This window comes from Bos taurus, chromosome 27, assembly GCF_002263795.3.
Source record: "Bos taurus isolate L1 Dominette 01449 registration number 42190680 breed Hereford chromosome 27, ARS-UCD2.0, whole genome shotgun sequence".
Taxonomy (NCBI): Eukaryota; Metazoa; Chordata; class Mammalia; order Artiodactyla; family Bovidae; genus Bos; species Bos taurus.
The window spans coordinates 29,076,598-29,220,776 of NC_037354.1; the positions used below are offsets into that span (position 1 = coordinate 29,076,598).

The 144,179-nt window shown below is 43.2% G+C and overlaps 3 protein-coding genes and 1 pseudogene across 6 annotated transcripts in view; 2 read left to right on the top strand and 2 right to left on the bottom strand.

Moving 5' to 3' along the window:
• Window positions 1-43,493: 43,493 nt before the first annotated feature.
• On the bottom strand, window positions 43,494-112,141 carry FUT10 (fucosyltransferase 10). The gene is given in 5 exon segments (NM_182987.1): window positions 43,494-43,718; window positions 52,146-52,917; window positions 52,919-52,982; window positions 104,565-104,859; window positions 112,109-112,141. Coding segments are annotated over 5 exon segments (1,389 nt in total).
• LOC101903637 (PC4 and SFRS1-interacting protein-like) lies at window positions 64,161-66,391 on the top strand (annotated as a pseudogene).
• Window positions 112,142-128,104: 15,963 nt separating the features above from the next.
• MAK16 (MAK16 homolog) lies at window positions 128,105-138,200 on the top strand. The gene is given in 10 exon segments (NM_001075170.1): window positions 128,105-128,195; window positions 130,468-130,517; window positions 130,610-130,719; window positions 130,825-130,889; window positions 131,086-131,237; window positions 131,961-132,015; window positions 134,780-134,854; window positions 135,588-135,701; window positions 136,696-136,761; window positions 136,930-138,200. Coding segments are annotated over 10 exon segments (897 nt in total). The 5' UTR covers window positions 128,105-128,180; the 3' UTR covers window positions 137,125-138,200.
• TTI2 (TELO2 interacting protein 2) overlaps window positions 134,230-144,179 on the bottom strand; it is a 14,549-nt gene continuing 4,599 nt past the window's right edge. The window contains exons 4-9 of one of the 4 annotated variants that reach the window (XR_240387.5): window positions 141,066-141,253; window positions 140,849-140,992; window positions 139,948-140,016; window positions 138,605-138,767; window positions 137,569-137,752; window positions 134,230-135,669 (exon numbers count right to left, since the gene is read on the bottom strand). Coding sequence is in view for 2 of the 4 variants with exons in the window: in XM_005226048.5 (XP_005226105.1) it covers window positions 137,648-137,752; window positions 138,605-138,767; window positions 139,948-140,016; window positions 140,849-140,992; window positions 141,066-141,253 (669 nt within the window). In the remaining 2 variants the exon portion in view is untranslated. 4 annotated transcript variants of the gene reach the window in all.

Consider the following 144,179-nt stretch of genomic DNA (forward strand, 5'->3'; position numbering starts at 1 on the left):
TCAATCTTTCCCAGCATCTGGGAAGTCTGCATTTCTACTATTAAGGGAGGTCTTCAGGACTCAACTCTCCTGCTTAATCACCAGTCCACACTCTACATATGATTTATCCTTTTATTTTCAATGCCTTCTCTATGCCTGAGAAGATTAAAAACAGGAAAAGATAGGAGAGTTTTACTCCACAACTATAACTCTGTGACCATGTGAGCATCACTACTCTGATGTGAATCTGTTGACCCGGTTCATGACTTGACCTTAATTTTATCTCTGACAAATAGAACCGTAGAATGTTTGAGTTGGATGGCCCCTAAGAGATCCCTGATGTATTGCTCACATGTAGAGAAAAAAGTTGGGCACTGTTTGGGTCCCCATAGAAAACTGGTCATGTGACTAATCACAAGCTACCTGTTACAGGTTAAATTGTATCTCCCTAAAATAGGTTGATATCTAACTCTCAGGATCTGTGAATGAGAAAATTTGGACAGACACGCACCCAGGGAGAGCTCCACAGGAAGATGAAGGCATACAATAGGCTGTACAAGCCAAAGAACACCAAAGACTTCCAGCAAAGCTTGGGGAAGCAGGGAGAGAAGCATGGGACAGATTCTCTTGTTCTAAGAAAAAATAAGTCCTGCAACATCTTGATCTTCAGCTTCTAGCCTCCAGATGGCGGGACAATAAATTCCTATTATTGAAGCTGCTCAATTGTGGTACTTTGTTACAGCAGTCCTAGCAAACTAATGCAAAAGCCAAATGTTTTAAGAAAGCATTTTGGTAAAAAGACACAGGATAAAATCTGGAAGAACAACAACAAAATGTGAAGCAAGAAATAAAAAGCAAGAAAAATACTAGAGAAAACACAAAGAACAAAGACATGGAAAAGAATAAACAAATACATCAATAAAAGCAGCCTTTCTGGCCCCCTCAACCCTGTCATTTCTTTCTTTGTTACAATAATCCTTCTACAACAACAAATTCTCCTAATAGGAGTTCTAGTGTGTGGGAATTTGCTTCTGCGTATTTTTCAGAAACAGCAAAAATGTCAGTGCCAGTTTGTCTGTTACTGAAATGTATGCTATTCTTATTAGGGATAAATAGAGACACAGGGAAGGAGGAGATAGGACTGAACAAGAGAGGAGAGGAAAAGGGAAGGGCAGAAGAGTGATCACATTTACAATTAAAACATGACAGAATAAATAAGGCAAGATCCCAGATCTGGATGCCCACGCTGGAGACAATTCTGGGGATGGGGAGCTCTGAGCAGACTTTATTTTTCTGGTCTCCAAAATCACTGCAGATGGTGATGGCAGCCATGAAATTCAAAGACACTTGCTCCTTGGAAGAAAAGCTATGAAAAACTTAAACAGCATATTAAATAGCAGAAACATGACTTTGCCGACAAATGTCCATCTAGTCAAAGCGATGGTTTTTCCAGTAGTCATGTATGGTTGTGAGAGTTGGACATAAGTAAAGCTGAACGTGAAAGAACTGATGCTTTTGAACTGTGGGGTTGGAGAAGACTCTTGAGGGTCCCTTGGACTGCAAGGAGATCCAACCAGTCCATCCTAAAGGAGATTAGTCCTGAATATTCATTGGAAGGACTGCTGCTGAAGCTGAAGCTCCAATACTTTGGGCACCTGATGAGAAGAACTGATTCTTTGGAATAAGACCTAATGCTGGGCAAGATTGAGGGTGGGAGGAGAAGGGGACGACAGAGGATGAGATGGTTGGATGGCATCACCGACTTGATGGACATGAGTTTGCGCGAGCTCCAGGGGTTGATGATGGACAGGGAAGCCTGGCATGCTGCGGTCCATGGGGTCGCAAAGAGTCAGATACGACTGAGTGACTGAACTGAACTGAGATGGTCTTAAAGGAGATAGATGGAGGGCAATAAAGGAGATAGGAGTCAACCTCTCCAGACATAAATTCCTAAAGTATCTGAATATCTGTTTATAGAGCTGAACACTCACATTGACACAAATGCAGACCTGCTTCTTGCACACACCACAAAGCAGGACATACCTGTGTGCAATCTACTGGAAAGGGTCCTTCTAACGATGCCAGAGATCAAAGGATGAGAAATGCAAACTAACAGGGACAGTCGTAATATGATAAAGTAAGGGGTGTGAAATATAGTTCATTTTCTTCTTTAAATTCTTGGTAAATATAATGCCAATATCTCTCTAACCCTCAAAGGTGAATACGCTCTGTTCTATTTCATGAAAGGCAAGTTTGTTTCATTTCCTGTAAGTCAGTTTCATGCTGCAGCTGCTTCCTCACAATGTTCTGCTCCCTCCTGAGTCTCCATGACTGAATGACCATCGACTTTTGTTGGCCATGAGCCTCTGGTCACTGGCGTGAATGCCTGGACTCCTAACCTCAGGTGCATCAGCTGGTGATATGTCTTACAGCCCTCTCCTTCTTCTCCCAGGATTCCACCCCACTAGCTCAAGGCTGTTGAGATTTTACTGAATTCAAGGTCACTGAAAAGGATTACTGTAAGACAGGGAGAGGTTTTAAACTGTGTGCTTTACAGAAAAAGTTCCCCAAAGACAAGCATTTGAGACATGGTTCCTTTGAAGACACAGCTTAGTTCCTAGCCTTGCTTCCCTGCCCACGTATGTGCTCTACTTTTAGCAAACATATCCTGTTTCCAAATACAATCAAAGTCTCCCAAAACAACCCACAGTCAAGACAGAACATTGTTAAACAGAGCAGGTCCACAACGCTTTATTCTCCCGTGGCTCTCAGGCCGTGCAGAACTTCAGAAAAGCAAGAGATGATGCCTGTGTCAGATGCTTTCGCAGGCAACAGGTGGAAACTCAACCCAAACCCAGTGCAATGTTTATTTTCATAACTCATTTTCTCATAATACAGAATGCCATGACAGAAGGTCTGGTTGGTTCATATCATCAGAGATTATTTCCCTTCCTCTATGACAGAAAGTGAAGAGGAACTAAAGAGCCTCTTCATGAAACTGAAAGAGGAGAGTGAAAAAGTTGGCCTAAAGCTCAACATTCAGAAAACTAAGATCATGGCATCTGGTCCCATCACTTCATGGGAAATACATGGGGAAACAGTGGAAACAGTGGCAAACTTTATTTTTTGGGGCTCCAAAATCACTGCAGATGGTGACTGCAGCCATGAAATTAAAAGATGCTTACTCCTTGGAAGGAAAGTTATGACCAACCTAGATAGCATATTCAAAAGCAGAGACATTGCTTTGCCAACAAAGGTCCATCTAGTCAAGGCTATGGTTTTTCCTGTGGTCATGTATGGATGTGAGAGTTGGACTGTGAAGAAAGTTGAAGGCCGAAGAATTGATGCTTTTGAATTGTGGTGTTGGAGAAGACTCCTGAGAGTCCCTCAGACTGCAAGGAGATCCAACCAGTCCATTCTGAAGGAGATCAGCCCTGGGATTTCTTTGGAAGGAATGATGCTAAAGCTGAAACTCCAGTATTTTGGCCACTTCATGCGAAGAGTTGACTCCTTGGAAAAGACTCTGATGCTGGGAGGGATTGGGGGCAGGAGGAGAAGGGGACGACAGAGGATGAGATGGCTGGATGGCATCACCAACTCAATGCACATGAGTTTGAATAAACTCTGGGAGTTGGTGATGGACAGGGAGGCCTGGCGTGCTGCGATTCATGGGGTCGCAAAGAGTCGGACATGACCGAGTGAACTGACTGATTCTGAAGAATAAAGCATCAGCTTTATGGTAGGGCTGGTTCCCTCAAACTCAGCATCTGTGACAGTGACAGATCCCTGTTCATATCCAATGGGAGAGGGACCCTGGCTTTTCTTTGCAGAAACTTCAAACAAGTCTATTCTCTGCCTTGCCCTATTTGCTACCATATCCTCAGCACCTTCAGCAGAGTTATGAAGACCTATGTGTCAACTGAAAGCTATCTGCATATTGTCATTTTCTGGACAAACTTTCATTTTTCTCCATGATCTTTTAGACATCTTTTTAACACTGATCTTTAAAAGTTAAAAAAAAAAAAGTCAATAATTTGCAGAGGCCACAACCTTACACATAGGGGATTTTTAGCCACACTTTAGAGAAATCTGGCTCTAAAGATATTACCTTCTGTCACCTTCAGTAATAGAAGCTGAATAGGTATTTGTTGTATGAATGAAGAATAAACACATCACATCAGTCCAAATTGGCTAGAGCCAATCGCTGGCAAGGGAGAGGAAAAGCGATCAGCAGTTTCTCATCCAAGGAGAAGCAACCATAATATTAACTACAATCTCATTATAGAGACATCTGCCCCCTGAGAGCTGTACCTTGGTTAGGCAAAGACCCAAGCAAAGACTTTGAAATGAAATTGGTTTTTGTTTTCACTCATGTTTTATTTTACCTACAAAGTCAAAGTTTAGGAGAGTGAACTCTCCTGCCATTTTTGAATACAGGAAGGCGATAACAAAAGGATCTCCGTTCCTACTACACACACCATCCCCAAAAGTCAGGGTGAGAGGCAAACTTTGACCTTCCAGGAAGAAATTGATTCATCCAAGGCTCAGGAGCCCAGTCTGGTGTTTTTGATGTGTTCTGTAGTGAGTATAATTGTTTCTCTCCCCAAAAGATATATTCGTGTCCTAACTCCCAGGACCTCTGAATATGACCTGATTTGGAAATAAGGTCTTTGCAGATATAATCAAGTAAAGCATGAGGCATACTAGATTAGGGACAGCCCTGATACGATGTTCAATGTTCTTATCAGAAGTGGGAAGTTTCTGTCCATCCCAAACTGCCATGTACACTCTGCCATATTTAAAATGGATAAACAGCAAGGACTTACTGTGTAGCACAGGGAACTCTGCTCAATGTTATGTGGCAGCCTAGATGGGAGGGGAGTTTGGGGAAGAATGGATACATGTATGCATATGTCCCTTCGCTCTTTACCTGAAACAATCACAACATCATTAATCAGCTATACCCCAATACAAAATTAAAAGTTAAAACAAAAAAGAAGCGGGGAAGTTTTAACACAGACAGAAGACAGACAAGGAGAGCGCCATGTGACAACAGAGGCAGAGACTGGAGTGATCTGTCTACAAGCCAAGGAACATCAAGGACGGCCGGCAACCACTAGAAGCTAGGAAGAGAAAGGATTTCCCTAGAGCAGGGGTCCCCAACCTCTGGGATCTAATGCTTGATGATCTGAGATGGAACTGATGTCATAGTAATAGAAATAAAGTGCACGATAAAGGTGACGCACTTGAATCATCCCAAAACCTTCCCCACCTTGTCCATGGGAAAATTGCCTTCCACGAAACCAGTCCCTGGTAAAAATGCCGGGGACCACTGCCCTAGAATATTGAGAAACGGCACAGCCTTTCCCTACTGTTAACCTTCAGCTGTGGCAGGGAAGTTCCACTAACAGTTTCGTGGGTTTTTATATTCCAATAAAATTTTTCAAAAATCTCTCTTGGCACCAAAGACCACTCAAACTAAGCAAGCACCTTTTCCACCCTGATGGCGAGCTCCTCCACAATGGAAAACCTTTATGTTTCATTGTAGACTTCATTTTGTCCAGTTTGTGGCAACAGCTCAGAGCCATACCTTATATCAGATCTTCAGAAAGCGATTTCCATCCATTCCCTCCACTTCCCCAAAGTTTCATAAAATTACTGGTCTAGAGATGATCATCAAATTCAGCCTCCACCTGATGAGACCTTCACACTCTCCCAAGGTCAGAGTCATCCGTGCTTCTAGCATCCAGGCAGTGAGACACGTGAACCACCCTCTCTGCTCCATATCTCACTGCTTCTGTGCTGATGTCTCTCCATTCATTCACTCACTCATCCATTAACACCTGCTATTAATTGATATCTGCTGCTGCTAAGTCGCTTCAGTCATGTCCGACTCTGTGCATCCCCATAGACGGCAGCCCACCAGGGTCCTCTGTCCCTGGGATTCTCCAGGCAAGAACACTGGAGTGGGTTGCCATTTCCTTCTCCCCGTTGATATCTACTGAGAACCTACTCTGTGTCAGGTACAATTCTAGGCTCTGAGAATAAAGCAGGAGGAAAATACATAATGAATACCCTTGTGAGCATAATTTCTAATGAATGAAGATCATAAATAAATAAGAGAAGAAAGCATGCCCAGTGTTGATAAACACTATTGAGGAAATTTAAGTAGGCAGACGGGACAGAGAAAGGGGTCGGGTGGGGGTGCAATTTTAAAAGCGTAGCAGGGAAAACCAGCTTTTGGTTATAATAGCAAAATGCAACTACCAAGAGTACTTGGCTGGGAAGCTTCCCTGTGGTCCAGTGGTTAAGAATCTGCCTTGCAGTGCACAGGACACAGGTTCGGTCCCTGATCGGGGAACTAAGATCCCACATGCTGCAGAGCAACTAACCCAGGCGCCACAACTGCTGAGCCAGCACCGTGCAATGAAAGACCCCTCATGATGCAACAAAGATCCGATGCAGCCAAATAAATCTAAAAAAATAAAAGCTCATATTGAAATAAAAGAATACTTGATTGTACGAACTTTACATGTTGTTCTGAGTAGCAGTAGGTTTTTCTTTTTGATTTTCTAGGAAAGTGTTGTTCCCCCCAGTGCCCAAGGTCAATTTCTATTACTATTTGGGACAGCTTCTTTTCCAGCCTTTAGCCCCTCCCCTGTCATCATCCTCCCCTCTCTTTGGGGTGAATCATCACAAGTGCCCTGGGTGCCCATTCTGGCTGTACCCTCTCCGATTATGGTGCCTGGACCTGGTACCCTCTTCTGGGTGGACAGAGTAAAACAGGACCATCATCTCCGATGGTCTTTATTCTCTGTGCTTTACGACTGACAGTGCAAACACAACTGTGCTCACTTTTAAAAATAACCGTATGGCACTGTAGACTCATACAGACCCGAGAATCAGTAAGACTGCTAAGAAATGTTTAGGCGTCCTAACTCTTCAGCCCCCGGCTCTTCCCACTCTGTGGTGTCTCCTCCCCCTTGATTTTATTGGCTTTGGGAAAAATTAAACCAGTTAGGGCAGCAGCTGCGGCAGTCAGAGCACACAGCACGCGACAACCTCTAGGCATGACTCTCTGCTCCATCTAATGCTGCCCACTTTGTCCTACAGATTTGATTAACACCATCCTAATCTGCAGAGCCTTAAAGTGCTGAGTTATCATCTGCCTATTTTTTCCCCTCTAATGTTTGAAAAGAAATCAATTGATGGCAGCTTATGTTTCTGTCCTTTGCTTCCCTTGCCAGAGGTGAATCCCACTGTGTCTGAGTGAGAAGGGGCTGGTGCCGGCCCTCCAGCCTCTCTGGTGAGGATGGGATGACACAGAAAATTCGCGCTCCCTCGTCCCTGCCCTGCTCCTCCTTATGAAAACAAAACCATGTGGTGTGCAGGGTAAACCTTTTCCACTCCAATCTTTTACTGGTTTTCTTGGTGTTCTCTCTTACTCTTTACCTTCCAGAATCAACAGGAACACATCATCGAAAGAGGCACTAAGATATTGTTAATTGTCGATGCCATGAGAGTTGAAATCCACCAATTACTGGCTGTGGAATCTTGGATAAGCCACTCAGTTGCTCTGTGACTCTTTTTCCCATCTGAAAAATGGAGTTAATAATAGTAGCTGTGTCCAAGGCACATTGCGAGCATTAAATGAGGTCACACATGGAAAGTGCTTGGGCTCATGGTGACACCGTGGAAGGGTTAGCTTCCATTTGGAGTTAAAATTAAATACATAAATTCATAGTTCACTGCCAATTATTTGGAGGTAGCTTATCAGCTCTGTGTTTTCCCTGGGAGGGGAGAATGAGTGTGATATAACAGGTCCTGCATGGAGTCAGACAGACAAAAATTCGTATCTGACTTCAATTGCATGGCCGTGGGAACATTATTTATCTGAGGCAAGCCTCAATATTCTCACCTGCTAAGTGGTGACAATAACACCTCCTGCACAGAGCCGTTGAGGGAATCCTGGTGATTCTAGTGGTCTCTGTGCTCCATACAACGCCTGTGGAATTTATAGCTTCAGATGCAATGCACAAAATGTGAAATGTGCCCTTGGTTGCAGAAGATTGTTCTTGGAAGAAAAGAATGTCATCATTTGAACCCCACAAAGAGACCTTAACTCCTGACTTGCCTTTTCTAACAAGGGACCTTTCCTTAGTCCTGGCTATCCAAGTATCACCGTAACCGGGGACCGAGGCACGAACGCCTCAGGGCCCCATCTTTCCCTTCCAGCCCCATGAACTTCCCATAGGCTTCATACTATGGTATCTCCGCTCACACTGACTCTCTCTCCAATAGCTTCTCCATTATTCAGAACCTTCATCCACATCTGGCATGAAGTATGGATTATCCTTCCTGATTCATTCATAGCAAAGGCTGTCTATGGACAAGACCAGGAGGAACAGCAAGAGGGTGGGCACATCAGGTCCTGAGACAGGGTTGGCGAGAGTGGGAAGCATGGTATCTCACAGGCAGCCCACTCGGTCACGAAGCAGGTGGCCAAGTAGCCCATGTGACCAGTGTGTGCAGAAGTCTTTGGCTGCCTCAGAAAAAAAAATAGCGTTACACCGATACAATACCGTATTTCTGACTGCATCAAATTTTCTCTAGATGACTTGATAATAATCAGCAGCTATACTTGCAAAATGACAGGGCTGGGAATACCTTTGGGATCACTTCTTCCACAAGCCTCATTTTACACATGAATAAACTTAGAAGTGAAGTGACTTGTCCATGGTCATGCAGGTAAGAAATGACAACATCTGATTTAGCAGGGTGCTAATTTTGATTATGCTTTCCATTGCCTCATATAATTTCAGCTTCCTGCTGAACATTAAATATCTGAACAATAGTGATACTGATACATTTCTCATTTCTTGACTTTAGCCGTTTATAATACCCTTAAAAGAATGTTTACGAACAGCTCCTCTGTTTAAAACCAAAAGCAAAATGCTTCAACAAGCAAACCCAGAAGCTAGTCTTGCCTAAGAACACTGTCAGCCTCTCTATACTGTCAGCCTTGAATCCCTCAAAACGTACCTGTGTCCTTGTTCATCTAATTTTCCGAGTAAATATCATCAGTCACCTTGAAGCAGGTCATTTCCTGCTGATAAACAGTCATTGACTAGGTTGTAAGCAATCAGGTTTTTAACACCTGGCCATTAATCCCTAGAAATGCCCTCTACCCAAATTCTTAATTGCTTAAACAAAAGGTTTCCATGGGAGATTAACCATCAGAGCCAATCTGCAGCTCTCACAAAGCAGTTCTTTGTGCCATGATTTCCACACTCCTCCCCTCAACATCAGGGAATGCCGGATAAGAAGTCAGGAGAACACCGATGATCAGGAAGAGGAGGTCTCGAGGTGAGGGGGACTGTGTGCTCACACCTTCCTCAGATGTCACTGGGACAGCACGTGAATCTATGAAATACGGGCACGTAAGAGAGAAAGGTCTGCTGGGGAAACGCTTCCTGGTTATCAGTGAGGATTTCAGTGGAGTCTCAGCCATGGTTTAACAAATGTCTGTTGGGAAGCTTAAAATAGAGGGATTCTCCTGGCACTACGTACAAAGTAGATAACTAATGAGAAGCTGCTGTACAGCACAGGGAACCCGACTCAGCACTCTCTGGTGACAAAGAGGGGATTTATGTATGGGTATAGCTGATTCACTGTGCCATACAGCAGAAACTCATAACATGGTAAAGCAACCGTGCTGTGCTTAGTCGCTCAGTCGTGTCCGACTCTTTGCACCCCCATGGACTGTAGCCTGCCAGGCTTCTCTGCCCATGGGATTATCCAGCTAACAGTGGCCACGTGGAAGCAAGCTACCAAGTATTCTTTATCACCTACCAAAAACCCAGAGCTCTCCTATGAAAAGAGCTCTTCTACCCCTCTGCCACACCTCAACCCAAATGTCACCTTCTCCAGGCAGTCTTCCTTGATTTCCCAACAATATGTTAGGGGCCCCTTCTGAATGTTTAATTTTAAGTGCACATATCATAGCAATTGCTACTGCTCTTTACTGTGATTACTTGCCCAACTCTACAGCTCCTTGAGTAGCTGCTTCTGAGAATGCTTGTCTCACTCAACCCCAACTGCATCCCCATTACCCAACATAGTACATCTCACATGGTGGACCCTCAATAAATGTTTGGCCAATCATGGAAGCCCACTGGAGTTATCCCTTGGCTTCAAGAGTCAGGACTGAATCATTGGTCTTTTGTCTCTCTCATCAATTGTTTCCCCCCAGCTTTTCTTGAGCCCTACAAGAGCATCTGTTTGACATTAATAATACCATCAAGACTTATCCTGAATTAATTTTTTCTGCTGCAGCTCCTGTGGGCTGGAGTAGTGATTATCATTCACAAGACGAAGTGGGGTGGGGGGTGTAAGCTGCTCTTGAAAATGAGTCTACCGTGATGCACCAGCCAGGAGCTTAATAGGGAGCATGATCTTCAATTTGCTGAGTGTAGCTCGACAAGGAGCCCTGAGCTGGGCTTGTGACATGCCATTCCTCAGAGGGTTTCAGCTGCTGCTGTGCTGCAGGGAAGGATTGATGACTCTGATGAGAGATTTGAACACAGTCCTCTTAAAAAAACAGAAGGGCTGGGGCCACTGGGCTAATTGGAATTACAAGCATATGTCTGTGCATGCCATGCAGAATCATGCCTGTATATTAGATGCACAGAATAAAAGGGTGGAATATTTGAGGATAAAGCAAAAGCTAAAAAGACAAAGGCAACAGGCAATCTAATCCACTTCATGGGTCAAGGAGTTCGGAGCTGAGCCGCAAATGCATCATTTGATAACGGTAATGAAAAAGACAGCAACCTATATCTACAAATAGCATTACAGCAGATTTGGTTTCGAGGCCAAACTAGGTTGATGTGAAATTTACGAGACTGGCTGTCTCTCGGATATGCTTAAGAGGGAGGAGCACATTCAATTCTTTCTCTTTCCCGTGGAGCTCAGTGTGAACTGAGTCTTACTTCCAACGTAGGTTTTCCTGTTATGTGGGACTTTATTCTGTTTAAATGACAGTTAAGTATTTTGCCACCCAAGTTCATCTTAACACGGAGGATGCCAATTGTACAAGTGGATGAGGTCTATTTAGGGTTCCCTTTGGGCATTTCATTTCCCTGTCCAGTCTCTGTAGGTCTCTTGCTCACACTTTCATACACACACACACACACACACACACGAGGTTCACATTTGCAGGTGGCCTGAAATGCCATGTGCAGTAAAGTATGTGCCTGAATCGTGACTTAGCAGCTGATACTAGAAAATGTAGGAAATGTGGGTTCTGATGATTTGGACAGTATGTTTTCTGTCTGCAAAACCCATTACAACATTCCTGTGCAAAATGCTGTCAGAAAGGTGCTTCGTTTCCAACCGAAGTTCTAATACATCCTCCACAGTCATCACAATACACTGCATTACAAAATATGCAGGATGCATTAAGCTTTTTTTCTCCTTGTGATGTCTCAGTCAATATCAGGTAGCACTTACAGAGGGTAATGAAGTCTGCTTTCAACACAGCAATGTTCCTACAATTATGTGCTGATTGACCTTCACTTTGTGCTGTGCCTGCAAAGAAAGGGGACCCTGATAGACTGTACAGAGTAGAGCATGTGCAAGTCAGATGGTTGAAAGGAGGCAATAAGCTTGTTGCTGCAGCATTGTGTGGGGCAAGTTTCAGCCGAGACTTGCTCCTAATTCAAGAGTGACAGCAGACGCAATCAAAAGCTTGGGAAGGGATTTGGGGAAGACAGTTTTTTAAAAAAAAATGTCACCCCAGGATTTAGGTTTTCACCCGTTCTGTGACAAATTTTAGAGTAAAGGAAGTCACTGGATCGAACCTAACCAAATGCTCCCTTGTGATAGAAATAACAATTCTGCATAAGAGGCAACTACAGAGATAAATTCTCATCCCTCCTTGCTTTTCTTAATGTCTTTTGCAGTTCTCTCTGCTTTGGTTAGGGTAGGTAACTACTGTAGAGTAGACTCAGAATTACATGATTCAATCACAACAGACACGAATTCCTTACTCACTTATGAGCCCAGTGTAATCTCAAGTCATCCTGGTTGGTGATGAGGGTATGGAATGCTCTGCTCCACGCAGTCACTTAGAGACCCAGGCTGATGAAGGATTTGTTAACTACATATGAGAGTCTCCCTGGAGGTCTCCAGCCTAGTCAGCTAGAAGAGAAAGGAACACAGAAAAGCCTACATGAAAGGCTGCATGGATTATGGCCACATCACGTAGGCTTACACATCCTCCTGGCTAGCAACCCACCACACGTAGCTGCAAGGGATCCTGGGAGATATGCCCAGGAAGAAGAGGCACGGATTACAGTGAGCAGCCAGCCATCCCTGCCACACTCCTCTCCTCCCTGTTCTTTCAGTGGTGGAGTTCCTGGTTTCCCAGGGTCTCTCTCAGTCTTATAATAGGGCATGCTGCCCCCAGACACTTTCAGGATGCAAAGATTACCATCCATGGAATACTCTCAAGTATCCGGCCAAAACTCCCCTCCCTGATTAAGACTGAAATTTCCAAAAACCTACTGTACATTTGGGCTCCCCAAGTGGCGCTAGTGCTAAAGAACCCACCTGCCAATGCAGGAGATGTAAGAGAGACAGGTTCGATCCCTGGGTTGGGAAGATCCTCGGGGGGAGGGCATGGCAACCCACTCCAGTATTCTTGCCTGGAGAATTCCATGGACAGAGGAGCCTGGCAGGAAAAGGCCAGGCTTTTGGCCTTTGGAGTTGCAAAGAGTTGGACATGACTGAAGAGACTTAGCACACACACATATACTGTACATCCATCTGATATTTGAATGAGTACCTCAAATTTGACACACAGAAAACCAAAGTTGTTATCTAACCTCATCTGTAAGATGGTGATACTTAATAGTATCTATTCTTAAAGTTGTTTTGAGGATGAAATGAATTAATATGTATAAATCACTGAGAAAAGTGCTGATGCCAAGTGGAGACTTTTTTTTTCAGATGTACCACACAGCACATGGAATCTTAGTTCCCTGACCAGGGATCGAACCGGTGCCCTCTGCTCTGGAAGCACAGGGTGTTAACCACTGGACCAACTCCCAAAATGAGCAAACTGTTTAAAATTTTTCTATTATTATTACTATTTTATCTTTTGGGCATGCAGCATGTGGGATCGTAGTTCCCTGACCAGGGACTGAACCCACACTCCCTGCATTGGCGGAGTCTTAACCACCCCCTAGACCACCAGGGAAGTCCTGGGGCTTAATAAATGTTGGTCATTATTATTCTCTTGTCTCTCTCCTTCTTCCCCTACAAAATCTGTTTCCCTTCTCATGCTTCATAGCACTTCTCATCTACTTAGTAGACCAAGCCGGAAGCTGTACTGGACTCTTTCTTACTCAGCTTTTACCCCCATCCAGTGACTCTCACTACCTCTCAGAGCCACAGTGATCCTCATCCTCATTGTCACGCTCTGACTCAGACACTCATTACTTCTCAACTGAACCGCTGCAAAATCTTGCCCAGTGCCCACTCTTCTCTGCTCTTTTCTTCCTCCAACTCTCCCTCTGCCAGAATAATACCTTTAAAATATTCTAAACTGTGTTCTCAGATACTTCAGTGGCTTTTCATTGTCAGTAAGCATAAAGACGGCAATCCTTAGAGCTGGAAAAATGAGCTGAAGCAAGTTGTGCTAAGTCGCTTTAGCCATGTTCAACTCTGTGCAGCTCCATGGACTGTAGCCTGCCAGACTCCTCTGTTCATGGGACTCTCCAGGCAAGAAGACTGGAGCGGGTTGCCATGCCCTCTTCTAGGGGATCTTCCCAAGCCAGGGAGTGAACCCACATCTCTAGCATCTCCTGCATTGGCAGGCAGGTTCTTTACCACCAGCACCACCTGGGGAGCAAGTAGGCACAGCCTTAAACTCTAACCTCCCTCCCTCCCTTTCTCTGTTCTAATCAGAACCGATTATTCACTATTTGCTCTCTCTGTCTTTTTGATTCTGGTTCTTCTACCGAGAAAGCCCACCCTTTTTTCCTTCTTTCAAATTCCTGCTTTCCAGCTCAGATGTCACCTCTTCAGAGCAGCCGTTCACTTCCAATCAGAATCCATCCAGCCTGCCTCAGCATCCCGCCCCCACCAGCATTTTATTTTACCTATATCACTTATCAGTTGTATTTGTCCTAAAGTTAATGGAGCCTGTCTCCTGTATTCGACTGAATCCTTGAGTGTTCCCAAGCAGAGTTAGTCTGCCATCATGACACTTTAACTTAATGTTTAAATTTTCTCAGCTTAGTGGAGCATAAGTATGGAACAGGAGCTGCCTGCATTTGGGCTACGTGGATTCCCTCTTCCCCACTGGGCAATAGCTCCCTTAATAGCATGGAGCAGATTCAGTAGATTTCCAGTACCTGATAGATACCAGAAAGCCTTGTCATCTGGTTTAGATGCCATTAGACACCTGCTTCTTCTTTTTCTAGCTTTATGTCCCTCAAGTGTTGGGAAGAGAGATGGGTGGTAGACCAGAGTCTCCTTGTATGGTAAGGGGCCCTTCCCAAACTCGCTCTCACTCAGTCTAGTTCTGTCCACTCCTGGTGGCTGCCAAGTAGGTGATGACACTCTGAGAAAAAGATTAGCTTTCACCCAGCACCCTCCATGACCGACGACCTCACCCAGAAGGGTGCCACCATTTCTCCGCTCACTTGGCAGGCTCACTGCTGCTTCTTAGGGAAACCTGGCACTCTTGATGGGGAGTGGCCAAGACTGCTGGAGTCCTCTCTTCTGCACCTGGTAAGGCCGATGGAGAACTGGAATGAGGTGCAAGCTGCCCAGTCCTTTCCACAAACATCTTGTATTAAAACCCATCAAGCCTGCTAGCCTGGCCTCCTCCGACGGGCCCTTCATCCTCAGAAATCTCTAGCTCTGAACTCTGTTAGCCTAAGGGCGTCTGCAAACCTGAGACTGAAAAGGACAACGTAAGCTCTGCCCTAGGATTCCAGTCTGCTCCTCCACTAACCCTGAAAACATTCGCTGGGCACAGACAGGAGAATCAGGGTGCCCCTGGAGGCTGACAGCTTGACACAGGCCCAGTCAAGGAGCGAGCTGCCAATCTTTATGTCTTAAAGTTCCCTCCCATCTTTAAGACAAATTCTCCTGGAAGCCTTCTTGTTAGGCTTTAGGAATGGGTTAGGAATGGGAGGCAATGGTCTTTCACCTGGGATACTGTGCTGTTCACTCAATGAAGACTCCTCCACCCTCCCCACCCACTCTCATGACAGTGGATGGTGGGGCTGGGACCCGCGTGGTTCTGGTCCCTCCCAGTAAGCCCTAGGCAGGCAGCTCTGGCCTCGTGTGCTCAAGACTGTCTTTGTAATATGTATGCAGGACCTTTCTCCAGCTACAATTCTGGGGCAGGGAAAAACCCATTCGGACACACTGTTAAATGTCTTTTAAGTATGTTCAGTTCTGTTGACCTTATCCCTGTTTTTAGAACACATTTTCTAAATGCACATCACCCCACAGACACTGGAAAGTCTTTTTTAAAAACACTTTTTATTTTGTTTTGGGGTATAGCCTATTGACAATGTTGTGCTGGTTTGGGGTGGACAGCGAACAGGACTCAGCCATACATACACATGTGTCCATCCTCCCCCAAACTCCCCTCCCATCCAGGCTGCCACATCATGTTGAGCAGAGCCCCCTGTGCTCTACAGGAGGTCCTTGCTGGTTAGACACTGAAAACTCTTGAAAAAAAACTTCACTGACAACATTTTGTATCATCAGATGAGCACTTCACAGGTGGGCAATAAATGTCTTATACACTATGTTCTAATCTCCAAAAAAGAGTTAAAGTACTAGGATCCTGAGGTGCCAACCTCATTATTTTGCAGAAGGTGAAACTCAGGTCCTGAACGATGAGGTCACTGAATCCAAAGACACACGGCTAGTTGGGATCGCGTTTCACATACCAATTTCTACGCTTAATGGTACAGCAGAAGCAGAAGCCAGCCAAGCAGATCTGATGACCGGCCTTTGGAGAAAAGAAAGTGGGTAATGGAAAACACTGTACAAATTCCAAGAGTTCGTTTTTGCAGATGAAGCAGATTTTTCATTCCCTGGTCTGGTAGGGTTTGCCAGTGTGTGCCGTGACTAATTCCTGTTGGCCCAGCGGAGGCTTCCTGTTTGCAGGGCGGCGTGACAGATTTGTTGGTGTAATCTGGCTTTAATTCATTTCAGGCCAATCCTGGAAACCAGAGGCTCTGTCATGTCTTCATGGCAACATTAACTCCATTTTTCTTTCTTCACTCCTTCTATTAATAAGCAGAGGCCACTCAATAGGGCAATCTTAACTGCCTGCTGAAGGTGGCAGCGAGAGGTATAAATAATTCTTCTCATTGACCCTTTCCATCTTTTCCAGGAAGAGTAGCGGTTTTGTTCTCTTATCTCTCAAGTGGCTCCAAAGTTGATCAACTCATTCGACTCAGCTTAAAAGGTTTCTTCTGTGCACTTCGTCACTCAGGCGTGTCCAACTCTTTGCCATCCCATGGATTTAGCCTACCAGGCTCCTCTGTCCATGGGATTCTTCAGGCAAGAATACTGGAGCAGGTTGCCATTTCTTCCTCCAGGGGACCTTCCCAACCGGGAGATCAAACATGCATCTCCTGTGTCTTCTGCATTGCAGGCAAATTCTTTACCTACTGAGCCATTAAGGAAAGGTTTCCTGGGAAAATAAAAATTCCAGTGCAGGCTTTGCAAGAAGAGGCCACTCCTCCAGTGCCACCTGACGAACTCCCTGGGATTCAGAGTAGCTACAAGAATTTCCTCTAAGCCGCAGTGATGTCCACATTCAACTCCATCTAGAAAAGTGTGGCGTGGTTGGAACCTGAGATATTATCCAAGGAGGTTTTAACATGGTCCACAAATATAAGAAAGCAGATGACTTACTGAGAATAGGAGTTGAAAGGAAGAAAGGTAGAAAGCAGACATCTGCAGCTGTGGCCAGAGTCCTCCACGTGTGGGTGGATCTGTAGAGGCCCTCAGGACAGTTTGAGATGAAGAGTGGTCGCTGGGCACAGGCCCTTTGGCAGGGAGAAAACAGGAGCCAACCGCTCCTCGGCAGAGGTACCTGTCTGTCTTGTTCATCTTCATGCGTTGGGAAAGGCCTCATCTAAAATCTACCCAAGAAGGAGAGGGTGGGAGGAACTGGGAGAGTAGCACTGATACACACACACACACACTACTATGTGTAAAAGAGATAGTAGCAGGAAGCAGCTATAGGATAGCACAGGGAGCTCAGCTCGGTGCTTTGTGATGACCTAGGTGGGTGTGATGCTGGGAGTGGGAAGGAGGCTCGAGAGGGAGAGGATATGTGTATACTTATAGATTCAGGCTGTTGTACAGCAGAAACCAACATAACATTGTAATGCAATTATTCTCCAATTAGAAAAATAAAATAGGGCTTCCCTGGTGGCTCCGTGGTAAAGAATCCACCTGCCAGTGCAGGAAACACAGGTTCAGTCCCTGATCCAGGCAGATCCCACGTGCAGTGGAGCAACTTAGCCCCTTCGCCACAACTACTGAGCCTGTGCTCCAGAGCCTGGGAGCCGCAACTACGGAAGCCACCGCCACGAGAATCCAAGCAGGGCGACTAGAGTAGCCCTACCTCGCCCCGACTAGAGGAAAGCCCGCATGGCAGCAAAGACCCAGCACAGCCAACAGAAGTAAATAAAATTATTTAAAAAAATAAACAAAATAAAATCTACGCAAGTCCAGGGCCATCCTTGGCAGAGAAATGGAAGTCAAATCCTTGGTTCATTGATGAATCCTTCGGCTCCCCGTGAACTAACCAGCACAGCCAGGGTGATGTGGAACACAGCTGGGCACTGTTTGCCGTGTGCCCGCACCCAACTCTGCGAAGGGGAAAGAGCACCCGATGAATGGCAGAGGGGCACCCACGAGACCTGGGGAGCTAGGCAGAGGGCACTCCCCTGAGGAAGAGGTGCTGGGCAGACAACTGCACATCAGTACAAACCTCATACACTTTTCAACTTATGGTCTTAAACTCACTCATGAACACATCACCTAAGATAACAGTCATACTTCCCTTAACATTTAGGAATTCAATGTAAGGCCTAGTGAATCCATTAACACAATAGTAAAATGTAGTGTTCTCTTCTGAAGACTGTTAGGCTGCTATGCAACACCCAGGAACTGCACATGCCGGCTACCTTCTGCACTTTTCCAGGAATGCACTGCATGTTAAATTTCTGTGTCAAGTGTCCTACCATTCCCAATCAATTTCTTTCCTTTCCCATCTCTAAGAATCACATGGAACATTTTTAGCAATACGCAAGCATTTCAGAATGGGAAAGATGGGAAAAAGATATATTGGTATAGATCTGTCATATTTAGCTATGGGAAAACTTGAAATGTAGGCCATCTAGAGGGTCTAAGAGTAGTAAGTGATTATTTTCAAGTGTGTTTTCAGAAAACAAAGCAACAGGAGAGTTTTCTTAGACGAAACCTAATTCTCAAGACTCACAGACTTAGAGAACAAACTTATGGTTACTGGGGGAAGAGAGGTGGGATGGGGCAAATTGGGAGTTTGGGAAGAACGTATACACACTGTTATATTTAAAATAGATAGGCAACAAGGGCCTACTGTGTAGCACAGGGAACCCTGCTCAACACTCTGTAATAAGCTAAATGGGAAAAGAATTTGAAAAAGAACAGATACATGTATATGTCCATCTGAAGCCCTTTGCTGTACGCCTGAAACTAACACGACACTGTTAAACAACTCTGTGTGCGTTAGTCGCTCAGTCACGTCCGGCTCTTTGTGACCCCACGGATCACAGCCCACCAGGCTCCTCCATCCTTGGAATTCTTCAGGCAAGAACACTTCTCCAATATAAAAGAACATTTTTAATAAATAAATAAATAGAAAATAAAACAACTTCCCATGGGCATTAGTTCCCAGGAGACCCTTAGTAAAAGCTTCATAACAATGGCAAAAAATAATAATAATAAATACACACAATATAATAATAATAAATACACACACACAAGGTGTATCAAAAGAGAGGCTTATGTCTCTACGAATTGTACAGCACAGGGAACTCTACTCAGTGCTCTGTGGTGACTTAAATGGGAAGGAAATCCAAAGAAGAGGGGATATATGTGTACATGTAGCTGATTCACTTCACTGTTCAGTAGAAATTAACGCAACTTTGTAAAGCAACTATACTCCAATAAAAATTTAAAAAATAATAGTAAACACACCTGGGAGCTCTAGAACTTGCTATTTTCATCGACCACTTCATCACGAGTATCTTTGTAAAGTCACTTCCTATAGATCTACCTCATTTATTAAATATAAACAACTAAAAACAGATTGATAATACTGCATTGTGTGGGTATACTAGAATTTACTTCCCAAGTTCCTCTTTTTTTTGTTGCTGTTGCTTGTTCATTTTGTTTTTTGCCCACACTACAGGGTATGTGGGATTTTAGTTCCCCTGCCAGGGATCAAACCCAAGTCCCCTGCATTGGAAGCATGGAGCCTCAATCACTGGACCAGCAGGGCAATCCCTACTTTCCTAGTTCTTCTTAACGGCTGTGTTTTCCAAATGTTCTGTTTTCATACTAAATAATTCTGAATCAATATTCTTAATAAATATGCAATTTGAATTTGAAAATAAATAAAAGAGAAGCTGATATCTCTAGGTAGGTTCTAGAAGCTTGGAAGTTCCCTTCCCATTAATACTACTTATTCATATTCTGCTACTGGGCCCAGGACCGTTACTTCGGTGACATGGCTTCTTGATATTGCACAGGTAACGCTCGGCTGATTACCCTTTTCATCACGTGAGTGGCCAGGAGTCCCCAGTGCCACACACGAAACCACAGAGGAGCAAGTGCCAGTTCTCGCCATTTTCATTTCACTCTTAAGTGAACGTGAGCAGCCAAGAATTGTATTCATCTTGGGCTGTCCTCGTAAGGTTTAATATGTTTCTCATCTGCCATCAGCACAACACTAGGCTTTTGGTATTTCTTATAAACGAGTCCTTCTTCTTCAAAGAACGTTTTAGTTGCTCTCTGTCCAAAGATTCACTTACGCAAAAGCATGACCTAAGGGAAAATAAAAGAATAACAATCCTTTTTACCTTCTAAATCTTCTCACCAGCAAATACTCAAGCTTATCTAAAAAGAAGGGATGAGAAGAAGATGCTGGAATTAGCAATTAGAGGAAACTCAGATCCCTAGTAGAAGGGCATTGCTGTGAGCAAGGCAAGGATGGGAAAAGCATGAAAGAAGGATAACTCCTTACATGGTTGCTTCATCCCAAGCACTCTCTTAGGTACGAGGTTGACAAAGATGAACAGAAAGAGGTTTCCATCTCTAAGAGAAATCAAAACTCCTAGGGAAGACAGACAGGCACAGTAAGTAGAAAAGTGTTTCATGCATAGACGGAGCCCATGCAATGCTTGTTGGCCTGATGATTTGCCTATGATAAAATTCTCACACTGCACCACACCCGGGTCAAATTCTGGCTCCATCACCAACAATCCGTGGTGTTACACAGCTTACTCAACGTCTCCGTGTTCCCGGGAACTACTGTGCCCAGCGCCCGGCAAACAAATGTGCTGGTAGTTAGTGTCAGCAGCAGGGCTGCTGCTGCGCGCCTCACCCTTCATCTCATGCTGCCGCTTCATCCCCTCCTGAAAACCTGCGCTCCAGCCAGACCAAGCCAGGGGCTGCTTCCCGGACACATCATCAGATTTCCTATTTCTGAGTTTGAGACTTTTGTTGTGTCTTCTCCATCAAGAGTAGGCTTCCCAAACTGGCTGTGAACCTTTCGGGGAAGGCATTATGCTTTTTCACATTCATCATTCCAACACTTAGCACATTTCCTAGGTAGACACTTAACAAATATTTGTTGAATTAACTATGAAGTGAAACTGAAAGTTGCTCACTCGTGTCCAACTCTTTGCGACCCCATGGACTATATACAGTCCATGGAATTCTCCAGGCCAGAATACTGGAGTGGGTAGCCGCTCCCTTCTTCAGGGGATCTTCCCAACCCAGGGATCTAAACCAGCTCTCGCACATTGCAGGTGGATTCTTTACCAGCTGAGCCACCAGGGAAGCCAAAGAATACTGGACTGGGTAGCCTATCCCTTTTCCAGTGGATCTTCCAAACAGGAATCAAACTGGGGTCTCTTGCATTGCAGGAGGATTCTTTACCAGCTGAGCCACCAGGGAAGCCCTCAATTAACTATGTGTTAAACTAAATCATGTGAATAAAACTATACATATCAAGGTAGGGAAAGAGTGAAGAATTCTTCATAGGGAATAAAATCATGGAGGATTTCCCACAGGAGCAGACAGTTTAACCTGTAAAGCTTTGAAGGATAAATTCACCAGGGGCTAAGGGAGTGCTGTAGAGTTATAATCAGTACATGTGTTTAGTCGCTCAGTCATGTTTGACTATTTGGTGACCCCAGGGACTGTAGCCTGCCAGGCTCCTCTGACCATGGGATTTCCCAGGAAAGAATACTGGAGTGGGTTGCCATTTCCTTCTCCAATTTTAATCGGTAAAAGAAAATGCAAGACATGGCACAGAGTGGATGCTCTCTAAGCAGGGAGCTGCATGAAGGAAAGAATGGAGACATACATTTGTTCTCAAAACAACAGCTTTGTTTTTAAGTGCTAAGAAAAAAATCCAACTTGGATGGCTTGGCTTCATTTTAGCCTCTCCCTTGCATCAATAATATTATTTTTGTAAACTCATGACAAATGAGGAAGGAAAAAGTCTTAGACATTTCTCAGACTTTAACAGATAAACCAAATAATAATAAACAATCCTGACTATGATTCAGTCCCCTCATCGTCCAAGTCTCCTTTGCCCCAGCACATTACTCCCCAAAGACAAGGGCAACCACTCTCTTCATCTGAGCTTGTGGAGCAGCGAACCTCGGGAACCAGATGTTCACGGAGAAAGGGAACTTTGCTCAGAGTCACATCTTTGTAAAGTGCGTACAATACAGATCAACTATTTCGTGTTTATCAGTGGACAACAAGCAATCCAACAAAAGGCAAATATGATGCAAGACCTAAGCCAAGACACATCACCAAACCTCCCATGACATCAGTCTGCCTCTAGATATTCTGCTAGGGTTCAGTGAAAAGACTTAACGCTCTGAAGAAAACGAGGAATGGCCACATGGAAGATGAGTGAGGACCCAGACCCGCAGTGAGAGGTTTCAGGGAACAGCAGCAAGAACAAAGGAAGCGGGGAGGCGAGAGTGACAGGAGGTGGTGAGAGCGAAAAGATCAAGGACCAGACCAAGCAGGGTGTTGACGGCCACAGCAGAGTCTTCAGATGAACAGAACAGACATACCCGCTTCCTTTACAGACCAATGGTCTATCAGAGAAAATACACATCTATGAAATAGTCATCACAGACATGATAAGCACCATGAAGTAAAAATGCAAGTATTAGAGGATCAGCAAATGAAGCACTTTTGTGCATCTGAGGGATTTAGAAGAACAGGCTTCCCAAGTTCTTTAAAGAAAGTATCAGCTGGGAAATAGACGAGTTGGGGTAGCAGGTAGAGCATTCCAGGGAGAGGAAACAGAATGGACTAAGGCTCAGGAGAGAGAGTGAGAGCGAGCATTTGAGGCCAAAGCACTGAGTCTAAGGAGGATGGAGATTCTGAGGAAGAACACACAGCCAGATAGGGTTGGATCTTGGGAACCTTTATAAAACACAGCAGAAATTTTGATCTCTATCCGAAGAGCAAGAGGAAGCCACTTTAAGCAGTGGGGAAATAGATCAGATCAGAGTTTTAAGAAGGTCACATTGGCAAGTAATTTAGTGTGGCTGAAATACAGAGTGCAGAATGGAGCTGGCAAGACATAACACTGGAGAAGCTGGCTGAGGCCAGGTTGTGCAGGAAATCCAGAAAAGTCTATCTGTCCAGAATATTTTTTTAAAGAAAGAAAAAGTATAGGCAATTTAACATGCAAGAAGGAAAATATCAGATGGAAAATGGTGCTCTCCTTCCCACTAACTTTATTCTCTTGACCAATGAGGCCGAAAGTTATTTTCTCCTCTTGTTCTTAGCCTCACAGAAACTGTCAATGTATGAGTCACTTACATTAGTGCTTCTTACACTCACTTGAATGTGCATACAGATCTCTGGTGACATTAGTAAAATGCAGATTCTTGTTCACGAGGTCTGGGGCAGAATCTGACATGCTATATTTCAAACATGCTCCCAGGTAACACCCAAGATGCTGGTCTATGAATCATACTCTGAATAGAGCTAAATGGAAGGTATTGGGGCTTTCGGAACATACAGGTAACAGCAGGGTTAAAAATGCAAAAGAAGCAAGCAAACAGAGCCAGGAGATTGTGCCTCTGGAATTGTCCTGCCTTTTTTTAAGAGAACCTGGGTGTGAGATATGTTTCTATAAAGAGATTTTAGGAGATGTTTAGTGTGTAACTTAACTGGAAGCAATTCAACTCCAACAATACTCAGGAAGCCGGAAACTGGAATCCTTCTGACGGTGACTCTGCACCACAGTGACACCTGCTGGTAGATTGGTGGATTACATTTTTTAATTTTTTTTAAATTTTATTTAACTTTACAATATTGTATTGGTTTTGCCATATATCAAAATGAATCTGCCACAGGTATACATGCGTTCCCCATCCTGAACCCTCCTCCCTCCTCCCTCCCCATACCATCCCTCTGGGTCGTCCCAGTGCACCAGCCCCAAGCATCCAGTATCGTGCATCGAACCTGGACTGGTGACTCGTTTCATATATATTATACATATTTCAATGCCATTCTCCCAAATCATCCCACCCTCTCCCTCTCCCACAGATTACATTTTAAGGTGGATTACATTTTAAGGCTTAGAAGAATTGAGTCAAGTGAGCAAATTTTTTCACACATAACTTGGCCTGAAGTGCAACGTCTGGTGATGAAAGCATCCTTTAAAATAAAATGTCAGAAATACCTTGATAAGAAAAAAAGTAATATCTTTATAAGGGTTAAGGTCTTCACAGTATTATACTGATAAGAGCTCCAGGAAAAAAGTGAGTGAATACACACATATATAATAAATTTCACTCATACAAAGGATATGCAGCCCATGATTTTCCAGTAACAGGTTATATTGTCAATTCTGTATATAAATTTATTCTTACAGAATTCTTTCATGTATTTTGCCAAACTCGTATCAGTTGCTAATCTGAAACTGCAATTCAACAATATTTTCACAAAAATAGCCTCTGGAAAAAATGCTTGCTTAGTATGCAGTTTAGCAAAACTCAATTCATGTCACTGATGGGATGAATGTAGTTCTGACATAAATATTTGTGGGTATTTTTGTTTATATTAATGAATAAATTACCGAAGCAACAAAAACATACGTTAGGACATCTCTCATTTGCCAGTGACATGACAGTGACCTTTTTGTGGAACTGGATGGAGCTTTGAATTCTGGAAGACTATTTCTTCAATTTGGGGACGATTTATAATGTAACAGGTTAAAACTTAACACAATTTTAAGTTTAATGTGCACTGGTAACATTCTGCCATCATTTTCTTGAATCCAGTTGATCAACAAAGCAATACATCCAGCTTTGAATCTGTGAAATTTTTCAGCTTCCATGATAGAAAATCTCCCATCATGACCAGTTCAAGTTACTGAGGTGCCATCACTGATGGTGAAGTTGGGAAGATGTGTTAGCCCTCCTTTCTAGGGTGCTTCTACCATGCAGATAAAATAGGTGGAAATAACCTCAAGAGTACAGGTAACAGAAAACTGCACTGAAATAATCAAGAAAGTGATAAAAATTTTTGAGCGTTCTGAACCTTTGTTTTTAAATAATTTAATTGTAAGATTATTTAAATAGTGACTGTTTCTAAAAACCAGCTCACAAAGTTCCTCAAAGTTTGAGCACTGGTTCTCATGAGCCAGTTTAAGAGCCAGCTCTAGCACAGCACGGGGTCCTTGATGGGAGGTTTGAGGATAATGAAGAAAAGGATTCAGGGCCAAATACTCTAGGACTTGAGACCTAAGATTTTTGGTGCCAGGCAAAAAAATGGCAGATGATGTCATGGAAACCACAGTAGAATGTAGAATTATTTCTGATGTGAGGTAAGAACTCAGACAAGTCGCTCTGCCTAACAGTGGATGTAGCAGAGACCTGGAGGGGGCAAGGCGGGGGCGCTGAGGCAATGACAAGGTTGCCAAAAGGGAAACGAGGGTGGAGAGCCCAGATCTGGTGCATAATCTCGTCCAGAAAACAGAAGAGAAGGAAATGCTCTCTGATTCATTTTATGAAGCAAGTGTTACTCTGATACCAAACCAGACAAAGCACAAAAGAAAAAAAGAAAAAAGAAAACGGTCGCCAATATCTCTCATGAATGTAAGTAAACACAGAATTTCTTAATAAAATACTAGCATATAAAATTCATAAATATATTTTTTAATTATATGTTATGACCGAGCAGACTATGACCCAGGGGGTGTAAGAATAATTCAATACTTGAAAAAAATCAGTATAATTCATCATGTTATCAGGCTAAAAAGGAAATAATGACATGATCATAGCAACCAATGTAGAAAAAGCATTTGATAAACTTTAAAAGCCATGAATAATTTAAAAATTTTTTTAATTGTTTTTAAATTTAATTTTTTAAAAATAGGAAATAAGGTGAACTTCCTCAACTCGATTAAAGTGCACCTATAGGGCTTCCCCAGAGAAGGCAATGGCACCCCACTTCAGTACTCTTGCCTGGAAAATCCCATGGGCAGAGGAGCCTGGTAGGCTGCAGTCCATGGGGTCGCTAAGAGTCGGACCCGACTGAGTGACTTCACGTTCACTTTTCACTTTCATGCACTGGAGAAGGAAATGGCAACCCATTCCAGTGTTCTTGCCTGGAGAATCCCAGGGACGGGGGAGCCTGGTGGGCTGCCGTCTCTAGGGTCTCACAGAGTCAGACATGACTGAAGTGACTTAGCAGCAGCATAGGGCTTCCCTGGTGGCTCAGTGACAAAGGATCCACCTGCCAATACGGAAGACACGGGTTGGATCCCTGATGTGGGGAGATCCCACATCCTGCGGAGCAACTGAACCCGTGCACCTCAACTACTGAAGCCTGTGTGCTTCACAAGAGAAGCCACTGCACCGAGAAGCCCGAGCGCCGCTGCTAGAGAGCAGCCCTACTCGCTGCAACTAGAGAAAGTCCACACACAGCAATGAAGACCCAGCACAGCCAAAAATAAAGTTAAGTACTTAATTAAAACACAAAGGCACAAAATGACAAATGCAAAACAAACAAATTTTGCTTTGCAAAAACCGTGTTAAAAAGGATGAAAAGACAAGCTATAGAGTGGGAGAAAACTACAAACTACTTCTACAACAAAGGGACTAGCATCTAGAATATATTTTAAAACTCAAAACTCCACAATAAAAAGGAAGCAATCCAATTAGAATATGGGCTAAAGACACAAAGAGACATTTCACAGCAAAAAAAACTAGAGAGAGAGCAAGAGAGCCCATGGAAAGGTGTTCAATATTATTGTAAATGTAAATTAAGACCACCATGAGACCTCACTACACACCTATCAGGATAGTGAAAACTTAAAAATCAAGAACACGAAATGCTGCTGAAGATGCAGAAAAACTGGATCATTCATAAGTATTTGATGGGAATGTTACAGTCTTTCTGAAAAAGAGTTTGTTAATTTTCTTTAAAAAACTAAATATGCACCTACTATATGATCCAACAGTTACATTTCTGGGCACTTATCCCAGAGAAATGAAAACTTATTTTCACACAAAAACTTATATCAAATTTTATTTTAAAATATTTAATTGCCCTCTTGTGGGTTACACGGAAGTATATAAGCGGACACAGGACCAGATTTCTGTCCGGTCCCCTGCCTTGTCACTACATCTCTGCTCACTGTATCTGGAACGGCATGTAAGTTTTGTCTTCATCTGATGGATAGTGGATGCTTGAAATTCTGTGATAAAAGGATTCTGAGGCCTTAGAATTCCAAGGTTGGCAGGAAAAGTTCTCACAGTTAATTAGTGGAGTCTGCCATGACTATAACCAGTAAGATAGCAATATGCAAGTTTAATATTTGCCATTTCTAAATGGAAATATGCTGCCTCACCAATCATAGCATACTGAAACCAAAAGAGGCATTAACAATTACCAGGTGCATAACTCTTTTATTTTACTGATAGAAGAAGTAAGAGACAGCCAGACCCCAGGTTTACTGTCTGACTTCTCCATTTTACTAAGTCCAGCCTTGCTCTCAGTAGTAACTGACCAGGTATTTCAAGTCCATGAGTTTTCTCTTTGTGAGGAAGGGATTTTACTTGTGTACTTATTTCTCACAAACAGCAGCTTTCTTGATGCTGGAACTGTCCTAGGGAAAAGGCGAGAGCATTCTAGAAAAGAAAATACTCAACTTCAAAAATGTGGAACAGAATCTCTTTCATATTCATCATTTTGCTCATCAGGCTAAAGCTTTCAGACACTCTCTGGCCTTATTTTAAGAAGTACAGGTGTTCTTCACTAATATTTTGCGAAGCGGTAGAGAGATGTAAAAATGTGATGCTGGTACCTTCGAGTCCTTCGCCTACACAAATCAGCCTCCCCCCATGGTGTTGTGAATTTACAGGCGTCCTCTCAGGTTTCCAGAAATAACCAGTTCCATCTTCCTTGTTAGTTCTTTTGCCCTGCTAATATTGAAGAGATCACTAGGGACTTCCCTGGTAGTTCAGGGATTGAGAATCCGCCTGCCAATTCAGGAGACACCGGTTCAGTCCCTGGTCCAGGAAGATCCCACATGCTGTGAGGCGACTAAGCACACGCAGTGCAACTCCTGAAGCCCACACGCCCTGCAGCCTGCCTTCTGCAACGAGAAGCCCCCAGAAGGAGAAGCCCGCACGCAGCAACAAGGACCAACTGCAGCCAGAAATACATAATAAAAATAAAATTAAAAACAATAAAATAGAACTTTAGGATCAGTAAATGCTCTCCAATTAAAAAAAAAAAAGAGATCACTAAACTCCATGAATGGTGGTGGTGGTTTAGTCAGTAAGTTGGGTCTGACTCTTTTGCAACACTATGGACTATAGCCCGCCAGGCTCCTCCGTCCATGGGATTTCGCAGGCAAGACTACTGGAGTAGGTTGCCATTCCCTCCTGCAGGAGATCTTCCCGAGCCAGGGATCAAACCCACGTTTCCTGCATTGGCAGGTGGATTCTTTACTACTGAGCCACCAGGGGAGCCTAAACTCCAGGAATAAAGGGTCAAATTGAGATTTTCAGATTTTGAGACTTTCATGTTTTTAAAAGGGAAAGAAGACTGCTGCTTAAACACTTGGCCCTAAGAACACGCTGGGCTAAGACATTTGAACTCATCACTGGCTCCTCTGGTTCCATGTGCCTTGAGACTTTCAGAAACTGTCTGAAGCCTCACTATAACCTCCCCGAGTAACCACATGGTGATGGTTAATGAATAAGCAAGGGTTTGAGGATGGGGTGAGCAAGCCTGACACTTGATCTTTTGAGTGAAACTCATGATAACAGTTCTCAGTGTGCCTTCTGAGAGCATCCCAGGACCCTTGTCACTGCCAGTCTCCCATCTTATCGGCAGGCACCGAAAGCTTCACATTACAGCAGCTAATCAGATGAAAACTGAAATACATCCTTCTAATGGAGGGAGAGATGAATGCCCTGATCTTCCCCCTTCACTCGCGGAGGCAAAACAAAAACACAGATGAAGGTGGTGATGCAGAAAAGCAAATGAGCTCTTCTGTTTCAGAGTCACAAGAGTGGATGTTCCAACTAAAATCACAGATGTTTCAGAGACTACAGACACACATCAAAAAGACAGAAAACAACCCAAGATAGCAGTTACTAAATTATCCTAGAGACAATCTGCAAACCCCTTGCTCAGTAACAGTGATCAGTACAATTTACTTTCTTATATAGATAAGTTAGTTCGTAGCTAAAGGTAATTTCATTTATGGCCTGTTTTTATGATATTTTTATATCCTTGATATGCTATGTGGTCCCCAGAAATAAACAGAGCTGAAAACTAAGAGGATTCAAAATAAATATTTAATGTGAAACTGTCTAAGGCAATTGGTGCTCATAATTTAGCCAAAAAGAGTATCTTTTTCATGAGTATTCTATTGCACCAACAGATTTCTTAGGGACTACTATAGTTTGTATTAAAAACATATTTGCAGTTGATTCAGGAAAGAAAACTCTTCTGACATTAACCTATTTTATCGAAAGGGGTGCAATATACTGGGTAATTTCATCTTTTTATTAAATTACCCTGAAGAAGAGAGCAATCTTACCATAGGGTGATTGAGACACTAAAATTCAAAGAAGCTTGAGCGTGAGATAAATTTGATTTATAGCATTTGAAAAAAATAAGTCTGAGATCAAGGGTCTGGGTGATTTTCTTCTGACAATTAATCACCGCGTGTGGTATATTTTAATACGTTTTTATATTCCATTTTCAAGGGATGAAATTTTGAGTGCCTGAAGGAAATGTCAACCTCATGTCAGGGAAGCAGTGGGGAGCGAAAAGAGGAAAGATGATAGTAATCAGGCAATTACAGAACTTGGTATTTAATTCATTTAAAAATAATAACCTGTTACTCAGTGAGAGGGAAAGAAAACGATAAAAACTCCGAGAAGCATTCAAAATGCCTACTAGTGAGCTAAATTTCCTCTCTGGAATACTTACCTTATTGTTTTGAATAAACTTCTAGATCAACAGATGTCCATCATCTTCTGTCATCTGAGAATTTGGTTTCAACAAACCCATCTCTCTTAATCACCAATTAAAAGCAGAGCCTTGGATTATATACTCCATGCATGACCAACATGAAATAGACATAATATTTAGACAACATGAATACAACAATCCCATGACCCCCAAAAATGCTGCCTGTCCATCTTGTCAGCTAAAGGATCTCTAAGTACATCCTCTGGAATAATTCTGTTTCTTTAAAAGCATACTGCAGAATGATCATGAACTCTGATCTATTAACGTATCTGGACTCAGCCGCTTAACTTGCTGTGTGCCTTTGGATAAGTTACTCAACACTCTGCATCTGTCTTTCCATCTGCAAAAATCAGAGCTAATACTATGTTCACTTTACAAAGTTGTTCTGAGAATCGAATCACAAGACAGCCATAGGAAAAATGTTTGAAACATAGATTTATACCGAGCTATAGACAATGCAAAGACATGAACCCCTACGATAAGATAATCTAGTAGATGAGCTACAATGTGGGAATATCCTAAGGAAATATGGGCTTCCCTGGTGGCTCAGATGGTAAAGATTCCGCCTGCAATGTGGGAGACCTGGGTTCAATCCCTGAGTTGGGAATATCCCCTGAGAAGGCATGGCAACCCAGTCCAGTATTCTTGCCTGGAAAATCCCCATGGACAGAGGAGCCTGGTGGGCTACAGTCTGTGGGGTCACAAAGAGTTGGTCATGACTGGGCAACCAAGCACATCAATAAGGAAACATATAGACATATATTATATAAAAGCAGAGAAGAGACAGCCCATGTGAATGTTAGTCACTCAAAGCAAGCAAAGGTCATCATAAGAAAAATTGGTTAGAGAAAACTTCCAAGACATTTTTTTAAAATAACTACTTTGGCCACCTGATGTGAAAAGCTGACTCATTTGAAAAGACCCTGATGCTGGGAAAGATTGAAGGCAGGAGAAGGGGACGACAGAGGATGAGATGGTTGGATGGCATCACTGACTCAATGGACATGAGTCTGAGTAAACTCCGGGAGTTGGTGATGGACAGGGAGGCCTGGGATGGCTGCAATTCATGGGGTCACAAAGAGTCAGACATGACTGAGCAACTGAACTGAGCTGAACTGAATTTATTTATATTGGAGGTTAATTACTTTACAATAGTGTAGTGGTTTTTGCCATACATTGACATGAATCAGCCATGGATGTACATGTGTCTCCCCATCCTGAACCCCCCTCCTACCTCCCTCCATCCCATCCCTCTGGGTTGTCCCAGTGCACCAGCTTTGAGTGCTCTGTTTTATGCATCAAACTTGCACTGGTCATCTATTTCATATACAGTAATATACATGTTTCAACACTATTCTCTCAAATCATCCCACCCTCGCCTCCTCCCACAGAGTCCAAAAGTCTGTTCTTTACATCTGTGTCTCTTTTGCTGTCTTGCATATAGGGTCGTTGTTACTATCTTTCTAAATTCCACATATATGCGTTAATATATTGTATTGGTGTTTCTCTTTATGAGTTACTTCACTCTGTATAATAGGTTCGTTTCATCCACCTCATTACGACTGACTCAAATGAATTCTTTTATATAGCTGAGTAATATTCCATTGTGTATATGTACCACAGCTTTCTTATCCATTTGTCTGCCAATGGACATCTAGGTTGCTTCCATGTCCTGGCTATTGTACACAGTGCTGTGATGAACATTGGGGTACACGTGTCTCTTTCAGTTCTGGTTTCCTGGGTGTGTATGCCCAGCAATGGGATTGCTGGGTCGTATGGCAGTTCTATTTCCAGTTTTTTAAGGAATCTCCACACTGTTCTCCCTAGTGGCTGTACTAGTTTGCATTCCCCCCAACAGTGTTAAGAGGGTTCCCTTTTCTCCACACCCTCTCCAGCATTTGCTGTTTGTAGACTTTTTGATGGCAGCCATTCTGACCAGAGTGAGATGGTCCCTCATTGTGGTTTTGATTTGCATTTCTCTGATAATGAGTGATGTTGAGCATCTTTTCATGTGTTTGTTTGCCATCTGTATGTCTTTGAAGAAATGTCTGTTTAGTTTTTTGGCCCATTTTTTCATTGGGTCATTTATTTTTCTGGCATTGAGCTGCATGAGCTGCTTGTATATTTTGGAGATTAATTGTCAGTTGCTTAATTTTCTATTGTTTTCTCCCATTCTGAAGGCTGTCTTTTCACCTTGCTTATAGTTTCCTTCATTGTGCAAAGGCTTTTAAGTTTAATTGGGTTCCATTTGTTTATTTTTGCTTTTATTTCCATTACTCTGGGAGGTGGGTCAGAGGATCTTGCTGTCAGAGTCAGAGATTTATGTCAGAGAGTGTTCTGCCTAGGTTTTCTTCTAGGAGTTTTATAGTTTCTGGTCTTACATTTAGAACTTTGATGCATTTTGAGTTTATTTTTGTGTATGGTGTTAGAAAGTGTTCTAGTTTCATTCTTTTACAGGTGGTTGACGAGTTTTCCCAGCACCACTTATTAGATTGTCTTTTCTCCAATGTATATCTTGCCTCCTTTGTCAAAGATGAGTGTCCATAGGCACGTGGATTTATCTCTGGGCTTTCTATTTTGTTCTACTGATCTATATTTCTGCCAAGACATTTTGACCCCTGATAAAGGAGTGCAATCTCTCCATAAAATATAAAATTACGCTACACTATCTTCATTTAAAAGGCACGTATGTCTTCAAAGGACTTCTTGAATACTTTACCCAACTTTCTGACACCTAGCAATACAATCAATTCTTCAACAAACGTTTATCAAAAGCCAGATGATTTTCAGGTGTCCCTTCCCCTGGACTGTCACCATCTGTACAGAAACAAGAGGACCCATCCAGGTTTTTCCACCACCTGAGAACAAGGTTGATCTCTGCAACCAGCACTCTGAACTGACACCCAACTTCCTTTTTCAAATGTGCTAAAGAAAACAGTGGATACTATTTGGTTGCATTTTCTGTGATTGGTTATTCTGTGATTGGTCTTTTTAATGTTCCCTTGATTCTCCAAATATTGCCTACCTCTATATGATATATATATATTATATATGTGTTCACCAGCAGCAATAAGACTTGGCAGATTAATTATTCAAATAAATTATCTCGGCTTGCCTTTAATTTCTATTTTAAAGGCTAATGCCTTGAATTAGAAGTATCAGCACATGAAAATATTGCCAATGTTTATTGCAAATTTTAAATGGAAAATGTTTTAAATTCAAACATATTTGTAGATGTTCATAATTTAACTCACTCATGAGCAAGTTTTAAATGAAGGAAGAACATGCTACTTGTAAATCATTAACTTTGCCAATATGTGTGTATAAACAGTATTCAAATTCATAAATGAGATTCATTCATTGAGTTTTCCTAGGTACTAGGGATATATACAAAAAAGAAAAACACCATTTGATCTTAGAGATACTTAGTCTGCAGGAGACAAACATGTAAACAGATCACTAAAATGATTATACAGGAAGTCCTTTTATAGACATTGGAGGATAGGTTTTTCCCATCTGACTTTTCTCCTTCTGATGTCAGATGCCTATCAGACTAGGATGAGAGAAGGGAACAGGAGGCAGATGATATTTTAGCAGGACAATCTACAGAACATGCCTATGGGGTTGCAGATGCTACTTAGTCCAGAACATCAGGGAAGCCTCTTTTCCTCCAGCTGGGATGGCATCCAGCCGATGGCTTGGCAGTGCAAGGACACTCACCTGCAGAGAAGAAGCAGGACCCTGAGTGCGGAACAAAAAGTAAAGATGCTAAGTCTCAGACCAGTTGAGAGAAACCAGAGAGGAAGATGCTAGTGAAATGTGGCAGGAGAGACTCGCATAGCTCACCTCCTCACTGAAACTCTTAAAGGAGCTGGAAGGTAGACCCAAAGGTCAAAGACTCTTCAGTGTGTTCTTCCTCATTCCCTGTGGGTATGGGAATGGGCATAACATGTAGTATGAGCTTAACCTGTCAACTGTTAAGACCAGCTGGGGAATGGGTTGTACTGTTCCCTCCTTTTCTACATTGGAGGGTAATCTTGGTGATTACAAGGAGAAATGTACAATGTGCAATGAAGGGAAAGAAGCGACAATAATAGTAATCTTTGAGGGTATTAGGGAAGGCTTCATGAGGAAGTCATTTGAGCTGAGTCTTGAAGCGTAAGTAGGGATTCATCAAATTGATATTGGAGCAGAGGAAACAAAACAGTGTATACAAAGATGCAGGGGTGAGAAGAAAGCATGGAGTGTTTAGACAACATGCAGTTAGTTTGGTACAACAGAGCACAGGGGCATATTAACAGATGAGACATTAAGAGGTGAGCTAGGAAAGTCAAGTAAGGGCTGTATCAGAAGAGTCTGTATCCCAAAGGAAATGAGGGGCTAGAAAGGATATTAAGCTACAGGGTTAGATTTACAAGAAAAAAGTTTTTCTTGAGAGAAAGGCCCCAAAGTGAGCAGACTACAAAGTTGACACCATCTAAATAAACTGGGGAAAGGTTATGCAAGTGTCATCTGGGCTTCCGGATGGAAGGATGTGGGGCATGACTTTGGAAGAGATCCGTGGGGTGCCTGAATTTGGGGGGAGTAGACTGTGGTCGGTGGGGTGCTCCACAAAACAGTGGCAGAAGGAAGGGACGGATGCGAATATGATAAAGGAATAGGTCACTAAGTGGGATGTGTTGCCATGGAGAGAGGGGGGCAAGGAAGAGAGAGGATGCTCAGATGTGTAGTTTCGGTGATCCCACAGACAGGTTTATGAGGACAGATCTCGATTTCCATTTCATTAAGATCAAGGGGCCGGAGCCGCAGCATGCAGGCAAAAACTGTACTGAACGAGCAGGAGAGGAAAACTCACAAAGTCATCAAACAGCATTGAGTGCTCAGCCATGAAACAGAATCGTGCCATTCTGAAGCTCTTTGGGGGTTTGTATGTCATCTAGCTTTGCTTCATTTTACATATGAAGGAACTGGGGTTCGTATGAGGTAAAATGCTTTGCTCAGGGTCACAAAGGTAGTTAATAGTGAAGGGAACGCTAAATACAAGCCAGGACCCCTGACCTAGGATGGCTCTGTCCTGGGCTATCCCATCAGTGGGACTCAAATATAAAAGGCATCCTACACCACAAAAAAAGGACCCCACAGATGTCCTACTGGAGTGAAGCCATATATCTCTTCCTCTTAGTTACTGTCTTCCTGTGCGGGGCTCATCAAAGAGCTTTCTAAGAGCTTGTAGAAGCTTTAGAAGTAAAAACCACCTGCCATCCTCTGCAATTTTGGAAGTGAAAGAAATATGCTTAGATCTAGAGGTGTGCCACTGTGACTGAAAACCGAGGAGGCATTTATTTTCATCAACAAGACATATACCTACAAAGCAGGTTTTTTTGGTATCTCTGCACACTGCAAAGGCACCTTCTGACAAATCAAATGAACATGTCACAAGTCAGTGAAAATTAAGAAAGAGGAGGTGTAGAGAAGGTATCGAACAATTTATCAAAGCCACACACCATTTTCCATTTTTATTTTCCTCTATATTTCTTACAAAATAAACTCATATAAGCATACTTTTATTTATAATGAGAAAAGAGGCCAAATGTTGACTTCCTTGGTGAGTACTGAACAGATGGAACCAGAAGCATCAAGGGGAGAGGAAATAGAGACAAATATGGTTGTCATGGTTTCCTTGAGCTGCAGTAAACACAGGGACCCCGGTGGACAATGAAAGCCCCCACTGGGAAAAACCACATGTCGCTCTTTTCTTCCTTAGATAATTGCCAGGCTCACTTGGAAGATCTGAAGTCCACAGGAGATGAGAAAACAAGCAATGCTGTCTCTCATCCCTGGCTATTCTCACAATACATCTACACTGAAACCACCCTCCCATCCCATATAACAGGCATGAAACAATTAATGACGATCTCAGATTAATCAGTTATCCCACTGGGCAATGCCCTGCAGAAATCTGTGACACATTAAACCCAAGACGTGAGGGGAGCTGGGCACTGCCCGAGACCACGCTCTCTGTTTCACTGGGAAGCAGTGAGCCCTGACGCAGAGAACAGCATCGTGAAAGCTCTGCAAGTCCTGGTGACACGGTCAAGGTCCCAGACTTAGTGCCACTTCCCAGTCATCTCCAAATTATCCTAAACCCACCTCCACTGTATGCTAGCAATATGTGAATCGTATGAGAGCTTGCTATATCTGCATGGCCCAACTACACCCCATAGTTTGTTTACAAGGGTGCTGGAAAAGGGGAGAATGGGAGTGGAGAGGGACCCCTTCTCAACCGCTTTCTTTGAGGTTCAAATCAAAGTCTAGCGCCATGAAGACTGTCTCCATGTGATGGCAAACAGTCAAACGTCGGAAACATTCAAATGTTTGGCTGAACTCACGCATTTTGTCTGGAGGTTCAGATCAAGTTGACATGAGGTCTTTTCCAAGGTCATCGCAGAGGCTGCCAGCGCTGAGGTCAGACTGCTTCAGCCCTGAGTTCTACAGCAGCCCCTCTGCCGTGCCTGCCAAGACAGACTCTTCCCAGTCCACACGAGATTAGGGGTTGTTTTCTCCTAAAGATGCCCACGAATGACCAGTTTGTTCCAGGCTCATGCAAGGTGAGCAGATTCCCGTGTCAAGGGGAGGAACGTGGGCTGTGTAGGGAACGCTGGTTCTGGGGTGATGGGTGCCGAGATAGAACCCAGGCGCTCGAGCCAGTGACATGGACAAGAGGAGGAAGCGGGGTTCACCTTGGTCAGCTGCATGTCCTCAGAAGCCAAGAAGAGCAGTTTTTAGGCTGCTGAAATTTCTCTCTCTCGTGAGTCTGTCCCCAAAGCCTAAAGCCTGCAACATCTCATTTCCTGTTTGGGGATTTCCTGAAATCGAAACGGAGATGCTGGCCTCTGTAAAGAAACCTGTAGAAAGGCTTTTTCTCTGGAACCAGGACCATGTGTGGCAGCCTGTCACATGCGGCAGCCTCAGCATACAATTTGGTCTCACCAGCGTGATGCTCTTTTGCCATCTCCTCTGAAACTGCATGTACCACCTCTCCTTCATTGTCCATACCCTCTGTTCCTGGTCATCTGCATTCCCCTTCACTTTTTGAAAATGTGAGAGCATCTTATAAAATTTAGTTAGAGGTACTGCTTTTCTAAAAGATGGGGGTAGAATTTAGGGGAAGCCACATTATCCCCTAAAATTGCAAAACTAAAGGAAATTTTGGATAAGCCTCAAATTAGAAAGAGCACAGCCTTGATGAATGGTACATTTGTTTCTTAGATGGGTGACTTGTATGGGCAGAGTGGAACTGGGCATAATAAGCAGGACACAGGAAAGGACATTATAAGCTCTTTTCTTTCTCCCTTAAAGCTGGTTTTCCATTCCCATGATCGTGGTTTACTATGGTGTCATTTACAAGATCCAAACTATTTTGTTTTGAGTTTTTGATGTTCGCATAAACACGTCATTATTTTGGTGAGCTTTGCTCTGTCAGTTCTCACAACAGGAAACAGAAAAGACTCATGTCGACAGAGTTGCATGAGCCTCTTCTAACAAATCAGGCACAATACCAGCAAACCGAGGCCTTCCCAAAAATGGGAGTAAGTTTTGAGGCCAACATATGAGCTTTCCTGCGGACTTCCCAGGTGGCTCAGTGGTAAAGAATCCACCTGCCAATGCAGGAGACGTGGGTTTGATCCCTGGGCCAGGAAGATCCCCTAGAGAAAGAAATGGCAACCCACTCCAGCATTCTTGCCTGGGAAACCCCATGGTCAGATAAGCCTGGCAGGCTACATCCATGGCGTGGCAAAGAGTCAGACATGACTTAGTGACTGAACAACAACACAACAACAGTGAGATTTCCCAAGTGTTTCACCTCCCAATACATATAAAGCAAAGCAATTATAATCCCAATATCACAAGAACATTTCTGAAGAGGAAACAGATTGACTTACAAGAATGACGCAAGCTCCCCTCCACTAGTAAAGAATTCCATACCTATTTTAAAGGCTATAAGGGTAGAACTAGATTTTTCCATATCAGTGGGGAAAGGGACGTTTTCTTTTTTTCAAAGCCACTGAAAAGAATTGCAGTGAAGGACAGTAAAGGACAAAGAACCTCTTTGTCCTGCCATGGGAGAAGACAGAGTATGGCAAAAAGAATATGAACAAACAATCTTGGGTTTGAAGTTGGATCCGTCATTTCTTAGGGACACAGTATTAATAAGCTATGTATATAATTACTATGTTCTGCCTCACTAGCTTAGATGAAGTAAAAGCACATGTCTTTTAAAATTAGCTTCCACCTTCCTTATCTCAAAAATGTTTTTTTCTCAAGGGAACTCTCCTACATTGCTGATGTAGCCACTACTACTGAAACCAGTATGGGGGTTCCTCAAACAACAAATAGAGGTACCATATGATCTCGCAATCCCACTTCTGGACATATATTCAGATAAAAACCATAATTTGAAAAGACACATGTACTCTTATATCCACAGCAGCGCTATTGACAATAGCCAAGACATGGAAAAAACATAAATGTCCACTAACAGTTGAAGAGATAAAGAAGATGTAAGATATTTTATATATATATGCATACATATATATACACACACACACACATATATATATATATATACACATGGAATATTACTCAGCCATGAAAAAGAATAAAATACTACCATTTGCAGGACCATGGGTGGACCTAGAGATTATTAAGCAAAAAGTCAGAGAAAGACAAATACCATATGATATAAGTTATATGTGGAATTTAAATACAACACAGATGAACTTATTCAGAAGACAGAAACAGACTCACAGACATAGAGAACAGACTTTGTTGCCACGAAGGAGGGGATGGAGGAGACATGGATTCAGAGTTTGGGATAAGCAGATGCAAGCTATTATATATAGAATGGATAAACCACAAGGTCCTACTGTAGAGCACAGAGAACTACATTCAACATCCTGTAATAAACCATAATGGAAAAGAATATGAAAAAGAATATATATGTATAACTGAATCACTCGGTTATATAGCAGAAATTAACATAAATTGTAGACCAACTATAGTTCAATTAAAGAAAAAAGATTATCAAAATATATTTCCAATGGCATCCCTAGAGTTACTGCAAAAACCAACAAACAAACCAGGGAGGGGCTGTCAGAGAAGACGTGTTTCATTTTCTTCTTTCCACTTCCATCACCTCCAGGCTAAAGACATACCGAAGCTGAGAGGTTAGACCATGAAAACAGGAAGTAGAATCTGTGATTTATATATACTACTCAAAGATGTTCATCTAAGTGACCTGCATTCTTTCAGACTAGCAGATATTATTATTTCAGTGGTGAAATGAGTCTTCTTATGAATGGTGTATGAGTTACATACGCAATGACTGAAGGCCGCTTGGAAGGTAAAACTCTGTCAGGCGCTGCAACTAAGTAAATATTGACTTGCCCCAGCCCCTGTCCTGAAGGTGAACAGATGGAGTTTAGCCTCACCACAGGACCGCTTGCCCAGTGAGCTCACTCCTGTTAACGGCCATTCCCAAGTCGGTTCTCCCTTGCCGGAAATCACACAATGTGAACAGGACAAATGCCTCTTCTAGGAAACAGGAATAAAACAATGGAGAAAAAAATGAAAAGAACAGAGAAAGGATTTGCTTCCAGACTTCCCAACTCACTCCAAAGTCGAACCTTCAGTACTTTGAATCATCTTGTCAATACAGCACATTTAATACACTCCTATCCATATAATCTGTTTATATCACATCTCATGTTTCAAATAGAGTAGCAGAAATTCAGGAAGTAAACTCCATCTCATGGGGCTGTAACAGAATAAACAAACAAAAACTTCCTGGAAGTGACTTGTATTTTCTTAAGGCATTTCTATTTTTATCCACTTCTAGAATTAGCAGGTAAGCTCTAATGATAGCAAGGGTTTTATCAGTTTCACTCACTGCTGTAGACTCTTGGCCCAGAATAATTTCTGGCACATATTAGGTGCACAATAAAAAAAATATTGAGTAAAGTAATAAATTCCAGGCAGCCTGACATTCTGAGTGACCCAAATAATGATAATTTCCTCAATATATTTTAAAAATATTTTTCTTGTTTTTTTAAACATTTTTTTTCTGATTTCCCAATTGAAAAAAAAAAAACCCAAAGGCTTTATTTCCCACATGGAAAGCTCTGATTACCTTTTATCTCACCTCAATTTTTAAGTGACAGTTATTTTTTAAAAATATCCATTGTAAACTCCATTTTCACTGATGGAACTCTTCAACCAAAAAAAATTATTTAAAACAAATGCCTATCTCTCTAGTATATGATACTATTGTTTTCTTCCTTTGAGTCATAAAAACAAAGAAATAAACTAAAAACACCTTTACACACCATCATCTCTGTTGCCATTCAATGTCAGAAGTAACATCTGTTAGCCTCCTAAGCAAAGTCTCCAACATCAGGAAGCTGTCAAGTTCAAAACGGTGGAAATTCATTCTCCAAAATTTGAATGTGGTATAAATCACTACAGATGGTGACTGCAGCCATGAAATTAAAAGACGCTTACTCCTTGGAAGGAAAGTTATGACCAACCTAGATAGCATATTCAAAAGCAGAGACATTACTTTGCCAACAAAGCTTCGTCTAGTCAAGGCTATGGTTTTTCCTGTGGTCATGTATGGATGTGAGAGTTGGACTATGAAGAAGGCTGAGCGCCAAAGAATTGATGCTTTTGAACTGTGGTGTTGGAGAAGACTCTTGAGAGTCCCTTGGACTGCAAGGAGATCCAACCAGTCCATTCTGAAGGAGATCAGCCCTGGGATTTCTTTGGAAGGAATGATGCTAAAGCTGAAACTCCAGTACTTTGGCCACCTCATGTGAAGAGTTGACTCATTGGAAAAGACTCTGATGCTGGGAGGGATTGGGGGCAGGAGGAGAAGGGGATGACAGAGGATGAGATAGCTGGATGGCATCACTGACTCGATGGACGTGAGTCTGAGTGAACTCCGGGAGTTGGTGATGGACAGGGAGGCCTGGCGTGCTGCAGTTCATGGGGTCGCAAAGAGTCAGACACGACTGAGCGACTGATCTGATCTGATCTGATCTGATATATATGCAAGGGGATATTTCTCAGCCATTAAAAAGAAAGAAATCATGCCATCTGCAGCACTGAGGATGGACCTAGAGATTGTCAAACTGAGAGAAGCAAATCAGACAGAGAAAGAGAAACATCATATGCTATCTCTTATATGAGGCATCTAAAAAGAACTTTTACAAATGAAGTTGTTTCATTTGAAAGCTGAAGTTTTATTGTTGGCAACAAAGTCTATCAAGCCTCTTAAAGTGACAGGCTCACTACATTCCCCTGAAGATGACTGACAAAATCCATCACTGAACAACCACAGCTTGCCAGACGTTCTTTTAAGCAAAAACGGTTTTCCATGGAAAAGTTCAGTTCACAATTCGAACAATCACACAAGTGCTTCTCTTTGAGATTCCTGTTGTGTGTGTTGGTGCACAGCAAATATGTATAAACATACGCCCCATTTTGTCACACAGAATATTAAAAAGACATATACTCAAAGGTCAAGGTTTTATAAAATTAGTCAGTTTTATTACTTCATCAAGAACACCATTAAGAAACTTGCTCTATCGTAGTTTACTCTGTATATATGAGAAGCGATTTATGTAAGGCTCCTGGGATAATGCCCTTGCTTTAAAACCATTAATGTCACTTGCTACCTACATTGATGGTCTCTGAAATCTTTAACTACCTACTCAATCAGTTTTGTTTTTTTTTAAATTAAGGATTTTATAACAGTAAAGTTCTAAGTATTCCTAATGGCCTATCGGGGCTGGCTATATAACCTCCCAAGCTTATTTACTGATTTATTTATTTGTCTGTTTTAAAGTATCTATTTATTTATTTTTACTTTTTGGCTGCGTGGCACATAGGACCAGGGATTGAGCCTGCACCCTTTGCATTGGAAGTGCGGAGCTGAACCACTGGGCCACCAGGGAAGTTCAAGAACACAAGCTTATTTAATTATCACAACTGCACAGACAGCAAACATGAGATGTGAGCAAACCCAAGCTATAAAAGACCAAGTAACTTGGCCAAGGTAATAAAGATGGCACATCGAAGAGGGGGGACTATAACCAGGTTTTTATTCCTCTAGAGTCACAGCTCATCATTCCATATTCCCTCTGAGTTTCTCAAGCATTTTCATTTCTGTAATTAGAAGGAACTAAAGATCTATGATGTTAGAATTATGTGTTCTTAGGCACAAAAATGAAAGCCCAGGGTGGTCAAGAGCTTTGTTCAAAATCATATTTAGTTAATGGCAGAGCTGGGATGGAAAGAAAAAGCTGGGCAGTCCTAGGTGAGAAGCCCTGTAACGCCTCTTGCCTCTAAAAGAATGTTCTGGTTTCATCCTTATTTCTCTGGCATAGCCAGAGACAGACCTGCGAACAGGAGATGCCCTTGGCAGGCACCAAAAGACACCGGCCTGCGATAAATGGGCAGCTGGTGCCAAGGGTGCCTTCCTCAGCTTCCTCCTCGTACCACGTCAGGCACGTGAGTACCAGGACCCTTCCTGTCCTCTGCAGCTTACGTCTTTCCACTACAAAGCCAGCACACGGCAAGTGGCAACAGGCTCAAGAGTCATCTAGAAGACTTCCCAGGCTCCCAAGAAAAGAGAAGGGGAGCTTGTGTTTTCTTCCGCAGAAGCTCCAGACAAGACAGTTGAAACTCCTCTGTGACAGGGTCAGAAATGAAGGGGGATGCTCCCAAAACGAAGGGCTGCGCATCAGCTTCCACACCACAGGAGTTCTAGCAGGCACGCGCTCTCACCACGATCCAAACACACAGACCATCCAGCCCAGCTCATAGGATTCGAGGTACTATTCTGCTCAGTGGAACATGGGACCTCAGGGAACAACTCATCGCTCAAAACATCCAAGGAGGAGGCATGACTTCACGAGAGGAACAGGGGAGGATACGGGGCAAAGTGATGATAAGAAAGGCGGGAGGGGTGGCTGAGAGCATGGGGGAGACAGAGACGCACTACGTACTGCAGACTTGAAGCAACGGCGGATCAATGTCACGCAGCCTTCATGACACACTCACGCCCCTGGCAATCAACAGATGGCACCTCTCACTGCCAAGTTCTAATGCATTTCCTGTTCAGGCTCAGCGTCAGGACACCGGGCTTGCCAAATACCCACTAATGCAGACAGCGAGGGGAGTGGAAGAACCCGCGGCTATACACCTCTCCCTTCTTTGCAGGACCTCGTTCCTCGCAGCAAGGAAAACATTCACTCTGCAGCGGGTGAATTTCCACACAGGACGGCAAGGACACGCGTCTAGACGTGCGCTCTGAAGGTGACTAGTATTTGGTAAGAAATGTTAAGCTCATTCAGGTTTTTCCATAAGATGGTATGGAAAAACCTAAAGAAACTTTTTGGCTAACCCAATACTTGCTTTTTTTTTTAGTATAAAAAATAGAGAAGCGACCTCTAAGGGTAATTCATATCTATCATTGGACAGAGCTCACTTGAGTACTGCAGCCATTTATTCTCATCCTAATGGATCGTCAACAGAGCAGCTATTATATTCAAACAGCAAGGCAACCTAGAAAGTAAAACCCTACTACTTTTTGGATATTAGTCCTTGAATACTAGGGCCCAAAACTCTTGAGTTGAAAAGTTTTGATTCCTATCGACCAGCCACCTGAGTGCCCGGGCTTCTTTCTTGGATTGCTGGAAGCTTGGTATCCACATCTCTCGCAAAGAGCGCCGACGTGGGACCAGGGGTGAGAAAGCGAACACTGTAGGCTCTGGACAGCTCAGGTGGGTAACGTCTGCCTGCCATCTTTTGGGTGGTAAGCCCTGCATTGAGAGAAAGAGGGAAAAATGAAAAATGTAAGTTAGCACAAGTCTCATGCTCCGTAAGTGCCTAAAGCAAGTACCTTCACTCCATGGAGTCTCCATAGTCACACTCCTGAAGAGTTAAAAGGAGAAAGAAAGTATCTAACATTTATTGAGAATATCCTGTGCACCAGATGGGCTTCCCAGGTGGCTCAGTGGTAAAGAATTAGCCTGCCAATGCAGGAGATTCAGGAGGCGTGGGTTCAATCCGTGGGTTGGGAAGATCCCCCGGAAGAAGAAATGGTAACCCACTCCAGTACTCTTGCCTGAGAAATCCCATGGACAGAGAGGCCTGGGGGGCTACAGTCTATGGAGTCTCAAAGAGTCAGACACGACAGTGACTGAGTGCACAGAACACACATGCATTAGATACTCTGCTCAGTGGGCTTCACAGACTGTCTCATTCAATCCTTCAATCCATTCACGCCAAAGTACATCCTTATGGAATTTTAGAACACAGAAGAAAAGGAAGAGACTTTACAAACTCCCTAAGAGGAAAAGATCAATTCGGAAGGTCAGAAGTTAGGATGGTTTTGGATTTCTGGACAGTAACACTAGAAGTTAAAAAGCAGTGGTGAAATTCATTGATGAGTATTAACACTAGGAAGTACAACTTCAAGGAGAAAAAGAAAAGTTGCATAGCCTCAAAATATCTCCACCCATATGTTTACTAATTATTGTGGTGGTTTCAACATATGTCGAGGGACTTCCCTGGTGGTCCAGCGGCTAAGACTCCATTCTCCCAATGCAAGAGACTTGGGTTCAATTCCTGGTCAGGGAACTAGATCCCACTTGCCATAACTAAAAATCCTGCATGCTGCAATGAAGATCAAAGACCCCACATGCAGCAACTACGACCCAGTGCAGCCAAATAATTAATTAATTAAAAATATATATATATATATCCTCAAATTAGTTTATATTCCTCCCACAAGGAGGCGAAGCTTAATTCCCTTCTCTTTGACTGTGGGCTGGATTTACTGACTCGCTCAGTGGAAAAAGAAAATTAGTAACTTCACAGAGGGAAAACCTAGCAGACAGCACCTTAGGCAGGTGATCAAAGAGAGCATCACCAGTAACACATCATGCTGATATCACTCATCCCCTGATATGATGCAATGAGAAGGTCCTTTTCACCTCTGTGCTCTTATTCCGCCAAATCCAAAACCCAAGTCTCAACATGAGAAAACATCAGAGAAACTCTACAGAGGAACATTCTGCAGAATACTGACCGATCTTCTTCAAAAATGTCAGTTATTAAAAAACAAGAAAGATGGCACAACTGTCACAACTGAAGGCATCTGAGGCGACATGAGGAGCAACTACAATCTGGCATCCTGGATCCGATCCTGAACAGACAAGGGATGTGAGTGGAGAAGCTGGAGAAATAGGACTCAAGTCTGTATTGCAGCTCATTGCAGTATTAACAGTCAACATTGGTTTCTCAGTGCTGACAAATGTGCATGGTTAGATAAAATATTAACATTAGAACAGAATTCTGGCACTCTGCACTATCTTTGCAACCCTTCTATCAACCCGTAATCCTTTCAAAAGTTGACAAAAAAAATTTAAAGAAAGCCAATAACAAACTGCCTTCAAAATTCTGAACAAAAAAAACAAAAACAAAACTAATGTCCATTTTAGTAGTTTACATTCAGCTAAACTATAGTTTAAATGTTAGAATCAAATAAAGACATTTCAGACATCCCCCATACACCCTTTGTCAAGAAGCTATATGAGGGTCAGTTCAGTTCAGTTGCTCAGTCGTGTCCGACTCTTTGTGACCCCATGGACTGCAGCACACCAGGCTTCCCAGTCCATCACCAACTCCCGGAGCTTGCTCAAACTCATGTCCATCAAATCGGTGATGCCATCCAAACATCTCATCCTCTGTCATCCCCTTCTCCTCCTGCCTTCAATCTTTCCCAGCATCACAGTCTCTTCCAATAAGTCAGTTCTACACATCAGGTGGCCAAAGTATTGGCACTTCAGCTTCAGCATCAGTCCTTCCAATGAATATTCAGGACTGATTTCCTTTACAATTGACTGGTTCGATCTCCTTGCAGTCCAAGGAACTGTCAAGAGTCTTCTCCAACACCACAGTTTAAAAGCATCAATTCTTCGTCACTCAGCTTTCTTTATAGTCCAACTCACACATCCATGCATGACTACTGGAAAAACCATAGCTTTGACTAGATGGATTTTTGTTAACAAAGTAATGTCTCTGCTTTTTAATATGCTGTCTAGGTTGGTCATAGCTTTTCTTCCAAGGAGCAAGAGTCTTTTAATTCATGGCTGCAGTCACCATCTGCAGTGATTTTGGAGCCCCCAAAAATAAAGTCTCTGTTTCCATTGTTCCCCATCTATTTGCCATGAAGTGATGGGACCGGATGCCATGATCTTCGTTTTTTGAATGTTGACTTGTAAGCCAGATTTTTCACTCTCCTCTTTCACTTTCATCAAGAGGCTCTTTAGTTTTTCTTCACTTTCTGCCATAAGAGTGGTGTCATCTACATATCTGTGGTTACTGATATTTCTTCCAGCGATCTTGATTCCAGCTTGTGCTTCATCCAGCCCGGCATTTTGCACGATATACTCTGCATATCAGTTAAATAAGCAGGGTGACAATATACAGCCTTGACGTACTCCTTTCCCTATTTCCAGTCTGTTGTTCCATGTCCAGTTCTAACCGTTGTTTCTTGACTTGCATACAGATTTCTCAGGAGGCAGGTCAGGTGGTCTAGTATTCCCATCTCTTTCAGAATTTTCCACAGTTTGTTATGATCCACACAGTCAGAGGCTTTGGTGTAATCAGTAAAGCAGAAGTAGATGTTTTTCTGGAATTCTCTTGCTTTTTCGAAGATCCAACAGATGTTGGCAATTTGATCTCTGGTTCTTCTGCCTTTTCTAAATCCAGCTTGAACACCTGGAAGTTCACGGTTCATGTACTATGGAAGTCTGGCTTGGAGAATTTTGAGCATTATTTTGCTTGTGTGTGAGATCAGTGCAATTGTGCGGTAGTTTGAACATTCTTTGGCATTCCCTTTCTTTGGAATTGAAACGAAAATTACCTTTTCCAGTCCTGTGGCCACTGCTGAATTTTCCAAATTTGCTGGCATATTGAGTGCAGCACTTTGAAGCATCATCTTTTTGGATGAGGGTACAATCAACCAAATAAAAAGAAAGTTAAGAGAAAAGGATAAAAACATACAAGAAGCAGAGGTGTCAACATAAAAGAAAAAGACAGGAAAGGCAATTCCCAAAATGCTAGGGAAGGGAGATCTCAGAGTGGTCTCTACACAGTGTAGAGGGCAACCAGATGTACCTAATGTATGTCACAAGGCTCCAGGAGAGATTTATTCAACAAGATGAAATGACTTGAATGCCTGGTATAGCTGAACATCTTCAAAGGAGGTTTAAACAATCAACAAGGATTGAATTAGTTATGTAAAAGTATAAAATAAACAAACAAGAAATAAGACAGTTATTAACTCGAGGGAAACCAAAAGCTGTACAGGTAAGGAAAATAAATCATAGTATATACTACATGGTTCATTTCTACATAAGTTACATGATCATATAAACAGTGGATGTTAAAAAAAATTATGTATAAGAGCATGTTAGTTAGAAACATTGAGTAATAATCAAAACAATTTGTTAAGTATGGTGGTAAGTGGCTTCCCAGGAGGCGCCAGTGGTAAAGAACCTGCCCACCAATGCAGGAGATGCAGAAGATGGGTTCGATCCCAGAGTTGGGGAAATCCCTTGGAGGAGGGCATGGTAGCCACTCCAGTATTCTTGCCTGGGAAATCCCATGGACAGCCAGCCTGGTGGGCTTCAGTCCGTGGGGCTTCAGGGAGTCGGACACGATTGAGTACAGCACATGGCTGGTGGTAAGTGGCTGCCTTCTAGGGAAGGAGAAAAGAAAAAAGAAGTAGAAGATAGTTTTCTTTTACTAACTTTGCAGAACTAATTGATACTTTAACCTATGTACCTGTATGTCTCTTTCTTAAAATTTTTTTTTTTATCTTTTGGCCACACCACATGGCATGTGGGATCTTAGTTCCTCAACCAGGGAAAAAACCCACGCCCTCTACATTGGAAGCACAGTCTTAACAACTGAACCACCCGTGAAGTCCTAAAAAAAATTTTAATGTGAAGATATTAGAGTTGATAATAGTCAGGTTTGCAATGATTACTCTTCATCCATACCAAATTTAGAAAGCAGAGCAGAAAAACCAATCTGAAATATACTAGAGATGTTTAGCCTGTAAAAGAGATGACTTTGAGTGAGCATAAAGCTTGTTTTGAAGCATCTAAAGAGATTACAAACGGAAGAGTGAACTAACTTGTTTGGTAGAGTGTGAAGGATAGGGTTGCCTAAATTCTTTCTTCTCGATAACTACTCACAGATGGTCATGGAGTTTGGCTTCCAAGAGCCTGGAACAAGCGAAAGGATTCTTTACCAAGACAAAATTGAGCACAGAAAACCAGAACAGGAATCCAAATGGCCAACCACAAGAAAATGCTAAGACGTACAATCTGGGGAGTCTAAATACCTATCCAGGGACGCCCCTGATGGACCAGCGGCTAAGACTCTATGCTCCTGGGTTTGATCCCGGATCAAGGACTAGATGCCACGTGCCACAATTAACGGTGCCACATGCCACAGTGAAGATCCTTCTTGCATGCTGCAACTAAGACCCGGCATGGCCAAATAAACACCAACTCAAAGTTCAAAGGATTAGATGCAGGCTCAAACTTCGGGTTACTACAGCCAGAGTTCATGATTGGGGAGAGCCTGTATTTGGAGCAAGACCAGAATCAAATAAGGAGGACCCCAATCGATTACTACAAAACAGCTTTGGAAAGGCCATTTTTCATCTTTCCTGACTGATGGTCACATATGCAAAGCTGTATCTCACCGCATTAGAGTTTGAAGTGGGTAGCTAAGAAAGAGCCATAGAAGGGGAAGTCTTGGTTCAATACAAAGACCGGTATAACTGTAGAAATTTAACAAAAGATCAGATTTGCTACCCTAAAAAATGGTGAAATCACCAGCCCTGGAAATGTAACATAAATTAGCAGATGACTTGGTCGTGATATTTGAAACACCAGTTTCATCTGTACTGACCACACAATCTTCAGTGGCCTTCCCAACCCTAACCTTGCGTAACTGTCTACATGAGAAAGTCAGTAGTAATACCCTCTTTCCCTGCCTGCCCACTTGAGAGTTCTTCCAGTGGTGTAGAATAAAGTCCCATTTAAGGTGACATCATAGAGAAAAGAATCTTGTGAAATGGACTCTTTTAGCTCTAGTGTTCTTCCAGAAATGTCTCACAGTGTGACCTGAAGAAAGTGTGTCCGATAAAATAGTTATGACATGTTTCGTAGTAACTAACTTTCAGCATCCCAAATTGCCTTTCCAGCTGAAGTCCTGGGCAGAAAAACAAGCTGTTCCTAAACTACAATTAATAAATATTTTGCTTCCAAGGAGAACATGGCTCCTACTTTAACAATAAGGAAAAAGTCAGATTATCTACAAATTCATAACTCTTCTTGAGTTCGTCAGGGAACCGAGATCAAACAACAACCAAGTGAACTGAACCCCAAAGTGACATGTTCATCTCAGGCAAGATGGACACAGGCTCAATTTCACCTTTTGCAGAACACAGGAGAAGGAGGTGGCTACCACAAAGTAGGTAACAAGAAATCAACTAAAATTTTAACAAATCCTTATAGGTATGGGCTATCATGTTAGTTTAGAATAGCTCAGTTCAGTTCAGTTCAGTCGCTGAGTCATGTCCAACTTTTTGCGACCCCATGAATCGCAGCACGCCAGGTCTCCCTGTCCATCACCAACTCCTGGAGTTCACTCAGACTCAGTCCATCGAGTCAGTGATGCCATCCAGCCATCTCATCCTCTGTCGTCCCCTTCTTCTCCTGCCCCCAATCCCTCTCAGCATCAGAGTCTTTTCCAATGAGTCAACTCTTCGCATGAGGTGGCCAAAGTACTGGAGTTTCAGCTTTAGCATCATTCCTTCCAAAGAAATCCCAGGGCTGATCTCCTTCAGAATGGACTGGTTGGATCTCCTTGCAGTCCAAGGGACTCTCAAGACTCTTCTCCAACACCACAGTTCAAAAGCATCAATTCTTCGGTGCTCAGCCTTCTTCACAGTCTAACTCTCACATCCATACATGACCACTGGAAAAACCGTAGCCTTGACTAGACGGACCTTTGTTGGCAAAGTAATGTCTCTGCTTTTCAATATGCTATCTAGGTGGGTTACACCAAAAAAGAAGTCAAACTCACTCAAAAGCTCTTCTTTTTTTAAAAAATATTTATTATTTATTTGGCAACATTGGGTCTTAGTTGCATGCAGGCTCAGTAATTGGGGCACATAGGCTTAGTTGCTCCACAGAATGTGAGATCTTAGTTCCCAGACCAGGGATTGAACCCACATCCTTGGCATTGCAAGGCAGATTTTTAACCACTGAACCACCAGGGAAGTCCCCAAAGCTTTTTCCATGTACCTCCATCAGATGCCCAGGAAGAAGACTGGGGCCAGGGTAGAACACTGGAAATAGCCTCCTTCTTTGGCCCGGGGCAGAGAAGGAAATGTCAGGAAGCCCCTTCTATCTCCCCAGAACCTTCCCTTACAAAGAGAAAAAGTCTTACGACACTGAAGAAGCAGGAGCAAACCTTTTATCTTCAGATCCAAGGGATGAAAAATCTACCCCTCCCCCATGCAAAATTCACCTGTCTCATGGTCTGGGTGGAGGCTGGAAATGAATCCGGACCTAGGATCCCACCAGGATACCAGAGGTCACCCACCCCTGAAGGGACACAGAACTCTCTTCCATCCAAACCAACCACAGATACAAGGCAGAGTCTGGCTTGAAGGAGAGGCAAGAACACTGAGAAAGCTTCACTCCTGAGTTCCGGGAATGCAAAAACCTGCCTAAGCCTGACGCTGCCAAGAAAACAAAGAACCCACCCTGCCCACACCGCGAGCCTGTCGCTGAGCAACAAGCCATAGCAGTTTACTGCCGATGGAGGGGCAAGAGCAGGGAGGCCTCCTCTGTGACCCGGCAATACAGGACCTGCCAAAAGCTGAGGGTGGGGCAGAAAGGCTGAGGAAAGCAACTAGTGCCAGGTGCCACTGTAAGCACAGGTAACTTTCATAGTTAATACTGATAATATTTAATTATTGATTATTGTAATTATAAATACTGGAATAATTTGAAGCTGTAGAGCACTAAACATAACAGTAACAACACAAACCTCTCTTTTTTTTTGGCCACACCCCGTGGCATGTGGGGTCTCAGTTCCCTGACCAGGGATGGGATTTTTACCTCTGTAACGGAAGGCAGAGTCTTAAACACTGGACTACCAGAGAAGTTCTGCAAACCCAAATTTAGGTCAGCTCTTGAGGTGGCGCTAGTGGTAAAGAACCTGCTTGCCAATGCAGGAGACACGGGTTTGATCCGTGGGTCAGAAAGATCCCCTGGAGGCAGGCACAGCAACCCACTCCAGTAATCTTGCCTGGAGAATCCCATGGACAGGGGAGCCTGGCCTATGGCCCACAGGGTCACAAAGGGCCGGACACAACTGAAGCGATTCGGCACCGGACTAGACCAACTCAACTGGCGTGAGATTCTCATAGGAGCACGAACCCTACTGCGAACTGCACCTGCGAGGGATCTAGGCTGGGTGCTCCTTATAAGAATCTAATGCTGATGATCTGAGGTGGAGCTGAAGCAGCGCTGCTAGCCCTGCGGAGTGGCTGCCACTGTCTCCTGTCACCCTGAGATGTTTTCCAGTTGCAGGAAAACAAGCTCATGGCTCCCCCTGGTTCTGCATTATGCTGAGTCGTATGATTATTTCATTATATATTACAATGCAATAATAATTGCAATAAAGTGCACGATAAATATAATGCACTTGAGTCTTCCCAAAACATTCCCCTCACTGTCCCCTGGTCCATGGAAAAACTGTCTTCCATGAAACTGGTCTCTGGTGCAAAAAGGCTGGGGACCACTGGGCTGAAGGACTGAAAATGTGGATGAGATTCAGAACTTGCCATTTTTTAAATTTTTTTGGCCTTCATGCCTCCCCTGCAGCTTCCGTGCATCACTGCCCAGCACCTGTAGTGTGGTAACCTCCAGAAGAAACAATAAAGAAGAATTTAAAGCCTTCAGGACAGACTAGTAAACTTCATGGCAGTCCTCAAATAGAAATGAAATATCCATCCTTCCTGCAGAGCCTGGCCTCTCTGATAAGAGTGAGGACCAGCGATGGGGCAGCTGCAACAGAAGAACGGGGAGCTGCAGAGAACGTCAAGATGGCCATCCCAGCACCTCTCTGCCAAACCTGGACCTGCTTACCTTCTCCTGGAGCCTAATGTTATCCCACACCTTGGTGCACACCATACACTCAAACGCGTCGATGTAGTTGTCCTGCTTAACGTCCTGCACCCCCCACTTCCGTTCCCTGAGCGCGGTGAGAAGTCGCTGATTTGAGATCTCGCCCTTCAGCTTCCATTCTATGTAGGCCTGGTAGCGTCTGTCATCCCGATCCAGCGCTCTGATGTAGCTCGCCAGCTCTCTAGGGTGAGAAAATTCTGATACCAAGATAGCACTTCTATTGCTTGGAAGCCAGTCTGCGATGCTGGGGGATCCGTAATACACAGGGACGACCCCCAGCTTCAGAGGTCTCCAGAGCTTCTCAGTGATGTAGTCGTCGCACACCGCATTCTCAAAAGCAAGGATAAACTTATACTGGGCGAGGATCCTGAAAAAGCCATCGGCGTCCATCGAGGCTGGGTTGCTCAACTGTGGAGGGAGAGCTTTGTTTCGCAGACACTCGCCGTAGGAATCGACCTCAATGTATGTCATCAGCTCTCGAACGTAACTGTCCCTGTCTGAGGGCGGGTCACAGTCGGACTGTACGTACACCAGCGGGGCGAGGCTCTTCCGGAGGTGGTTTTTGGACCGCAAGGGGACCAGGTATCGGAGTGACGTCAGGACTTCCGTGCCCTCCAAGTACTGGGTGGTTAGTGGCAGGTGGGAGTGCCGGCTGAAGGTGGCGGTGTAGTTGAACAAGGTGATGACTGGCTGGTGAAAGAGCTTATAATTATTTTTTGGAGACTCTTCGTGGAAAAAGGGCCCAGTCATGATGGGCTTTCCGAGGCAGAGGTAAGCTATCTATGCTAAAGTCAGTACCTAGGAGAAAAAAAGACAATGTTAGTATGTCCAAAAGAACTCTGGTGTTTCAGTTTGAGTCCACCTGGGAAGAGCTTGAGGCTATAAATAAGAAGCCTGTTACAGTGCCTGCAAAATGCCTGGCAGTTAGACTTCCCTAGTGGTGCAGTGGATAAGAATCCCCACCTGCCCATGCATGGGACATGGGATCCATCCCTGGTCCGGAAAGATCCCACATGGCGTGAAGCATGTAACCCACACGTCACAAATACTGAGCCTGAGCTCTAGAACCTGGGAGCCACAACTCCTGAAGCCCCAGTGCCCCAGAGCCTGTGCACCCCGACAAGAGAAGCCACTGCAATGAGAAGCCCACACATCCCAACTACAGAGTAGCCTATGCTCACTGCAACCAGAGAAAAGCCCACACATAGCAACAAAGACCCAGAGCAGCCAAAAATAAATACATAAATAAACAGTTTTTTAAATGCCCAACAGTCAAAATCATGAAGCTTTCAACCTCAGTTCAGTTAAGTCACTCAGTAGTGTCCAACTCTTTGGGACCCCATGAATCGTAGCACACCAGGCCTCCCTGTCCATCACCATCTCCCGGAGTTCACTCAAACTCATGTCCATTGAGTCAGTGATGCCATCCAGCCATCTCATCCTCTGCCTTCCCCTTTTCCTCCTGCCCCCAATCTCTCCCAGCGTCAGAGTCTTTTCCTAGAAACTGCTTATAGGGAGGGTCACCAAGGAAAGGGACCCTCCCTCTCATTTTATGAAAAGAGAAATGGGAGTAAGTGTCTAGCCTGGTTCTAAAGCATTTATTCCACTGCCTCCTGCAACTGGCTTTTTCTTTCCAGAGGCATTACCCAAAGAGGGAAAGAGAAATGAAGAGAGAGACCATTCTTAGAAAAGAAAAAGGAAGCCAAAAAGGGGAAAGCAAACCAGTTTGGCAGATTGATTAAATGGAAAAGAAAAAAAAGGAAATTATGCAAAAGTAGCCAGAACAAATACACGGGATAGGTTTTTTTTAAATCCAAAATGATCGATTTTCAACAAAGTGCAGTGAATCAGTCTTAGTCAAAATGGTAGATAAGAGGCTTTTAAAGACTAAAGAGCTGATAATAGCACTATGTTACAGATTGCTGAAGGATGGACGTGAAATAACAAGCACATCATGAAATAAAGAAGGCATAACAGGATTATAACTGTGAGTGATTCTAGCTTCCAGAGGATTAATTGGGGGAAAACTTTGAAACATGATAATGTGCAGACAGAAATGATGGATGTGGTAAACCATTGTTTCCTGACTGTGGGTGGAGACCCAATCAGGAAGAAGTAACTTCCATAACTGAGAAAGAAGAATTAAGACAATATCACAATACATAACAAAATTTCTAAGGTGTTCCAGACACTGGTGATGTTTTGGCCCAGTGACTTGATTTTTTTTTAATGCAAGAAAATGGTATACACACACACACAAAAAATCCATCTTCTAGCATCCACTGGGGAAAAAACACACCAAATAAATTCTTCCAGAAAAATGAGACCTATTCTCTGGTAGAATTCATAAAAATAAATTATGTAATGCCAGTGCACACCCTCTCAAATAAACACATACTCTTTGGTACAAACAGTACATCAGTGAGAAATCAATTAATCAAGAGAGGCTTTTAAACAATTAAAGATCAAAGAAGTTTATGCTGGACAACATATACTGAGCCCCAGAGAAACTGCTGAGGGTTATGTGTTACTGTCTTGATAACAGGCTTTTATTCTCAATGAGGAGGAATGAAAGACCACCATCGAAAAATGGTCATATCTTGGTTTTCTTGGCATTTACTACACAAGTCCTTTAGAAGCAAAAAGAATACTCAGGGGACTTCCCTGGTGGTCCAGTGGTTAAGAATCCACCTTCCAGTGCAGGGCACTCAGATCCATCCCTGGTTGGGGAAGTAAGATCCCACAGGCAGCAGGGCAACTGAGCCCTTGCTGCAACTACTGAGCCCAAGCACCGCAACTAGAGAGGAGTCCACGTGACATGACTAAGACCCGATGCAAATAAATAAATAAAGAGAATACTCACACACGCCTGAACCGTAATGGCACGTAAAGCCGGATGGTCAGCAATGGGTAACAGACAAACATCGGACACGAAAGAGAGCTTGAGAAGAAAGGCAATTTACTGCATTGAACTGGCAGCTGCTCACAAAGGTTCTAAGTCGGTCAAGTGGCCAATGATGGGCACTAAGCCCATAAATTTGAGTTAGAACATAAAGCTTCCACAGAAGGCAGAGCAGAAAATCAAGGGCATTTTCCTGGGAGAGGAAGATCCAGACTCTAATCCATAGGCACAGAGGGCAGGGATCCAGATGTACAATTAGAGGCTGGAGGCGATATGGTTAAGATGAAAGCGGGTCTAGAGTTAATGATCAGGCACAAGTGCTCTGAGTGAGGGACTCAGACACCAGGGACCGTCCGCTGCTGGGACCTGGCACACGGGTGACTCTTAATCGCCTCACCCTGCAGTCACCATGGCAAAGATCCAAACTGCAGAGCGAGGAAGCAGAGGGCACAAGGAGTGCTTCAGAGCATGGAGGGGCCTGACTCTCATCGCTGCTTGTGGCATCTGTAAAGTACAAGAGGAAGGAAACACGTTGAGACCTCGTCACAGCCAATATCGAAGTCTGTGTGTTGGTAATAAGAATGAGACTTATTCTTATGAAACCGGAACCAGTTATAATGAGCTTTTCATTCATTTTAACTAGGAGGTGAGGGCTTCCAGGCTCATTATACCTTGCATTATACCACACACACACACACACACACCACATTGAGATAAGTTGTTTTTTTTTTTTATCAGATTCTTCCTAACTACAATTCTCTGAGGAAGATTAAAAAATATATGTCATCTTGCCCAGCAAGCTCCTCCCCTAAACTTACAGCTTATCGTTGTAAACACTCTAGAATTCTTAAGTTACAACCATAACAAACCTAAAATACTTCTCTGAGGATATTACAACCGACGATGCGAGTGACGGTATTGAGCAATTTCTAAAAAGTACTTGGATGTGGGTTCGGCTCCCCAGGTGGCGATAGTGGTAAAGAACCTGCCTGCCAATGCAGGAAACCTAAGAGACTCAGGTTCGATCCCTGGGTAGGGAAGATCCGCTGGAGGAGGGCATGGCAATCCACTCCAGTACTCTTTCCTGGAGAATCCTATGGACAGAGGAGCCTGGCAGGCTACAGTCCATGGAGTCACAAGAGTCAGATATGACTGAAGCAACTTAGCAGGCACACATGTACTGGATGTGGGTCAGGAAACAGCTGAGTTATTTAGCTCTCTCTGATGCCAGGGCAACGCACACTGTAACAAGAGTCAGAACTGGGGTATTTAAAGAAAAGAAAATCAATTGATCCATGATAAATCTATACAAATGTGACTAACTTGCATGTGACTGGTTCAGTTTTGTACAGCCATGTTCACTGGCTCTTACAGGTAACAACTTCGGATTCAAACTTCCTTTTCTCTGGGTTATTTTGTGTTTCCTGAATACTGACTAATTCATTCATCCCTTTATTAGCTGACAAACAGATCTTCAGCACTAAAGTGCCCCTTGTAAAGGAAATCACAATGAGAAGCACAAAAGGAATACAATTCTTGCTGGCAAATGGTGCTTCAGCCTCAGACAGGAAGGGGAGGCAGACACCCGCCACAGCACGGACGAACCTTGGGGACATTGTGCTGAGTTCAGTGATGTAAGTCAGTTACCAAAAAAAAAAAAAAAAATACTGTGTGATTCCTCTTATCTGAGGTCCCTAGAATAGTCAAATCCATAGTCAAATCCAAATGGTGCTAGGATGCTGATGATGGGAACTGAATCTGCAAAGGCAGAGAAGCCAAGTGACCATCCTTTATGAAATGTTTATGTGCTCTCTTTCTTCTTCAGGGCCATATACTCTTATTATTCCCACACAAACTGGGAAAAGCAGGAGGCAACACATGTTACTAACCCCACTCTATGAAGAAAGTTTGGTTTGAGTTGTGTATCTGAAGTTAAAGATCCCTGGTGGGGACTAGAATTTTCAGACTGGCTAATGGCAAAGGACCAGAGAGACCACTGGCCCCACTACAATGCTGATGCTGTTGAATAACCGACTCTTGGCAGTCCCAAGACACTCACAGAAATATGACCCAGCTTACACCCAGTCCGCTTGGGAAGAGGCATGCCTTAACTCAGAAAAAACAAATGTTCCCACACAATGTCCCCCAAAGGTCACCTGTTTTTAAAAAAAGGACCTCTACTGTAAAATGGTATGGCCCGTAAAATGTGATCCTGCAAAAAACTCCAATAGAAGGATCTAAAATTGCAGAGGAAAACAATTTAGGCCAAGGGGCTCTTTGATAATATTATCTGCATAGTCCATGGCTAATTCATGTCACATGAATTTTCTAGACTTACCCACATGGCCCATCAGATTGTTTATTTTCTGTAAGTTTCTGAGGGTTACCTAAAAATACCGCACACACACTTCTGCAGACAGCCTGGCTCTCACCACTTCAGAGGGACTCTGGGAGAGGTCCTGACTTCCAGACCCATATTCTCCTCTCTTCTCCTGCCATCTCTCTCTATGAGTCTGCTTACCTGACCGTTACATCAATTCTACATCATGTAGCCCAGCAGTCCCCAATCTTTTTGACACTGGGCGAAACTGGTTTCCTGGAAGATACTGACCGCTGGGCAGGGACTAGTTTTCTGGAAGACAATTTCTCCATGGATTGGGGAAGGGGGGTGGTTTGGGGATGATCCTGTTCAGGAGTGCATGACCTAAGGCCCTCACATGCGCAGTTCACAGTAGCTGAGCAGACAGGAGGTGATAATGCAAATGATGGGGAGTGGCTGTAAATACAGAGGAAGCTTCACTCGCCAGCCTGCTGTTCACCTCCTGCTGCCCAGCCCAGTTCCTAACACGCCCAGGGCTTAGGGACCTCTCTTGATGATACACGTTCAGCTAGGCATCTGTGCATTCTACCTCTAAGCATGGAAATCTCTCAGACCACCCTGAACAGAACCGGTGCTGCAGGCCAGTCAATAAGTTTGCAGTCCCCTTCCTAACAGCGCAGGGCCAGAGGTAAGAGTGCAAACGAGTCCCGCCCGCCATATGCCTGAGTATTTCAAGGCTATAAATCAATCTAACAGGCTGTTAAATGTTTTGTCTTCTACCTTTACCATACACACACAACTCATGGTTTTCGTTTAAATCAAGCAAAGCCATAGTTCACACCAAACATGGATAATATCTATTCAAAATGAACATCTTTCTCTACTACAAACCACGATTCTCTTTGGGGCTTGGCAGGACATGACAAGAGGAGAAGGGAGACAACTCTTTCTCACTTGCTGACTCACCCTCACCTACTCGCTCAGACCTTGCCCTCCATTCACTCAGTTCAGTTCAGTTCAGTCGCTCAGTCGTGTCCGACTCTTTGTGACCCCATGAATCGCAGCACGCCAGGCCACCCTGTCCATCACCAACTCCCAGAGTTCACCCAGATTCACGTCCATCGAGTCAGTGATGCCATCCAGCCATCTCATCCTCTGTCGTCCCCTTCTCCTCCTGCCCCCAATCCCTCCCAGCATCAGAGTCTTTTCCAATGAGTCAACTCTTCGCATGAGGTGGCCAAAGTACTGGAGTTTCAGCTTTAGCATCAGTCCTTCCAAAGAAATCCCAGGGCTGATCTCCTTCAGAATGGACTGGTTGGATCTCCTTGCAGTCCAAGGGACTCTCAAGAGTCTTCTCCAACACCACAGTTCAAAAGCATCAATTCTGTGGTGCTCAGCCTTCTTCACAGTCCAACTCTCACATCCATACATGACCACTGGAAAAACCATAGCCTTGACTAGATGGACCTTTGTTGGCAAAGTAATGTCTCTGCTTTTGAATATGCTATCTAGGTTGGTCATAACTTTCCTTCCAAGGAGTAAGCATCTTTTAATTTCATGGCTGCAGTCACCATCTGCAGTGATTTTGGAGCCCAAAAAAATAAAGTCTGACACTGTTTCCCCATCTATTTCCCATGAAGTGATGGGACCAGATGTCATGATCTTCGTTTTCTGAATCTTGAGCTTTAAACCAACTTTTTCACTCTCCACTTTCACTTTCATCAAGAGGCTTTTTAGTTCTTCTTCACTTTCTGCCATAAGGGTGGTGTCATCTGCATAACTGAGGTGATCGGTATTTCTCCCGGCAATCTTGATTCCAGCTTGTGCTTCTTCCAGTCCAGCGTTTCTCATGATGTACTCGGCATATAAGTTAAATAAGCAGGGTGACAATATACAGCCTTGATGCACTCTTTTTCCTATTTGGAACCAGTCTGTTGTTCCATGTCCAGGTCTAACTGTTGCTTCCTGACCTGCATATAGGTTTCTCAAGAGGCCGGTCAGGTGGTCTGGTATTCCCATCTCTTTCAGAATTTTCCACAGTTTATTGTGATCCACACAGTCAAAGGCTTTGGCATAGTCAATAAAGCAGAAACAGATGTTTTTCTGGAACTCTCTTGCTTTTTCGATGATCCAGAGGATGTTGGCAATTTGATCTCTGGTTCCTCTGCCTTTTCTAAAACCAGCTTGAACATCTGGAAGTTCACGGTTCACGTATTGCTGAAGCCTGGCTTGGAGAATTCAGGACACCACAAAGGAAACACCCATTTGCTCTCCCTCCTCAGGGTCTCTCCCTCTCTGTCCTCCACTGACCAGCCCCCTCAGAAAGCACCTGAGTGTGTCGTCTGTAAGGTTTTTCCCCGGTTGAAAGAGCCCCCACCAAAACACCTCTGCCCCACCTTTCAAGTCCCTCAAAGGAAATTGCAGCTGAAGGCCAGGTTCAAGTTCAGGACTCTCAGGCTCCTCCGAGTTTCAGACTAGCAAGCAGTGGTGCCTGGACCCCTTTCCTTCCACCCTGGCTCTGTCCCACACTCTGGGGATCTTGCAAACATCGACACCGAAAATTGACCTCAACCTGCAAGGCCAAGTTCCACCACGAGTGCTCTTTTCATCACTCTTCAAGCTTGGCCAGCAGCCCCCCTTGGCCCACAGAACCCAGTTTCAGCAAAGAATCCTGCTTGTTGGTTTAGTGAGACACACCCCCCACCCCGACCCTCGACCCTCAATGTCTGAACAAGTTTCTCAATCCAAGGGCTAGTCTGCCTTTAGCAAGAATCCTGTTATGCCAGTTTAGCAAGAACCTTCCTGCCTTTGATGTCCTCTTAGTCATTTGCTCTCCGCTGACTCCTCATTCTTGCTGGCTCTCAGTCCCCAGCTGTCTTTGCTGGACTTGGAGTTGAGCTCAGTTCTATATCGAAGTCTCTCTCTTCTACTACAGTAACTCCAGTAAAATCTTCCTTGCTGTTTTTAACAAATGTCTAGTGTAGAATTTTTCTTTTTCTTTTTGGCTGTGCTGTCCAGCATGTGGGATGTTAGTTCCCAAACCTGGGGATCAAGCCCTCTGCATTGGAAGCAGGGAGTCTTAACTGCTGGACCGCCAGGGAAGTCTCTGAAATTTTTCTTTTACACTCCACACGTTTGCAGTCACCCCCGGCCATCTATCAAGCCCAGGAGCGCATACTAGCAGCCCAGTTTGATCTTGGAAGGATAAAGCAGAGAACTGCCCAGTGCAAGGTCTGGAAGTGGGCTCCACCTTGGCCTTGGGGGCAAGGAACTCTGTGATTCTGGTGTGTGTAGTGTGATGCCTCAGCCAGGAAGCATGGGCTCTGTGGGCACAGGTGAGCAAGTGACCTTGGTCTGTGGACTCTTCGCCCCACATGAAGGGGAACAGCTGAAGGAAGACCACACAGACTCTTCCTGAGCAAGTATAAACATTCCAGTATCCAAATTCACGGTGCATATGATCCTCTTCAAACATGGTTACTGGGAGGTCGGAGTTCAAGCTCTGAACTACACAGATGCCTGATGTACCTTTTCTATTCCTTAAACCAAAGATACAAAGTGAAAGTGAAAGTCGTTCAGTGGCGTCCGACTCTTTGCTACCCCATGGACTACACCATCCATGGAATTCTCCAGGCCAGAATACTGGAGTGGGTAGCCTTTCCCTTCTCCAGGGGATCTTCCCAACCCAGGGACTGAACCCAGTCTTCCGCAAGGATACAAAGTCGGACTGAAAACTTCTGAACATTGATGCCCAATACGGTTGGGGAGGAAGAGGAGCGACTGGAGGGGTGATCACTTCCCTTTAGCACTTTTCCTTAAAAATGACTCCTTTTTCAATGATTTATTCTAAAACAGGCCACTGTTGTTCCATCTCCACTGAGGTTTTTAACTCAATCTAGTTACTGATGGATCCTAAATTTATACTGTATCCAGACTGTTCCCCTAAGCTTCGACCAGATATCTAGCAGCATTCAGAAAAATTCTGCTTGGGGAGTCCAGAGACAATCACAAAGTACGGGGCTCTGACTAAATTAGCCATCTTGCTCTGAAACCTGTTCCTTTATGGGTCTTCTTTTTATCCATCAACGTCATCACCAAGGTTGGTTTAAAGCTCTTACAGTAAGCCAGGAGTTCTACCTCTGAGCATAACGCTTTATTTTTTTAAAAATAGATCTCAGGTGCACAGAATTGGAGTTATCATAACCTTTGGCACATGACACACTTTAAAAGGCCAAGGATAAAGCTACAGAAATGACATCACAGATATTTGGAATCTTAGCTCCAACACAGGACTCCAGAATACCCAGGAGCTACTGCCCAGTGTACAGCCCCAGAGATCTGAGCAGTTCCTCAAGCTTTGACAAGATGGACCAATAAATAGCTTTTTATGCTCATTTTTCCTTGGAATCCCTATGAGGAACAAAACATCATGTACGTGGAAGATTTTGCCATTTTTTAAACAATTTCCACCCAAAATGGACCCAAGGTTCTGTGCAGTTACACAGGTTACAGTCTTCCTCTCTCTTCTTGTACTCTACTGATCCTTCAACCCCTCTGTAATCAACTCCTGTAATAAATTCCTATGGTTTGAAATACCTAAGATAATCTTTATTCCTTTCAGACTATGATTAATACATAAGCCCGTTTCCAAAACTTGAGATTTCTATCTGATTACAATTTTTATTCCAAGTTTTGTCCTGAGTTTTCTCTTGGTTTCTTTCTCTTGATTTTTCTAAAAATGCTATCTTTCTTCATAATTCTACCCCCTTGTTACCACTTCCCAGGCTTCCGCTTTCCATTTTCTAAGAAAACAACCTTTCTGTTTACTCTCTTATTCCATCCGGTGAGGACGTGGAGGCAGAAAAAATGCAAGCCTTCTATTTAAGGAGAGAAAATATAAAATCAGAAGATGAGACTCCCTTTAAGAAAGGAACCCTCAAATTACTGGAAATCAAAAGCACATTCTTCATCCAGGTATGTTGAAAAGTGTCTCTCTGAGTTGCTAATAAAAATATACAGAATACTGATGACCTCAGGTCAGTTCAGTCACTCAGTCGTGTCCGACTCTTTGCAACCCCATGGACGGCAGCACTCCAGGCTTACTGATGACCTAGGTAGTACAAAGAATGATGAGGTAGAAGTGAAGGTCTTCCAGGAAACTCTACCTGACCATATTCTGTTTTATCACAAATTACAAATCATCTTTGCTGTATTTCTGGCACAATCTAAAAAAAGATAAAGACTTTCGTGTTGCTTTAATAAAATAAAAGATTTTATTAAAGAGCCTTTACCCATCAGAAATGATCACTTGTATGGCCAAAAGATATAAAAGCTAATGAAACAATGAGCAAAATATGGTTATTGTGGGAGACAGCAATAGCTCATAAATCACACCTACTGTTAATCATCTCAGCTGTAGCTAAACTTCCAGTGACCTCACTGAGTTTGTTCTCATTTCCTGCCTTGGATTAAATCATAAAGCTCAAACAACTTTTAGTTTTTGAGATAAACTATTACAATCGCTACCTCCCTGCCCCAGCTGTCTGCAATAAGCTTAACAGCCAATTTAAGTACTGGACAGTTTCTAAATCTAAGTGAAAAAAAGAAATTCAGTGTCTTTCCCAGTAATAATTAGAAGAAGTGAGGATTAAGTGCTGTGAAGACCAAGGAGAAGCCGGAGCAGAAATAACACTGTGCAGTGCAGCCAAAGCACTGCCCTCCGCCTGGGGAGACAGGAGCTGGTGTCACCAGGGCTTGTTAGCACAGCCACTTTGACAAGTTCCAGAAAGTTCTGCTCAACAGGAAACTTTCACGGCCCTAATTAGGGTTTGCCGTCTCTCTCAAGGCACGTGAGCATTTACTCTCTAATATTAAACCCACATTCAGATGTTTCTTTGCCCTACATTCTGAACCCCACTATTGAAGGCAATATACCTGGGGACAGGAGACACCACCACTAACTCAGAGAAACCCAGCCACTCCTAAAAGAGCAAGGTTTCACTGAACCCTCCTACTTGGAAGACATTAAGTTAGAAACTCTGTGGCTTCAAACATGAACCAAATAGGTCTCAGGTATCTTATGATTATAAATGTAAGTATTAAACCATTAGCTCTAATTCAACATTTCTTGTTGCTTAGTCATTCAGTTGTGTCTGACTCTTCTGTGACCCCATGGACTGCAACACGCCAGGCTCCTCTGTCCATGGGATTTCCAGGCAAGTACACTGGAGTAAATTGCCATTTCCTACTTCAGGGGACCTTCCTAATCCAGGATTGGCAGACGGGTCTCCTGCATTGGCAGATGGATTCTTTACCACTGAGCCACCAGGGAAGGCATAATTCAACATTCAGTTCAGTTCAGTCGCTCAGTTGTGTATGACTCTTTGCCACCGCATGGACTGCAGCATGCCAGACTTGCCTGTCCATCACCAACTCCCATAGCTTGCTCAAAGTCATGTCCATCGAGTCGGTGATGCCATCCAAATTCAACATAGAATAATATAAAGGCAAACAGCTAGGGCAGGAGAAAAAAAGGAATATTTACTTCTGACCGGTCAGACAGTTGAAAGCTGAATTTCTGCTAATTAACATTTTTTAAAAAATCAAGCAGGGCAGCGGCGGCGGCGTTGGTTGCTATTCGGAGCCGTTGAGACGCCTCTGCGGCAGCCGGTGGCACAGGTGGCTTGCGTGGACGCAGGCAGGCGCGGCCGGCACCCCGAGGCATCCTCCCCGCATTCTGCCGCCGGAGCCCCGGACCCCGTCCGCTCTCCGGGATCTCCTCGCTGTCCGCGCCGCCGCACCTCCTGGGCTTCGGACCCTCGGCCTCGCCGCTGAAACATGACTCGCGACTTCAAACCTGGGGACCTCATCTTCGCCAAGGTGAAAGGTTATCCTCACTGGCCAGCTCGAGTAGATGAAGTTCCCTACTGAGCTGTAAAACCACCCTACAAACAAACTACCGATTTTCTTTTTTGCAACTCATGAGACTGCTTTTTTAGGCCCAAAGGATGTATTCCCTTACTCAGGAAATAAGGCAAAGTACAGCAAACCAAATGAATGAAAAGGCTTTAATGAAGAGTTTATGAGAGATGGATAACAATCTGAAAGTGAAATTTTCAAGTCAACAGGCATCAGCTAAAGTGTCAAATCCGTCATCTGATGTTGAAGAAAAAGAAACAAGTGTTTTCACAGGAAGACACTGAACATGAACAAAAAGCCAGCAATGAATGTTACGAAAGCAACTGACATAACCACTGCAAAAGCTGCGGGGTGAGGGAGGAAGAGAAAGCCAGAAAATCAAGTAGAAACTGAGGCCGGAGTAGGGACTACAGAAACAGCATCTGCTGATCTAAAAGTGAGTCAAAGAGGACAACCTCCAGCTACAGAGGTCGAGATTCCAAAACCAAGACGCAGACCCCAAGTGGCAAAACAGCCCTGTCCTTCAGAGAGCGACATGATAACTGAAGAAGACAAAAGCAAGAAAAAGGGGCAAGAGGAAAAACAACCTAAAATACAGCTTAAAAAGGATGAAGAAGGCCAGAAGGAAGAAGAAAAGCCAAGAAAAGAGATTAAAAAAAGAGGGGGAAAAGCAAGTTGAATCAAAAAGGAAAGATTTAGCCAAAACAGGGGGTTACATCAACCTCTGATTCTGAAGAGGAAGATGATCAAGAAGGTGAAGAGAAAAGGTGGAAGAAACTTTGAAACTGCTCATAGAGGGAATATGTTCAAAGGACAACAGGAGGAAGAAGCCCCAGATAGAAAAGGCAAGCAAGAATAGCAAATGGAAACTGAGTAACATAAAAGAGATGAAGGAAAGAAGCCAGAAGTTAAGAAAGTAGAGAAGAAGCGAGAAACATCAATGGATTCTCCACTTCAAAGGATACATGCTGAAATTAACAATTCCCTCAAAATTGATAATCTTGATGTCAACAGATGTACGGAGGCCTTGGATGAACTGGCTTCACTTCAGATCACACAATGCAACAAGCTCAAAAACACAGAGATGATAATGCCTTTTTCAAAGTACGGCAATTCAAAGTTAGGTTATCATGGAAAAGTCTACAATGTTGTATAACAAGTTTAAGAACATGTTTTTGGTTGGTGAAGAAGATTCTGTGATCACACAAGTGCTGAACAGATCTCTTGCCGCACAAAGACAGCATGAGGAAGCAAATAAAACCGAGGATCAGGGGAAGAAAGGGCCAAATAAAAAGCTAGAAAAGGAACAAACAGGTTCAAAGGGTCTAAATGGAGGATCGGATGCTCAAGACAGTAATCAGCCACAACACGATGGAGCTAACAATGAAGAAAGCAAAGACAACCGAGGCCGGCAGGAAGAAAAAGCCATCCAGGGAAGAGAGAGACTGCAATATCTCTGAAAGTCTCTAAACCAGAAAACTAGGTTGACATACCTGGAATATAGAGAATATTTGAGAAGTTTGCAATGGTTTTCATTTGAAATATTTAGACTGCTGAAAGTTTTAAATTTTTATAAGCATAGGTTTTGATGTTTGAAACTTGTTTTGAGGGAGTAATCTCCTTATCTTTGTTTAAAAGTGACTAAACATTGCTAATTGTACGTGTGCAATATTAACAGCTACATTATACAGTGAATGTGAGGGGAAGTTCATTTAGGAAATGTTAAACTGCTCTTCCAGACATTGGTTGTAGTATATTTTCATTTAGTGTGTGTATGTTAATGTGTAATTGATAGTAGAAAAAAGTTACATTTTTAAAACTGCTACTTGTATAAACCTTTCCTCTTTTCTCAGATACTATGGGTTTTGTGCATAGTTTTTACAAATCTTAGATTTACCAGGCTGTCTTTTCACTGTTGTGGGTTTTGTATAATTTAAGCATTTTTATGGTTGATAAAATGTTACTTCTATACAAGTACTCACACCCTCCTTTCTTTTATCCAAAGTTGATTTCAATCTCAGTCTACCTTGTGCTACATTATCCTGCTGCTTTCTAACAATGTGCAGTCTGTATGTCTTTTTGTATGACAGCTAGATACCCAACTGACATTGAACTGACAGTTCTAGGAGGTGCAAAACTCATGTTAACTTCTGAAGGTGATTTAGTTTCGTGCCTGAGAATTCAGTGAAAGTCACATGAGTTTCCTGCAGTAAGCAGTGGTGTATGTAGGAATGAATTTGGCTTTTAGGGTTCAACCATTTAAGATCCTTTACAGGTAGTAGGAGCTGAAACTGAAAACTAGATGATAAAAGTTTATTTTTGAGAAATGTCTCAAGTTTCTGAATTTTTTAAAAAGTCCCACTCATTAAAGAAGTCATTAAGTATTTTTTAAATTGGAAAAAATGCAATCCATAATGCTTTTTGCAGTAAATAAATATAAATACTATATAAGGAAACTAACGTATTTGAAAACATGGCTGTATGGGAAGGGAATTTTTATTTCTAACACATACATGTGACAGGATTGCAAAAAGCTAGTTACTCCGAGGCAGTAGACTAAAGAAGTTGTCTGTATATTCATGTATATGGACTAAATGAGAGTGAACCAAGGTTAACACAAAATTTAAGAACAACCTTAACAAACAGCATTTCTAAGATATTCTGAATACTAGGTCAGCTGCTGGTTTGCAGTAGCTTAAAAGATGCTTCTCATGTTTGAAAACTAGGAATACAGGGGAAAAGGCTTAATACCAGTGTTTGCGTGTGACATGCATTGCATGCTTTGACCTCTGGGGTAATTGTTTTTCACCTTTATGAAAACTTGGAATCATTTCAGTAATTGGAATTTTGCTTTTGAGAGGTCTTACAATGGAACTAGGACCCACTGTTTTGAGGGAACTCTGTTTGATTCTAACATAATTTAAACTTGGGACAAATTTATTCTAGTTAAGCCATAAGTTGTCAACATGAAAACTTGTTTTGATTAAAGAATTTTTCTATCAAAAAAAATCAAGCAATTAAAAAAAATCTAATTATTAACTCGGGGTAAACAAGAAAAGTAATCAGTGTACTGATTCATCCATGAATATCATTTGGGTGGCCATATAATACATGGTGAGTGTTGATCTATCAAATACAATAGTAAAAGTGGAAGGCAAGGATTCTAAAAGGGGAGTGAGTGTGTATGTGTGTGTTGAGCAACAAAAGGTAAAAGAATAAATCCTGATCTTCCAAGATAGAGTCAGAAGTTAATGCCTAATGCTGAAAAATTATGAAATAGTAATATTCCTGTGTTACTTAGGCTTCTCACTTGGCTCAGTGGTAAAGAATCTGCCTGCCAATGCAGGAGGTCTGAGAGATGCAGGTTCCATCCCTGGGCCAGGAAGATCCCCTGGAGGAGGAAATGGCAACCTACTCCAGTATTTTTGCCTGGAAAATTCCATGGACAGAGGAACATGGGGTCTCAAAGAGCCAGACACAACTGAGTGACTGAGCATGCATGCACTATATTATAATACTTAGAGATCTGGCGATAGCAACCAAAGGAGTCAGATAAAAGTCTTAAGTGGTAACATCAGGAGATAGCTATTCGCTGTCTAAATTTGGAGTATGTATGGCACCCCACTCCAGTACTCTTGCCTGGAAAATCCCATGGACAGAGGAGCCTGGTGGGCTGCAGTTCATGGGGTCGCTAGAAGTCGGACACGACTGAGCGACTTCACTTTCACTTTCACTTCCATGCATTGGAGAAGGAAATGGTAACCCACTCCAGTGTTCTTGCCTGGAGAATCCCAGGGATGGGGGAGCCTGGTGGGCTGCAGTTCATGGGGTTGCACAGAGTCGGACACAACTGAAGCAACTTAGCAGCAGCAGCAGCATGGCTTTCATAAAAATTAAAATGAAGTGAACAAAAGATTATGTAAGAAAGAGTATCTTCCTCCTCATCCCTTAGGCACCTAGATCCCTCTCCTGTGTTTCTTTTATGTTCCACATTTTTTAAAAAGGGCTCCCCAGGTGGCACTAGCAGTAAAGAATCTGCCTGCCAATGCAGGAGACGTGGGTTTGATCTCTGTCTCGGGAAGATCCTATAGAGAAGGAAATGGCAACCCACTCATTATTCTTGCCTGGAGAAATGCACGGACAGAGGAACATGGCAGGCTACAGTCCATGGGGTCGAAAAGAATTGGACACAACTGAGCACACACGCACACACATACACACACATACTCACATGTGCGCACATGTGCGTTTTTTTTTAAATGGAAGGATGGATGGGAGGAACCAGGGAAGGAAGGAAGGCAGTCACATTTAATTGAATCGAATCCAGGGAAAATAAATTATATGATGTACTATTATTTTTTGTGTCACTAAGAAAAATATTTCGGGACTTTTCCACAGGGCCAATGGTTAAGACTCTGCTCTTCCACTGCAGGGAGGCATGGGTTTGATCCCTGATCCTCCTGCCACAAGGTGTGCCAAAAATAAAGAAAAGAAAAATATTTCCAATTAAACTGTTGATACAGTGCTTCCACATACTGAGAATTTTTATTTATACTTACTGAAAGAACTCTTTCAGATTTTCTCATACATTTTTTATCACTTATCACTCCTGTTAATATTGTGAGAAATATAGAGGAGAAAATTTGTTTAAGTATCTAACACACTTTTACAGAGTCCAGCTCTTCTGAATCACTTTCCAATCTCTGATGTCTCTTTTTGAACACACTATTTTGTTCTGTGCTGTTAAGACTGCTGGCAATCCTAATACAACACTGTAAGTCAAATACAACTCCATTAAAAAGAAAAAAAGGTTGCTGGCAATAAAGACTGCTTAAAAAAGTGCTCCAGTACTGTCTCCAAGATTTTTCTCCCAAACCACTGACACCCATTCCCAACTTTTGATGCTGATGCTTTCTCGGTGTGACAAGAAGCAGTCAAAGAAAGGTTTCTGACACCACCTTGACTCATATTTTCCTCAAATGGCCCTTCACTGGTTTGGGGATGGAAACATCCCCCAGCTGCAGTGGTCCCCTCGTGCCAGACAGAAGGACAGCCCAATTCATGCCCACACAGAGAGTCTCAGCTGCATCACTGGTGATCCTCCATGGACAGTGACTGAAGGAAGACTAGAAATGCACATGGCCACCTGATGCGCAGAGCTGACTCACTGGGAAAAACCCTGATGCTGGGAAAGACTGAAGGCAGGGAGAGAACAGGGTGACAGAGGATGAGATGGTCGGATGGCGCCACCAATTCAATGGGCATGAGTTTGAGCAGACTCCGGGAGATGGTGAAGCACAGGGACATCTGGTGTGCTGCAGTCTGTGGGGCCGCAAAGAGTCGGACACGACTGAGCGACTGAACCACAGAAAGGCAAAATACATGCTGATTTCAGAGATGTTAAATTTGAAAAAGAACAATGCTCCTTCTGTTCTTTTTCTAAAAAAGGCTAAATTGCTACTGCCAGCGGACCTGAGGAGGAGGACACATCTGAAAGATGAGTTTTCCAAACTGCCCTGCTCCTCATTTCATCGTTCCATATTCAGTTATCTCGTGGTCTTCTGCATAAGCCTGAACTACAGCATTTCTCACACTCAACTATAATTATGTGGGCACCTGTACAGACCCCCAGCAGACAGAGGGGCTTTCGAGGACCCGTGTCTTATTTCATCTTTGCTATGGAACCTAACATAGTATCTTGGATATAGCAGGTACTCAACGATATTTGGGAAATAAATATAAATACATTTTGGTCTTATTTTGCAAAAGCTTATTTGGGCAAGAAGAGGCAGTGAAAGAGAAAGAAGTAAAAGTAAAAATGGGATGTTGGGACTTTGCTGGTGGTCCAGTGGTTAAGAATCTGTTTGCCGTGCTCGCTTCGGCAGCACATATACTAAAAAAAAAAAAGAATCTGTTTGCCAATGCAGGGGACAGGGGTTCGATCCCTGGTCCAGGAAAATCCCACGTGCTGCAAGGCAACTGAGCCTGTGCACTACAACTACTGAAGGCCAAACTTGAGAGCCTGTGCTCGGCAACGAAAGAAGCCACCACAATGAGAAACCCACACACTGCAACTATAGAGCAGCCCCCGCTCGCTGCAACTAGAGAAAACCCGCACAAAGACTCAGCACAGCCAAAAATAAATAAATAAGTGATTTTATTTTTAAAAAAGAAACAGGGTGTTAACAACAAGCATGTGTCAAGAGAATAGAGCTCAAATGTGGAACCACTGAGAATTCTAAAAAAGAAATCTTTCCTACAAGTGTCATTGGCAAATTATTAACATATCAGTGCCATCACAAGCAAACAAGAATTTCAGTTCACAATCCTAGATGTCTGATTTCATGACCTGCATCTCCACCCAAAGAGGTCAACAGGTTTCTTTAAGCATAAACGGATATATTAAGTTAGGGAGAAAGACATGAAATGATGAGAAAAATCACTACATCATCTTAGGACTTTTCTGCCGCCTCATTTGCTCTGACAAGTAGAGCAATTTTATTTTAATTACTTACGACAATACTTCATGGTAGAGTAGTGATACTACTGCTCATTTAAAAAAAAATAATAATAACGAAGTCTTCATGCCACTTTAGCATCCAGTTATTAACTCTTTGCAAAAAGCAAAAAACTGACAGAGCCAATGACGTGAGAAAGGATTAGTGAGTTATAAAAATTAAGCATGGAATAGTGGACTTCCCTAGTCTGGTACAGTGGATGGCGGTCTGCCTGCCAGTGCCGGGGACACAGGTTCAACCCCTGGTCCGGGAAGATTCCACATGCCTCATGTAACTAAGCACGTGCACCCCAACTACTGAGCCCCAGCTCTAGAGCCCATAAGCGGCAACTGCCTGGTCTGTATGCCTCAAGCCAGTGCTCCACAGGAGAAACCACCACAATTATTAGAGAGTACCCCACTCACCACAACTGGGGAAAGCCCTCCAAGCAACAAAGACCCAGCACAGCCAAAAATAAACACATTGGGATCGTAAGGAAATACTAAAGAACCAGACTCTTAGCTGAGTTTCCATACAGGAGATCTTTCAGGCGGAGGTCATGCGTGCATGTCCAGTGGCTCAGTGGTGTGCGACTCTCTGTGACCCCATGGACTGTAGCACCAGGCTATGACACAAGGCTCCTCTGTCCATGGGATTATCCTGGCAAGCATACATGAGTGGGTTGCCATTTCCTTCTCCACAGGTAGAGTTTAGAGAATTCCATGCTGACCACATTTTCATTAGTGTTTATTCTAATGAAACATCTTAGCAGTCAGTCATGGAAAATCATTAAAACTCATTCTAATTCTGAGCTCATGCAAAGTCCATGAAATTATAACTGGCAAGTTAAATCAATAAACCAAGTGTCTAAAGTCTTTTCTGAGCTTTATACAAATCAGATGTATAAGTAAGCAATAAAAAAGATTTTATTGAAAACAGAGCAAATTCTCAATTTGCTGTTTGAGCTTGCAAAATTTAATTATCCATTTTCATTTTGTTTCAAAATTTTCACATGTTAAAAGAATTTAAACTTTGAGGGGAAATTGGTGCAGCCTTGTTGAGGCCCATTTGGCAGTGTGTACCAAAATTCAATTTAATTTATCCATTGACACAATAACTCCATTATCAAATATCTAGAGAAGTAAGAGTACATATAGGCAAAGACAGATGTATGTTCGTGGTAATGTAACAGAAAAACAGCAACCTAAATAACCATGGACAGGAGAATGATTAAGTAAATGTAGGTACTGCCATACTACTGAATCAACATAACTTTAGACATAATGAAGTAAACTGATATAGTCTAATATGAAAAAAAATCTTTAAAACACATGTTTAAATGGAAAAAAAACCAATATATATCTATGGTATGATTCAGTTTAAGAAAAAAAAACAGACAAAACTACAGGCTGAATTCAAAAATTCTAGAAGGAAAATCTAACTGGAGAAGGGATTGAGAAAGTAAGGTTGAATGTTTTCACTCACTATATTTATTGTTTAAATTGCATCAGTGATTTGTTCATGCCTTAATTGTGTACATTTTAAAAACCAAAACAATTAAAGGCAGGACTTTTCTGGTGGTCCAGCGGTTAAGACTCTGAGCTTCCAAGGCAGGGAACAAGGGTTTGATCCCTGGTCAGGGAAATAAGATCCCACATGCTGCACAGCAGAGCCAAAAGGGTTCTTTTCTTTCTTTCCTTTTTTTTTAAGGCAAAAAATGAGACACCTCTCTGAAGAGAAGCATTAAAAAGCCTCACAAATTCTGTATAGCACATAAAGGCTCCCAAATCACAGCCCAGAACCGCCACCTCACCCCAGTGCTACTTTCGAAAGATTTCCGTTGGAATCCAGCATGCTTACAAGAGCATTATGTTTCAGAATTTATGTTGGAAATTATGTGACTCAGTCAACTGCCAGGAATTTCATCTGCCCCAAAAGGAAAGCAGGCAGATTACAGCTTCCTTGACCATCAACAAGTGAACAGCTAACATCCAGTGAATGAATTACTTCAGATATAAACGAGAGATTGGCACACATCCTCAGAGAAGCCACCTTAGGGCAGAGCCTTGTAACTCAGTCGAAAAAGTGGTTGGATTTTTAAAATTAAACACATCAAAATAATCAAGCTGGAGCTCATCACACCAAGCACCTTGAAATAATAATAATAATTATTATTTTAATGTTAATCTTCATGCTTTCAATAGGGCTTCACAATTTTTGATTACATTGAAAAGTATTAAATGCTGGCAGTGCTGGAGTTCTTAAAGGAGTATTCTGGAAAGTAGAAAGTAATGAAACATAACACGTCCTTAATAAAATAAGGAACTAAACTATAAAAAATATTTTTTTACAAAAATCAGTTGAGTTCAGGGCTCTGTGATGACCTAGAGGGGTGGGATGGGGGTGGGGGTGGGGGGGAGGCTCAAGAGGGAGGGGATATATGTATATACTTACGGCTGATTCATGTTGTTGTATGGCAGAAACTAACACAACATTGTAAAGCAATTATCCTCCAACGAAAAATTTTTAAAATAAACAAAATTTTAAAAAATCAGTTGAAACCGGGTAAGTGACACAAAGCCAGCAAACCCTCCAACTGCAAGGCTTGCAGAGGGTCCTTCGGGAGCCGGGTCCTTGGAGCTGAGACTCAAGGTGAAGAAACCTAACATGTCCCTTTTTCTTGTCCTCCGTCTGTTGTTTAGACGCTCACTCCCCTGGCAGCCTAACGTTCTTCACCGTCTCTAGTACAGAAGCTAGGGTGAGCCAATCATCCCAGCTTGCCTGGGGTATCTCCAGTTTTACCAGTGAAAATCCGGTACCCTAAGAACTACCTGAGCCCCGGGCAACTCGGGACAGTCAGTCACCCCCCAGGCCATACCCCATCAAAGAAAACAATGTCCAGGCCCTCAATAGCCGCAGGCAGGAGTCTTATTGCCAGTCAGATACGTCTACAGTGTGGGCTACAAATCACAGTCTCATTGCTTCAAGTCTTGACTGAATTTGTTACAAGACTGCTTCTGTTTCTGTTTTGGTTCTTGGGTGCAAGGCACGTGGGATCTTAGCTCTGCGGCCAGGGATCGAACCCGCACCCCGTATGTTGGAAGGCAAAGTCTTTATCACTGGACCGCCAGGAGAGTCCCAAGTTTCATCTCTTTTTGATTGGAAGCGAGAGGAGTCTCAGATATATGCTTTGAGACAGAAGCCAGACAAAAGACAGTCCACAGTCTCTAAATGAGCAAAACCAGAATCGATGGTGCTAGAAATCAGACCAGAGGGATAGAAGAGAAGAGGGAGTAGGGCAGACTGGCTTACAGAAGGCACAGGGGAATTTTCTGGAGTGGGTAAATGGTCTATATCTTAACTATAAGTTGCAACCAACTGCTGACTTAAAATGTGTGCATTTGTTATATGTAAACTTAACCTTCCAAGAGTTTATTTTATTTCTACTTTATTATTGGAGTATAACTGCTATACAATGTAGTGTTGGTTTCTGCTGTACAATCAAGCTACTCAGCTCTGTGGATACATAAATCCCCTCCCTCTTGGACCTCTCTCCTAACCACCCCCATCCCCCCAACCCAGGCCATCACGGAGCTATATATAGCAGCTTCCCACCAGCTACTTGTTTTACACACGGTAGTGTATAATGACATGAGTTGATTTTAAAAATAAGAGTGAGGGACTTCCTGGCAGTCCAGCAGTTAAGACCCCGCGCTTCCGCTGCAGAGGGTGCAAGTACGCTCCCTGGTGGGGGAACTAAGATCCCACATGCTGCGTGGTGGAGCCAAAAAAAAAAGGAAGAGCCAGATCTTCCATCTGGATGCAGGACAGACTGGAGCAACATCTTTTAGGGATGCTGTTGGAGAGCTCCCTGAAGCTTGAGGAAGGTCGAAGATCCATGGTCACTCTCAACTCTGCACTTACAGGAAGCTAAGGCAGCAGCCTGTTGCCCCAATCCCTGTGAAAAATAAACTCAAAATTCACTCAGAGCTTGTGCAGCCCTCCATTACAGGAAATAGTACAGATTCCTTCTCTGGAAATATCGAAAGAAAAGCATGGCCACCGTTCTCCCCTTCTGCAGTGTTTTGCTGTTGTTATAACCATGAACTCATCAGAAGACTAGAAGACCCGGGGCACGACAGCAAAGGAGGCGGGGTAGTGCCTTCTGAACAATGCGTTAGGGCAGCCCAACATAAACAGAGACAATTCCGACCATGGGAACCTAATCTAATGAAAATGCACGAGGTGGCTTTTGCTCAGGAGGTGGTCTCCATTCTGACCCTGACGTCTTATCTACTCACTTCGAGGAAACATCTGAGAGTTGGCGAGATACTAGGGAATGGAGGCACAGGCCTTCAGGATGGAGGGATGGGGTACCTCAGAGGGGACCAGAGAAGTCAAGCCGGTGCCCTTCAGCCAATCATGAAGTGATCCTACCCTTCACAACCTCGAGTATTTGGTTTTTTAGAATGTTATCTTGCCCTGCTCCCAGGAAACCATCACTTCTCAGTTCTCTGTTCTTCCTTGAATCTAATGCTGCCCAGAGATCTGGGAGGCACCACGAGTTGTTGGCATCCGAGGCTGGAATGGATGGACTCTGCCTTATTGCTGGGCAGCCCTGAGACGGCCGTGACCTTGCAAGGCCCACAGGAGGGGAGGCTCTGCCTCCTGGTGGTGAACGGGGAAGCAGAGAGCAGTCCGGCCAGCTGGCGCTTCCATGAACTTGCACTGGAAACTTCTCAAGCGAAAAGCCAGAAGTTCTCCCACTTGCTACATACCTGGCGAGGGATAAGAGACGCCTGAGCCTCGGGTGTGTGCATGCGTGTACACTGCCATGTGCCAGATGTCTGCTGGTTCCTGCTAGCCAGTAAAGCGCCTCCTCGCGCTGCACCCGCAGAGCCAAACGTCTTCCCAGAATTATTTCCCGATTGGGAAATGGAAAGTAACTGGGTTGCCTCTCCCATCTGCTGGTATGTAATGAAGTCTGGTCCATAGCCGAGATCCTGGCCCCGGGGAAACATGAGAGACAGTCCTGGAGCTGAGTGGGCATGCAGGGGCCCCGGTGCAGCGCCATCTGCCCAGGCAGACCCCTCGGGCCAGCCGCCTGGCGCTGATGACCACCCCAGACCCCATTTCACTCAGGTTTCCTACTGTATCATCAGGTCCCCTCCCGTCTAATAACGAGCCGTGGATAGCGGTTGGGTTTTACGGTCCAGGCCATTCAGGTGCCAAGCCTTGAAAATAAATCCTCCCCCAGTAACTTGGAGCTAGTGCTCAGGAAAAATAATGGCACCAGAGAGATATCTTTGAGCTCGCATGAAAGGAGTGAGAGGATTAGAATCGGTGAATGACGTTATGAGAAAAATAGCACTTTCACTGATCCAAGGTACATAAGAAAATTAAGACGGGATAACACAAAATCAGGATGAAGGAGAGAGACAGGGAAATGCCGAAGTAGTGTCTAATCTACAGCACAGCTGGAACGAGGCCAAGATGAACCATGGAGTAGTATTTCTACTAATCTGCTCCCTCGCAGATACACTGAAGAGGATGCGTTTACAGAATGGCTCTGTCTGAGAATGAAAAACTGCACGGTGCCATTAGTTAATCAGAAAAGCAGTCTTTAGACAATCTTCATTTGGGATTTAAAATAATAACAGGCCAAACGAAGAGGGAGCAATGTAGAAAAGCCGTCCCCAACCTTTTCAGCATCAGGAACCGACTTCATGAAAGACGATTTTTCCACAGACTGTTGGGAGGGGGGGATGATTTCGGGGTGATTCAAACACACTACACTTATTGTGAGCTTTATTTCTATTATTATTACATCAGTTCCACCTCAGATCATCAAGCCTTAGGTCCCAGAGGTTGGGGACCCTTTATCTAGAGGACCATGCCATGACCAGCTCTAAATAAAGCACGTGTATACTTCACTAAGCACATCAGAGAGTCCTGAAGCTCAAAACTCTTAATTGTACTTGAACAGCATTCGCCGTTCACAGCTCAAAACAGGCACTTCCAACCAATTCTGGATGGACATCGGGTCACACCTCCTCATGGACATCACATAGGCCAAGGGAACCATTTTGACAGTTAACATTCGAGCAATGATTAAATAACAATTGTTGTTGTTCACTAGCTCAGTCATGTCCAACACTTACGCCTCCATGGACTATAGCCCGCCAGCCTCCTCTCCTCTATCCATGGGATTTCCCAGGCAAGAATGCTGGAGTGGGTTGCCATTTCCTTCTCTAGGGGATCTTCCCAACCCAGGGATCGAACGAGTGTCTCCTGCATTGGCAGGCAGATTCTTTAACACTGAGCCACCAGGGAAGCCCTAAATAACAATGTATCATACTTAAAATCCATCCTTACTGACCATACATTTTCATTATCTTTAAAGATCTGAGATGGTAAAATCCTCCAACAGCAGTGAAACTCTTGACCTTTAAAATCAACATTACCAAGCTACTTTCTTGAAGAAGCCTTCAACATATCTTCAAAGACATAGAAGAACCAAGGAAAGCAAAAGTGAAGCCCTGGGAATAAAGAGTACACCAGCATGAAGTTTAAAAAGGCCTCAAAAACACAGCAATGACTGTACCAGTGGAACGGCAATTTGATCCAGTCAATTCACTCTCCAACCTCAGAGCCACACAAAGCAAGACAGAAAATATTGGCCAGTCAATCACAGGCCTAAGAGTCCATCCCAATGGGAAAAAAAAAACATCACTATGAATTTTTAGAACACTGGTTATTTACAAAGGAATGGGAAGAAAAATACTACCAGATACAGATAGGTAATAACCTAATATGAAGGTGAACCCAATTCCAGAGTGTTCTTAGTTATTACAATACTTACGGTATCTTTCCTTCAAAGATAGAAAACTGTACCAAAATCAGAAATCTAATGTCCCTTAATTAAACGAGCCTGTGTGACTGGTCACAAAGTTCACTTACAAAGGAAAAAGGATCAGAATGACAGTGGACTTCTAGAACCCACTGGTGCAAATCTTCCAAGATTCTGAAGGAGGATAAACTCGCCCTACACAGACCCTTTAATGTTAAACTTTATTTATGTACCTAAAATTCATTTGTTTTATACATACAAACAGTCTACCTACATAGATAGGTATATATGGAATATATATATATCTATGGGATATATATATATATCAAATGGAAAACTGCTAAAATAAAGTAAATGATAATTAATAAAAATTAAGCAATCATTTGAAGACAATTATTAGCTCCAGGTAAAAATATCCAAAAGGGAAATGTAAGATGATATAGTGCTTAGAAATTATTTAAAATAATTAGGAAGACAAGGAGAAATGTGGGGTTGGTCAAATACAAATTAGAGAAGATTGATGACTATTAAAGCTGAATGAAAAGTGCAAAGATGAAAACTTAAAATTCTAACAATTATATAGTAAACAATGATTTCCAATGTCATTAAAAATAAACTAAATAACTATCTCAAGAAATATAAGTATGCACATATTATTCAGAAATATGAACACAAATTCCAGGAAAGCTACAGGAAACAGAAGTATGGGGAGAGGGAAAGAGAACTTTCTCTTAATTAGAAAAAAAAAAGTTTAGAAGATATACAATGGGATATTACTCAGCCATAAAAAGGAATGAACAATGCCATTTGCAGCAACATGGATGGATCTAGAGACTGTCATACTTAAGTGAAGCTAATTCATAGAAAGACAAATATCATACAATAGCAGTCAGTGTGAAATCTAAAAAAGGGAACAAATGAACTCACCTACAAAACAGAAACTGAGTTACAGATGTAGAAAATAAACTTATGGTACCAGGGGGTCAGGCAGGGGGAGGATAAATTGGGAGATTGGGACTGACATACACACACTATCATACGTAAAATAAAACTAATAAGGACCTACTGTACAGCACAGGGGAGAAGGCAATGGCACCCCACTCCAGTACTCTTGCCTGGAAAATCCCATGGGCGGAGGAGCCTGGTAGGCTGCAGTCCATGGGGTCGCTAAGAGTTGGACACAACTGAGCGACTTCACTTTCACTTTTCACTTTCCTGCATTGGAGAAGGAAATGGCAACCCTGTATATGTGCTATACTGCTGCTGCTGCTGCTAAGTCGCTTCAGTCGTGTCCGACTCTGCGACCCCATAGACAGCAGCCCAGCAGGCTCCCTCATCCCTGGGATTCTCCAGGCAAGAACACTGGAGTGGGTTGCCATTGGAGAAGGCTCCAGTGCATGAGAAGTGAAAAGCGAAAGTGAAGTCGCTCAGTCGTGTCTGACTCTTCGCGATCCCATGGACTGCAGCCTACCAGGCTCCTTCGTCCATGAGATTTTCCAGGCAAGAGTACTGGAGTGGGGTACCATAGCACAGGCATATACCCTCAAAGTATTGAGGAAATGGCAAACATATAGATTCATCTCCCCAGTTGAATAAATAGTTGTTAAGAAGAACTCAACTCAATACTCTGTAATGGCCCATATGGGAAAAAAAAAACTAAAAAAGAAGAGATCTATGTACATGTATAACTGGCTCACTTTGCTGTGCTGTACACCTGAAACCAACAAAACATTGTAAATAAATCACACTCCAATAAAACATTTTTAAACATCTTTTAATACTATCTCATTTTTAAAATTGTTTATGCATTACTTTGGTAAAAGGAAATGGCAACCCACTCCAGTACTCTTGCCTAGAAAATTCCATGGATGGAAGAGCCTGGTGGGCTACAGTCCATGGGGTCACAAAGAGTCAGACACAACTGAGTGACTTCACTTTCACTTTGGTAAAAACAAAATTCTTTATCTTCCTAAGTTGCTTTTTGTTATAGTTGTATATAATTTCAATGTCTTCTTCCCATTATTTATGTAATTCAAATTAAAAATTAAGGGGTGACATTTGAACATAAAAAAGCATAATTAGAAATGATAAGAAGGCAATAGCTGTTTCCATTATGAGGTTTCACTGCACATACTGCCCTCTAGTGGCAAGTCACTGGAAATCAGTCAGTCAGTTCAGCTGCTCAGTCGTGTCCGTCTCTTTGCGACCCCAAGGACTGCAGCACGCCAGGCTTCCCTGTCCATCACCAACTCCCGGAGCTTGCTCAAACTCGTGTCCAAGTCAGTGATGCCATCCAACCTTCTCATCCTCTGCCGTCCCTTCTCTTGCCTTCAATCTTTCCCAGCATCAGGGTCTTTTCCAATGAGTCAGTTCTTTGCATCAGGTGGCCAAAGTATTGGAACTTCAGCTTCAACATCAGTCCTTCCATTCAGGACTGATTTCTTAAATTTACTTAAATCTTCAAATGTCATATGCTCTCTTAATCTTAGATCTTCTATCCTCTCCATGGAGTAAGTCTCCTATTTCTAGGACCCCAAAATCAGGTTTGGACTATTAGTTTTATGGTCTGGCTTCATTACGGATTCAATAGGTTTTGATAGACAGGTCTTGGAACCTAGTCATGATTAACAGGGAAACGTGTCCTGAATTCTTAACAACTATTTATTCAACTGGGGAAATGAATCTATATGTTTGCCATTTCCTCAATATTTTGAGGGTATATGCCTACAAAATCAAATATAGTGCTGACAGAAGTCTAACACATAGATGCTCAAAAAGTAATGCGTAGGTCCAGCAAGTGACTGATTTCAGAACTCATTTTGCTATTTGTGGGCGATTTGGAGGAATGAAGTATCTCATATGAAAGTGTTCATTGTTGTCATGAATAACTGCTTTAAACCAAATATTTAAGGAATATGGACAAAGCAACACAGAGAATATGATCAAAATCATTTCTGGAGAGAAAATGGAGAGATTAAACGATGGAAGGTCCCCCTTGACACCCTCCATCCCCTCTCAAAAGAAAAAAAAACAAAACCCAAGAATACCCACTTTTCACCATACTTTCGCAATGAAAAGAATGCACTTTCTTCCTAAACTTTTATTTACTCCTAGATAAAATCACCCATCTTTCCTTGCCAAAACACTGACACACCGTGTGTCAGTATCTCGACACATATTCAGCTCCAAGATTTGTTCCTCTGCCCTTAGATGAGGGAGGGAGCCCTGTGGTTCCCCCAACTCCAACAGTTTTCTGTCTCCAGAGTGGCTGCCCTCTCCTGTCCCACCCTCGCTCTGCTGATCACAAAAACATGCACTTGGACCTGAGTGTTCGATCCTGCTGTGTCGATACTACAGCAGCGTGGGCTGGGTTCTCCAGAGGAGCACCCTCTTCTAATCTTCCTTCTCCAACAGTTCTACTCAAGGTCAGAAGTTCTTTACCTGGCTCAAGGTCATTCTGATATTAGCTTCTAACCCATAAGCAGAGACCTTATTTCCTACATCCGTATTCCCTTTTTGAGGGGGTGGGGGCACTCGCAGCCACATGCAGGATCTTAGGTCCCCAGCCAGGGATTGAACCTGCACCCCTTGCAGTAGAAGGGCAGAGTCTTAACCAAGGGATGTTCCCCATCAGTACTCCCTTGATAAACATTTTGACCAAAAGCACCGTATGATGAGTCTGTACCCACCCACAGAAAATCAGAATGATAATCCTTGCAAAACTTCTGCCCCTCGCAAACATGCCATACAGAACTTGGACATTTCAGATTCTGAGTTCTTTGTTGGAAATCGTAGATCATAACCTGTCAGTTACATTGCAAATAATTTTTTGGTTTTTCTTTTTCTTCTTCCAGTTTAATGAGATACGATAGATACACCGTGCTGTATAAGTTTATAGCATAATGATTTGACTTATGTACATCATGGAATGATTACCCCAAGCTGAGGGGAGCTCCATCATTTCAGAGATTAAATTGCAGTATTTTATATTTATGGCACACTTGCTTTCCTGAAAGTCAACAAGTTCATAAACAGGGATAATAGTTTCTAGTATAAACGCTGACTCTACCAACATGGCACATAATCGAAAAGGCTCTGTCTGCTTCTCTTTAGGCACAGTAAGTTTTTTTTTAAAGGCCATTGCCAAAGTCTTTAAGAAGTCACCAGAGTATCTGAGAGAGAATGTGGGTTTCTGAGCCAAGGGAGTTAGGAATAAAAAAAAAAAAACTCAGTTTAGCTGTACGAATGTGACTTGGAGCATATTATCATAACTTTGAGTCACAGCACCCTCAGCGTTCAAATGAGGACAAGACAGACCTTCTAGGTCTATTTTGTGCCTGTAACGCAGAGAGTACTTGGGAAATGTTAGTTTCCCCCCTTTCCTCTTGCCATGTCCCGAGGCACCCCTAGGTTCCTCCCCCTTCCCCCAAGCAGTCCCATCTCCCACTCAAGGGACAGAACGACCACCACGTATCACAAGCTTCTAAACAAAGCCACGCCAGCAAGAAGAAACTGGCCTCACCCCTTGCTTTAGGCCTCCACCTGCATAACCAACAGCTTTTCGGTTTCTTGGAGCAGGAATCTTTCCAACCCCAGAGAGGCCTCCTGACGAGCAAATAAGCCACAGACCTGCCCAAGTCACATCAGAGCTCCCCTCCCCACTCCAGCCCCGCCCCAGGCTCCTCTACCCAACACCAGCTACAAGTTTCTCCCTGTGGCTCCACTTGTCTTCTGTATAATCTATTCCTGTTTTCTTACCTGTTTCCACTCATGTGTTCTCCCCTTCTTTTCCCCTGTACTCCCGATTAAAACAGCCTGACAAAGGGCATCTTCTAACCTAAAAGACAAACCAGAGGCCGCTCCTCCGGCAGCTCTCTGCTGCCCCCTCTTGTCACAGAACGGAACTGGTCACCACTCAGGCCACAGTCTCATTGCAAGTTTCAGGAACGCTCAGTATTTATTGAGGGCCTATTGTGTGCGAGGCACTGTGGCCGGTATCAGAGATACAATGATGTGCAAAATCAGAAATGCCTCTGTGTTCCTGGAGCCTACATTATACAGTGGAAGAGGCTGGCATGTATCAGCCACTCACGTAAGTCAATGGAAGACCAGAACTCAACTTGTTATGAAATGCTGTGAGAGCCCATGAGAGGGGAGTGACCTTGTCAGAGAGGTCCAGGAGGGCTTCCTGGAGGTAGTGACCCAGGCTGAGATGGAAAGATGGGTGGAATAAACAAAGAAGGAGAAGGAATATTCCAGAGGGAAGTCAGAACATTCCAGTTCTAAGGGGAGTTAGAACATTCCAGTCAGGTGTTCTAAGGTCTGTGGTAAGAGGGATCACAAGAAAAATCAGTGTAGCCAGAGAAGGTGGGGTGGGGAACACAGCTGGGTGGGCTGGAGGCCACTGTGGGGGGACCAGGTAAGAGTTACAGTGGATTAGGGTAAAGCTGTGACGATGGAACCTGGGAGGATGAAGAGATTTGAGAAAACATTCAGGAACTACTTTCCATGTTTAGGAAATGGAATCAAAAGAATTTTATGATGGATTGGATTCCCACACAGGGTAAAGGGAACGGGGCTCCAAGGACCCCTACTTCCCTGCCCTGCGTAAACGGATGGACACCGCACCGACTATCTGAGTCTGGAGGTGAGTCTCTGACCCATAAAATGGATACAAGCAGACAATCGGTTATTCAGATATGGAGTCCAGAAGAGAGGTCTGGAGTGAAGGCGTAAGGGCCTGTGTGCTATCTGAACATGGGCTGCAGTCCCGGAGGTGACTGCCCAGGCCAGTAGTTCTCAACTACTGAGCAAGACCCCCGAGGGGGGTAGGAATTTTCCAGGGAAGGGGAGGTAGGGGCGGGCATCTCACAGTGACTGAGGGGTTGCGAACTGCCAATCACAGCGGGAAACCCGGGATGCCAGACAACTTGCAAAGCACAGCGCAGTTCACAGAGAAGAAATGTCCCGTGTCGCACGTGCCATGGAGGTTAAAACCCTGTTTTTAATTATGTGAGCCTAGAATCCAACTTTATCTTCCATATACACACCAAAGCTTGTATGTCGCGCCTAGTTTCAATTTACACTGAGTTTCCAGGCATGTAAGAACCACGTAAATTAAGGGGAAATCGTACTACTGTTTAGTCTTTACCCAGACCTACTCACCATTTCAGAAAACCGCATCACTGCTCGAGGCAACTGAGCGCCAGTTAAACAGCCTTTTGTCCGTCCACAGAGTCTCCATAAGGAACACCCATGTTTACAACTAATGATTCTACACAGAGGCTTAGCATGTGGCTACATCATGATGCCTTCATATGGCCAAGCACACATACTGAAATACCTATTACATACAAATTTCTTTTCTTTATATTACAGAGAAGGCATGATATTTTTAAAATTAAATATTGTTATAAGAAGCAGGCACTTAGGCTGATGGGATTGGGGACCACCAGACCAGGGAGAAAGTCTACAGTCAGGAACAGAGAGGGCCTTGGATGAGTCTTGATTGCTGTTCAGTCACTCAGTCATGTCTGACTCTTTGTGACCCCATGGACTGCAGCATGCCAGGCTTCCCTGTCCTTCTCCATCTCCCGGAGCCTGCTCAAACTCATGTCCATTGAGTCGGTGATGCCATCCAACCAGCTCATCCTCTGTCGTCCCCTTCTGCTCCTGTCTTCGATCTTTCCCAGTATCAGGGTCTTTTCCAATCAGTTGGCTCTCGGCATCAGGTGACCAAAGTATTGGAGCTTCACCTTCAGCATCAGTCCTTCCAATAAATATTCAAGACTGATTTCCTTTAGGACTGACTAGTTTGATCTCCTTGCAGTCAAAGGGACTCTCAACAGTCTTCTCCAGCACGACAATTGGAAAGCATTAATTTTTCAGCTCTCAGCCTTCTTTATGGTCCAACTCTCACATCCATAACATGACTACTGGAAAAACTATAGCTTTGACTATAAGGACCTTTGTCAGCAAAGTGATGTCTCTGCCTTTAAATATGTTGTCTAAGTTTGTCACTGCTTTTCTTTCAAGGAGCAAGCGTCTTTTCAGTTCATGGCTGCAGTCACTGTCCGTAATGATTTTAGAGCCCAAAAAACAAAATCTGGATTCCAACATTGTTTTTTATTATATCAGTAGCTTTCTTATTATCAAGGTCCAACCTTCATTGATGGATTCTAATGTTTAATGGCTACCTAGAAAAGGGTCTTGCAAGGGCGCACAAAGCAGAAAAGAAACAGAAATGCTGGGTTGGAAAAGCACAAGAAAGAGAATATTTCAAAAAGGAAGACATAGTTAATGACATCCAATGTTGCTGAGAAGTACGACAAGGACTAGAAAAGGCCTCCGTCTTACTTAGCAATCTGGAGGCTCTGACAAGAGAAATGTCACTGACAAGTCAGCAAGAGCTGTTTCAGTGGAAAGGAAGTAGTTATCACCATAACGGAATTCTTGAGTATAATTCCACTATGTTGAATATGATTCTCTGTGCTATTCAGTAGGACCTTGCTATTTATCCATTCAATATCATTCTTTATATAATAGTTAAGACCTTGTTATTTGTCCGTTCAATATCATTCTTTATGTAATAGTTAGGACCTTGCTATTTATCCATTCAATATCACTCTTTATATAATAGTTAGGACCTTGCTATTTATCCATTCAATATCATTCTTATATAATAGTTAGGACCTTGCTATTTATCCGTTTAAGATCATTCTTTATATAAATAGCTTGCATCTGCTAACCCAAACTCCCAATGCCTCCCTCTCTCACCCCCTGCTTGGCGACCACAGCTCTGCTCTCTGTCTGGGAGTCTGTGTCTGTTTTGTGGATAAGTTCGTTTGTGTCATATTTTACCACATGCAAGTGCTATCACGTATTTGTCTTTGTCTGACTTCACTTAGTATAAGACCATCTCTAGATCCAGCCGTGGAGTGCAAATGGCATTATGTCATTCTTCTTTATGACTGAGTAGCATTTCACTGTATATATGTACCACATCTTATCCACTTCTCCATCGAGGGACATTCGGGCTGTTCCCATGTACCACTGTGAACAGTGCTGCTATGGACATGGGGGTGCATGCTGAAGGTCTTCCTAAAGGGGCTGCAGATAGAGGTGAACTCCAATCACACAAGAAGCACTGCCGACGTCTGTGGACAGTGTTGAATGAGCATTGAATGGAAAGCAGTGAAAAATGTGAACTGCATCTCTTCCATTTTGGTGCTAAATTATTTTTAGGAAACTTCGAGCACTAGCTACGAGGCTTACAATCATCTTGTCTAAAGACCTTTAGAGACATTGGGCAAGAAAACACAGCCTGGATGCAAAGAAGCTGTAGGAAAAGGTTCAGTGACCAGGTCGCAAACTGCACACACTCTGTAGTTCAGATGTTGCAGAGAAAATGGAGTGTATCTCTTGTGCAGCTAATCCAGGTTTGCGCCTAAATCCCCAGCCATTGGGCATAAAGGGAAAACAGTGGATTCGGTCCAAACGAATGAAGAAACTTAAAACAGTCCTCTGAAGTACCCCCCATTCTCTCCAGGTAAAAAGCCCTGTTGATTTCTCAGATTCTACCTCCCTCTTCTCTAGGACCATGTCTGCCAGGGGAAAAGATGCCCTGGAACCTGTGTGGTGTCCTCTGATTTCTCTGACCTTGAAGTGGACATTCTGCTGCTGGGGCATCCAACCTCGGCATCTGGTGTAGCCTGTGATCTGGTCCTGAGGAGCCCCGCCCAGGCCGGGGATGCTCCGCTGATGACTCAGCCCATCCTCTCTGCTCTCCAGGGGCACATCTCTCTGAAGATAACCACATCTTTGATGGTACATTTAGGACATTTTTAAACCGAAGGCACTGATCGGAGAGGATGCTGGCCCTGCAGGTGGAAAGAAGACTGTCCCGGACAAACTGGGGCTTCTGGTCACCCTGCACCGGCGTCTCCACTACACACTCTACAAGGCCTTGGCTAAGCATCCACCTGCAGCCTTTCCTGGCATGCACTTCGCAGCTCCCCGTTAGGAGACATCCACCACGAGAACACAGAGGCCCCCTGCCTTGCCCAGTGAACAACTTCACATTTTAGCTTGAGACCTGCTGGTCACTGTGGTTTCCTCAACTTATCAAGATATTTCTAAAGGTTCCTCTTCACAATCTGACCCCAGGGCACGATTTGAGGGTGGTAAGGACAATTTAAAACCTGCCTCCATCTTCCTCCTCTCCTCTCTGTTCTTTTCCCACCAACTCCCTTCCTCCCACCAAGGAGCAGCAGGACTTGTGACCAAGCTGTCGCAGCTGGAAGGATGATCTTCTCAACAGGAGAAATGTGAGCTGAGTCCTCTAGTCTTAGTTCCTGCTATGTTAAAGCAGGAGCTAAAAACAATTTAGAAAACTGTCCTCAAGAGAACAGTCTGACTTCAGAAGGCTGTTTGCTCTCTTACAGGAAATATCCTGTTTTGAAAGTCAACACTGAACATGAATGTCGAGCTTTCTTTCTGTATCCCTTCTATTCTCCCCCAGAACAGATACATGATTTGGACCAGCAAGAGACACAGTGAACTACTCTAAAGAAAAGAAATCTTCTTTACCCCAAAACCTCTATTAGTTTAATCTGTTACAATCGTATTACGGTTGCTCTTTAGCTTTATGTTTGCTTATCTGAATGTAAACATGATAATGATCATAAAAGCGTATACACTTAGCAACAGACTGCCAAACTTGATGAAGCAAAAACTGATAGAACTGCAAGGAGAAATATACAAGTCCGTAGTTATCCCCTGGAGACTCCAACACCCCTCTATTGGAAATGGAGAGATCCAGCAGGCAGAAAATCAGTAAAGACGTAGTTGAACAAAGCAACGCCATCAGTCAACTGAACATAACTGACGTCTATACGCTATTTCATGCAACAACCAGAGAATACACACTCTTCTCCGAGGTCACATGGGACATTCGTCAAGAAAGACCAAATTCTGGCCACAAAACACATCTTAACCAACGTAAAAGAACAGAAATCATACCACGTCTGCTCTCAGACGCAATGGAATTCAACTAGAAGTCAAGCACAGAAAGTAACAAAAATCCCCAAATATGTGGAGATTAAACATCACCCTTCTAAATAACACATCAAAGAAGAAACTTTAAAATGTAAAAAAAAAATTAAAACACATGTAAATGAAAACACAACTTACCAAAATCCGTGGGATACAGAGGAAGAAGTGCTTAGAGGTAATTTCATAGCGTTAAATGTATGTAATAGAAATGAAGAAACATCTAAAATCAATAGCATTAAGGCTCCACCCTAAGAAAGTACAAAAAAGAAGAGCAAATTAAATCCAAAGTAAGTAAACATCAGAGCAGAAATCAATGAACTTGAAAACAGAAAATCAATAGAAAAAAATCAATAAAATCAAAAGCCAGATCTTTGAAAAGATCAATAACACCAATAAACCCTAGTCAGGCTAAAAAAAGAGAGAGGGGATATAAATTAGCAATATCAGGAATGAGAAAGGGAACATCCCTGCAGAAACCATAGATCTCAAAAGGATAATAAAAGAATATTTTAAATATTACAGTAACTCTCAGGTTGTATTGATAATTTGTCATTATTATTGAGCAACTACCATGCCCCAGGCAACACGGTACGCAATTTACATGAATTATCTTAAAACTTCACAAAAACCTTAAAGAAATTGGACTTACTCTCATATTACAAACAAGAAAAGAAGCTTAAAGAGATTGTAACAGTTGTAACATCACAGATCTCACAAGTAGTGGAGATGAATTCTGCCCAGCTCATACTGACCATCAAATCCCAGGCTTTTCCCATTCCACCACAGAGTTTCTCAAGCAATGTGGGGTACATAGTTTGGTTATAGTATAGCTCACCCTACCTCCTCCCTGCCAGAAAAAAAAAAAAAAGAAGCCACATCATCTCTGCAAAATAAGGAAATATATAAAACTGACCTGCCTTTGGTCATGAAGAGAGAAGTTCTTCCTGTCGGTCTGTGTTTTTCATAATAGTTTGGCTAGTGTAAGACAACTTTCAGCTTCTTTCTCCCAAAGAACAAAGTTGATACAAAGTAGAGCATGGTGGGGTATTACAAAGAGATTATTTCTATAGTTCATGCCAGAAATGAAGGAAGCAACTGAGGAAGAAGAGGAGACGAGGGCAAAAATGCTGGCCAGTAAATAAGTCAGAAGAGGTATGAGGGCAGAGGAAAAGAAGGTGAAACACTTGATCCCCACTAAAATGAAAGAGATAATCTAGGGACTTCCCTGATGGTTCTGTGGTTAAGATGCCACGCGTCCACTGTAGGGGGCACAGGTTCCAACCCTGGTTGGGTAACTAAGATCCTGCATGCCACATGGGGTGAAAAAAGAAAGAAAGAAAGAAAGAAAGAATCTGGTTTATATCTAAGCCTAGCAACTCTTTTCCATGTGCTGAAACACACCACCCCTTCTATCACCAGCACCATTACCAACCATCATTTCATATACTGAAGCTGAAACGGAGAAAACCATCTACTTGTGTGGGCACCATGGTGTCCTGGTACCAGATGTCAATTAAGACAGAGCATTGGCTAAAGTGATCAAAGTTATAGGATGAATAAAAGCCAAGCAGTCACTTGGTTGCCATAAAAAAATAAAATGCTCGTTTCTTTATGCTTTCAACTCCTCTCCAGATATTGGCCACCCAACCAGGGAGTGTTTGGAAAACTGAATTTAGAGGCTGAAAGTAGGCGACTTCAGAAATTAAGAGTATTCACCTTCACTTTAAACTACAAGACAACTAGGAAGCCTGCAAGCTGCTTGATGCCACGTGTGAAAATTAAAACTAGAGTTTAGTGGACTTGAGAATAAAGAGAATATGGGCCACGCTAGTCCCAAGACTTAGTCACAAGAGTCTCTGAAATTAGGAGCTTTACAGGCATTGATCAATGAAGAATGTAAAGCGATCGTTTTAAAGGAACCTAGGAATACATGCACTGCAGCAGACGGCTAAGCCAAATGACCTTGAACACCTTTCCCCTCTTCCCCAGCCAGCCTTACTCAATAGCTTTACAGAAACGCCCAGAAGCCTCTCCTCTCTCCCCAAGAGGCTGTGCATTCTGGGTCTGTGCACTGCTGGCTGGAGACAATCGAGAAAAACTTCTATCTCAGCCCTCCAGGATGCATGCTTTTGCTCAGCATCAGCTAAATAATAAGAATCAGATTCTAAGCAGAAGCCCCTGGTTCTAACATTTTCAGGCAGCATCAGATGCTGTCTTGGTCCAGCAACTAAGTGCTTCCAAAAGACTAACTTGTGCCCATGTGACTAAAAGAATACCCTAACTGCATAATTCCCTTGAAAGAACCATCAAAATCCACATTTTCCATTACAAACGCTTTTCCAGTCTCAACATAAAACATTCTTGAAAACTCTGTCACTAGGCAGATGTCTTTAAAGAGGAGCTTATTTTCCCAAAGGCACGGAGTTATAATTGGATATTCTGTTACCAAAGACTAAGCATCAAATAAATCATAGGCATACAGAAGTGACAATGGGATATAAAAGCAAGGACATCTACAAATTCCCATGATGGAACTTAGAGACTTTATATTAAGTCATAAAATGGTAGTGGTGGAAGCCACCTAGGGGATCAGCTGTCCCCAATACCCATCCACCTGGTCTGGCCCCATCATGACGTCCTGGGAAGCTGGTAAAGAGCACAGGTTCCCAGATCTCATCTCCAGAGACACTGAATTGCTACGCTGTGGAAAACAAAATGCTGTATTTTCTTCTTAACTCTTCCAGATGATTCAAGACACTAAAGGGCGGGGCATGACTCATATAAGTAACACTACATGTTTTTTTCCTACATTTACTGATCAAATGCTGATGGCTTCATCAGTAAACGAATGAGCCTGATGAATCTGTATTCACATTTTTAGACATTAAAGTTTTTGGCTGTGAATTATATGACGACGGCAATGGCACCCCACTCCAGTACTCTTGCCTGGAAAATCCCATGGATGGAGGAGCCTGGTAGGCTGCAGTCCATGGGGTCGCTGAGAGTCGGACACAACTGAGTGACTTCCCTTTTGCTTTTCACTTTCACGCATTGGAGAAGGAAATGGCAACCCACTCCAGTGTTCTTGCCTGGAGAATCCCAGGGACGGGGGAGCCTGGTGGGCTTCCATCTATGGAGTCGCACAGAGATGGACACGACTGTAGTCACTTAGCAGTAGCAGTTGCACAACTTAGATTTTAATCACTGCGCCTCGCATGTAACTGATATATATAGTCGCTAATGATTTGGCTTCCCTGGTGGCTCAGGCAATGCAGGAGACCTGGGTTCAATTCCTGGGTTGGAAAGATCCCCTGGAGGAGGGCATGGCAACCCACTCCAGTATTCTTACCTGGAGAATCCCATGGACAGAGGAGCCTGGCGGGCTCCCGTCCATAAGGACACAACTGAGCTACTAAGGACAGCGTGGTGATTTGAATGTCAAATTCAGACGTCAGTACTTTCCTGTACTCAGGAAAGTAAAGTATCCAGATGTCAATAACCTTAAGGATTAAATATTTACATGCTTATGGAAGCAAAATATTTAGTGATCAATAATTTACTTATTTTTTTTTCATTGCATCAGGAAGGAAATGAAGAGCATTTTTTATGCATCACAGTTGTGGTAAGTTGGTAACAAAAGATTGAACTGAGAGGCTGAGAAGTTAAATGAATGTGTACAGTGAATTTTGCTCCTTGGACACCTACATAAATGAAAATAGGTACCACTAAGACATCAGGATGTCAAGTCTATCTTGAAATCACATTTCAGATCTACCCATTTCTTTCTCCCCTGCCTCCCACCCTAATGCACTTCAGTTCAGTTCAGTTGTTGTTCAATCGTGTCCGACTCTTTGTGACCCCATGAATCGCAGCACACCAGGCCTCCCTGTCCATCACCAACTCCCGGAGTTCACCCAAACCCATGTCCATGGAGTCGGTGATGCCATCCAGCCTTCTCATCCTCTGTTGTCCCCTTCTCCTGCCCCCAATCCTTCCCAGCATTAGGGTCTTTTCCAATGAGTCAACTCGTCACATGAGGTGGCCAAAGTATTGGAGTTTCAGCTTCAACATCAGTCCTTCCAATGAACACCCAGGACTGATCTCCTTTAGGATGGACTGGTTGGATCTTCTTGTAGTCCAAGGGACTCTCAAGAGTCTTCTCCAACACCACAGTTCAAAAGCATCAATTCTTCGGCACTCAGCTTTCTTCACCGTCTAACTCTCACATCCATACATGACTACTGGAAAAACCATTGCCTTGACTAGATAGACCTTTGTTGGCAAAGTAATGTCTCTGCTTTTAAATATGCTATCTAGGTTGGTCATAACTTTCCTTCCAAGGAGTAAGCATCTTTTAATTTCATGGCGGCAATCACCATCTAAGTGATTTTGGAGCCCCAAAATATAAAGTCTGCCACTGTTTCTACTGTTTCCCCATCTATTCCCCATGAAGTGATGGGACCGGATGCCATGATCTTAGTTTTATGAATGTTGAGCTTTAAGCCAACTTTTTCACTCTCCTCCTTCACTTTCATCAAGAGGCTTTTTAGTTCCTCTTCACTTTCTGCCGTAAGGGTGGTGTCGTCTGCATATCTGAGGTTATTGATATTTCTCCCGGCAATCTTGATTCCAGTTTGTGCTTCTTCCAGCCCAGCATTTCTCATGATGTACTCTGCATATAAGTTAAATAAGCAGGGTGACAATATACAGCCTTGACGTACTCCTTTTCCTATTTGGAACCAGTCTGTTGTTCCATGTCCAGTTCTAACTGTTGCTTCCTGACCTGCAGACAGGTTTCTCAAGAGACAGGTCAGATAATCTGGTATTCTCTTCTTTTTCAGTATTTTCCACAGTTTATTGTGAACCACACAGTCAAAGGCTTTAGCATATTCAATAAAGCAGAAATAGATGTTTTTCTGGAACCCTCTTGCTTTTTCTGTGATCCAGCGGATGTTGGCAATTTGACCTCTGGTTCCTCTGCCTTTCCTAAACCAGCTTGAACATCTGGAAGCTCACAGTTCACGTATTGCTGAAGCCTGGCTTGGAGAATTTTGACCCTAATACAGAGCTGCAGCATTTCCACTTATTTCACAGAAACTGTGTCCTGCTTCTACTTCCACAATCCAATCCCTTCTCCAAGGAGAATCCAAAGGGCTCTTTTCAAAGCACATCTCAGAACAGAGCAAAATAAAAATCAGAGCACAGCACCCCTGCTTAAAACCTTCTGCTATTTCCCCATTGCCCTTACAACAAACCCAGCCCTCTCACTCTATGTTGGGGAGCCCTTTCACCTGGCCCCCATCTCCCATTCCAATCTCATCTCGTACTATCCTCCTTCACACACACACTGACTCCAGCACAGTGACCTTCCTTCTGACCTTCCATCATATCAAACTCCTTCCCCTCTGCAGTTCCCCCTTCCTGAAATGAATTCCCTCCATTTCACAGGAATGATTCCTCTCATCTTTCAAGATTCAACCTCAAACGTTACCTCTTCAGAGAGGCTTCCCTGATCACTCCATCTCAAGCCAACATGCTTATCCGGGCCTGGCAGCATCCTATTTACCAAACTCATAAGCTCCATGAGGCTTCACTCTTGGCTCAGTGGTAAAGAATCCTTCTGTCAATGCAGGAGACTCGTCTTCAATTCCTAGGTCGAGAAAGATCCTCTGGAGAAGGAAATGGCAACCCACTCCATATTCTTGCCTGAGAACCTCATGGACAGAGGCACCTGGTGGGCTACAGTCCATAGGCGTCACAAAGAATCAGACACGACTTAGCAACTAAACAACAGCTACCAACTAAGCCCCATGAGGGCAGACCCTGCTGCAGACAAGCTTATAGAACCAGGTTATGGAACCACTATAACCTCAGCACCTAGCACAGCGCCACACATAAAAAAATGGTTCTTCCATCCCAGCTGTACATCAGGAAGGAATATATCCTGAGATATTCTCAAATTCTCCCAAATTACACGTAGCGCACGATTTCCTGAAAAAATGGAGTTCCGTGGCCTATTCATACACATCCAAACCTTAAGTTAGTCCAGTGTTCTACTCCTTATCTAAATATCTAACAATTCCATGGACAGCCCATGGGGTTGCAAAGAGCCGGACATGACTGAAGCAACTTGGCACACACGACTTGATGACCTTTTATTTCTTAAAATACATCTTTGTCCTCATTTCCATTATCAGCCCTAGTGGATTACTTTCTTCCTTCAGAGAGGTTACTTTTTCACTAATAAAGAAAATGCTGACTATTTCAGGAGATTTCCAGCTTACTCAACAATATAACACAGAGCCAGCTAAGAGATGGACAGACACTGGTGGTTCTTTTTTCCTTCTTCTCTTTTCTCCTTTTTTTAAATTTTTATTTTATTTTGGACTATATTTGACTTACAATGTTGTGTTAGTTTCAGGTCTACAGCAAAGTGATTCAGTCATACATGTATTTATTCTTTTTCAGATTCTTTTCCCATATAGGTTATTACAGAGTATCAAGTAGAGTTCCCTGTGCTATCCAGTAGGTCCCTATTGATGATCTATTTTGTATACAGTAGTGGCACATGAATCTCCCCACAATGCACTTCTCCAAGGCTAGAACTCTAATCTGTGCCCTAGAACTTATTGAGATGGGGTGGATCAAACTGTGAATGTAAACTCTGCGAAAAGAAATTTTCTGCTGCACTTCCTCTCCAGCTGAAGCTGTTTTGGGTTTGTTCTGTCTTTTAATTTTTAAGAGCAAGAAAACTTATCCATTAAAGCTGCCTGGTTTTATTTTGGGGGCCCACTAGAGATGTGACTGCCTGCTCTGAAGAACAAGCTGCCAGATTGGTCTCACAGGATTTCTGGGTGTCAGAGAATCAGCCCAGAACTGGATGGGCACCAGCATATCCAGTGGCCCAAATTGCTGAAACTGCAGTAATGCAGTCTGTCCGCTGCCTCCGGCAGGACAACGCCTGGCTCTTGGCACTTGTCACTTCCATGCTTCCTTTCAGATTTGTAACTCGAACCTGAGAAGTGCTTTCCGATTTTCAGTCACTTCTGTTCTATTCATCTTTATACCATCACACACTCTCAAAGACCAGACAGGGTCAAAAAGGCTCAGTCAGAAACAAGGGGGAGAGAGCTCCCAGTCCTGACCAGAGAACTCTTACAACTAAACATTATCACGCTCATGACAGCCTTTGTCCTTAGACCAGACTAACTCCAGCAAAACTCGGCTGATTTATTTAACTGGAAAGACTGAAAATCAGATAATACGAAAAGGCAATTTCTTGATGGAAGGAAATGAGTACCTTAGCTGTAAAATATTAATGCCTTTGCATAATGAACACTCTTCCTGAAAGGTATCTTAATAAAGCAAAAAAAAGTCTAGGATTTGGATAATTTATTAATAGCTGTTCTTCCTATCTTTGTGCTTCACTATCTCCTAGGACAAAATGTCCTTGTTAACTCACTTCTTATTGATATCAAATTAATACCTGCATATGGCTTTCAGTGTGAGATAGTTTCAACGAGACAGTAACACAGGAGAGCAGGGTGCTACCCCCTCATTCCCTATTTCCACGTGCCAGAAGTCACCACCTCGATTTTTCCAGGTGTTTCTTCTGTATTTGCATTTCAAAAATACCTAAATAACACATTCACTGGGCTACTTCTTGATTTTTCAGTTTTAGATAATACCTATTGTCTCATTACTATGGAAGGTATAGATTTAATTCTCCCATCCCATCACACACACACTTGTTTTCCCTCTTCATCCATTTCTGATTAAGTGTCTATCAAGTGCTTTCATTATTACAAGTATAAACACTGTATGGCTGTGCCAAATCTGTGCATTACTGCTAAGTTTTCTTTCTTCAAAATCTGTTTTGTTTTAATTTGGTCTGGTTTCAAAATCTCTGGGCCAACCCTCCCCACACCTTCCAATACCTCCCCACAACCTGCAAAATCCTTCTCAAGCCAATCTCCCTTGTGGACAAATTGATATATAGCTGACAGATCATGAATCTTCAACACTGGAGATTCTGAGTAAGTTTGCAGTGGGGCCCAGAGACAGGGATTTGTTTGTTACTCTGTTCATCTACGATCTTAAGATGAGCTAGGTTTGGGAACCACTCACCCACAGCAAAACAACTAAGATCAAAAACTCTCAAGCTTTAGAAATTTAAGTGGCAGAGAATTTAATTTTGGTTCAGTTCTCCCCCATTCTCGTATCACTTGCAGCAACTTCCTAGAGATAGTAATGAATGTAAAAGAACTATTATGTGAATGATCAATAAAACTTTAACAACTCCTACCGAAAGGACTGAAGTTTTGGCCAAGGTTTTGGTTTCCTTGCTTTCCAACCATGGACAGTAACACCACAACACTGAGGATTTTATAGTAAGATTGATAACCCATCACCTCCCACTGATGTGACAACGGTTACAAGAGAGCTGTCGGCAGGGCCCGCAGAGTCAGAGGCCATGGTGAGGATCTGGAATTTCAATGAGATGGGAGGTCACTGCAGGTGTCTGAGCAGGGCTCTGAGAATGGGTTTACCTTCTGGAAAGATTATGCGATAATTATTTGCTCAAGCAAAAATGAAAAGTCAATTATTTTAATTGAGACATAGTTGATTTACAATATCATGTTAGTTTCAGGTATACAACAGAGTGATTCACAAGTTTCATACATTATAGTTCATTTATAGTTATTATGAAATATTGGCCTTATTCCCTGTGCTGGACAGTATATCCTTGTAGCTTATTTTTTTTATACATAGCAGTTTGGACATGGGGCTTGATTACTGCAAAGATACACCTATACATATCCATACATACATCGTACATCACATATGATCTATCACTCAGTTACGAGCTTCTTTTCCATGTTCGATGTTGCTGCTGTCCACACAGTCCAAAATAAGTCCATTTCTTCCTCCACCTCCTAAGTAAATATTAATCTGGCAAAGGCAGTTACCTATTACCTGCATTCAATAGGCAGGGCCCAGAAAAGTCAGGTGGCGCAGAGGCAAAAATGCAGGAGACCTGGGTTCAACCCCTGGGTGGGGAAGATCCCCTGGCGGAGGAAATGGCAACCCACTCCAGTATTCTTGCCTGGAGAATTCCCATGGACAGAGGAGCTTGGTAGGCTACAGTCCATGGGGTCTCAAAGAGTCCAACATGACTGAGCACGCGCACGTGTGTGTGTGTGCACACACACACACACACCACACAGGAAAATCAACCTCCAGAGAAAAACCACTAATAAGGATTGACTCATAATGGCTGATATCAGCAGAAATTACCCCTGAGAACGGTTCACAGATGCATTACTCATGAAGTCTCAGGGACACTCTGCATAGTGCAGACATCCCCACTGGCAGAGTCACGGAGGGAATGAAGGACAGCTTGTTCTACAACTCATGGATTCCTCAGCGAGGTCAAGAATACAGAAAGAGATGAGAGAAGAGCCTGTGAGGAGATGAATAAAGCGCTTCCATGAAGAGGGCTGTTGCCCTGCTCTGAAAATCCTGCTCCAACAGAGCTACCTAAAGAAATCTGAAATATGTCCGTGAAATTTAGAGACACAGAAGACGAGTGCCTACCTGAGGAACTCAGGAGGGTGAGGATCAGGTCCGACTGCCCTCCCTGATACGTCTCACCCGGGTATGGTGATCTGCCTGCATGACAGAGGAAAGGGTCTGTGTTGTGGTCTGCCTACACCCCCGAAGCTCCTCCCACCGACACATGTGAGCACATGGGGAGTCTTGGGTCCTCAAAGAGCCCTAGGGAGACACAGCTCAGCAGAAAGAAGCTGGACATGCTGCGGGATCCAGGAGCTAGGAAGCCATCCCACATGAGTACCCTAAGCAGAGATGCAACTTCCTGGAAAAGGACACTGAAAACGCCAGGATTCCAGCAGGAAAACTAGAAATGCCACAAAAAGGCCCCAGAATAGAAAAAGTATACTTTAATCATCTGCCACACCCCGTCAAGGCCATCCTCTCTAACCACCTGTTGAGTTCACAGGACATAAAGCCACACGGCCAAGTAAGAAATATCCTGTCTGCTTAATTCTCCTCGCTGTCTTCTTGGCATCTCTGCAAGGCTCCACAAAGCAGGTGGTGCAGGACGGAGGAGGTGAGGAGAGGTCAGAGGGGGGAAAGACCTGCCCTGCAGAAGGAGAAGCATCGCAGGGTTGTGGCAGCGTGAGAGAGGTCCCTTGAACAGCAAGAAGATCAAACCAGTCCATCCTAAAGGAAATCAGTCCTGAATATTCATTGAAAGAACTGATGCTGAAGCTGAAACTCCAATACTTTGGTCACCTGATGCGAAGAACTAACTCACTGGAAAAGACTCTGATACTGGGAAAGATTGAAGGCAGGAAGAGAAGGGGACAACAGAGGATAAGAAGGTTGGGTGGCATCACTGACTCGATGGACATGAGTTTGAGCAAGCTCTGCGAGTTGGTGATGGACAGGGAAGCCTGGCAAGCTGCAGTCCATGGGGTCGCAAAGAGTTGGACACCACTGAGCAACTAAACTGAACTGAACTAAGAGAGGTCCGAGCTGGGGACGCAAAAATATGTAACCCTAGGCATGGCCATGGGGCTCAATGCTCCATTTACTAAGTTTGAAACTGTATTTGCAACTGAAAGTGACCACACAATTATCCATTCCCTGAGAGTGAGTACAGAAGTCAGAGTTCTGCCACAGTTTCCAGTTAGGGGATGGTGAAAACCCCCTGAATGAGGTCTTACAGGATCAGCAAGAAACATAAAGAAAGAATGTGTGCTCCCAAACATAAACTTAAAATGGCTTCAAGACTTACATGTAAGACACGGCACCATAAAACTCCTAGAAGAGAGCACAGACAAAACATTCCCTGACATAAATCCTAGGAACGTTTTCTTAGGTCAGTCTCCCAAGGCAATAGAAATAAAACCTTTCCAAAAAAAAAAAAATTCTGGTTCACAAAATCTTCGAGGTCACAAAACCCTTCGAGTTTCCATTTCCATTAATTAGGTCAGCCTTTGATACCTGAATCATTTTCCTGCCTTTTCTTCTTCAATCCTGCTGAACCAGAGTCCCATCTGCAGTTTTCGGTGACCTACTTAATTAGAATTCAGGAGCCTCAGACAGAAAAAGCGTGCTGTATTCACTCCAGTTTGCTCAACAGACCCTATTAAAGAACTGAATCTCTAATTCAACCTGTTAAAACCATATACTGTAAGCAATCCCCAAGTCCAAACATCCAAGTTTTAGTAAGTCACAAGTGCACATTCACATACGGTTTGGGGGAGGGAGCCCTGGATCGGGTCAGGGCACCTTGGTTCTCCACCCAACTCCTGGCTGCTAACCTCTGTGTCTTCTTGACACATCCCTACCCTTCCCGAACCTCAGTCTATCCGCCTGTACAAAGAGGAGGTTATACTCCTGGGTCCTTTCGGGCTCTAAGTCTCTGTGACTATTTCCTGAGTGTCAAATGTGCCCGAGGCATTGTGCCCGAACAGAGGGAAGGGGAGACACAAAGATGTGGCAGTGCTGCCCTGTCATCATAAAAAAGAAAGAAAGAAAGAACTTCACACTCTAACATGCAAGAAATGATATAGGACAGAAGCAAATATCATCGTTACCTTATTTATCTTCTTTATTCCCCATTACTGGTGCTGTGCCTGACATGTTGTTGAGGCTCAATGAAACAACATTAAAAAAAGATACAAAATGCCTATGGACATTTAGAGAAGAGAAGCCACATCTAATAGAGGGGAATTATAAATACAGGTGCTATATGTGAGTTGGGTTTTTAAAATAATTTTTATTATTTGGGGGGTGCATTGCATAGCATCCAGGAATTTTGTTCCCCAATCAGGGATTGAACCCGTACTCCCTATAGTGGGAGCACAGAGTCAGGCACTGGGCCACCAGGGAAGTCTCCTTGAGCTGGTTTCTAAAAGGCCATTCAATTTCACTGGCTCCATAACACTGTCCTCTAATTTGATGCAAAATCTTAAGCCAAAGTTCAAGAGTCTCCCATGCTCTGGTTTCAGTATATGCTTCAATCTTAATCTCTCTCTTACATGAAACTAGGCTATAGCCATCTGATCTCCTTGCTGTAACCTCAGATATTACCCATAATTTTCTAACTCTATGCTCCCATTCATGCTGATTTTCATACTGAAATGTCCTCCATTCCCAATATAATCCAATTCCATTCTCCTTCAAGTCCCACTTCAAATTCCCCCTATTTTATGAAGATCTTATGCAGCCTTTCCTGATCCTCCCAATCATATGTGCTCTCTCCCGTCTTTGAAATCCCATGAGACTTGTTGACATTTCTCTTATGGTATATACAAAGGTGGTTCAGTGGTAAAGAATCCGCCTGCAGGAATAAGCGTTCAGTCCCTGGGTGGGGAAGATCCCCTGGAGGAGGAAATGGTAACCCACTCCAGTATTCTTGTCTGGAGAATCCCATGAACAGAGGAGCCTGGTGGGCTACAGTCCATGGGGTCTCAAACAGTCAGACACAACTGAGCGTGCACGCAGGCCAGGCTTCCCGGCAACCAGATATGTGAGTGCTCACCTCAACGGAAGGAAATACACAAACAGCAAGGCAACCATTACTGAATTTCTTAACATGAATGTCTCAGATAGAATGCCACTTACTCAGTAATTTGGTAAAATACTATGTTTTGTGATGATTTTATGATTTCAACAGAGTAACTCCCCCGTAATTTGTAAACTTTCAGATATTTTCCCTAATAATTCAAGATCATCGATTATTGACCTTTTAGAAAAGTTTTGTCTGATTTACCCTACATTTCAAGCCTGAATGTATCCCCCTGTGGTGGTTTTCCTTTCTTCATCTGCACTTTATCCTGTATTCCAGAATATTCTTTTTATGTAATCTGTCAGCAGAGTCAAGAATACAAAAGTCTTAATTCCAGGTAGGCAGACCTCTTCTGATTCCCACACACATATACACTTAACACTGTTTTATATTCATATTTTACTTTATTTTAAATAATAAGCTTATTTTTGTTAATTTTTCATCTTCTCAAGTGACACTTTAAAGGTTAGTGTAAAAAATAATAATAATAATAATCAGTGGAAAAATCATTACTGGATTTCCAAACTGGTGAAAAAGTGAAGGTTCTATATTTTTCCAGAGAAAGGAGAAGGGAACAAAAAAGCACACCACAAAGGATGGGAAATCAAAATAGCTCTGGATTCCTCATAATACTAGAAGTCAGAAGACAGGGGGACAGTGTCCCAAAAATTCAGAAAGAAAAGAATTTCCAGACTAGAATTCTGTCCTGAGCGAAAGCATCAGGAAAAGTAAAAGTAAAATAAGCACATGTTCACACATACAAAGTCCCTGAAAAACTTCCCTTCGACGAACCCTTCTCAGAACCCACTGAAATAAAGACAGAGACTGGGACTTCTGGGGGTCCAGCGGTTGTGACTCTGCGCTTTTCACTGCAGGGGAAGTCGGTCGATCCCTGCTCTGGGAATTAAGATCCCACATACCGCACGCTGCGTGCATGCGTGCTAAGTCACTTCAGTCGTGTCTGACTCTCTGTGACCCCATAGACTGCAGCCCGCCAGGCTCCTCTGTCCATGGGATTCTCCAGGCAAGACTACTGGAGTGGGTTGCCGTGTCCTCCTCCAGGGGATCTTCCCGACCCAGGAATCAAACCCGCATCTCTTATGTCTTCTGAGATGGCAAGCTTCTTTACCACTAGTGCCACCTGGGGAGCCCACCGCACGTTACGGCGTCACCAAATAAATAAATAAAGACACAAACCAAGAAAGAGGAAGATAAGACGTAACAGAAACAGAAAATCCCACACAAGAGTGAAATAGAGGAAATCCCCGCAGTGATGGGCAGCCAGGTCGGTACCTGGGCACCAGACAGAAAGGATGAAGGCTCAAGTGGACAGGTCAGGAATCTCTGGGAGACACTTTTTTAAGAATCTCTGGGGACTTCGCTGCTGGTGCAGTGGTTGGGACTTTGCCTTCCAGTGCGGTGGGTGCGGGTTTCATCCCTGGTCAGGAAGCTAAGATCCCACATGCCTCCAGGCCAAAACAAAACAAAACAAAACATAAAACAGAAGCAATATTGTAATAAAGACTTTACTAATGGTCCACATCAAGAAAAAAAAAGAATATCTGGTGCTTCTCCAGGGAAAACAATTTGTGCAGCAAAAGAAATCTTAGTATCTTAAATCATGGCTCACTGTGACTACATGAAGATGTAGAAACTAGATGTTTGTCTAAAACGATGATATAACTTTTGAGGAAGAATGTGGGGCTAGGAAATGAGTGGGAGGAGCAGGGTGAAGAAGGACAGTTAAATACTCATCCTCCATAGTAAGAATCAACATATAATGCCCCAAAACTGAGAAACCACGAAGTCACAACCTTAGTGCGTTACTAGGAAATACTGGAGCTATATGTGCATGTATAACATGTTAAAAGTTTTAAATGTTTAAAAGATAGTGACTGTGATGTGATCGCTCTGGATATTGGTTTGGAAATATCCAGTAAACGCAAATTCATACCAAATAATTCCACTGCTGGGTATGAGTCCTCATGGAATCTCACCCATGTACGTGGATGGTTTATTGTAGTATTTTTTGTCATAAGCAAGGTTTTGCTTTACTTTTTTATTCATTTTTATTGGCATATAGTTGCTTTACAATGCTGCATTAATTTCCACTGTAAAGCAAAGTGAGTCAGCTATACGTATACATATATCTCCTTTTTGGGGGTTTCCTTCCCATTTGGGTCACCACAGAGCTTTGAGAAGAGTTCTCTGTGCGATACAATACGTTCTCATTAGTTACCTTAGTTATGTGAAAGTGAAAGTGTGCAAAAGTGAAAGTCACTCAGTTGTGTCTGACTCTGCGACCCCATGAACTGTAGCCCACCAGGCTCCTCTGTCCATGGGGATTCTCCAGGCAAGAATACTAGAGTGGGTTGCCGTGCCCTCCTCCAGGGGATCTTCCCAACCCAGGGATCAAACCCAGGTCTTCTGCATTGCAGGCAGACTGTTTACTATCTGAGCCACGACGGAAGATCTATCTCTTTAATCAGAGTATTGATAGTATATATATGTCAATCCCAGTCTCCCAGTTTATCCCACCCTCTTTTCCCCCTTGGTATCCATAAATTTGTTCTCTACTTCTGTGTCTCTATTTCCATAAGCAAGTTTTCTTTCAAAACAACTTAAATGTCTAACAACAGGAAAATGGTTAAATGAAGTGTGATAAATACAATGGAATCCTATGCAACAGTAAAATGGGTGAACTAGAGCTATAAGGACACGTTAATAAGTCTTCAAAAACCATGGAGGAGAAAAAGTAAGTTATAGAAAGTTAACTTATCATGCTATGTAGGTAATTTTTAAAACACACAAAATAATACTTTATGTTGTTTAAGCATACACACACACACACACACATATGAATTTCAGAATTATGATCCCCTCTGGGGTAAGAGGGAAGGGAATGTGATGGGGTCAGGGAAGGGAAGCTTTCAATTTTACTTGTAATATTTTATTTTTTGAGCTATGTAGTAGGTTTTCTATATACATTACCTATATATTTTTGTGTCTAACTGCAATATGTCTAGGGGCTTCTGTTAAAATTGGGGAAATTAAACTCATACATTTAATGCTGCTTTATCTCAGAACACCATTAGAGGATTATTTGTTGTTTAGTCACTAAGCTGTGTCCAGCTCTTTGGTGACCACACAGACTGTAACCCACCAGGCTCCTCTGTCCATGGGATTTCCCAGGCAAGAATACTGGAGTGAGTTGCCCTTTCCTCCTCCAGGGAATCTTCCCAACCCAGGGATCAAACCAGCATCTCCTGCATCTCCTTCATTGGCAGGCGGGTTCTTTACCGCTGAGCCACCATGGAAGCCCCCCTTGCTCTGGAGCCCTGACCAAATGTAGGGCCCACACACCACCTGATTCCTCCTGAGGCCACTTTCCGCTTTATTTAAGTTGTTGTCAGGCAGAACACTGAAGATGACTCAGCCCTACACCCTAGTCTCAGTCCTGCCACTCCAAAGCCAGCACCACCACACACACACACACACACACACACATTCACACACACACACACACACACATACACACATTCACACCACTCTAAAGCAGCTGTCCTTGCACTGACTTCCTAATGTAAGTGACTAATCTTGCCTATCTTCCATCAAGCTTGCTAATCTGTATTTCCCCACACCCACCATCACTCAGCGTCCAAGAGTTCCATATTTCTAACAGCTGCTGGCATCTCGCCAGCTCCACCTGGCTGGGTCTGGCAGCCCTTCAATCCCAGCATGACATATAATCAGCCTGGGGGAGGGATGAATACCAACTTGCTCTCGAAAGCTGATGTGGAACACTTTTTATTTCTGACTAGTAAAATAAAAAATACTGTGCTGAGCGTGTGTCCAATGACACATCTGCTACAGTAATCAAAATCTCCCGGCCATTATCACAGATGATATTCTGAATTGGTATCAGCGGTGTAACCAATACCCAGTTCCTAAATACCAAATCCAGTGAGCGTGGTACCCAACTGTGAAAAGGTGAGAAGAAACAGTTCTTCTCCCCCATTATAAATGCCAGGTGGCCCGGCCCACCACCCCTCTGCTGGTGCAGCTCGCATATTTATCGTATTGGCTCAGTGCACAGGCCTTCTCCGGGGCAAGTGTAGGGGTTCAGGCAGGCAATGAGCTTTCACGGGGAGCCCCCATGTCCTCCTTGGGAGAAAAGTAGTAACTCAGCTTCAAAGGGGGATGTCAGCAAACACGGAGAAAGGCAGAAGCCCTACCTACCATAGAAGAGGAAGGCTTTGGTCCTGTGATGATGGAGGTAGGTCCGGTTGATGGTGAAGAAGCAAGCATCCGCCCCACACTGGCCGAGCCTTCCGGTTTCCCCAGTCAGTGGGGACCACCAGAGCATGATGGGGAAGCTGTCAGCTGCCAATGTCTTCTTCCTGTTCAGGGTCAGTCCTTCTCTATTAAAGAACGGATGGAGGTGGAGAGGCTCTGCTTCCATTTGTGCATGTCCATCTTTTAAATGAGAATTTTTAAACTTCTTGCCTTCAAATTTTCCCAGCTCAACCACGACCTAAAAAAGATGACGACCTATTACTAATGTCAGACTGTTTATAATTTCCTTCTGCATATTTCCTATGCATCCTGAGGATTTAGCTTCTTGCGTCCATGCATGCTAAGTCACTTCACTCATGTCTGACTCTGTGGGACCCCATGGACTATAGCCTAAGAGGCTCCTCTGTCCATGGGATTCTCCAGGCTATACCAGAGTGAGTTGCCCTTTCCTCCTTCAGGGGATCTTCCCAACCCAGGGATCAAACCTGCCTTAGTGTTTTATTAGCTTCCTATTGCTACTCTAACAGATTATTACAAGTTGAGCAACTTAGAATGATACAGCTTTACTATCACAATAGTAAACTGGTTCTGGAGGCTAGAAGTCTGAAATGGTCTTGCTGGGCTAAAAGGTGTTGGCGACTTCGCTGACAAGGACAGGAGACTCCAAGTGCTAGGACTGCACGCTGTACTTAATGGACTGGACTCTTGCCATGGCCCTGGAGGCAGATGCTCAGGGCAATGCAGGGTGGCAGGCACTCCACTCCCATTTGGAGGGACTTCTTATCCTTGTCTCTGTGCCCTAGCAGCTTCCTTCCCTGCCCCCTAAAGTCTTCCATTCAGTGTGTGGAGTCCACTCAAAAAATACAGAAAGAATATTAAGGTGTTGGAAGGGCTACGATCCTTTCAGTAAACTTGGACAGGGAATTCATTTCTTGGTTTTCTTTCAGAGGCAGCCACAGTTCTTGGCTCGTGGCCCCCTTCCTCCACCTTCAGAATCAGAAATGCTGCCTCTTGGGACTTCCCTGGCAGTACAGTGGTTGGGACTCTGTGCTTCCACTGCAGGGAGTATGGGTTTGTTCTCTGGTAGGGGAATAAGGACCCCACATGCCTCACAGCATGACCAAAATAAATAATACATTTTTTTTTTAGTTAAAAGAAAAAAAAAAAGAAATGCTGCATCTCTCTGACCCTTCTTCTGTCATATCACTCTCTGACCACGGCCAGGAAAGAGCCTCCTCTGTTAAGGACTCCTGTGGTTCCTCCAGGCCTGCACACATAATTCAGGGTTATCTCCTCACCTCCAGATGTATCGCTATAATCTTATACACAAGATCCCTTTTGACAAGTGGGCTTCCCTAATAGCTCAGTTGGTAAAGAATTCACCTGAAGTGCAGGAGACCCCAGTTCAATTCCTGGATCAGGAAGATCCCCTGGAGAAGGGACAGGCTACCCACTCCAGTATTCCTGGGCTTCCCTTGTGGCTCAGCTGGTAAAGAATCTGCCTGCAGTGTGGGAAACCTGGGTTCAATCTCTGGGTTGGGAAGATCCCCTGGAAAAGGGAAAGGCTACCCACTCCAGTATTCTAGCCTAGAGAATTTCATGGACTGTATAGTCCATGGGGTCGCAAAAAGTCAGACACGACTGAATGACTTTCACTTTCTTTCTTTTAGACAAGTAAAATAACACATCACAGTTTCTGGGGATTAGGGTAGAGACATAGCCTCCAAAATATCTACCAACAAGGACGTGTCTCTCTACTAAACACTTAACAGATACATCTCTCCTCCATTTTGTAGGCATATATAGAATCCAGAAGTGGTTGTGTCTCTTAATGAAACCTGCAAGAGTCAGGGCTATTATCTGGCTAATGCTGGAGATTACATTATGGGGAAAGTGAATTATAAAAATCCTATTGATTTCCTTTTAGTACAATTAAAGGTGTCATAGGTCTTCCCTTGTGGCTCAGCTGGTAAAGAATCTGCCTGCAATGCAGGAGACCCTGGTTCAATTCCTGGGTTGGGAAGATCCCCTGGAGAAGGGAAGGGCTACCCACTCCAGAATTCTGGCCTGGAGAATTCCATGCACTTTATAGTCCATGGGGTCCCAAAGAGTTGGACGTAACTGAACGACTTTCATTTTCACTTTTCAAAGGTATCATAACGTGGGTCTTATGTTTGTAATAATATTCACCATGGCATGGAGATGGCCTAAGTACTGGGCTCCTTCTCACTTAAAACTCTGTCCATGGAATTTTCCAGGCAAGAATACTGGAGTGGGTCATCATTTCCTGCTCCAGAGAATCTTCCTGACCCACGGATGGAACCCAGGTCACTTATATCTCCTGCATTGGCAGACAGATTCTTTACCACTAGTGCCACCTTGGAAGTCCAATAATATCCACCATGGCAGGGAGATGGCATAGTATTGGGCTCCTTCTCACTTAAAACCATGTTTTTTATGTATTTCAAGACAGTCTGGGGACTTCCCTGGTGGTCCAGTGGCTAAGACTCCATGCTCCCAAGGCAAGGGCCCCAGGTTCCATCCCTGGTCAGGGAACAAGATCCCACAGGCCACAACTAAAGATCCCGCTTGCCAAAACAAAGATCGAAGATCTCACGTGCCACAACTATTAACAAGACCTGGTACAGCTTCCCTGGTGGCTCAGGGGTGAAGAATCCACCTGCCAATGCAGGAGACATAGGAGATGCAGGTTCCGTTCCTGGGTCAGGAAGATCCCCTGGAGAAGGAGATAGCAATCCACTCCAGGATTCTCGCCTGGGAAATCCCATGGACAGAGGAGCCCAGGGGGCTACAGTCCATGGGGTTGCGAAGAGTCAGACACTGCTGAGGACATACATTCACATTCAAAGCCAAATAAGTAAATTTAAAAAAGAGACAGAGAGTCTGGGTTCTGGAGAGCAAGGCCACCAATCAAAGTAATCTGGAGGGCCGGGTGGGCAGAGGAAAATCAGAAGCAAAACTGCTGCCATTTCATCAAACTTTAAGGTTTGATACTCAGATGGCAAACAAATGTAATACAAATGAATATAATGCATTACAAAAAAAAGTAATATATTTCTAACAATTACAAAATATGTTAGAGCAGTATAAAAGTAGAGGATGGTCTGCATCATATATAACAAAACATTAATAGTCAGACTGTGCAAAGAATAAAGCAGTTAAAAGAAGATATATTTTCATGTATTAACTGCTCCACCAGTCAACAGAGGAGACTATCTGTTGGCCCTCAGGCCCCACTCTCAGCAGCCAAGGGAGGAGTCTTCTTTACGCATTTGCTACCTTTGGTGTCAGAAAAGGGCCCCTGACCACTGATGTGACGGAGGGTCTGTAACTCCCAGGGGAGGGTCTATAATGTTCACTGGATTCTCTGAGGGATCCAAGGCCAAAAAACTATTAAGAGCCACTTGGCAAAAAGCCACACAGTATTCCAAAAGGAGGAAAGAATTCTATTAGCCTTGAAAAAAGCATGAATCATTTGTGACACTAAAGTCATCGTTGGAACAGTAAAACTGTCACTGAAAACTAAAAACCCTTGCCAACAGTATCCCTGGCACTTTTATGAATCTGCCTGCAGTGCGGGAGCCCTGGGTTTGATCCCTGGGGTGGGACGATCCCCTGGAGGAAGGCATGACAACCCACTCCAGTGTTCCTGCCTGGAGAATCCCATGGGCAGAGGAGCCTGGAGGGCTACAGTCCATGGGGTCACAAAGAGTCGGACACGACTGAGTGACTAAGCACAGCACGGCAATAAGACGGCTACTCCCCAGAGCTTGATGGAATGGTGTTGACTTTAGCCACACATGCTCTATATTTTCACCCAACCTTTCCCTGCGAATGTACAACCAGCGACTTTAAAGAATCATGTTGAGAAAGCCATGGGTATAACTTTGAAGACAAATTTTACTCCACATTTCTCATCAGCATCTACTGTGCGAGACATAAGGTCATATCCAAATAACAGGGATTGCTTTAAGGAGAGACTGTCCTACCAAAACAGCTTTTTAAAAAATGTCTAGCCTCAGACATCAGTACCAGGTGGTAAGAAATACGGGGCACAGAGGAACATATTAAACAAAACCATGAGGAGAAAATCAGCCAAATCCAAAATCTGGGAAATTCAAAATGACAAATGACCTAGTTTCTTCCACAAACCCATGACATGGAATAAAATGTGGGGCAGAAGAAACTTTTATAGAAAAAAATCCACAAAACTTGAGATAAATTCAAAATGTGGATTTGTTTACTCCAGATTCAAATCAACCCGTTAAAAGTTTTTTTGAGATAACTGGGGAAACTTTAATATGGCCTGAGACATAGATGGTCCTGAGTAATATTAATTTTGCTGAGTATGTATGACAACAGTCATATGGTTATACTAAATTTAAAGTTCCCATCTGTGAGAGCGGTGGTTCCCCAGCCTTTCTGGCACCTGGGAACGATTTCGTGGAAGACAATTTTTCCACGTACTTGGGGAAGGAAAACTGGGGGGAGGATGGTTTCGAGATGATTCAAGCACATAACACTTGTCGTGCACTTTATATCTATTATTATTTCATCAGCTCCACCCCAGATCATCAGGCATTAGATCTTGGACACTGGGGGCCCCTGTGTAAGAGAATCACATTAAAGAAAGTCCAAGTGAAATAATATGTCTTAGATTTGCTGTAAAATGATTTCATCAGTTATATGTGCAACTGAAAGGTAGATAAAATTCAAAAAAAAAAGTAAAGATACCATACACCCAAAGAATCTACAGATACTATATACAAAATATAGTTAAATGTGAATCAAAAACAGTGTCTGAGATGAATGACTTCCTCCACAGAATCACAATGCTTTAGTTTAACTGTAAGTCAATGAAAGTTTAGCTTGTTTCAAGTTTAGATTATTAATCATGTTATAAGATTTGTCCTGGGTTAGACTGTGCCCCCTCCCCCGCCCCCCTGGCCAAATTCATGTTAAAGCCCTAACCCCTCCCACCTCAGAATGTGACTGAACTAGGAGACAGGGTCTTTAAAGAGGCAATTAAGTTAAAAAGAGGTCATCAGAGTGGGCCCTAATCCAATATGACTGGTGTCTGTAGAAAAAGAGGAGACGGGGATGCAGAGAAGTATAGGAAGAGGACAGTGTGAAGACCCAGGGAGAAGACAGCCATCCACAAGGCCAAGAAGGAGCCTCAGAGAGACGACCCTGCTTGCTGACACCTTGACCTTGGACTTCTAGCCTCCACAACTGTGAGAAAATAGATTCCTATTGTGTAAGCCACCCAACCCAGTCTTTGGTACTTTATATATGGCAGCCCTAGCAAACTAATACAGGATTCATGACATGATTTTTTTTTTTTTTTAATTTAGCCTTCCTTTTCCCTACCTACATGGCAAATTATTTCACCTTGCCTAGTCTAAAAGCCAGTAAAAACAGGAATGGTCCTAAATGTGGAGCTCTCTACCAAGGTCACAGGTGTACGGCCTTGTACCAAGGGCACAGATGTGGACCCCTACACCAAGGTCATCTCTGGAACTGATTAAGCACCATAGCAACCATTGCCAGGAACCCCCTGACCTTATATTAGGTAAAAATACCTACCCTCTAGCATCCTAACCAATCATCTCATGTTACCCTTCCAGCAGGAATTTTCTCTGTCTTGAGGCTACAAAAATTGGTTGTGCTGTGCTATGCTTAGTCGCTCAGTCATGTCCGACTCTTTGCAACCCCACGGACTGTAGCCTGCCGGGCCCCTCTGCCCATGGAGATTCTCTAGGGAAGAATACCAAAGTGGGTTGCCATGCCCTCCTCCAGGGGATCTCCCCACCCCAGGGATTGAACCCAGGTCTCCCGTATTGCGGAGACCACAAAAGGGGTCGGCTCTCCCTTGAACCTGCCCACTGTTCTAATAGCGTCCCCCACTCTAATAAACTCTGTTCTCCTCTCATTCTGCCTCGTGTCTGGAAACTCTTTTCCAACCTGTGAACAGACTATGACACTAAATATACAGGCATTATATTTGTTCATTTTATAGTGTTCAAATAAAAATAGTATTACAGCAACGCTGAACAATGAAACACTCAATGTATCCATGAGGACTGGGAAACACCCCAAATCAGACCACCGACGGCAAACTGCAATCAAGATCCAGGCAAAGGTTCAGCTCCAATAGACAAACTACTGCCTCTTCTATTCTGGAAACTTAGAGAGGACATGCCTACCAAAAGCATGGTAATTTATTCTGACATCAAAAGCAAAATTCTTCACTTGTACACAGGCATTCCTCAAGCCTGGAAAAGAGGTCAAATGTCTAGTAAGATCAAAGCTTTCTCATAATTTCCCACAGAATGAAGCAGAAAACTGCAGCCTTTCCAGCTCAAGCAGGTCCTAGATCCTTACCTCCAAGAGAGACAGAGAGACAGGGGTCTGCTCTGATCAGAATCTCAACCTGGCAGCAGAAGGTGGTGGAAACAGTGCAGACTACTTGCCAAAGTGTTGGTGTAAGCATTCATTCATTCAGTCCTAAGCAAGGAGAAGGGCAATCCTCCAGAATAAAACGCCCAGAGGACGCTTTGTCTCCATCAGGCCTGTATGTGAACTACTCACATCCACAAGTAATCTTTAAAAGTCCTTTTGGATTTTGAAACGGACAGGAGGGACACAAGTGGGGGCTAAAAAATCTGAACTCATATTTATATTTTACCTTCACTGTGAAATTTTTATTTTACTTTGAAATCAGCAAATGAAGTTCAGAAGAACCAACCCTATGAGAGAAACGGGAGGACTGAAGAAATGCTTCAGTTCATTCACCCTACTACCAACAAATTTATTAATGCCGACGTTTGTGTTCTGCAGAACAAACTAGGGTGTCCTTGGAATAGTCACTGCTTCTTTAAGAATGGCATCTTTCAGAAGGGGTCAAGACTTGGGAGGAAATCATCCAAGCTAAACCTTCATCTGGATCTTAACTGCATTTCACCATCAGTAGCACAATTTGGGCTGTTAGGCAGTCCCCATGGATACATTGAGGGCTTCTTTGTTCAGAGCTGTCTTCAGCCAACAAGACCGACAGGGCCCTACTAGAACCAGGACTCTGGACTTCCCCGGTGGTCCAGTAGCTAAGATTTTACCCTCCTATGCAGAGGTTGTGGGTTCGATCCCTGGTTCGAACCAGGAAACAATATTGCAACAAATTCAATAAAGACTTTAAAAATGGTCCACATCCAAAAAATCTTAAAACTAGGATCCTGCGCGTCACAAACTGATTTCCCGACTCACTGATCTTGTTTCTACCTACCACATCCACTCACTAAACCTCAATTCCATATGTTATAAAAAGAAAGTATTTTTCTTGCCTTAGAGAGAACATCCTGACCCTGAGAGATGAAGCAAAAAGTAAAGTCCTTGGCGAGCATGGGATGGGGGTGGGGGTAGGGGTAGAGGCCCAGAAATCAACACTACACGACCCAAGCTCTTGGTACCTGGAGTGTGATGAGCAGAAAGACGGTAGCCATGACGCACAGGCAAAATGCCAGAAGCTTCCCCCTCTGAATCCGCACCATGCTGCCCTGCCCTGGGTGACTGACAGAGGGCGAGCCTGGTTACCAGGTGTTCTCGAGTCGGCCCGCAGACCAAGACAACTTCACGTGGAGGAACCATCTGCGTGCCAATTTCCTCCGCTGCCATTCCTGCTGGGACCCGGGCTCCATGAAGGACTGAGAAGTGAGGTTCTGAGGGCGCCCGGCTTGGCATTGAAAGGGAACAGCATGCAGTCTTCTTAAGCTATCATCAGAGCAGCTGGGGATTCTTTAAACCAGAAGACATCCAAAAAATATCTGTAACAAATGAACAATAGTTTGGCCTTAGCACAGGAGATTTTATTAATGCAGTCTTGCAGGGCTGCAGTGTAGAAACAAAAAGCTCTAAAACTAAAAGGAATCTTTGGGATCATTTAGACCTAACACCTCACTCATAGATAAGGACACCAAGACCAGAGAGGTGAAGAGACTTGCTCGAGGTCATACAGTCCATTAGAGGAGAGTGAGAGATCGACAATCAGGTCCCGAGACTAAAATGATGCTTCCACTTAATTTTCTTTGCCATTAGACTGGAATTCCAAAAGTCACTGACATGTGATCATTTCCTTTCATCTAAGTTTCAAAAGAACAGAGAAGTGGAGCAGAAATAGCCGTGACTGTCCACTCAGTCCTGTAAAAATTAGGGAAAGAACAAAAGTTTCAGGCTTTGCTCAGAAATGGCAAATGATTGACTAACCTCAGTTCCCGCCAGGGAAAACCACTTTGGCCACAACATAAGGAATTTAGATTACTGCTTTATTTGCTTAGTCTTTTTTTTATTTTATTTTTTATTTTTTTAATTTTATTTTTAAACTTTACAATATTGTATTAGTTTTGCCAAATATTGAAATGAATCCGCCACAGGTATACCTGCGTTCCCCATCCTGAACCCTCCTCCCTCCTCCCTCCCCTACCCTCCCTCCTCCCTCCCCTACCCTCCCTCTGGGTCGTCCCAGTGCACCAGCCCCATATTTACTTAGTCTTTTACAGCAAGTGCACTAAAGCAGTGGATTGTGTGGGCAGTATGGTTCTCTGGATGTCTTGGAATAAGGTGTCCATCTATCTGAAATGGATGGTCTTTTCCAAAAGCTTTTCAAATGAACTAAATAGTCCCACAGAATCCCTCTTATCCCTGGGGTTCCCTAAAGTCAAACATGCTGAGCAAACCACGCTGTGGAGTTCAGAGGAGAGCAAGGATCCACATTTCAGAGGAAGGGTGTGCTCCAAGGGCCCGGTCCTAAGATCTGACTGTACACCTCTCAGATATGGAACTGAAGATCCAATGAGAAATACACAAGTGATGCAGAATTCTGCTTTAAAACCTTGGTTTTAAAACCCTCTCACGCATCTACCTTGATCAACTTTTAAGTCCAGGCTGTTTCTTCCCCTCAGCAACAAAATGACTCTTGGTCTCAGAGACAGCCAAAAGCTCTTTTTTTTTCATCCGCGGAAGTCTTACAATCCACAGGGTCTAAGAAAACGGGCTTTTGTCAGCCTGCCAGGATTCAAATCTCAACTCCTCAGACTGTCCGTGATTCCACGATTCAATTCCCAAAATACAGGTCATAGAGGTGCCCAATTAGAGAGTTACTGTGAGAATTCTATGAGGTAAAATTGGAAAAACACTTATTTCAGAGCCTGACACAAAAGAAATATCCAAGAAACGTTTGCTCTTCTGATTCTCATTCTGGGCTTCCCTGGTGGCTTAGCAGGTAAACCATCCACATGCAACGCAGGAGACACGGGTTCCATCGCTGGGTTGGGAAGATCCTCTGGAGAAGGAAATGGCAACCCACTCCAGGATTCTTACCTAGAGAATTCCATGGGTCAGAGGAGTCATGGGATACAGGGCTACAGTCCACTGGGGCACAAAAGATTCAGAGACAAATGAGCGACTAACACTTTCACTTTTTCACAAATCATGCCAGAAGAATTTAAGGTTACAAAAATCTCTTTCATCCAAAGAATCTCAATAGAGGTCATAGTTCCCAAATGAGATGTATACAGTACGGTCTCGAGGACTGAGCTGTGGGTAAACACCCAGCACTAAAGAACAGAATCAGCTAGGGTAGCTGGTCTGATGATTTAGAGCAGGCAGCAGCCAACCAGGCCTTGGGGCACATCAATCTAATACACATACTGCACGAGTTACCCGGGAGTTTGTCATCAAATCAGCGGTTCCCTGACGGGGGGGACAGATGGACCTGCAGAGAGCACCCTGAAGGCCGACAAGCTCTAAGACAAAGGGACCCCAAGAAGAAAGCTCTCTTCTGTTTCCTCATCACCCTCAGGGTGAATCTCAGACCCTCACTTCTAAGAGAGCACCCCCAGAACACCCCTTCTCAGGCTGGAGCAGTGTGTGTTTGCTCAAGCAGGTCAATAACAGCTGAAGTGGACTCACTAACCGACCCGCCTGACCCAAGCGCTGAGCTCTGAGACGCATCGTTGGGCCATGCACACGGCCTGGGGCCGGCCATCTGCCGCCTGGAGAGGGGTCTGGAGCTGAGAGTCACCACTGCATAGTCCTGCAAGGGCTGTCCCATTAAAAGCAGCAACACTTTCAGCCCAAAATCATTTCCAGGTTCTCTGTTTTATGTTGAATTAAAATGGACAGGAGGGAGACTGGACATCTTGGTGAATTAGCAGCCTGAGGATGCCAGCTTCCCACACGGCCCCAGCCATGCAGGGCTGGTCCCCGGTGTGGGTCAAGGGTCTCAGCCATGGGACTCAGGTGATTTCTGCCCTGTGGTCCTGAGTGGAAAATGAGTAGCCAACCCTGGGTGACACCCACCAGGGAGCTCTGGGAAGTCTTAGATCCTCTCTCCTCTAGTAACTGGTGAGTCATTTGGGTTAATAGTAAAGTGAAGTCGCTCAGTCGTGTCCGACTCTTTGCGACCCCATGGACAGTAGCCCACCAGGCTCCTCTGTCCATGGGATTTTCCAGGCAAGAATACTGGAGCGGGTTGCCATTTCCTTCTCCAGGGGATCTTCCCGACCCAGGGATCAAACCCAGGTCTCCCACATTGTAGGCAAATGCTTTACCGTCTGAGCCACCAGGGAAGTCATTGGGTTAATAATTGACTCTTAACTGAGTTTGAGGTTATGCCAGGGGGAGTCTTTTGAAGGAATATGTCTAATTACCAGACATGTTATTCACACCAAAGTGTCGTTTCTCAAACGAAAACATTCCAAGATGTTTTCATTTCATAATATATAAAATCCTCGGAGCATCCCTTAAGTAGGGGCTGCTGTCCTAGGAAAGACAGATGACATGGCAGGCAGTTAGGAAAGTCTAAGGGCCTCTGGACAAATCTCCAGGCAATTTTGAACTAATTGCCTTTGACTCTACTTGACTTCACCAACACTCCATATCTATTCCTACTTGGTGACTCCAAAAGCCTGATAAGGACTTCCCCAGCAGTCCAGTGTTAAGACTGTGTTTCTAGGTCAGGTTCGATCCCTGGTTGGGGAACTAGGCTGCCACATGCTTTTTGGTGTGGCAAAGAAAAAAAAAAAATCAAAAGTCTGATAACTAGGATTTCTGACCTGCTAGCATCCCCCACTCAGCTCAGAGATGTTGTTGGAATGTAGACTGGGTATCTCTCCTCGGATTAAAATCCATCAACGGATTTCAATGCCAAGTGTTCAAGATAAAGACCAAATTCATTAGCTTAGAAAACAAGAGTCTCTGGACTCCGCCCTACTTCTCCACCTTCTACCTGACAAGCCCTTTGTTCTAACTGTTCGTGGAATATAGTTTCTTGTTCTGTGCTCTGGTCCCTACCTGCAAGACCCATACCTCTTTCAGAGCCATTCTGGGCATTCAAGGCTATCTGCTTTGAGAAGCTTTACTCCACCCTAGTGCCAGGTCAGATGATATATGGCCATTCATTGGGCTTATTTCTACTACATCAGTGGACAGAATGCTGGGGGAGGTTAGGCAACTCTTTAAAGCTGCTTTATTGGATGAATATAAAATAACCGTTGAACATTAAAAAGTTGACCAGTGTTGTTAATTTGCAGAAAGACTGTCCCTTGGGCACCTGATGAGCATGGTGTGGTGGTTCCACAGTTTCCCTTTTCGTCTCATTTTCTTTATTAACGCTTATTTGTGTTAATGTGTTCCTCACTCTTTTTTAATGGACTGCATACTTTGTTGAGCTTTTTTTTCTTTTTTTTTTGAGTGGTGCTCTGCCTTACAGATTTCTGTCTGGGAGGGTCATCCTCTTGGACCAAGCACACATTGCAGGAGAGACAAACAGAGACTCACGAGAGAGAAAGGGATACTGGCAGCTGCTGGAATCAAGACTGGTGATTAGGGGCTTCCCTGGTGGTCCACTGGCTAAGGCTCCATACTCTCAATGCAGGGGTGCCAGGTTCAATTCCTAGCTGGGGAACTAGAACTTGCATGTGGCAACTAGAGAACTCCCATGATCCCACATGCTGCAACTAAGAGCCAGAGCAACCGAATAAATAAATAAATACCCTTTTTTTAATTAAAAAAAAAAGACTGTATTAATAAAAAAGATTAATGGGAGGATGGAAGTGGCAGCATGAGCACCTTCATTCTTCTACTCCTGAAAGTGATGCCATTCTTAAATTCTTAAATTCCAGACACAAACTGAAGCACCCAAGGTATACAGTATTAATACAATCTCACTTAGTGGGTCTAGTTTCTAGATAAAAACAAACCCACTAAAGAACTAAACAAAAAGACTGACATGAAGACCCAAACAGAAGCATTCAAAAACAATAGGTTTTTTAAATGGAAGACGGGGGTCCACTATTGGGAAGATTCTGTATGACACTAAGAGCTGAGCTGCTTTTTCCTTGGAAGGTGTTCTTTATAACTGTTCTTTCTCCAGGAAGGTCTTACTGGTTATTCTGTAACAATTTTCCTTTCTGGCAAAGATAGGAACTAAAATTCCTCAGCTGCTTTGATCATTCCTGTAATCATGAGTGAGGAAACAATCAAATAACATGATAAAATCTGGCTAATACTTCATGTGCCCAAAAACAAAGAGCTGGAACAAATGATCTTCTGGGGATCTTCATCCCAAAATTAAGTTCTCTGATCTCATGAACAGTGCCCAGGAACACTCCATAGAAGAAAAGCCAATCAAGTAAAGAGACAGTAATCGGGACAAGTGGAGTCATCACAAACTAAAGATTTCTGGAAATATAAAACAAGAAATATTTCATATGACAATTTAGGGTTACTTGATCTTCATTCTCCTTTTGACTAATTCAGCATTACTTTTAAAAACTGAGATCTTATTTTCAAGTAAATAAATATCTGAAAAACACTGTCAATAAAGATGAACTTAATTGTTTTTAATTAAAAAAAATTCATAGTCAAGAACTCTACTACAAATGTTTATTGTATTAATAGAATGCTAAGCAGTATGTGAAATAGGTACTGGATTTAATACTGAAAACAATTCTTTTCTAAAAAATATAATTGCTTTACAATGTTGTGTTAGTTTCTGCTGCAAAATGAAGTCAATCAGCTACATGTGTACATATATCCCCTCCCTCTGGGACCTCTCTCCCACCCCCAACCCCTCTTACCCAACTAGGTCATCACAGAGCACCTGAAATCAACTTTTTACATTCCAAATTTAGAAAGTATTTAAATATGGGTTGGAAATGCCTGCAAACTGAGCAATGCTTACACTTATATGAATAACATCATTGTTTGTCAAAACAATATGTTCATTTTCTTTATTTCCTAACTTTATTTCTGGTTTGAAATTTTTTTCAAATATGTTGTTTGTGGTAAGATAAAACTTGAAAACTACTTTTTTTTAAACTGAAGAGTAAAAGATGAGCCATAAGAACAGTAGCGGTTGAGACTGTGTATTTAAATTCACTGTTACACACTGCCATCTAGCAGGAAGGCAGCAAATGAAGAGTCACCACAGCAATTTCAAAAAAGGGGCTGACTTAAAAGATGCAGCCTCCTCTTCAGGCAGGAGAGGGAGAAAGTTCTAACACTGAGGCTAGACTGGTTTCTCTGCCACTTCATTGTGCAAATACCCGGGGTTGCTTATTCAAGGCAGAGAGACAGGATCCAGGTCCTCCTCTAGAGACCACGTGGGCCGGGCAGGAGAAACAATGCCCCAGTTGTAGAGTGACGTCACTAACACGTCCACGAGTGGCCCTGAGCGTCAGGCGTGGGGGCGGGTCTCATCTTCAGTGAATGGAGGACATAAAAGGGGAGCGAGGTCCTGAAGACCAACTTGCCAAATTCAAAACTGCACCTAGCCCTCAACTGAAATAAACAACCCAAGTCCGGACATGAATACTACTCTCCCTGACTATCTCTGACCGCTGTGCGGACGCGGGTGAGGGGGGGATTCTGTTGGTGGTGTTGGGGGTTTGGAGGGGGCAGCCTGCTGGAGCCATGGTGTTAAGAAAAACAGTCATTTTGCGTGGCATTTGCTACATATTATAGAATCATTAAGAGTCCCAGGAAACGTCTTAAAATCACGCCAATGTTCTTTCCATAGCTTACATAAAATGTGTTCTATTCTGAGGATGCTAATCGGGTACCAAAATACTTAAGAAATGGCTTGCATATCGTAGGCAAAGCCTGCAGATCCGGGGTTTTCCCAGAGCATCTTCTGCCTTAAATAGGCAACGCTCTCCCCAACTGGACAGCCAGCCTCGCTCCTACTTCAGCACACAATTCTAGCAACAAGTGATGCTCGACTCAAGACAGGGAGAAGGAAGCTGTTCACAGCGCACAGAGGTGGAGTTAGATTCTGGAGTTAGTGGGGCTGGGAAGATGGTGGCAGACGGGGGAGGGATGCGAAACGTTCCTTGGGGGGAGGTGCGGGGACGGGGGAGCGGGCGGGAAACCGCTCTCGCCGAGGCCCCCGCACATCACCTCCCTCCCACCTGTGCTTTTCAGCAGCCAGATGGGTTTGCATCTCAGGGAGGGCCCCTGGAAAGCGCTGCCCAAGGCTTCCCAAAGCGGACGCGGACACTTTCTCAGGACACACACTCCCTTCTGGGCACAAAGAGGTTTCCCTGGGGCTGTGAGTTCGGTGAGCAGAGTCTCAGCTTCGGCGCGCCTCTTTAAAGTCTCTTTTCGGTTCTCCGCACCGAGACCCTGCTCCCACCAAGCCATCGCTCAGGAAAGACCTTGAAGATGCTACTCACCGCAGCGCGGAGAAGGAGGTGCGCTCTGCCGGGTGCAGCCCCGCAGTTTTTCACTTTCGGTTCGCTTCCCAGCCGCAGCTCGAGCGAAGACTCGGAGAGGAGATTTGAGAGAAGGGATAATAACCCCGAGCGCGTCCAGGCCCGGCGATCCTGGATCCGGGTTTTCGCGCGGATGCCGCGTTTAAAAGCCTGCGGGACCTCCTTGCCCGGGAAACACCTCCCGGCCCCTCCTTTGCCTGTCCCAGGCGCTCCACCCTCTGGAAAGCTCCTGGAAGGCTCCTAAGATCCTCTTGTAAAGCAAGTTGTTGTTTTAGTCGCTAAGTCGTGTCCGACTCTTTTGTGATTCCATGTATTGTAGCCCGCCAGGCTCCTCTGGCCGTGGGATTTCCCAGGAAAGAATACTGGAGTGGATCGCCACTTCCTTCTACAGGGAATCTTCCGGACCCAGGGATCAAATCCGGGTCTCCTGTATTGACGGGAGGGTTCTTCACCACTGAGCCACCAGGGATTTTTGCTTCTCAAACTCTGAGCGCAGCTCATTCAAAGTCACCTATCCAGGAAAATTGAGAACATTTTAAGCAAAGCAGAGGCCTTGGTACCTTTCATCAGCTGTCAGTGTTAGGTAGGCCGAGCAGGATGATCACTTAGCTCTATTTTACTGGAGAAGAAAAAGTGATTTTAGTTACTTGACTTCTAAATTCAGAGAATACAATTAAAATTCTTTTGGCCTAGTCTAGACCGAAAGGGATAAACCTAGAGGGGTCTTTTCAGACTTTGGGAGGGCCAGGACTAGGTGAGTGTCTAGGGATAAAAACTTGAGGAGGGATTAAGAGTCATGCACCTCCTGGGCACATCTGCAGACAGTGACTGCTGTTTGCTGCCCAGGGTCTGCCTCGCTTTCCTCCAGGCCCTGAGAGCACCAGTGCCCAGCACTTCTGTTAGCTTCTCTGTAAAATCAGGTTGATGACAATGACATCAACTTTTAGAAAACACCAAACACAAAGGGAAAGACTGATAAACTGGATGTCATTAAAAGTAAATTCTGTTCATGAGACGACACTATGAAGAGGATTAAAAACAACCCAGGGAGTAGGTGAAGATATTTGCAATAGATTTATCAAACAAAGAATTCATATTCAGAATATAGCAACAACAGCTACAATGCAATAAGGAAACACAGTCCAGCAGAAGCGGGGAGGGAGGGGACCAAAGACACAGCATTTGACCAAAGTGGGATCCAAAAGCCAATGAGGACAGGAAAGGATAGGGCTTCCCAGGTGGCTCAGTGGTAAAGAACCCACACCACCCCTGTGGCAGAAAGCGAAGAGGAACTAGAGAGCCTCTTGATGAAAGTGAAAGAGGAGAGTGAAAAAGCTGGCTTAAAACTCAACATTCAGAAAACTAAGATCATGACACCTGGTCCCATCACTTCGTGGCAAATAGATGGGGAAACAATGGAAACAGTGACAGACTTGATTTTCTTGGGCTTCAAAAAAACTGCAGATGTTGACTACAGCCATGAAATTAAAAAACACTTGCTCCTTGGAAGAAAAGCAATGACAAATCTAGATAGAATATTAAAAAGCAGAGATATTACTTTGCCAACAAAAGTCTGTATGGTCAAAGCTATGGTTTTTCCAGTAGTCATGTATGGATGTAAGAGTTGGACCATAAAGAAAACTGAACACCAAAGAACCGGTGCTTTTGAACTGTGGTGTTGGAGAAAATTCTTGAGAGTCCCTTGGACTACAAGGAGATCCAACCAGTCCATCCTAAAAGAAATCAGTCCTGAATATTCATTGGAAGGACTGATGCTGAAGCTGAAGCTCCAATACTTTGGCCAGCTGATGCAACGAGCTGACTCATTGCAAAAGACCCTGATGCTGGGAAAGACTAAAGGCAGGAGGAGAAGGGGACAACAGAGGACGAGATGGTTGAATGGCATCACCGATTCTATGGACACGTGTTTGAGTAAATTCCGGGAGTTGGTGATGGACAGGGAAGCCTGGTGTGCTGCAGTCCATGGGGTTGAAGTGACTGAACTGAACTGAAGTTAAGTGACAAGAAAAAATAGTGCTTCCCAGGTGGCTCAGTGGAAAAGAATCTACTGCCAGTGCAGGAGACTTTGGTTCGATCCCTGAGTCAGCAAAGATCCCCTGGAGAAGGAAATGGCAACCCACTCTGGGAAATCCATGGACAAGAGGAGCCTGGTGGTTTACAGTCCATGGGGTCACAAAAGAGTCAAACACAACTGAGCATCTGAGCACGCAGTTAAACATGCTTAACTGCTTTAGTCATCAGGGAAATGCAAATTAACACTATAATGAGACACTACTACACACCCACCACAATGGCTACAGAATTTAAAACGTAACACAGAGCAAAGGCAAAGCTGTGGAACACATGGAACTCTAGTGCATGCTTGGTGGGGGGTGTAATTGTTACAGCCACTTTGGAAAACTTGTCTATCAGTATTCACTACAGCCAAATATACACTTATTTTGTGATCCACAATTTTACTCGAAGGTTTACATCTAGGAAACATGCATGTGTATGTACATCAAAAGACAGGTATATATATCAAAAGACACGAAACACACCATAACATATTTAAAAGAACAGACATACAAAATATGGCTTTTGATCACAGTAGAAACCAATTAAATCAATAACAGAAATATTCTAAAATATTTGGGGGTATTTTGGAATATCGCCAAATATTTGAAAATTAAAGAACACACTTCTAAATAACACATGGGTCAAAGAAAAATTATCTAGAGAAATAAAAATATTTAGGATCAAATGAAAATGAAAATATAACCTATCAAAATTTATGAGATACAGTAGAAGCAATGCTTGGAGGGAAATTGTAACACTGAATTATATCATTGAATGTTAGAAAAGAAGACATCTAAAATCAATATGTTAAGCTTCCACTGAAGGAAACTAAAGAAAGAGTAGCAAATATATTCAAAGTAAGCAGAAGAGAAGAAATAATAATAATTAGAGCAGAAATCAATGAAATTGAAAGCAGAGAATTAACAGAAAATCAAGGAAATCAAAAGTTGGTTCTTTGAAAAGATCAATAAAATTGACAAATGCTTTTCTAGGATAACCAGTAAAAAGGGGAGAAGACACATCAGAAGTAAAAGAAGGGTCATGCCTACTAACCCTGTGAACATTAAAAGATAAACATAAAGGTCAAGAGAATGAGACAAGTCCAGACTAGGAGAAATATTTGCAAAAGTTATATGTGATAGAGTCTGATTATCCAAAATATACAAAGAACTCTTAAAATTCAATAATCAGGAAGCAAACAACCCAATTTTTAAAATGGGTGAAAGACCTGGACACATCAAGGAAGATATAGAGATGGCAGATCAGTATATGAAAAGATGCTTGACATCATGTCATCGTGACTACTGTAATACCTTCCCAACGGTTCCCTGTTTCCACATCTGCCTCCATATGAAGCCAGGGTGATCTTTTCAAGTCACAAATCAGATCAGGCCCATATTCTGCTCGAAAAATATGGCCCGGGAAGACTCCACATGCTGAGGGACAACTAAGTCCATGCACCACAACTACTGACCTGGAGCTCTGAAGCCCACGAGCCGCAACTCCTGAGCCCGAGAGCGGCAGCTACTAAGCCTGTGTGCTCTAGACCCCTCGTGCTCCGCAACAAGAGAAGCCACGGCAATGAGAGGCCCATGCACTGTCACTAGAGAGTTGCCCCCACTCGACATAACTAGAGAAAGTCCTCACCCAGCAACAAAGACCCAAAGCAGCCAAAAATAAAGAAATAAGGAATTTTTAAAAAGAAGGGCAATCTCTTAACTGACTATGAGAAGACTTAAGGGACAGATGAGACATGTTGAAAAGTTCTAACAGCGGTGTCTTAAGTCAAATTTCTATTAATACTAATTGCAGTGATAATTCATTCCATAACTTTTTCTTTACACACAGAGCTTCAAGATTATAGGACATTAAAAAATAAAACTATTTAAATGTATAATAATATTTATGGTAGGGAATATGATAGGATAAAATACCAAAAGAAATAAATACTCAGGAATAAATTTAACCAAGAAAGTGAAAGATTTGTACACTGAAACTGTAAGACACTGATGAAAGAAACTGAAGAAAATGCAAATAAATGGAAAGATATTCTGTGCTTGTGTTTTGGGAGAATTAATATTGGTAAAATGTCCATACTACCAAAAGAAATCTATAGATTCAATGCAATCCCTATCAAAATTCCAAACGGATTTTTCACAGAAATGGAACAATCCTAAAATTTGTATGGAATCACAAAGACTCAGAATAGCCAAAACAATCTTGAGAAAGAAAAAAGCTTGAGGCATCATGCTTCCCAATTTCAAACTATATGACCAACTTATAGTAATAAAAGACAGTATGTTATTGGCTTGAAAACAAACACACAGATCAATGGGACAGAGTAGAAAGCCCAGAAATAACCAGTGCTTATACAGTCAATTAATTTACAACAAAGAGCAAAGAACACTGAATGAATAGAGGACTGTCTCTTCAATAAACAGTGCTGGGAAAACTGGCAGCCACATTCAAAAGAACAAAACTGGACCACTGTCTAACACCATGCACAAAAACCAACCCCAAATAGACTACAGACTTGAATGTAACACCTGAAATCATAAAATTCCTAGAAGAAAACATAGGTAGTAAGCTCCTTGTCGTCAGTCTTGGTGCTGATTTTTCAGATCTGACACCAAAAGCCAAGGCAACAGGAACAAAAATAAACGAGTCCACATTAAACTAAAAAGGCTTCTGCATAGCAAAGGAAACCATCAACAAAGCAAAAAGGCAAGCTACTAAAGGGGAGAACATATTTGCAGATCATATGTCTGCTAGAGGGTTAAGATCCAAAATATATTTTTAAAAACCTCATACGACTCAGTAGCAAATAAAACCCACAAACAATCTGATTAAACAATGGACAGATCTGAACAGATAATTTTTTTCAAAGACCTACAAGATGGCCACAGATACATGAAAAGATGCTCAATATCACCAGTCATTAGGGAAATGCAGATCAGAACCACAATGAGGTATCTTTTCACACCTGTTAGAATGGCTGTTATCAAAAAGACAAGAAATAACAAGTGTTGGTGAAAATGTAGAGAAATGCTCAGTGTGGAGAAATGTTCAAGAACCCTTGGACACTGCTGATAGGAATGTAAACCGGTGCAGCCACCATGAACAGTATGGAGGTTCCTCCAAAATTTAAAAACAGAACCACTTATATGATCCAGTAATTCCACTTCTGGGTATTTATCCAAAGAAAATGAAAACATTAACTCAAAAAGATAGATTCACTCCCAGATTCATTGCCATATTATTTATAAAAGCCAAGATATGGAAACAATCATGTCTACTGATGGATGAATTTAAAAAGAAAATGCAGCATATGTACATACATATATATGTACAATGGAGTATTATGCTATGCTATGCTAAGTCACTTCAGTCATGTCTGACTCTGTGTGACCCCACAGACAGCAGCCCACCAGGCTCCCCCGTCCCTGGGATTCTCCAGGCAAGAACACTGGAGTGGGTTGCCATTTCCTTCTCCAATGCGTGAAAGTGAAAAGTGAAAGTGAAATTGCTCAGTCGTGTCCGACTCTTAGCGACCCCATGGACTGCAGCCCACCAGGCTCCTCCATCCATGGGAGTTTCCAGGCAAGAGTACTGGAGTCGGGTGCCATTGCCTTCTCTGACAATGGAGTATTAATCAGCCATAAAAAAAACAAAACCTTGCCATTTGCAAGAATATGGATAGACCTTGAGAGCATAATGCTAAGTGAATTAATCCAGAGAAAGACAAACACCCTATGATCTTACTTACATATGGAACCTAAAAACAAAACAACAGAGCTCAGAGCTACAGAGAACACATTAGTGGGGAGGGGAGGGATGGAGTGGTGGGGTGGTGGGGTGGGGACAAAATGCTTGGAGGGGATATATATATATATATATATACTACTGCTGCTGCTGCTAAGTCGATTCAGTCGTGTCCAACTCTGTGCGATCCCATAGACGGCAGCCCACCAGGCTCCCCCGTCCCTGGGATTCGCCAGGCAAGAACCCTGGAGTGGGTTGCCATTTCCTTCTCCAATGCGTGAAAGTGAAAAGTGAAATCGAAGTCGCTCAGTCGTGTCCGACTCCCAGCGACCCCATGGACTGCGGCCTACCAGGGTCCTCCATCCATGGGATTTTCCAGGCAAGAGTACTGGAGTGGGCTGCCAATGCCTGCTCCAGTATATATATATATATATATATACACACACACATATATATGTATATATACATGGCACCCCAAGGCAATAGCACCCCACTCCAGTACTCTTGCCTGGAAAATCCCATGGACGGAGGACCCTGGTAGGCCACAGTCCATGGGGTCGCTAAGAGTAGGACACGACTGAGAGACTTCGCTTTCACTTTTCACTTTCACGCATTGGAGAAGGAAATGGCAACCCACTCCAGGGTTCTTGCCTGGCGAATCCCAGGGACAGGGGAGCCTGGTGGGCTGCCGTCTGTGGGGTCGCACAGAGTCTGACACGACTGAAGTGACTTAGCAGCATACATATATATTCAGCATGGTATGTATATATAATAAATAGTATGGTATTGATAATTTATCACACTGTTGCAAATTTGAAAGTTGCTAAAGGAGTAAAAAGTTTTCATCACAAGAAGAAAATTCATAACTATGTATAGTGATAAATGTTAACTAGACTTAAGGTGGTGATCCTTTTGCAACATAAACATCAAATCATTATGTTATAGTCCTGAAATTAATATATGTTAATTATACCTCAGCTAAAAATATATTCACAGAACTCACCTGGTGGTGGTGAGCAGGGACATAGTATTATACGAAACCAAACTGAAAAAAAGACACCATTTCTGATAGCCAAAGACCTATTATACAGCACATGGAACTCTACACAATGTTATGTGCCAGCCTCGATGGGCAGGGGGTTTGGGGAAGAATTAAAGCAAAAGTGAAAGTCGCTCAGTCCTGTCCGACTCTTTGTGACCCCATGGACTAAACACTCCATGGAATTCTCCGGGCCAGAATACTGGAGCGGGTAGCCTATCCCTTCTCCAGCGGATCTTCCCGACCCAGGAATTAAACGGGGTCTCTTGCAATACAAAATAAAAAGTTTGAAAAAAAAAAACCCAAACGATCTCCCCTACTGAATTCAGAGAGGGTGCTGTAGCCCAGGTGGTAAGTGTAGTCTATGTAATACCCAGCTTTTCAGTTCTTCCACATTGTTTTATACTTGATTTTACTAACCTAAAAGGGTACGTGTATTTGTAGTATGACTTTCCTATGGTCCCTAAACCAGTCTTGTATAAGGCAGTAGGCTAGTGAGAAAAATCACTGTTCTTTAGGAAGCAATGTAAACCATACTTTTAACAGAGTCCAAGCTCCTACTGCTGGCTGCGAGACAGGCCAATGAATAAAAAGATTAATTGTTGAAGCAAGGAATAGCAATTTTATTTGGAAAGCCAGACAGGACTCAGGCCTTTTTTATAAAAAAGGAAGGTTAGGTTGGTTGTTGCCAACTTCTTGGTGCCAGAATCCTTTGTTCTTATAGCTGTCAAGGTGGGTCAGGTCATGATGTTCCCATGAGTGTCCAACAAGAGAAGTGTTATTTTCTGTTCTGCAACTTTTTCTTTATGAACAGGAAAGTGTTACACCTTTAAAGGTTTGATCCTTGAGAATGGGCCACCCTATATATTTCAGGCTATAGGCAACATCCTTTTAGTTATTAAGGAGTAAAAAGAGCAATGGAATACAGACGTGGGCGGGGGTGGGGGGGAATCCAATATGAAGTCAGACTTGTTCTTCCCTATTGTAATACCTCTAGACTTTGCATACTCCTAAGTTTGCTAAAGGTTAAGTGACTCTCACCCAAATATCTAGTAAACTGAAGTCGGTTTTTATACTCTTTTAAGTTTGGCTTCAAAACCCAGTGCTATATCAATGCATTCTAACAGGGTGGCTCCAATTCCTGGTTTTCATCTGCATGCAACGAAGTTATACTATTTATGACACTGAATTATTTTATAACGTGGTATGCAAATCAAGGACCATCTTTATTCTGAAAGTGTGTCTTTGTTACTCTTCTCGTGGCCTTTCTTTTGGAAAACGGTATGAACTAGTGAAGATTTTCTTCTTTCCTTGTCAAAAGAAAAAGCGTGGAAAAAAACCTGTTGCTCTTGAAATATCTTCTGATGCATGAATTTCAAGTCAGGACCCAATTCCACACCAAGCAAATGCGTGTTAAGTGCGGAAGAGAGGGTCTTACGTCCTAAAAGAACGCGTCTGAGGTCCACAGACGGGACGAGGAAGCGACAGCCTAGCTTACCGCCCCGCACGTAGCCCGTGCCCGCGTTCAAGTCCCGGCGGCCGACTCTCCAGAGAACCGACAAACCGCGGGCTCGACAGGGGGCTCTCCTGGCGCCCCCGGTCTTCTCGCATCGGAATCGGCCGGCTCAGGAGCGGCCTCGCACGGACCCTCAGCGGGGCTGACAGTCCCAAGGCCAGCCGGGGACGAGAACCCGGCGGAACGAGCGTGTGGGGACAGTCCGGGGACTGGCGGCGAGCGTGAACGTCAGACCGCCAGGAGCCGCTGTTGCAAGGCCGTGAAATCAGAACTCTCGCGATAGGCGAGACTGGGCTTCGCGGAAGTGATTCTCCGGAAGCAGCATGGCGGCTCCCCTCAATTGATCCGGCACTACCTGGTGAACTGCTGACGAGATGCAGTCGGACGATGTGAGTCCTGATGCTCTGCCACCCAGGTTTTGCACAGGGTGTCTCGCCTGCTTTAGGAGACTCAAGAGCCGCCCGTTAGCCTCGTGGGGCTCCGGAAGCGAGGCCTCCAGAGCCCTGATTTCGGAGCGTGGGGCTCTCACGTGTCTACCCGGGTCCTTCGGGGTTAAGGGGACCGCTCACCGCCACCTCAGTCCCCGGGTTCGGTGTAAACGGCCCTTGATGCCTCGCAAGGGAGGCTTTCGCATGTGGTCCCTCGGAATTTGGGAGGCGGCGGGGCGAGGGGTGGCTGCCGGCGTGGGGGACGGTATGGTGAGCCTTAGACACCAAAGTTAAGCGTGCTTTTCATCCACGTGCGCGTTACTCTTCAGCCTGCTTTACCTGTGTTAGGTTTTTCTTTTACCTTTGCTCCACTCTGTGCCCGCGTCATAATTTTGGAAGCATCCTAGGTTCATTCATTATTTGTATGAAATACACTCAAGCGCCTACAGTGTGCCAGGCATTGTAGTAATTACTGGCAATTTGGTTGTTATTAAGCCAGGCAAAAGACCTCTGCTTTCCTGGAGCTCTGGCAGAGGAGACAGTAAACACGTGAACGAATTAAATACAACTGAAATGTGTAGTACTGCTGTGAAAGAAACACCGGGGTGATAGAGAGTGATGAGAGACCACTTCCGATCAGAGATTTCTCTGAATAGAAGATATCTAAGCCGAGATCTGAAAGATGAGAAGGAACCGCCACTCGGGGCTGAGGGAATAGTAATCAATCCAGGCCATAGAACAATATAGTACAAAGATCTGGAGGTAAGAAAAGAATGTGGTAAGGGACATTCGTGTGACTGTGTTACAGGAGTCAAGGGAAGAAAGGTAGTGAAGCTGGATGTCTTTGCGGGACAAGATCATGTAGAGTCTTGAAGGAGGTGTTTTAAAGGTTTTAAAGTGACATGACATCTGACTTGTGTTTGTGAACATTTCTGTCCTATGAAAGGAGAGAGAATGAAAGCAAGGAGACTACAGCGTGATGAAAGTAGGTTCCACTAAGGTAGTACTGGTCATGAAAAGAAGTGGATGGATTTGAGATCTGTTTTATCAGTGTAACTGGCAAGACTTGGTTATGGTGTGATGAGGAGAGGGAAGAAATCAAGGGGCTTTTGGATTTGAACAGGCTGTTCAGTGGTGATTCTGTTTATGGATGTGGGGAAAACTAGAGAAGGTATTCTTTTGAGAGGTGTGGAATTGGAACCTCCATTTGGACCTGCTAATGTGTTTGAGGCCTTTCAGGCAGAAATGTCAAGTAAGCAGCTGGATGTATATATGAATCTGGTGCTTAGAAGTCTGACTAGGAGATGACAGTTTGGGAGTCATCAACTTTGAGATGATATTTAAAGCCACAAGCCAGAGTTAGCTCCTGCTTTTCCAGTTTCATTTCCTCGTATCTGTTTCCTACTGCCCCTCACCAAACAGGTCCCATAAGGTTCCAAAAATGTTTCGGTCTTTAACTCTTCTTTGTGTTTTTCCCTTTAACTTCTCTAAAGCCCTTTCCCAGCTCCTGAAGGTGACTCACTCAAAGGTTCTCAGGCGCTTATACACCCCTGTTGTGGTATTTAGCAACTACTGCTTCGTGATGTTTTGTATCTTTCTGACTAGATAGAGAACGCTCTTTAAGGACTGTACCTTCCTTCATTCAGCATGTGCTTGAGTACCTCCTGTGTGTCAGGACTTTGAAATGTTAGTGTCTTACATAACTACTAAGTGGACATTAAATGCCGAATGAATATAGAGCACAAGAGTTAGCAGAAGATAGATGATTTTCCTTGTCCTCAATGAGATAAAATCATGGAATGTATATCTAAAAACCTAGTACTGTGCAGCCTTTCACAATGGATAATGGACATATTAAGTAAAAAAGGAAAGTTACTATTATATATATATATAATATAGTTTATATATACATACTACAAACTCATATTGTTCAAAATATCCATGTAGGCATATTAGTTGGTATAACATACAACTATTTATAAAACACTAATGAAATTATATCTCTGGGCAGTAAGGTTATGGTTATTGTTAATTTGTATTTACTTTTCCTGTAAGAATCTGTTATTTGTGTAAAATAACAAATAAATCAGACTATTTTACAAAGCACTTTGTCCTCATTCCTCAGAGACTTTCTCAGTAAAGCAGGGCGCTGCCCTAGGGCATTGTTTTCTTGGATTAATGTGGTGTCTGTTAGGTGAGAGCAATTGAAATGGATTTTACTTTTGTCTTACAGGTTATCTGGGATACACTAGGAAACAAGCAATTTTGTTCCTTCAAAATAAGGTGAGTCTAGATTTTCAGCTTGAACAGAGATTCTTTCGGTTGCCCTCTTGGTAACCCATCTTATAATTTTGGTTCTTTCCCTCTTATTCTAGAACCAAGACTCAGAGTTTCTGCAGAAATGAATATAGCCTGACTGGACTGTGTAACAGGTCATCCTGTCCCCTGGCAAACAGTCAGTATGCCACTATCAAAGAAGAGAAAGGTAACTCCTCAGGTTTAACTTCATGGGAAGTACTCAGCAGCTTTTAAAAGGATGTTCTTTAGTGTCTCTGCAAATAATAATAGAAGTATTTACTGTATCCTGCAGGACAGTGCTACTTGTATATGAAGGTTATAGAACGAGCAGCTTTCCCCAGGCGTCTCTGGGAACGGGTAAGACTTGGGGTATTAAATTACTATGACCATTGATCAACAGCAAAAAGGCCACATGCTTTTTCTCCCTTCCTTGACCACATCTATCTTAAACTCCTGGAGTTTAAGGCCTCTAAGAGGCCACATGGGTGTCATAAACAGTGAAGACCTGATCATTTATCCTTGTTCATCATGCTTCCATTAATCTGTTCGACAGGTCCGGCTTCATAAAAACTATGAGAAAGCACTGGAGCAAATAGATGAAAACCTAATTTACTGGCCCCGTTTCATTCGACACAAATGTAAGCAGAGATTCACCAAGATCACCCAGTACCTAATTCGAATTCGAAAACTTACACTTAAGCGACAGTAAGTACTGATCATTCATTTTTAAGTGTCTTTGCACGCATCATATTATGAAAGCTGAGAGATGGTGAAACCTCTAGAAATGCTTTAAGTTCAGCTTTGGGTAATTTTTAATAACATGCTAAGCAGCAGCAGTTTTACCACAAATTAATATTGTGCCCTTTGATTTTTGCAGGATTTTAAAAGTGTATAGTACAACTTGATTATCCCCTTCCTGTCTGAAAATCAGCTTCAGCAAATTGTCTTTATAACCCTGAGGGAATCCTAAAATTAGAGAATCTAAAGTGAATGTTAAGAACCTCACTCTGGGTCCACTGAGAACTGATTTTTAACAGTGGTGTGAAGTCCACACAGTTAACTGTGCCTTCTTTAAGGAGTGGCAGCTTAAAGAAGCTTCACTTCTCTGCATTGTGACCTGCAGAGAAAGCTAGAGATGTCACTTCCTAGAAAGTTCTTTTCTTGCAGTTCACAGAAGCATTAATCTTCAGCATTGTGAATGCCCTCAGAAATCTCAGAATGCCTCAAGAAACAAAAACAGCCATGTATGTGAAACATGTCTGTCAAATATATGTAAAATTGCTTGACTTTATAGCATTATCGAGGATATTTTAGTATATAATCTTGCTATATTGAGGTGAGCTCTACAAAATCAATTCCAGTCCTTTTTTCTTCTCATTTTTTAAATAAAGGAACATGTTTTCTGATCATGTGTTTTATTTCCCATAGGAGGAAACTTGTTCCTTTGAGTAAGAAGGTGGAGCGGAGGGAAAAACGAAGAGAGGTAACTTATTGTTCTGATAGTCACAACGTCGACACGTTCACTGAAGAGTAGGGATGTGTAAGCAGGGCTCATGAGAACCATTCAGTCACCACTGTCTGTGAACTGTTCATGCCCTGGTAACAGACAACAGTGTTAGCTGCATACGGTATCTGGTATTCTGTATCTGAAGATTATGACTCTCAGGGCCGCATAAAATGTGGGTGCTTCAGGGACATTTGTAATACAAAACAGGAGGAATACCTTCAACAGAGATCCATAGCTCCTTGTCTGAAATTTTTGAGTCAGGGATTTCAGATTTAGAATCCTGTTTTGCTCATCTTATATTTTACATTTTACTCTCAGCTAATTTTGAGTATTCTGGTCACACACACTAGCAGTTGTACAGTGATATATAACAGTGTTTTACTAGATGAATTTACAGTAGGTGGAATTTTTTGAAAAAAACTTTTTAAGTAGCCTCATGCCAGTCCAGGTAATATTAGGCCTCTAAATTGAGCACTGTGCTGTGCTTAGTCACTCAGTCGTGTCCGACTCTTTGTGGCCCCGTGTACTGTAGCCCACCAGGCTCCTCTGTCCATAGGGATTCTCTAGGCAAGAATACTAGAGTGGGTTGCTGTCTCCTCCTCCAGGGGATCTTCCCAACCCAGGGATCGAACCTAGGTCTACCTGCATTGCAGGCAGATTCTTTACCGTCTGAGCCACCGGGGAAGCCCAAGAATATTGGAGTGGGTAGCCTATCCCTTCTCCAGGAGGACTTCCCAATACAGGAATCGAACCAGGGTCTCCCGTGGAGACCTGGTTGTTGGCGGATTCTTTACCACCTGAGCTACCAGAGAAGCCCAAATTGAGCTTTGGGGGTTCTGAAATTGCTGGTAAGGGATTGAGATTATTTGTTTCTCTGAACTAGTCAGCTTTGTTCCTGAAGTAGTCAACAGTGATGGTAATATTGTGCCAACCGTGGAAAATCTAGTCAGGAAATTCCAGCCTTTGTGGAAAAGAGCAGTCTCCCTGTCAACCTCATGGGACCTCACTCAGGCTGAACATTCTTACGCTTTTAAGACCCGGAATTAGGTCTTCCTGACAAGTTCACATTTTCAGTCAGTTTAAGTATTTGCTTTGCTTACCCTACATCCACAAACGTGTACCTCATCATTTGTCATATCCTATCAAGAAACAGCTTTAATAATCCTGATGCTTTGTTTCCATTAATCACATAGAGTTCTGCGTTTCAAGCCTCAGTCATTGGTCTCCAAACTTTTTTGATCACTCCATCAATAAAATTTTTGAACATTTGCTCCCCAGTATATTATTTGCAAATGTTATACATGTACACTTGTGCTGTAGATATATTTAAATAATAGTCTGTGATGTAGTGAAGGCCTGGTTCTCAGCAAAGTAAAATTTGCCTCTAAGGGCTGTCATAGGTGATAGAGCTCAAAGACAGAGAAAGGAGGGTATTGTTGAGTGCCTGCATTTCGTACTTGCTGTTCACTTTTCATTCTCCACCACCAATTATGCAGACACCTTTGTTTAAATGTGGCTAGCGAGTTTTCATCTTCCTTGTCAAAACTTTAAAAACTTCTTTATGTTACATACCACTGACAGCTATTTGTTATCTTAGAAAATGTTGACAAATCTGAACGGTGGGGGGGGTGTGTTTGTGTGTGTGTGTGTGTGTGTGTGTGTGTGAAGAATGCATGGTTCTTTAAGTTTTGAGACTCAAGTGCTAAACCATTAAATAACCAGCATATATAACTACTGCCTATCTTATTGCAAACTATTCACTATCATCTATAGAGCCACGTAACCAAGCAAACTTAACCAAATAGCTGTATGCTGCAAGAATCTGAATGAGATCACCACTTTCATACTCTTTGTGTAGTATTTTAAAGAAAAAATATTTACAGAAGTTTTGAGCATTTGGTTCCTACATCTCAGTAGATCACCCCTGAGGTGTAAGCACCCACTTTAGAGAAAAATGTAGAACATCACAATAATCTCTTCACTGCTTTGTGAGCCCCCATCTCCTTTGTAACTGATCCTGTGCACTATTCATTCTAACACAGCTTCAGAGTGTAAGGCTAACATCCTCTGAGATTTCCACTATCATCTTAATGCAGTCTTTGGGGAAAAAGGTAGATTGAGGCTACATTTTGGTTTTTATGTTTCAGTTTTGTAAAGGTAGAGATACCATGTATCATCACCTGTAAGAAGTCACTAAAGGAAGAGATTTATTTTGTTCAAGTATGATTTACAGTATTAATTTCTGCTGTACAGCAGTGCTTCAGTTACACATATATTCTTTTCTTTATGGTTTATCACAGGATGTTTAATATAGTTCCCTGATTTATACAGTAGAAGGAAGAGATTTTTTTTATCTTTTCTAACATGTTGTGTCTATGGCTTTAGAAAATGTAAATGAGTGACGGTCACTGTTCCTTTTTTGCAGCTTTTATAGTCTTGCTTCAGGATTGCTAATTTTCTGAAATATTTAAGTGTTCGTATACCAGTTTGCTTTATCAAAGACTCTTAGAATTTAATTTAGAAATCTATTCATAAAACCGTAGGAATTTTTTAAGTTGAAAGATTTCCAAGGTTTGACAAGGAAAAAAAATATCTATCTGGTTAAACAGGCAGAAGTTCCTGTTACAGCAAGAGGGAAAAGGCGATTACATCTTTCACATAAAAACTTGGTTTCTTCCCTTCTACAGGCTGAACAATGAGTACTAATGAAGTAAATGGGTTTGTTCTTTTTCTCTTATAGGAAAAGGCATTAATAGCTGCTCAGCTGGACAATGCTATTGAAAAAGAGTTGCTGGAGAGACTGAAACAGGATACGGTGAGAAAGCTAGAAACTTTGGGGTACCGATTTTATTTTTTAGGTGGTAATATGCTAGGAGATATGGGACTAGTTGGAAATGGGATTTGTTTTTAAAGATGTTAGAAAGAGCCTTACCTCGATTTTATTCCTGGAATAAAATAAGTATCATTTTATAAAATAAGTACAAGCTCTGGCTTGTAATGCAAGCATGTAAACCACTGCAGTTAACCCTTGACACTCGAGTTTGGAGGCCTTTCCTTTTTTGCCATTATTCCCAACTCCTCCTCCAAACACAGCAATTCCAGGTCTCTAAAAAGCCACACAGCTTTGATCCTCCTGCTTATTCATCCTAGTCTTTTAAGGTTCTTTAAAATGAATTTTTATTCTCTTTTGAAAAATGAATGTCACTTAAAGATACAACATGAATAAAATATGCTTTTTAACCCTTATTTCCCCTTTGTTGGTAAAACTACATTTGTTTCAATCCATGGGTTTTATATACTACTAAATTTCAACTGATCTGGCGTCCGTCCTTGATAGAAGTTACCAGTTTGGTGTTAACTGATTATGTAAATGTCAAATATGGGTTTTTTAAAGACACCACTGGCTCTAGGCTTGAACATAATATAGTACTATTACTTATCAAACTAAATGTTCTTAATCACTGAGAAAAATAATATGCTGGTTGGACAGTGGTCTTGAAGCACACGGTCAAACGTGACGAAAACTGACCCGTGTTTCCTTTCTTCAGTACGGTGACATCTACAACTTCCCCATCCACGCCTTCGACAAGGCCCTGGAACAGCAGGAGGCAGAGAGTGACTCTTCGGATGCTGAGGAAAAAGATGATGAAGAAGATGAAGAAGTAAGCTTTGTGTTTTTGTTCTGTCAAGCAGTAATCTGTAGGATTAGATCTATTTTTATGTAATAGAGAATATCATTTTCAGTTCCCTAACCAAAAAATAGTTAGCTGGTCACTCATTTCCTATCATTTTTTATTAATTTGGTTCAGTAGTGGCTTCTTTATTCTCCAGGTTCAGCCAATAAACCACATGTTGACAATTTAATCTTACTTGCTGCTGCTGCTAAGTCGCTTCAGTCGTGTCCGACTCTGTGCGACCCCATAGACGGAAGCCCACCAGGCTCCCCCGTCCCTGGGATTCTCCAGGCAAGGACACTGGAGTGGGTTGCCATTTCCTTCTCCAATGCATGAAAGTGAAAAGTGAAAGGAAGTCGCTCAGTCATGTCCGACTCTTAGCGACCCCATGGACTGCAGCCTAACAGGCTCCTCCGTCCATGGGATTTTCCAGGCAGGAGTACTGGAGTGGGGGTACCAGTGCCTTCTCCGTAATCTTACTTAGTAGCCTTCTAAAATTTTTCCTGCAAGGTGACAAAGAGTCCTTATTGCCTAAGGGAACATAACATTAAGAAACCTACTGAAATTTACCAAGGGTTTAATCTTACTGTTACTATACAGGAAGTACTTAAGTGATAGTATTTTTGGGAAAGGGCAGATTTAACAAATTGATTTGCAGGAGACTCACATAGGGACACAGGTATACTTTTCCTATTAGTAATCTAGTTTTTAATATTTGAAATGAATAGTTTTAGTTGAATGTATAAAGAATTGTTTGTTCCTATATACTGATTTTAACTGGTTAAAATGAGGCTGTTTTATCGCTGATGATTTAAATCAGGCATGAGAATTGATATCCCTAAAGAAATAAGTTGATTTGGTTGCCTAGTAACCATTCTCTCATTGTGTTTTTGTTACTGATGTACTTATCAGAGAATAAAACTAGATGTCTAAGCTGCATTCTCATTATGTATCTTGAACCTAATGGTGAGTTTTATTTTAGGATGTGGGAAAAAGAGAGTTTGTGGAAGACGATGAAGTGGACGAGAGTGACATAAGTGATTTTGAGGTGAGGCTCATGGGTAAAAACTGTCCTTTGGCTTCAACCAAAAATGGGGGGTGGAGGTTCAGATCACACAGAACAGGTCACTTATCTAATTGAGTTCTAAACAGAACAAAGACAGGAGTTTGGGGAATGAATCTAGCGTCTTCTTTTTTTTCCCCCTTCACGTGTTAGGATATGGATAAACTGGACGCCAGCAGTGATGAAGATCAGGATGATAAATCCTCCAGTGAAGAAGAAGAAAAAACCCTTGATGCCAAACACAAAGGCAAAACACCTCTGAAAGGGCCTTTGAGGAGGAAAAGAGCCTACGTGGAGATAGAGTATGAGCAAGAGACAGAGCCCGCGGCCAAGGCCAAAACCACGTGATTTCCCTTCAGACATTTGTAAAGAGGACTGAACGCCTTCCTTTTTTTACATCTTAAACACATAACACTTCTGGGTTTTGCTCTTTCACAATATTTGTGTTTTTAATATTTATGCTAGTTTTGTGGGGCAAAAAATCTGGGAGGGAGTGGAGAAAGGCCTAAATAGTGAATATTTTTATAGCATTGTTACATGACATGTGCTGAAGTAACAGCTTGAGCCCGAGAAGCATAAGGGATGAGTCTGTGGGTATAAATATTTCTAAATTTCAATGTTACCCACTCACCCCTGTTTCCTTGGCATCTTTCGCCTTGCAGGCCTCCCCCACCCCTTTATTTAGAATGTCCAGATTCCATTTGTTCATATTCTCCTTTCCCTACTTCTGTGGGAGTTAAAAAGAAAGAAGACAAGAGAAGGTCTAAGTTATAATGTTTAGTATAAATATACCTTTTGCCTGAAATAATTCCATTTAAAACAACTGGAAGAGAAAGAAAATCCTTTCCTCTTCAGGAAAGTAATACAAGTCTTAAGTTGTGTCGCAGGGAGCTCCTTCAGAAAGCTGTTGCACTCTTCGGATGCAGTTCCCCACCTGACTGTCTTCACAGCTGCGGGGGATTTTAGCCAGGAGACCCTGAAACATGAAACCAAACAGGCTTGTTTTTTTTGATTGTTACTTCACCTTGGTGGTTCTTCCTTGGTATCAGACTCAAAGAAGGAAAGGACTGATGACACTAGGGCAGTTCACGAACTGGTGTAATGCTGGGAACTGGAAATGTGCTCCTGGCTCACGGAGCAGCAGCCTTCTACCAGCCAGGATGAAGCAGATTAGATCTAGGGCTTGAAAACTGCTTGAAGTTAAAAAGCCAAGATGAATATAGTATCCCTCAATATTTTTAGGATGTTAATTTCTTTTTGTGCTGCCTATAACTGTAAGTTGAAGATTTTGAGACAATGATTTATAAATTATGTATACATGGACACACAGCTGTTATATGAGATGGCTTGGAAAAGTAAACTTCTGTGGAATATGAGACCAAAGGAAGAATTCCCAAATGGATAAATAAAGTATGTGGAAAACATCATTGCCTCTGAAAAACTGGAAACATCTCTGTTACCTGAGTTACTTACTCTACCTAAATTATTCCTTGGTGGATGACAGACCATTATTTTAACTTTCTCTCTTCATTCAGACCACTAGAAGAGAATTTCCATTTTGCAGTCTTGATCATGATCTTTTTGCCCATTCTCTGTCCTAGCTCCAGAAGCATCCACTGATCCTCTTCCCTTTTCATCTAAAAAGTTCTGAATAGCTTTAAAGGGAGAATAAGGTATTGATCAAACTCTGCTGAAGGCTAAAAGACTCAGAGGTAGAGACTTGAACCTTCCACGTCCAATTACAGACTTGGTCAGGCACAAAACTATCACAGAAATTGCCTGAGGATGTCGAGGCCTAACCGAAACCGAGTGGTGGACTGTCCCTTACCTTCACCCGTCCCGAAGCACAGCGGTCCAGCAGAATCAGGCAGTCGGTGGCCTCTTCTAACAAGGCGCTCTTAACACACTCGGGTGTGAGGCTTGAATCCCTTGCTACATCACATATCAGTTTCAAGAGAGCCTTCAGTAAGACCACAAGTCTACAGGAGACTCTGGAATCAAGAAGAAACATGGTATTCATACTCTGAATCAGGATATTAAAATCGAAAAAGGCACCTGGGATATGAAAGCCCTCGTTTCATAAAGGAAGGAACTGAAGTCCAAGTTTAAGACCATAGAGCTGGAAGCAGAATGAGACCAGACTCCAGATTTCTGAACTCCAAGCCTGTTGATTTTCTCTACAGCACACTGCCCACACACTCTGACACGCGGCATACCCAAGAACACCTGGTTGCCCTCCAGAAGTTGGTGGTTTTACTGTTAGGAAACAGCCCTCCTGAAAAGGGAGAACTGGGCCCTCCTACCAGGGGCCTATACTTTTGGCCAGAGAACAGGAAACGGCCCACAGTTCTTTAGCTTGGATGTGGTCTTAGGCCTGGAGGTTAAAGATACAGTGAAGGAAATAAGCTTGGCTTCTGAGAATTCAGTGTTGATTTAACTTTTCTGTCACTTTAATGCTAGATCCTAGATTACCACCAGTTAGGCCGTGTCTCTATTTACTTCTGCTTTGCCTTTCTAAACATTTTTATGATGAGGATTACATAAAATCGTAAATGCGCTTAATACCACTGAATCATACACTTGAAAATGGTAAATTTTATGTATTTTTTAACCACAATAAAAAAAACTAAAAAGCCCTAAGGAAGCTGAAAATTTTAACTTGCAGTGTGAAAATAAAAACCAACCACATTTCTGGGCAGAAATGTGACTGGGAGAAGAAAAGTTTACATCTTTCATCGTGATCTGAAAACCACTAAGTGGTTTCCAATAACATGGGTGCTGCTCAGCACTTCACCTGTCTTCTTTCAACAGTCACTCCCCAGACCGCGCCCCTCCACATTCACATTTGTTTTCTGACCTCTCCACATTTTCTTGACTTCTACTTAGTATCGGTATTGATTCAATTTCATTCATCCATCTATTCCAGTCACTTCGGAAATATCTATGTACTTGGTACTGGGCTTTCCCTGGTGGCTCAGTAGTAAAGAATCCGCCTGTCAATGCAGGAGCCTTGGGTTCAATCCCTGGCTCGGAGGATTCCCTGGGTTCGGAAGATCCTCTGGAGGAGGAAATGGCAACCCACTCCAGTATTCCTGCCTGGAAAATCCCATGGACAGAGGAGCCTGGCAGGCTACAGTCCATGGGGTTGCAAAAGAGTCAGACACGACTTACTGTCTAAACAGGTTCTGAGTAAATTTTGGAGTTCTTGGTATCCTAAAGTGATCTTCCATCTTCCTGGAGCTTAGAATCAGCAGAGGAGAGAGACAGTAAGTAAATAAATGCAAACTGGGTACAAATGTGATTCTGGAGTACATTATAAGGAGATGAGAGAATACAGTTCAGAACAGACACATACGTGTTGCTAAGATACTGGGACTCATGCCCAATTAAGTCTTGTTATTTCATTCAGACTCACTAGAAAAAGCCCTGACACTGGGAAAGACTGAAGGCAAAAGGAGCATGGGGTGGCAGAGAATGAGATGGTTAGATAGCATCCCTGATTCAACAGACAAGAGTTTGAGCAAACTATGGGAGATAGTAAACGACAGGGAAGCCTGGGATGCTTCAGTCCATGGGGTCGTAAAGAGTCGGACACGACTAAGGAACTGAACGTTTCCTGCAAGAGAGCCTTTTGCAGACTCAATGTGTTTGGGTTCCAGCTTGCTGTTGAAGACACCTGCCTTGAGCCAGAGCTGGAATGCTAAGCAAAGGTATCGCAAATCAGCATTCTCCTGATCACACATGTTCAATGATGTGCTGGAAGGGCTCTGTTCTCAATGAGACCTAAGAAACCTAAGGGTGAACCAAGTCAAGTATGTCTACTGTAGCACTGCTCAACAGCCTTAAGATTCTAACAGGCCTTAGAGGTAGACATGTCCACCCGAAGGGACCTGAGTGTATATTGTCAATGCCACTTTCACAGTTTAAAGTCCAACTGGTATGGGAAATGGAAGGTATTCCATCTGTACAGCATGTCCTTAATACTTTGTACTGAACATACATCTGGGCAAGTTCTGCAGGGAGTATGGATAGAGTTTTGCCCCTTAGCACACCTGACTGCTGGCTGTCATACCTGGGCCAAGTATACTGCAGGAGAAGTTTTAGGGTTTCCAGTATCTTCAATCTGGCCTCCTCCTCAGGTCCATCATATACCTCCAAGTAACCAATGATAACTCGCTCCAGCCTTTTCAAGTGCCGGACAGTTAAGATCCCCAACCTGACAACAACAGAGAAGATGCGATGAAGAGTGAAGTTGAGGAGTATGGCCAGACCCAGCTGCTCGGACTCACCTTTTCACAAAAGCTGGTAGGTTTCTCGAGTAAGTCCTGCGTAAGAGAAGGCGGTGCTCGGGCTCCATGTGCGTCAGGATCAACTGCAGGACCTCATCACAGTGAGTGGTGGGTCGGGCCCCATCTCCCTTCCAGTGCTGGGCTTTCTCCAGGATGGGGAATAAATCCAGCAGACACAGGAGCACAGCCTAAGAGGGAGTAAGAGAAAGGAGCTGTAGTTCACCAGTTGGTAGTCATAACACTCAATGATTTCTCTTGCAACTTCCACTCATCTACCATCCTCAGTGTCCATGTCATAGAATCCTATTAAGTGTAATGTATTACTTTATATTTTCAAACTTTTTAAACATTCTTTATTTCCATCAGACAGTCTCAAGTTAAGGACTGTTCTTTGGAGAAGGCAATGGCACCCCACTCCAGTACTCTTGCCTGGAGAATCCCATGGGCGGAGGAGCCTGGTGGGCTGCAGTCCATGGGGTTGCAAAGAGTCTGACACAACTGAGCGACTTGACTTTCACTTTTCACTTTCATGCGTTGGAGAAGGAAATGGCAACCCACTCCAGTGTTCTTGCCTGGAGAATCCCGGAGACAGGGGAGCCTGGTGGGCTGCTGTCTGTGGGGTCGCACAGAGCTGGACACGACTGAAGCGACTTAGCAGCAGCAGGACTGTTCTTCGCTAATCTATAGAATGGAGCAGGGCTAAGACTTTAATCCAGAATTTAGGAGTCTCAGTCTATTGTCACTAAATACCTAAGTTGATAGTTACAAGTATAATATCTACTATAAGACCTCTCCCAAACAGAATCTAAGATGGCTCTATTTGTATCCACTTTTGACCTCCCTCTCTGAAGTTTCAGTGTCCATGCAATCCCTTTTAGCTCTCCCGTGATCTTTGTTTCTCTTACTTTTTAACCACCATTCCAAGAGCCCTAACCTTCCTGTCTTTTAGGATAGCCTATATTCTCAAAATCTAAAATAATATTTTAAAAAGAAAGGGGCAGGCTGAGGTAGGAGGAGGGAGAATATCTGGCCTAAAATAAGAAACAAGGTTATTTCTAACTCTAATTTTATGTAACATCTTGACTTCAGAATGGTCTTGGCACCCTTCCCCACACAATATCCCCCAGAAATTCTAATTCATTCTTTATAAGCAAATATCACCTTACCAGATCCCCTTCAGATCAGATCAGTCACTCAGTCGTGTCCAACTCTTTGCGACCCCATGAATTGCAGCACGCCAGGCCTCCCTGTCCATCACCAACTCCCGGAGTTCACTCAGACTCACGTCCATTGAGTCAGTGATGCCATCCAGCCACCTCATCCTCTGTTGTCCCCTTCTCCTCCTGCCCCCAATCCCTCCCAGCATCACACTATTTTCCAATGAGTGAACTCTTCGCATGAAGTGGCCAAAGTACTGGAGTTTCAGCTTTAGCATCATTCCTTCCAAAGAAATCCCAGGGCTGATCTCCTTCAGAATGGACTGGTTGGATCTCCTTGCAGTCCAAGGGACTCTCAAGAGTCTTCTCCAACACCACAGTTCAAAAGCATCAATTCTTCGGCGCTCAGCCTTCTTCACAGTCCAACTCTCACATCCATACATGACCATAGGAAAAAGCATAGCCTTGACTAGACGAACCTTTGTTGGCAAAGTAATGTCTCTGCTTTTGAATATGCTATCTAGGTTGGTCATAACTTTCCTTCCAAGGAGTAAGCATCTTTTAATTTCATGGCTGCACTCACCATCTGCAGTGAATTTGCAGCCCAGAAAAATAAAGTCTGACACTGTTTCCACTGTTTCCCCATCTATTTCCCATGAAGTGATGGGACTGGATGCCATGATCTTAGTTTTATGAATGTTGAGCTTTAAGCCAACTTTTTCACTGTCCACTTTCACTTTCATCAAGAGGCTTTTGAGTTCCTCTTCACTTTCTGCCATAAGGGTGGTGTCATCTGCATATCTGAGGTTATTGAGATTTCTCCCAGCAATCTTGATTCCAGCTTGTCTTTCTTCCAGTCCAGCGTTTCTCATGATGTACTCTGCATATAAGTTAAATAAACACAGGGTGACAATATACAGCCTTGACGAACTCCTTTTCCTATTTGGAACCAGGCTGTTGTTCCATGTCCAGTTCTAACTGTTGCTTCCTGACCTGCATACAAATTTCTCAAGAGGCAGATCAGGTGGTCTGGTATTCCCATCTCTTTCAGAATTTTCCACAGTTTATTGTGATCCACACAGTCAAAGGCTTTGGCATAGTCAATAAAGCAGAAATAGATGTTTTTCTGGAACTCTCTTGCTTTTTCCATGATCCAGCGGATGTTGGCAATTTGATCTCTGGTTCCTCTACCTTTTCTAAAACCAGCTTGAACATCAGAAAGTTCACGGTTCACATATTGCTGAAGCCTGGCTTGGAGAATTTTGAGCATTACTTTACTAGCGTGTGAGATGAGTACAATTGTGTGGTAGTTTGAGCATTCTTTGGCATTGCCTTTCTTTGGGATTGGAATGAAAACCGACCTTTTCCAGTCCTGTGGCCACTGCTGAGTTTTCCAAATTTGCTGGCATATTGAGTGCAGCACTTTCACAGCATCATCTTTCAGGATTTGAAATAGCTCAAAGGGAATTCCATCACCTCCACTAGCTTTGTTCATAGTGATGCTTTCTAAGGCCCACTTGACTTCACATTCCAGGATGTCTGTCTCTAGGTCAGTGATCACACCATCGTGATTATCTGGGTCGTGAAGATCTTTTTTGTACAGTTCTTCTGTGTATTCTTGCCATCTCTTCTTAATATCTTCTGCTTCTGTTAGGTCCATACCATTTCTGTCCTTTATCGAGCCCATCTTTGCATGAAATGTTCCTTTGGTATCTCTGCTTTTCTTGAAGAGATCCCTATTCTTTCCCATTCTGTTGTTTTCCTCTATTTCTTTGCATTGATCGCTGAAGAAGGCTTTCTTATCTCTTCTTGCTATTCTTTGGAACTCTGCATTCAGATGTTTATATCTTTCCTTTTCTCCTTTGCTTTTTGCTTCTCTTCTTTTCACAGCTATTTCTAAGGCCTCCCCAGACAGCCATTTTGCTTTTTTGCATTCCTTTTCCACGGGGATGGTCTT